General features: G+C 42.3%; 5 protein-coding genes across 8 annotated transcripts in view; 4 read left to right on the top strand and 1 right to left on the bottom strand.

Moving 5' to 3' along the window:
• Positions 1-17,814, top strand: part of LOC120020385 (glycerol-3-phosphate acyltransferase 4) — a 39,344-nt gene extending 21,530 nt beyond the window's left edge. Inside the window, exons 5-13 of one of the 2 annotated variants that reach the window (XM_038964039.1) lie at positions 6,653-6,727; positions 6,848-6,937; positions 8,569-8,662; positions 8,894-9,009; positions 9,410-9,465; positions 9,604-9,689; positions 11,977-12,105; positions 14,886-14,965; positions 17,019-17,814. In XM_038964039.1, the coding sequence (XP_038819967.1) occupies positions 6,653-6,727; positions 6,848-6,937; positions 8,569-8,662; positions 8,894-9,009; positions 9,410-9,465; positions 9,604-9,689; positions 11,977-12,105; positions 14,886-14,965; positions 17,019-17,127 (835 nt within the window). In that variant the 3' untranslated portion in view covers positions 17,128-17,814. The remainder of the gene's footprint in view (positions 1-6,652; positions 6,728-6,847; positions 6,938-8,568; positions 8,663-8,893; positions 9,010-9,409; positions 9,466-9,603; positions 9,690-11,976; positions 12,106-14,885; positions 14,966-17,018) is intronic. The other variant, XM_038964123.1, reaches the window with a different exon arrangement.
• Positions 17,815-23,015: 5,201 nt separating this feature from the next.
• On the top strand, positions 23,016-48,340 carry LOC120020127 (inositol polyphosphate-5-phosphatase A-like). 3 transcript variants are annotated; one of them, XM_038963713.1, is made up of 16 exons: positions 23,016-23,482; positions 30,527-30,568; positions 30,915-31,015; positions 31,311-31,398; positions 38,825-38,888; positions 39,522-39,625; positions 39,872-39,924; positions 42,324-42,443; positions 42,656-42,740; positions 42,867-42,962; positions 43,060-43,134; positions 44,195-44,268; positions 44,353-44,464; positions 44,580-44,648; positions 44,824-44,881; positions 45,646-48,340. In XM_038963713.1, exons 1-15 carry the CDS (start codon positions 23,423-23,425, stop codon positions 44,863-44,865), a joined length of 1,185 nt encoding a protein of 394 aa, XP_038819641.1. In that variant the 5' UTR covers positions 23,016-23,422; the 3' UTR covers positions 44,866-44,881; positions 45,646-48,340. The 3 variants fall into 3 exon arrangements, with proteins under 3 accessions (XP_038819641.1, XP_038819726.1, XP_038819557.1); XM_038963798.1 differs by having other exon boundaries at positions 45,642-48,340; XM_038963629.1 differs by having other exon boundaries at positions 44,824-48,340.
• Positions 48,341-70,898: 22,558 nt separating this feature from the next.
• LOC120020308 (homeobox protein Nkx-6.3-like) lies at positions 70,899-72,826 on the bottom strand. The gene is made up of 3 exons (XM_038963916.1): positions 72,414-72,826; positions 71,454-71,619; positions 70,899-71,312 (listed from the first exon to the last, which is right to left on the bottom strand). The coding sequence occupies exons 1-3, from the start codon at positions 72,824-72,826 to the stop codon at positions 71,082-71,084; spliced, it is 810 nt and encodes a 269-aa protein (XP_038819844.1). The 3' UTR covers positions 70,899-71,081.
• Positions 72,827-76,400: 3,574 nt separating this feature from the next.
• LOC120054706 (E3 ubiquitin-protein ligase NEURL3-like) lies at positions 76,401-79,634 on the top strand. Its single transcript, XM_039002256.1, has 4 exons — positions 76,401-76,509; positions 77,514-78,014; positions 78,502-78,687; positions 79,065-79,634. Exons 1-4 carry the CDS (start codon positions 76,449-76,451, stop codon positions 79,217-79,219), a joined length of 903 nt encoding a protein of 300 aa, XP_038858184.1. The 5' UTR covers positions 76,401-76,448; the 3' UTR covers positions 79,220-79,634.
• A 17,800-nt stretch (positions 79,635-97,434) lies between these two features.
• On the top strand, positions 97,435-138,649 carry LOC120020044 (vinexin-like). Its single transcript, XM_038963512.1, has 20 exons — positions 97,435-97,508; positions 113,794-113,871; positions 114,864-115,058; positions 115,411-115,489; positions 116,013-116,149; positions 116,392-116,455; positions 118,720-118,755; positions 118,858-118,939; positions 119,317-119,431; positions 121,603-121,731; positions 124,862-124,972; positions 125,837-125,895; positions 127,681-127,769; positions 131,400-131,461; positions 133,277-133,323; positions 133,613-133,727; positions 133,822-133,947; positions 135,750-136,336; positions 136,475-136,581; positions 136,763-138,649. Exons 2-20 carry the CDS (start codon positions 113,860-113,862, stop codon positions 136,822-136,824), a joined length of 2,214 nt encoding a protein of 737 aa, XP_038819440.1. The 5' UTR covers positions 97,435-97,508; positions 113,794-113,859; the 3' UTR covers positions 136,825-138,649.
• Positions 138,650-144,179: the final 5,530 nt, after the last annotated feature.

Raw genomic sequence — 144,179 nt, 5'->3', positions numbered from 1 at the left:
TACAGACCCGGGTTCGATCCCGGGCTGTGTCGCAACCGGGAGACCCATGAGGCGGTGCACAATTGTCCCAGTGTTATCCGGGTTAGGGGAGGGTTTGGCCGGCCGGGATGTCCTTGTTCCATCACGCTCCTGTGGCGGGCTGGGCGCATGCATGCTGACACAATGGCCAGTTTGTACGGTGTTTCCTCCGACACATTGGTGCGGCTGGCTTCCGGGTTAAGTAAGCAGTGTGCCAAGAAGCAGTGCAGCTTGGCAGGGTCGTGTTTCAGAGGACGCATGGCTCTCGACCATCTCCTCTCCCGAGTCCATATGGGAGTTGCAGCGATGGGACAAGACTGTAGCTACCAATTGGGGAGAAAAAGGGGTAAAGAAAATAAATAAACACCAGGCAGTGAGCCCCTACAACCACTTTAGGTCAGTGTTCTGAGTCTGTTAGCCTCGATCACCTCCTGCTTACACACTCACCTTTCCTCACATGCGATATGGAGCTAATGAGCTCTGCTAAATCCATATCTGCACCTTCTCCTCCAGCCCAGCCGTGTGTAGTTGGGATTCACCTGGATTAGACTTGCTGCCTGCCTGCCAGCCAGCTTTACCACACATGGCCATATGGGCGCAGGATAACATGGTTCTTATTAATGAGAGTAGACTTCACTTGGGTAATCAATACATTTATGTGTATCCAGAGTAGAGGTTGACCGATTATGATTTTTCAACGCCGATACCGATTATTGGAGAACCAAAAAAAAGCCGATACCGATTAATCGGCCGATTAAAAAAAAAAAAGTATTTATTTATTTGTAATAATGACAATTACAACAATACTGAATGAACACTTTTATTTTAATTTAATATAATACATCAATCAAATCAATTTAGCCTCAAATAAATAATGAAACATGTTCAATTTGGTTTAAATAATGCAAAAACAAAGTGTTGGAGAAGAAAGTAAAAGTGCATTATGTGCCATGTAAAAAAGCTAACGTTTAAGTTCCTTGCTCAGAACATGAGAACATATGAAAGCGGGTGGTTCCTTTTAACATGAGTCTTCAATATTCCCAGGTAAGAAGTTTTAGGTTGAGGTTATTATAGGACTATTTCTCTCTATACCATTTGTATTTCATATACCTTTGACTATTGAATGTTCTTATAGGCACTTTAGTATTGCCAGTGTAACAGTATAGCTTCCGTCCCTCTCCTCGCCGCTACCTGGGCTCGAACCAGGAACACATCGACAACAGCCTGTCACGTCCTGACCTTAGTTCCTTTTTTATGTCTCTATTTTAGTTTGGTCAGGGCGTGAGTTGGGGTGGGCAGTCTATGTTCTTTTTCTATGTTGTTGTGTTTCTATGTGTTTGGCCTGGTGTGGTTCCCAATCAGAGGCAGCTGTCTATCGTTGTCTCTGATTGGGAGCCATACTTACGTAGCCTGTTTTCCTACTATGATTTGTGGGTAGTTGTTTTCTGTCTTTGTATTAGTTACCAGACGGAACTGTTTCGGTTGATCTTTGTTTGTTTATTTTGTATTTTAGCGTTCAGTGCATTTTAATAAAATGACGAACACTTACCACGCTGCACATTGGTCCGATCCTTCCTACTCCTCCTCAGACGAAGAGGAGATCCGTTACACAGCCACCCTCGAAGCATCGTTACCCATCGCTCCACAAAAGCCGCGGCCCTTGCAGAGCAAGGGGAACAACTACTCCAAGTCTCAGAGCGAGTGACGTTTGAAATGCTATTAGCGCGCACCCCGCTAACTAGCTAGCCATTTCACATCGGTTACACAAGTCATAAACAGTCATAAACAACATAAACATGCTTGAAGCATTGCGAAGAGCTGCTGGCAAACGCACGAAAGTGCTGTTTGAATGAATACTTACGAGCCTGCTGCTGCTCAGTCAGACTGCTCTATCAAATATAATTATAACATAATAACACACAGAAATACGAGCCTTAGGTCATTAATATGGTCAAATCCGGAAACTTTAATTTAGAAAATAAAACGTTTATTCTTTCAGTGAAATACGGAACCGTTCCGTATTTTATCTAATGGATGGCATCCCTAAGTCTAAATATTGCTGTTACATTGTACAACCTTCAATGTTATTTCATAATTATGTACAATTCTGGAAAATTAACTCCGGCCTTTGTTACGAATAAATGGACTTCACACAGTTCACAATGAGCCAGGCGGCCCAAACTGCTGCATATACCCTGACTGCTTGCACGGAACGCAAGAGAAGTGACAATTTCCCTAGTTATAAGAAATTCATGTTAGCAGGCAATATTAACTAAATATGCAGGTTTAAAAATATATACTTGTGTATTGATTTTAAAGAAAGGCATTGATGTTTATGGTTAGGTACATTGGTGCAACGACAGTGCTTTTTTCGCAAATGCGCTTGTTAAATCATCACCCGTTTGTCGAAGTAGGCTGTGATTCAATGAGAAATTAACGGCATCCCTTAAGTGTTCCCGGACCACTCCCACGTTCTCAAAAATACAAATATTGTTTAATTATTCAAAGTTTTAATGTCCAAGGGTCTCTCTGTGTTCCACAGTTTACATTACATCGAACACTACAGAGCATAGGGGCAGCATATTTTATGACCGACCATAAAACAGCCGACTTCCCGCTCTCCCCCTCTACGAGAGACAGCACACTGTAGAGCGGACCCACTGTAACCTGATTCTTCAGATCGTCACGGGAGAGTTATGACAACAGATTTCCACCGGTCTAATGTCCATTGCTCGTGTTTCTTAGACCAAGGAAGTCTTTTCTTCTTATTGGTGTCCTTTAGTAGTGGTTTCATTGCAGCGATTCGACCATGAAGGTCTGATTCACGCTGTCTCCTTTGAACAGTCAATGTAGAGATGTGTCTGTCACTTGAACTCTTTGAAGCATTTATTTGGGCTGCATTTTCTGAGGCTGGTAACTCTAATGAACTTATCCTCTGCAACAGAGGTAACACTGGGTCTTCCTTTCCTGTGGCGGTCCTCATGAGAGCCAGTTTCATCATAGCACTTGATGGTTTTTGCGACTGCACTTGACATTTTCCGGATTGACTGACCTTCATGTCTTAAAGTAATGATGGATTGTGGTTTCTCTTTGCTTATATGAGCTGTTCTTGCCATACTTGGTCTTTTACCAAATAAGGCTATCTTCTGTATACCACCACTTCTTTGTCACAACACAACTGAATGGCTCAAACGCATTAAGAAGGAAAGAAATGCCACAAATTAACTTTTAACAAGGCACACCTGTTAATTTAAATGCATTCCAGATTACTACCTCATGGGGCAGGTTGAGAGAATTACATTTAACATTTAAGTCATTTAGCAGACGCTCTTATCCAGAGCGACTTACAAATTGGAAAGTTCATACATATTCATCCTGGTCCCCCCGTGGGAAATGAACCCACAACCCTGGCGTTGCAAGCGCCATGCTCTACCAACTGAGCCACACGGGACCAGAATGCCAAGAGTGTGCAAAGCTTTCATCAAGGAAGAATCTAAAATATATTTTGATTTGTTTAACACTTTTTTAGTTACTACATGATTCCATATGTGTTATTTCATAGTTTAGATTTCTTCACTATTATTCTACAATGTAGAAATAAATAAAAACCCTTGAAAGAGGGGGCGTGTCCAAACTTTTGATTGGTACTTTATATATATTTTATACTGATCAAAAATATAAATGCAACATGTAAAGTGTTGGTCCCATGTTTCATGTGCAAAAATTGGTTTACATCCCTGTTAGTGAGCATTTCTCCTTTGCCAAGATAATCCATCCACCTGAGGTGTGGCATATCAAGAAGCTGATTAATAAACAGCATGGTCATTACTAGGGATGCACGATATATCAGTGAACATATCGGAATCGGACGATATTAGCTAAAAATGCCAACATCGGTATCGGCCCGATATCTGGTTTAACGCCAATGTTAAAAACCGATGTCAAAGCTACTGTGCATACCTATATAACGTAGGTATGTGACGTAATGACGCCATGTAAAATTTTGCGCTACACGTACAACACAGCATTCCTAACCTAGCCCACACAATGTCTGCTATGTGGATCGAGCAGTCAACAAGTCGAACAGTCATCTCAGCGAGACAACCCAAAGGAGAAATCCATTAAAGCCAAGATAATGGAATTCATTACCCTTGACAATCAACCGTTCTCTGTCGTGGGTGATGTTGGCTTTCGCCTACTGGTTGAACACCGGTACACTACCAAGTGCGCTGTTTTTCAGATGTTGCCCTACCGGAGTTGCACAGTAATAGCGTCACTGCTATTAGCTTCACGACATACATACTATGGAACGCTGTTTGGGTCTTTGCATGTCAAAAAAGATACAGTAGCACTGTCAAAGCTGTACAAAAAAGTCTGCAAACAAGCAAACACTGGCCACGAACGATGTGTTTACAACACGGCGTTGGTAATAAAGCATCATTTGTTTGACCGCAACTTCTGGGGTAGCTAGCTTTAGCTCGGTACCTAGCTAGCACCAATACAACCAGCCTGAAAGCAATGACCAGTAGAAACTGCAGTCATTTTCATTATTCTTAGCAATGATTTAGGAATCCTTGTAAGTATTAGCTAGGTTACCACGTGTTCTTCAACTATTGAAATTGAACTTCAGTTCCTGAAAATAAATAGCTAGCCAGCTACCCTGTTGCCCAGAGCTAACATTATAAGCAGCCAGCTAGCTTCATCTGGCTAGTGAGTCTCAACCGGACTGGGTTATGTGTTGTGAAGCTAGCCACAATAACAATTAGGCACAATAGTTGACTTTGCGGTTAGCCTTCAAAATAGTTGACTTTGCGGTTAGCCTTAAAAATGTAATTAATTTTTGTGGCTAGCTTCACATAGATGGGTCCGACCACCATTAATCAAATAAGAGCTGTCTTATAAATTAGGGTTATTTTAGATGACACCTAGCTATATAGCTAGCTAGCTAACTATAGCTACAGAAACAGATTGTCGTTTTGCTATGTTTTTGCTGAAGAACATTGTATGCATCCATGAGCTAGCTAGCTTTTTTTATGACCAGCACTGTAGGTGCGCGAGACAACTTTACCAGCATCATAGCATACGTATCGATGAATCGTTGTGACATATGAAATACGAGTGATAGTGTAATCAATGTGTAATAACTACGTAAAAAATGTATAAACGTGTTAAATTATTATGTGACGTGCAGTCATATTCAGGTCCTGATTGGTCAACAAGCTTATTTGACACGTCAAATAGTGTTATTTGACGTGTATCTTTTTTGACACGCAAAGACCCAAACGGCGTTCCATAGAAATCCTGGTTGAGAATGAAACAACTGAACAAATGAACAATGAAACAGCACAGCACAGCAAGTAAGTGAAAGAAATAGGTTTTGATTATGCTTTACTGGTAATGGGGACATATGTAAATGCCAACAAAATAACTTTTCGGTTAGTGTGGTGTGTGTGTCTGTGTAACCTTTATTTAACTAGGCAAGTCAGTTAAGAACAAATTCTTATTTACAATGACGGCCCGGATGACGCTGGGCCAATTGTGTGCTGCCCTATGGGACTCCCAATCATGGCCGGATGTGATACAGCCTGTTTTCGAACCAGGGACTGTTGTTACGCCTCTTGCATTGAGATGCAGTGCCTTAGACATTATCTGAGGTTTTTCTGTTGTGCCCACAATCGGTTGAGACACAACATGCTCTTGAATACAGATCGGGTGTCATGTTTTGGCTGATAAATGTACTAAAATGGGAATAAAATAGAAATTTCTACTTTCAAATGGTACTAGGTTGGAGGTCCACACATCAAAGAATGTGTGGACTGTTTTAAATGATACTGTCAATTCTCCATAGGAAACTTATTTAAATATTATAAATATAGATCATAGAATAAACATGGGCAATTGACATTGGGGTGACCAGCGGCCCTCTTTGTGGTAGTATTTATAAGTTACATTTTCAATTCAATTTACATTTCAATGGTATACCAGCCAAATTGCAGTGGTCTGAAGGGATAGGTCCATTCTATGAATTATATTTCTATGATTGAAATGACATCCACTGTATTCAAGAGCATGTGTCTCAAGAAATGGCAGGCACAACACAAAAACCAAAGATGATGTAAAGTAGGGTCTAAGACAACACATGCGAAAATTTACGGAATTTACGCGTTTTAGATAACTGACGTTGATGGTTAAAACGTTTCATAGTTTGTATAATTAACGGTATTAAATTATAAAATAGTTTGACAACCCTGTTTGTAAGCTTTTAAATTATATAAAACTCACCCGTTTATATTTTCCAGTGATGAAGACATGGATATCTCATGGTATGGTGAGGTATTCAAAATGGACCAACTTTGAGCATCTTTATCTCCTGATTGTTTTGGCATTGTGGTCCAAAAAGTCACTTTCTGAAAACTTCTTCCATGGGCAAACTTGTATGGAAAGTTTTGTTTAAATCAAAAGGGATGCAGTCAAAAAGTGATTGCATTCAAGAGTGAAAGCACTGCCAGCTGTCGGTTTAGAAACCTTGAATAGGCCTATACTCTATATGTTCTCTGATATGCACAGACGTCTATGAATAAACTGGGTTGTATGGGCTGTGTTTGACTGGAGCTCTGTGTGTGTTCTCTGACAGGGTAACTCTTGCCTTCACCGGGGTGGGTCTTCTGGTCGTACTCACCTCCATCATCGGGTTTCTTCCAAATGGGAGGTAAGATTTCTCATAATTGTAACACATTCCTTATTACCTGAGTAGTAACATTGTAATTAGGGTAGGAACAACATAGTAAGTGTTGAGACTCAGGCCCTGTTTTCTGTGTTTTTCCTGAAGGATGAAGAACTTCCTCAGTGAGCAGGTGCATCTGATGTGTTACCGGATCTGTGTAAGAGCTCTCACTGCCATCATCACCTACCACGACAGGTAAGCAGCAGAAACGGCACTCAACACACAGAATATTAATGCAAAACACGTAGAAAGCATTATTAGGAACGACATGCACTATATACCTTTGTTGAAAGATGAACACTACTGGTCTGTGTATTAGAGCCCACATCAATAAATCAGTTTGAATTCTTGAGCAATGAGTGGAGTAGTCGCTGAGAGCCAGTAGCAATCTACATTCATGTCCACTGTGCTGAGCAGAGGCCGCTTAGGTGGAGTTCAAAAGCCTGTAGCCACGACCGCCCGGCGCCCACACACACAAAGCAAGGGCTGCTCCAACAAGGCCATCACATTCCATTTAGGTCTGGGTTAGAGTACCCTTAGAGGCATCCAGCACAAACTGTTGCCCTGGACTTTACCAGGCTAGGTGTCACCAAAGGGAGCAGGGGCAGAGAAACATGCAAATCCATCATTGTTCAGGCATTAACACCCACAGTGTGATAGTCTGTGCTGTGGGAGAACAGTTAATCGGACTAATTATATTTACCCAGACTCTACACTACACCACTCTACCCTAGACAGTTTGTGCTACAGTGGACATTCCCTTTGACATGATGCAGGCAGTTTTCTGTCAGGTTCAAATGTCATCTGATGATGAATTTGTATTGATCCTCAGTTGTTGTGGTGCGAGACAATGCCAGACACTGCCCCCAGACCTGTCTTGATGTGTTGATTTGGATAACTGCTGTAGAGCACCGCCTTTACAAAACCACTAGTCACATGTTTGTTTGACAAAGCCCTTACTAGCCAATGCTGGTTCAAATGAGATAAGGTAAAGAAGAACATTTGAGGAAATGTTGCAAAAGGGAAACGTCTATCATATTGAAAAAATACAGTCCTTCTCATCCCCAACTCTAGGTCAGAGAGGGAACTTGTCATATGAACTTGTCAAGATACCCTTTGTTTTGCAGTTAAAAAAAATAAAAAAGAATATGAGTCATCATAGTCAGGGAGTGTAATTAAACAATAGGCCTAGTCATTCAAATAAACCGTTAAGTCCAGGACCAGAAGGGTTAGGCTAATCTCTGTGTGAAATTGTCCCTCAGAGCAAATGTTTTGAAAGACTTATCCATTGGGATAAAAATAACTGATCATAAACTAAAGACGTTTCTAATAGGTGATAGACGTTTACTAATAATAATAATAGACGTTTCTTTATAGGAATGTGGTGTATTCAGTATGAATTATGTCCCGTCTTGCTCTGCCTGTTAGCCCTGAAGGAATCTACATGTAGTGCTGGGCCTGTTACACCATGTGTCTCTCTAGTCTGGGTGGGGCTAAAAATACAGAAGTGGTGTAAGATGGGCTCTCTCTTTTGGTAACACGATCAGCAACATTATCTCCTTGGAATTTGGGCTCCTACCAGAGTCCAGCATGCTCAGGGGGTCTGGCTTTGAACTCCAACATCATTAGCCTCCTCCCACTTTCATGTTAATTAGGGAGAGGTGAAGGAGAGGGCACTGAGTTTCTCCCTCAAACCCATTAGGACTACATGTTCCATCATCTACTGAGTTGTTAGGCTCTAGCTTACACTGGAATAGTAATTTCCTGATACTCACTTGTCCCCCGACACTCATCCTGTCCCCCTCTGTCTCTCTCGATCCTCCCAGTGAAAACAAGCCCAAGAATGGAGGGATCTGTGTGGCCAACCACACCTCACCCATTGATGTCATCATCCTGGCAAGCGATGGCTGCTATGCAATGGTAAGGCCCAACACCCATGATAAATGGCACAGCAGTCAAACACAAGGCTACCTACTACAGCACTGAATTACTGAACGATATGTGTCATATTTAGAAAGTAATTGGTGTGCTACTACCACAAAACAAACTTTTAGACAGCTGAAGCAAGCACTCCAATTTTGTGAGATCTGAGACCTGTATCATCAGATGTTTGTTAAACCACACCTGTATGTGTGTCTGTTTGTGTTCCAGGTTGGGCAAATCCATGGTGGTTTGATGGGCGTGATCCAGAAGTCTATGGTGAAAGCCTGCCCACATATTTGGTTTGAACGCTCTGAAGTCAAAGACCGACATCTAGTGGCCAAAAGGTAGTAATGCATATGTGCACTTTGTTTAATGCTTTTTAGCTGGAAGTCTCTCAGCTGTAGTCTGGCTGATACTAAACTCAAAGTCCTTTTGACTTCAGAGTGTGGGGAGGCTGTTTAAAGTTGACGGCACGATGCGTTGATAATGAAGCTGTGCTTTTACTGCTTCTCCTTTGTGTCTTTCTCACTTAAACACACACATGTACCAGACTAACTCAGCTGTACCTTAGCAGAGACATTTAAAGAACTTAAATGGATAATTGACAACTTTCAATTAAAGGTTACTGTGACCAAAATGTTTTGATTAGACTTTATATGGGGATTAGTGTTTGTGTATTGATAAAGCTAGTCAAACTGGATTGAAATCAATGTACTGTAAACGTACAAAAATATATTGTTGCAGATTGAGTGATCATGTAGAAGACAAAACTAAACTGCCTATTCTCATTTTCCCTGAAGGTGAGTAGTTTTAGTTTTTTTCCTTAGTTACTGCTTTGAACATTACTACAGTAGTTTCTATTACTGGGTTTTTACTGTTACTCTTACCTTAATACCATTTCCTATCCCCATTTGTAAACACTAACCTTTTCCCCATAGGCACCTGCATCAACAACACTTCAGTAATGATGTTCAAAAAGGGCAGCTTTGAGATTGGCTCCACAGTCTACCCTGTGGCCATCAAGGTGAGAGTAGATCTCTCTCTCTCGTGTGTGTGTGTGTGTGTGTGTGTGTGTGTGTGTGTGTGTGTGTGTGTGTGTGTGTGTGTGTGTGTGTGTGTGTGTGTGTGTGTGTGTGTGTGTGTGTGTGTGTGTGTGTGCGTGCGTGTGCGTGTCACTAGGGCTGTGGCGGTCACAACATTTTGTCAAGACGGTTATTGTCAAGCAAATAACTGTCGGTCTCACTGTAATTGATCATTAATTAACATAAACACATTTAGTATCTCCTGGCTTCCACACAAGCCACTGATGCAGACCTTTGGAACATCTACGTTTTAAAAAGTCTAATAAATCCATTTAATATAGCCTTCACCTTCACAATAAATCCATTATTTATTGTAGACAAGTCTAAAGAAGCATGATATGAAGAAAATGTAGTCTATTTCAGAAGAACAGAATAGCATACTCTGAGTTGTCCTTATGTTAGGTCCTGATCTGGCTATGCCAAATGGATGTGGCCTACACTAGTTAATTTAGCAGACAAGATTTGCTTAGAATTCCTTGGCATTATTTTATAGTATGAAGAATACAATTGAACAAAGCTGAATAAAATAGAAAGGATATTTTCTCCAAAAGATTTGAGGGAGTGTGCACATGCAGCTATTCTGCGTTAAGCGGTTAACAAAGAAATAAGTACTCCTATCTGCTTAATTTAGAGTTATTAATGTAACTTTAGTTGTTCTACAAACGTTGGCCTATATGTTTAGATTTTTAATACATTTTAAGGCTGCATGATGCATGACTCTAATGATGATTTGAAAAAAATAGCTTGAAAGGCATGAGCTCTGCTTTGTTTTTTGCACCGGCTGTACACACTACATCAGTCACTCATTCCCAATTCGACAAGCACTTGATAATGCCCAGAATTTCAGGGTGGCATCCCCTTTGTGTGGCCGTAATGCATCCTAAAAGCATCCATGCCTTTTTGCAGCCAGTGGCCGCTGTGCGCTTCTCCCTGACTGCTGAGCTCTCTGAATCACCTCTAACTCACATGGCTCTCCATCACATGATCGGGTCTTTCTCACAGGCTACAAGTGAAGACAGACACATCGGGGATGCAACTGCGCACGTCCTTATCCAATTCCAAGGTGCATGTTGAAGATATTGGAAGAACTGTCCACATTTACTTTTCGTCAGCCAACAAGATGAGTAGGCCTAACAAGTAGGCCTAACAAACAAAAGCACTAGCCTATGTCAGTCTACTATCCCCCATAGTACAAAAATCTATGCAACAGATCAGAATATTTAGCTTAAAATGTTGATAAACTATTAGGCTATTTCTTCACATTATAAGCACAGCAATACGCACATGGTAGTAGGCTATAAGCGCAAATGTCCCATTAGCGGAAAACACCATTATCAAAAGTGACCGCAAATGCGATTATTCATGTAATGCTTTTATTATAAAGGTGAATTTTTTGGGGGAAAATTATCTTTCCCAAACTTGAAAATCACGTGCTGCCAGTTAGACTCTATGCCCGTTGTAAAGCAGATTAATGTGCTTAATTTTAAGAAGTTATTTGGCCACTTTAGTTGTGATACAAACCGTATCAAAACATATAGGCAAGGCTACATGAGGTGTGCGACTATGATTCGAAAAAGTCACACAAAAAAGGCATAGTTGCTTATGCTGGGTGGGAATCATTCACAAGTGAGAATATATAATTCACAAGTGATAGGCTAATATTGTCACTCATCAGACTATTCTTGATTTAGTCTTGTCTTTACATATACTAATAATATATGTGTGAAATTTGTTGTGATTTAGAATGGACCATTATCATATATCGAAACAGGGGCGGCGGGAAAAAATACATATCATCTATGCACTCAAATAGCGAATGGAGGACGCTTTTCGCATGGTTCATTTTCATGCCAGCCAGGTAGGCTATAGTCCTGTTGTAAATATAAGCAATGTGCTTAATATTAGGAAAGTTGAGAAATAGATATAGTAGGCCTAGCCTATACAAAGTTAATGAGTGCTGAGTACCAGGCAGTTAGCAAGTTTGGTAGGCTACTAATGACCAGCAGCAGCATCAGAGCTTGGAGAAGCCTAATTACCTTGGCTAAACGGTCACATGGAATTTGACTGCCTTCATGAGTCGTGACCGCCGGTGTGGCGGTAATACGGTCACCGCAACAGCCCTATGTATGTGTGTGCGTGCGCATGTGTGCGTGTACGTGTGCGGTGTGTTTTCCCCTCTGTCTTCCAGTATTAATCAGTATTAAGTTCCTGTCCCTCCGGCCCCAACAGTACGACCCCCGCTTTGGAGATGCCTTCTGGAACAGCAGCCAGTTTGGGATGGTCAACTACCTGCTGAGGATGATGAGCAGCTGGGCCATTGTGTGCAGTGTGTGGTACCTGCCACCCATGACCAGAGAGGTTAGTTTGGGAAAAAACTCACCTTTTTTATTTTAAATTCTATTTTTCTCAGAAATATCACTGACAGGTTGGAGGATAGCTGTGACATTGATTCAACACCCCAACAGGCTGACCACACCGACGCGAGCGTTGCAAAATAAATTTACGAATCTGTTATTCAATTATTGCACCCACACTGCTCGCGCGCGTCAACAAGCGTCTGCGTTGCCAAGGGCTAAAATAGAAGTCATTCCTATTTCTGACGCAGATCGCGCTGCAAGTCCTGCCTCTCCCATCTCCTCATTGGTGTATAGAAGCAGGTACCCACGTGCCATCGCCTCATTGGTTATACTCACGTGGGTGATTGAAAGACAAACTGTGTTGCCGGTCGGTGTAGTAATACTATGAAAGTTTAGATGCCAATCACCATATAAGTTCAAAGATGAAAAAGCCTGGAAGGAGGAGAGATGACTAGAAACGATTCGGTTGACCGTTTTATGTGTGGATTAATTGTCGGAGTAGAGGACCTTGTGCATTTCAGGTAAAATAACAACTCAATGTTTATATCCCAGGACAAATTAGCTAGCAACAGCAAGCTAGCTAAATAGGACAAATTAGCTAGCAAGTGCAAGCTAACTAGCTAAATTGCCATAAATGTTTAATGCCTTTCGACCTGTCCCCAAATTAATGTAATTGGTTCAGAGTTTGTTTTGATATTTTAACCTGAGTGTCGTGATCGCGTTTGGTGTAGGGGGACAAAATAAATGTTTGCACGATGGCCCACACGCGCAGCCGGTTTGGGTTCCGTGTAAGAGCTTATGTTTTTTCCTGGCCATTGTGCATTGTTTGATGGCAGTTAAATTACATTTTATGAGCACGCTCTAGCCCCAGTGAAGTTAATACTGTCAATATTTTAGAAGGTGTAGTCAAGCTAACCTCCCTGAAGTTTGCTTTTTCGTGTGGTTAATATTAGTACCATTGCACAGCCTCTCATTTCAATCCACCAGTGTTACTAATATTGAATGGATGCATATGATGCACTCCTTTCTTTGACCTCATCTTGGCATGATTTACCTAGGACATGCTCAAGTCACCCAGAGTTTGCATTACTGATGCAAATAAATCCTGGTTTGAGTCGGTTTTCAAATCAGCATTCACCTCCTTTAATATTTAAGGTTGAGATGGCCTCTCCCAGCTCCCACTCCTGATTTAAGGAATTGTGATTCAAAGCGGTATTTTGAGAGGCTAGTTAGTATGGCTGCCTCCTTTAGACATGCAGGCTTATACACTTGCTGGTTTGTCTCATGTTGGGTTGTCTTTCAAATGAAATGTTATTTGTCACATGCGCCTAATACAACAGGTTTAGACCTTACCTTGAAATGCTAACTTACAAGCCCTTAACCAATAATGGAGTTCAAGAAATAGAGTTAAGAAAATAATGTAAATATTGCAGGTGGCCATTTGATTAATTGTTCAGCAGTCTTATGGTTTGGGGGTAGAAGCTTTTAAGGAGCCTTTTGGACCTAGACTTGGCGCTCCGGTACCACTTGCCATGCGGTAGCAGAGAGAGCACTCTGACTTAGGTGACTGTCTTTTTGGGCCTTCCTCTGACACCGCCTAGTATATAGGTCCTGGGTGGCAGGAAGCTTGGCCCCAGTGATGTACTGGGCCGTACGCACTATCCTCTGTAGTGCCTTACGGTCAGATGCCGAGCAGTTGCCATACCAGGCAGTGATGCAAACAGTCAGGATGCTCTTGATGGTGCAGCTGTAGAACATTTTGAGGATCTGGGGACCCATGACAAATCTTTTCAGTCTCGTGAGGGGGAAAAAGTGTTGTTGTGCCCTCTTCAGGACTGTCTTGGTGTGTTTGGACCATGATAGTTTGTTGGTGATGTGGACACCAAGGAACTTGAAACTCTCGACCTGCTCCACTACAGCCTTGTCTATGTGAATGGGTGCGTGTTCGGTCCTCCTTTTCCTGTAGTCCACGATCAGCTCCTTTGTCTTGCTCACTTTCAGGGAAAGGTTGTACATTAAGGCTGATTGCACAACCAGAGCTTGACAAAGCCATTTGTGCCAGGATTGTGGATGTGCACTTAATGTATGTGACTTGGTGTAAGGAATTTAGATAATGATTTTAGAGTCTTTTGAGCCGGGTGTGGATGTGAACTTGGTCAGGCCTCGCTCATGAAAAACAGGAAAGGGTCGTGTACAACCATCCACTTCTAAAACATGGTGTTCAGAGGCAGGGGTTGGCCAGCTTTGGGGCTCTGGCCATTGACTGACCGACCATCCCATCTTGATGTAGAAAGCAGGAGGGAAGTTTGGGAAGTTTTCCTTTCTCTAAATGTCAGAGTGGAAGGAACTCAGTGGGCTAGGATCCAACTGGTCCTCAGAGGTGTCCTGCCCTTTGATCAAATTTTCCACCTGCTGTTTGAATGGAAACTAGTACTTAGCAGGCTTTTGGAGCAGCCTCCAGTCTCTCTGTCACCAGGGGATCTTAGTTACACAGCATCACACAGAATCAGATCAATCCACATTTAGAGATTATTCTCTTTCCTCTGATGCATGGCCCATGCTTTATTCAATATCCCAGTTTATCAAACTTGACTTGATACTGCACTACATGCCAATTTTTTCCATTAGTGGCTGTAGCCAATAGAAAGGATAACTGTTGGTCATTTATACAATATGTGCAATAAGACCTTTTCCAGGACATGTCTGATGCTCAGATGGGCAAGTCCCCTTTGTGTGTCGATCTGGTATTCATCTATGATCTTTGTCTTCCTTTCTGAACAGGAAGGAGAGGATGCAGTCCAGTTTGCCAATCGGGTTAAAGCAGCTATCGCCAGGCAAGGAGGGCTGGTGGACTTGCTATGGTGAGTAACCCATAGCAAACATCTGAGAACTTATGTTCACATGGGTTACACAGTGCCTTTGCGAAAGTATTCACCCCCTTGGCATTTTTCCTATTTTGTTGCCTTACAACCTGGAATTAAAATAGATTTTTGGGGGGTTTGTATCATTTGATTTACACAACATGCCTACCACTTTGAAAATGCAAAATATGTTTTCTTGTGAAATAAAAAAACTGAAAACTTGAGCGTGCATAACTATTCATCCCCCCAAAGTCAATACTTTGTAGAGCCACCTTTTGCAGCAATTATAGCTGCAAGTCTCTTGGGATATGTCTCTATAAGCTTGGCACATCTAGCCACTGGGATTTTTGCCCATTCTTCAAGGCAAAACTGCTCCAGCTCCTTCAAGTTGGATGGGTTCCTGCTGGTGTACAGCAATCTTTAAGTCATACAACAGATTCTCAATTGGATTGAGGTCTGGGCTTTGACTAGACCATTCGAAGACATTTAAATGCTTAAACCACTCAAGTGTTTCTTTAGCAGTATGCTTAGGGTCATTGTCCTGCTGGAAGGTGAACCTCCATCCCAGGCTCAAATCTCTGGAAGACTGAAACAGGTTTCCCTCAAGAATTTTCCTGTATTTAGCGCCATCCATCATTCCTTCAATTCTGACCAATTTTCCAGTCCCTGCCGATGAATAACATCCCCACAGCATGATGCTGCCACCACCATGCTTCACTGTGGGGATGGTGTTCTCGGGGTGATGAGAGGTGTTGGGGTGGGCCAGACATAGCGTTTTCCTTGATGGTCAAAAAGCTTAATTTTAGTCTCATCTGACCAGAGTACCTTCTTCCATATGTTTGGGGAGTCTCCCATATGCATTTTGACGAACACCAAACGTGTTTGCTTATTTTTTTCTTTAAGCAATGGCTTTTTTCTGGTCACTCTTCTGTAAAGCCCAGCTCTGTGGAGTGTACAGCTTAAATTGGTCCTATGGACAGATACTCCAATCTCCGCTGTGGAGCTTTGTAGCTCCTTCAAGGTTATCTTTGGTCTTTGTTGCCTCGCTGATTAATGCCCTCCTTGCCTGGTCCGTGAGTTTTGGTGGGCAGCCCTGTCTTGGCAGGTTTGTTGTGGTGTCATATTCTTTCCATTTTTTTATAATGGATTTAATGGTGATCCGTGGGATGTTCAAAGTTTCGGTTATTTTTTTATAACCCACCCCTGATCTGTACTTCTCCACAACTTTGTCCCTGCCCTGTTTGGAGAGCTCCTTGATCTTCATGGTGCAGCTTGCTTGGTGGTGCCCCTTGCTTAGTGGTGTTGCAGACTCTGGGGCCTTTCAGAACAGGTGTATATATACTGAGATCATGTGACAGATCATGTGACACTTAGATCGCACACAGGTGGACTTTATTTAATTAATTATGTGACTTCTGAAGGTAATTGGTTGCACCAGATGTTATTTAGTGGCTTCATAGCAAAGGGGGTGAATACATATGCACGCACCACTTTTCCATTAAAAAAAAATATTTTTAAACAAGTTCTTTTTTTCATTTCACTTCACCAATTTGGACTATTTTTTGTATGTCCATTACATGAAATAAAAATAAAAATCCATTTAAATTACAGGTTGTAATGCAACAAAATAGGAAAAACGCCAAGGGCGGTGAATACTTTTGCAGGGCACTGTACATTGTCTGTATCATTGTTAAACCCAGCTCAGTTTTGCTCTAATGTATCGCCTTGTGGGCATCACAGAATACAGTGTAATGCAGGGTTCCCCAAAATAAGACTGTAAAAACACCAGAAAATCACCTCTGATTAGATTTTTGGAATTCTTTTCCAAATTATTCCTACATATAATGGAGAGATTTTAAATGAAATGATTATGTTTTTGTCAAATATTATATCTGTTTGGGCTTCTTGTGGTCAATTTGCAGTCTACAAATTATTTGTAATTATGTTCCGGATCCCTTTACCCCTTAATCAAGAAACAATCGGCCCTTGGCTAAATCTAGTGGATGATCCCTTGTGTATTGGATTTGTGAATTATGTTGTTGTTTCTTTGTAGGGATGGAGGTTTAAAGCGAGGGAAGGTAAAAGACACCTTCAAAGAGGAGCAACAAAAGTTATACAGTAAAATGCTAGTGGGAACCCAAGAGGACCGCAGTCGTTCTTGAAGACAAATGCAAGGAGTTTAAGATGATCAGAAACCCAGTTGGGGACCACAGAATGGACAGTCTAAAGGAGTTTTTTACTTGGAATACTCCCACCCTCATGTCAGGAATATTTCACTTGGCTTTCTCAGTCACTGCCTCAGCTTGGCATTTCAAGTTCTCATTGCTGTTACAGCCCATTCTGGGCCTTGTCTCTGTCCTCTGTTTCTAATGAACTGGCCTCTACTGTACCAGTGTGTCATGAAGCTGCTCACTAAGATGGTTTGTTGTCTTCCCTGATGGTGACAAAACTGTCTTTTGAGTGACTAATGTATGTATGTCCTTCATTGAGTTAATGTATATGTCTTGTTCTTATTGTTTCTCTTTTTTTGTTTTATTATTGTTAATAGTAATAATGACAGTTATTATCATAATTGTTCTTTAAGTTACAAGAGATATGTGTGGGGATGTACTGTAGCAATGCAACATAGAGAAGCACTGTAAAATTTGTACTGAAGGGGAAAACTGTGACCATGTTGGGAAATGCATGAATGGCTTGTTCCCAACACGACCAAGATGGTGAGGTGCCACGTAAATATGTTTCTAATACTTTTTTATTGTTTGTTTTTTTAGATGAAAAAAGCCTTTTGTTTTAAAGGTCCAATGCAGCTGTTTTAATCTCAATATCAAGTAATTTCTGGGTAACAATGAAGTACCTTAATGTGATTGTTTTCAATTAAAATTGTCAAAAAGAAACCAGGAAAGCTTCTTAGCAAAGAGCAATTTCTCAAGAAAGAATTTTGCTAGGACTGTCTGGGAGTGGTGAGTGGAAAACAGAAAACTGCCTGTTATTGGCAGAGAGGGTTAGAACTCTTATTTATTGGTCTATTAACTAATTTACCTCCTAGTGATGTCACCAGGCAGGCCAAGACTCCATCCTACCAAAACTTCAGGCGGTCTTTTCAAACAGCTCTTACACTAAAAGAGCATTATTATCATTGTCACAATTTCACAGTATTATTCCCACCTCATAATGTGGAAATATATATAGAACACAGGAAAATCACATTTGACTGCACTGGGCCTTTAAGCATTGTAGTAATGTGTAAAATATAGGAGTTATGTTAAAGTGGAGCTTTTTTTTTCTTTTTCTGTTGTGAAGAATATACATTCTCAGTGACTGGTGGGGGTTGTTGAAATGTAGTAGATACTCAACTTTCGTCACATCTAAACTAGCCTACCTTATCTCAATTAACACTTACTTCTGCCTCCCACCCTTATCTACCGTGAAGCTACTTTCTGAGCTGTGTAAAGACTGAGGCCTCTGCCATCGACACCTCACGATAGCTGTGGTTTAAGCAGCATTGTGTGCTTTTAATTTGTTTACTTACTAATTATTTGTTATAACATGGTTAAAATGTGATATCATACCGGGCCATGGATGTGAAAAATATGCCTTGTTCCCTAGCTGCTCTATTAATACTTCCATGAAGGCTTCTCATCATCTACTGTGGGAATTCTCATGCCAAATGCACTCCAGAAAGTGAGGGGGCCTGAAGGAGAAAATGAAAGTACAGCTGCAGAGTTAGACTGATTCCCTGCGCAGCTGCAGTGCAAGCCTAGTGGAAATCCCTGGCCATCGCCTTCCTCAAACTCCTGTTTGGTTCTCTCATCCTTTATACATTGCTGTACCAAGGGTATAGACGTTTAGATCAAAATCTGTCCAATGTTGACCAATAAAAACCCAAGGATGAGGATATCAAAGTTGTGCAAGTTTCATTGATGTAAAATGAGATGCTAAGAGCTCTGTCAATGCAAGCCATTCTTTTCAGTACTCTTCATTAGTATACAAGAAAACACACTTGGCTTGTTGAAAAGAGTGGCCTTAGTGACCTCTGGAACCCATAAGAAGAAGGATTCCATCGGCATTCAAAGCATGAAGCTTGCATTCAGGTAAGGAAGGTTGCCAGTTGTTGCTTAGTTGACCGTACCTTTTATCCTGTACCAGGTTCCTTTCAATATTTTGTTGGCTACCTGACCACTTTTGCTTGGTGTGTTATTGATGGGATATTTGGTGTTCCTTCATACAGTATGTTCAACGAGACCCTTTCCAGAACATGTCTAATACTCAGGGAGCCAAGTCCCCTTTTGTGTGTGGTCTTCATCTATGATCTGTGTCTTCCTTTCTAAGCAGGAAGGAGATTATGCAGTCCAGTTTGCCAATCATGTGTTACATGAAAACACTTGGATAGGCATGTTGAAAAGAGTGGCCTTTGTGACATCTGGAACCCTTAAGAATCAGCATTCCATCAGCATTCAAACCATGAAGTTGGTCCCGTGTGGCTCAGTTGGTAGAGCATGGCGCTTGCAACGCCAGGGTTGTGGGTTCGATTCCCACGGGGGACCAGTACAAAAAAAGTATGAATGTATGTACTTGTAAGTCGCTCTGGATAAGAGCGTCTGCTAAATGACTTAAATGTAAATGAAGTTGGCATTCCATTATGAAAGTTTGCCAGCATTGGGCCTGCTGGCCGAGGCTGTGCTGCTTTAATAATGGTTGATTGGGTTGAATAAATACTTTTTTTGTGGGAATCTGAATGGTTGATAGGGTTGTGCTAACCTTTGGCTTACTGAACAATATTCTGTGCCCAGTTGTCCACTGCGGGCAGAGTGCCTACCTACTGTTAATTCATTTATAATGCAGTGGGCTGTGGGCCAGTAGTGCAATGTAAATTGTGAGGATTGAAAACCTTCCTTTTGAGGGTGATATATTCTATATCAATCCAATATCTGACCATGCACTCAGGGACGTGTTGTCCAGCCAGGACTCCTTTCTGCCAGGGTAAAGTATTGCCAGTGATTTTACTGAGTACCCAGCCTGCATCCCAACAGTGAGGAACTGCCTCAGTAGCCTTTCAGGGGGAATTTCCCTTTTAGGTCGCTTTGTTTACACTGCTGATGGACAGGGCAACATAATGCTCTGCCAGGCTTCAAATGGATTTATTGACACGGCTGGACAAAGCACACAATATGCAGAGGAGCAATAGGAAGCAGTGTGCAAACCTCAAAGGTTGGTTGTGTAAACCATGCCATGGTTTAGCAACTTGCGGCAAGCACTATTAAGGGTCCTGGGCCTCTGCCCCCTTTCTGTGCTTTACTCTGAACTATCTTTACTCTTTCTATGCAGATTCAGACCGAGGCTAGTTTAAGACCAAAATAAGGCAACCCCCCTTGGAAGCAAATTACATGGTAAGGACAGTGGTGGGCATATCATTAGGCAGAGGAGGCAATTGTCTCAGACCTGGCATCATCATGGGAACTGGGCAGAATATTTTTTTTTTCTTCTAATATCTCAGCAGCAGCTAAATCTGCAAGAAGCTTCAAAGTTGCAAAGGAAATGGGGAGGGAGGGGGGTTTTGCCTGGCCGCTGTACCCAGGTTAATGAGGCCACATTGTTGACACAAAAGGCCCCCCAAAAAGTAAATGAATCCATAGAGCCGAATAATAATTAATAATAGATCAATTATTTATTTCATATTAATACAATCCAAGTTTCTCATAACAGTAGAAACAAGTAATAAAAAAATGTATATTTATTTTAACAGAAAAATGACCTAATGCATTTAGTAAAAAGAAAGGTGCTGCTGATAATACTGCCATCGTCATCGGGGTAGAGGACATGTACAGTGGGTATAGAAAGTCACCACCCCCTTTCAAAATGTTCACCTTTTGATGACTGAAATGAAGGCGCTTCAGACCTTTATGGTAAAGACTGGTCAATGTGTTCATGTGACAACAATATCACAAGCTCTCCACAAATATGGCCTCTATGTGAGGGTGGTAAGAAAAAAAACACTCCTCAAAAAAAGCCACTTCAAGTCTCATTTGAGCTTTGCCAAAAAGCACATTGTAAATTCCGAGGCTAAGTGGCAAAAAGGTGCTGTGGTCAGATGAGAACAAAATCGAACTTTTTGGCGAGAACGCAAATTGATATGTCTGGCGAAAACCCAATACATCTTTCCAGCCAAAGAACACCATTCCTACAGTAAAGCACGGCGGTGGCAGCATCCTGTTGTGGAGGTGTTTCTCTTCAGCAGGGACTGGAGCACTTGTCAGGGTAGAAGGGAAAATGGACAGTGCAAAATACTGACAGATTCTTAAGGAGAACCTGCCCTCTGCAAGGAATTTCAAAATGGGAAAATGGTTCACGTTTCAACATGACAAGGACCCAAAGGACACCGCCAAAGCAACCGTACAGTCGCTGAAGGACAAGAAGGTGAATGTCCTTGAGTGGCCTAGTTCGAACCCCGACCTAAATCGCATCGAGAATCTGTGGAATGACTTGAAGAGTGCAGTCCATGAGCTGTCAACATGCAATTTGACTGAGCTTGAACAATTCTGCAAGGAATTGCAATATTGCATGTCTGTAATTCAAGCAAAAGGTGGTTCCAACAAGTATTAACTCGGGGATGTTCACTTATCCAAATAGGGTATTTTACTGTTTTAATATTAAGTAAAACAAATGTCAAAGAATTCACTTGGATATTGTGGGTTACTGTGTGTAAATAAAGCTGAGAAAAGTCTGATTTTATGTGTTTTCATTTCTGGCTGTAAGGCAACAAAAGGTGAACATTTTGAAAGGGGGTGGTGACTTTCTATACCCACTGTATATGTAGCCCATGTTTCCGATGCTGTCTGGCCAAAAAGAGTACGGCATGTCATACTCTTTTTGGCCAGACAGCAACCGATACATTGGCTACATATATGTAGTGAGACAGAGGTTTGCTGTGTCGCTCGCTCGGATGCTTTCTCTGGTGAGATAGTTTCAGCCACTTGCGAATTGAAGTGGCTGTTGGGATGCTGGAATGCTGGAATTATTTTGGATGAATGTGTGAAGATAACCTACTGTTTGAAGTAATTTGTTTGACACAAGTGAAAACATCATGACTGTGTCATTAAAAGGTATTACATTTTTACAGTTAAATTGCGTCTTTACTATAAAATAAGGTCTGACCTGATTGTTCAACAGCTCACCATAATAAGTGGTCTGTAGTTTGTCCTGTTATCAAGTAACAGAGTAGGCTGTGAGGTCAGTGAAAAGCTGAATGTGGAGTCAGAATTATGATCTTCACAATATCAGTGTATCACTAAAAATGTGGCTGTTCTAGTGCAGCACTGTCAATGTAGTGTCTGCTCAAAGATCATAGCATAAGTGTAAAACAAACATATTTCTATCTTGTCAAGCATGGTGTCAGACAGTGGTGGGCACACATCCAAATGGTGCAGGTTACGAATAAAGGATGGTGAGATGGGGTCAATCCAATTAAATCACACAGCTCGGCTCTTTTGTTTCCATCATTGAAATAAGTCAACCAGTTATGTTTTACAACAGCAGTGTCAGAGCTTGATGGAGTAGTTAATCAGAACTGTGCCTGGTCTTTTATCTTGTGGTCTTTGAACATTTGGCGTAGAGCAAACTGTTGCCAGCCCACTGACAATAACAGATTGAACATGATACACAATCTCTATAAATGAATAGGCTATGTGTTTTTTAAAATGTTTAATGTAGTTTGTTTTATTATTTGTGAAGTAGCCTAATATCTGGTATTTGACAGGCTAACAGCTTTCAGGCCCAACCATTCATAATCATTCCCTCCAGTCTCAGACTAGTCACAGACGTGGGCTATAATTAGAAGGTATAACCTCTAGTTGGCTACACTAGCCATAGCTTGTATATAAATGCTACTAGCCTATATATTTCGGTGTTTGGATGTTTTGAGGTCTGGATTAGGCGTCTGTGGTTTTTCATAGTAAAAGGTAGGCTTATTTGTAAAATATAAATAGCGGTATAAAAAAAACTGAGCGCCGTGGGCGGAGCTCCGAAGTTCATGACACAACATTGACAACAAGATCTGGTCGCGCGGGGCAGGACGAACTGTTCTGGCGCAAGCAGCACATGCACTGTTCCAGGTTTAAATCGGTTAAGAACCTAGTCCAGTTACCATGAAGAGATATACAAATCCTTTCCTGCCTGCTCTGCCATTTCTTAGCAGACTTTGGAGATAACTCCTTCCCAAGGATATAGAATCAAGACGGCGAACGACACCAGCCATCAACAAAAAGCGGGCAAGAGAAGAGCAGAAATAAATGATCAGGATTAATTAATTATACGACCGACTTCTTAAGGGCAGGTTATAGCGACCTATACAATACACCACCATAATCATTAAACTGTTTGTAGCTAACACACGTACAACATTTGACCATCGCGTGTACAAGAGTTCTTCCTGCAGACTATTTCTGGAATTCGATCGTAATCATGGAAACGTACACTGACGTTCTACTTGTCACCGCAAATGTTGGGTCATTATTCGACAATGTAAGTATTAACACCATTTCACCTAACGATAACCTGTTTTAAGTCACTTTGAATGGTGAATCAAAATGTCCAAGTGGAACAGCGAGATTCCTATGTAAGCAGTTACTACACCTGCCAGAGAACACCAGAACCGTTACAAGACCAAATTCTACTACCTGTAACATTGTAGTTAACTACATTCGAATAGAGACCAGTTCAACTCCCACAGGCTGGCATCGGGCACGCGATCCAATATTTAATTTGATTATTATAGGCCCTATAATATATATATATATTTTTTACATTAAGCTACTTCTTTAGACTATTACATTTAATCATGACAACCATGATTTCTGTAGCCTAAATGCTTTCTTCTCAAACTTTGAAGTCAATTGTTTAATGTCATTGTGGCTTCTGACGACACATTGTTTTCACTTCGATGGGCCTATACAACTGAAAGTCCTCTGTCTATAGTTATACTCACCCCGTATTTATCGTGAGCTGTTGCGGCATGATTCTTGAGGCGCGTGCGTGTTCTCACATCATATTGACAGATTCGCGGAGAGAATCTACCTATCAAGCAACAACGGGTCCCAGTTCAAATCAAACAGGAAATTGATGGCGTGCAACAACGACACGTTTGAAGTTATTGCCGCGAAAGTGCAGTGCGCAACTTTTTATTATTCACTGAGCTCCCGCTCGGCTACTGCAGAAACAAGTGATTTGATATAATTTGTAGCCTAGGCAACATTGTTGGCAATTAGATGTGTATGCCTATATTGTTTCAATACTGTAGGCCTAACACCTGTTATTAGTTACTACGGGTTAACAACATATATCAATACAATGCTGGTACCACAGTAGGCCTTACTCTATAAGTATTTTACACATGATAACTGAAATAGGCAATGATCATGGTCAGCATGGAATTGTCCATATTTGGGTGTAATTTTAAATAGGCTAGTTTTGCTGCACAATAACAACTCACATTATGCACAGTAGCCTAAAGCAGGGTTTCCCAAACTCGGTCCTGGGGCTGGCCCGCTTGTTTACATGGTCGGACAGCATTCTTGTGTAGATTAAATTACAGCAGAGCCAGCACAAGATATGGCTTGGAAAATGTACCTCAATCCATGGGATCAGAAATGCGTTGTACTCAGAACTGTCTTATTATTCCAATTGAAGATTAAACAACTGGTAGTTTTTCCAGAAAACTGGCCTTTTGGTCCTCATGCTAGGTAGCAGAAGCCACAGCAGGCATTTTGGAATGTGTTTGTCATCCCTGGATTGAGATACGTTTTCCGAGCTACATCTCACGCCGGCTCCATGGTGTGTTAATCTACACAGGAATGCTTGTTGGATCTGCTGGCTACCTAAAGCAATTACTTCATGGCCCTAGACAACATTGTGCATTTACTTATTTCATTTCATTCCGAGGAAGTCCCTGTCAATGGCTGTGAGGCTGAAACGTTTACACAAAATACAAGTCAGCTTGTTTTCTTTGAACTAATTGTCATTTTCCATTAAATCTGGTAAAATATTTGAAGAGGCAAGTATTGTGAGTTGAGATCATGGAGACAGTTGCCTTGATATAGTAATTTGTATATGTGGTAATAACAGGACGGAATCAATAACATATGAGTAGACCTACTTTAAGTGGTTGTGATGTGATGAGAAATGCAAACACCAGTGCATTAGTTTTGTGTTGTGGTCTCTGGGAAATCGGGGCTTGGCTGTCATTGTGACTGAGGGGGAGGGGGGTTACACTAATGGAAATTTGGCTCAGGACCATGTTTCCGGTTGCCCTATCTGGCCCAGTTGAAAACAAGTCAGATCCCATTGTGGGTTCAAGAGATCTGTAAACAGATGATTATCTTCCCAGGGGTTTCTTCATGCTTTTCTTCTTATATGGCCGCCTAATACGTTTAAACAAACCCTTCCAAACATGGAGAAAAGGTTATGCCTCACATTTTAGGGCCTTTAGTCTCACCAGAGACTAGTAATCTTGTAGGCATATTTACACAAGAAAGATGGAAATCCAGGTTTTCTGTTATAGGGCTATGCTTCTAGATAAAATCAAATCAAATTGTATTAGTCAGATGTTATTGTGGGTGTAGCGAAATGCTTGTGCTTCTAGTTCTGACAGTGCAGCAATATCTAACAAGTAATATCTAACAACTTCACAACATGTACCCAATACACACAAATCTAAGTAAGGAATTGAATATATAAATATATAGACCAGCAATGTCAGAGCGACATAGACCAATATACAGTAGAATAGTATAGAATACATTATATACAGTTTAAGTCTGAAGTTTACATACACTTAGGTTGGAGTCATTAAAACTCGTTTTTCAACCACTCCACAAATTTCTTGTTAACAAACTATAGTTTTGGCAAGTCGGTTACGACATCTACTTTGTGCATGACACAAGTCATTTTTCCAACAATTGTTTACAGACAGATTATTTCACCTATAATTCACTGTATCACAATTCCAGTGGGTCAGAAGTTTACATACACCAAGTTGACTGTGCCTTTAAACAGCTTGGAAAACTCCAGAAATGTCATGGCTTTTTAAGCTTCTGATAGGCTAACTGACATCATTTGAGTCAATTGGAGGTGTACCTGTGGATGTATTTCAAGGCCTACCTTCAAACTCAGTGCCTCTTTGCTTGACATCATGGGAAAAATCTAAAGAAATCAGCCAAGACCTCAGAAAAAAAATTGTAGGCCTCCACAAGTCTGGTTCATCCTTGGGAGCAATTTCCAAATGCCTGAATGTACCACATTCATCTGTACAAACAATAGTACAAAAGGATAAACACCATGAGACCACGCAGCCGCCATACCGCTCAGGAAGGAGACGCGTTGTGTCTCCTAGAGATGAACGTGCTTTGGTGCGAAAAGTGCAAATCAATGCCAGATCAACACCAAAGGACCTTGTGAAGATGCTGGAGGAAACGGGTACAAACGTATCTATATCCACAGTAAAAGGAGTCCAATATCGACATAACCTGAAAGGCCGCTCAGCAAGGAAGAAGCCACTGCTCCAAAACCGCCATAAAAAAGCCAGACTACGGTTTGCAACTGCACGTGAGGACAAAGATCGTACTTTTTGGAGAAATGTCCTCTGGTCTGATGAAACAAAAATAGACCTGTTTGGCCATAATGACCATTGTTATGTTTGGAGGAAAAAGGGGGAGGCTTGCAAGCCGAAGAACACCATCCCAACTGTGAAGCACGGGGGTGGCAGCATCATGTTATGGGGGTGCTTGGCTGCAGGAGGGACTGGTGCACTTCACAAAATAGATGGCATCATGAGGCAGGAAAATGATGTGGATATATTGAAGCAACATCTCAAGACGTCAGTCAGGAAGTTAAAGCTTGGTCGCAAATGGGTCTTCCAAATGGACAATGACCCCAAGCATACTTCCAAAGTTGAGGCAAAATGGCTTGAGGGGGCCTACAAACCTGACTCAGTTACATCAGCTCTGTCAGGAGGAAGGGGCCAAAATTCACCCAACTTATTGTGGGAATCTTGTGGAAGGCTACCCAAAACGTTTGACCCAAGTTAAACAATTTAAAGGCAATGCTACCAAATGCTAATTGAGTGTAAGTAAACTTCTGACCCACTGGGAATGTGATGAAATAAATAAATGCTGAAATATATCATTCTCTCTACTATTATTCTGACATTTGACATTCTTAAAATAAAGTGGTGATCCTAACTGACCTAAGACAGGGAATTTCTACTTGGATTAAATATCAGGAATTGTGAAAAACGGAGTTTAAATGTATTTTGCTAAGGTGTATGTAAACTTCCGACTTCAACTGTACATATGTGATGAGTAATGCAAGATATGTAAACATTATTAAAGTGACTAGTGTTCCATTTATTAAAGTGGCCAATGATTTCAAGTCTGTGCATATAGGCTGCAGCCTCTGTGCCAGTGATGGCTATTTAACAGTCTGATGGCCTTGAGATAGAAGCTGTTTTTCAGTCTCTCTGTCCCAGCTTTGATGCACCTGTACTGACCTCGCCTTCTGGATGATAGCGGGGTGAACAGGCAGTGGCTCGAGTGGTTGTTGTCCCTGATTATCTTTTTGGCCTTCCTGTGACATCGGGTGTTGTAGGAGTCCTGGAAGGCAGGTAGTTTGCCCCTGGTGATGCGTTGTGCAGACCGCACCACCTTCTGGAGAGCCCTGCGGTAGTGGGCAGTGCAGATGCGTACAATGCGGTGATACAGCCCAACAGAATGCTCTCAATTGTGTATCTGTAAAAGTTTGTGAGGGTTTTAGATGACAAGACAAATTTTTTCAGCCTCCTGAGGTTGAGAAGGCGCTGTTGCACCTTCTTCACCACACTGTCTGTGTGGGTGGACCATTTCAGTTTGTCAGTGATATGTACGCCAAGGAACTTTCCACCTACTCCACTGCTGTCTTGTCGATGTGGATGGGGGGTGCTCCCTCTGCTATTTACTGAAGTCCACAATCTTCTCCTTTGTTTTGTTGATGTTGAGTGAGCAGTTATTTTTCTGGCACCACACTCCCAGAGCCCTCACCTCCTCCCTGTAGGATATCTCGTCGTTGTTGGTAATCAAGCCTACTACTGTTGTGTCGTCTGCAAACTTGATGATTGAGTTGGAGGTGTCCTTGGCCACGCAGTCATGGGTGAACAGGGAGTACAGGAGGGGTCTGAGTATGCACCCTTGTGGGGCCCCAGTGTTGAGGATCAGCGAAATTGAGGTGTTGTTTCCTACCTTTACCACCTGGGGGATGGCCCGTCAGGAAGTCCAGAACCCAATTGCACAGGGCGGGGTTCAGACCCAGGGCCTCCAGCTTAATGATGAGCTTGGAGGGTACTATGGTGTTGAATGCTGACGTCACAAAAAGGTCACCAGGACATTAAATTAAAGGAACTTTACTTGTCAAGGAGAGAACAGTGCAAATCACCTCTAGGTTTAGAATTGTTAGGCATACTTTTCTTTAGAGGTTATGATGGAACAGAGAGTGATGGTGCTACAGGACATGTACAGTGCATTTGGAAAGTACTCAGACCCCTTGACTTGTAACATAACAAAATGTGGAAAAAGTCAAGGGGTCTGAATACTTTCCGAATGCACTGTATGAAATGGTTCAGTCTCAGTTCCAGACTTCTGCTATTAAACATGCCCACATTACCTCTGGCAACAAACATCACCTGTGGTGCAGTATAAAGTTAAGGTCAAAACTGTTCCAGACTTTGGTTTTTCCATTTATTTTTTGAGGTTGGACTTTGGCACGTACTGTAGATGCCACCGATTGTTGTCACCTCTTTAGTATGTATGTGTTATACCTGTGCCATGTCGTTAGTGGGAAGGTGTTTCACCTGTGCTGGACCAGGTGCTATTTAAGAGTGGCTGGCCGGTGCTCCAGTTGTCTTGAGAGATGTGGAGGGTCAACACCTTTAGTTGGCGCTCCCTATTTGAGTTCTAGAAAAACATTAATTTTGCAGAAATGTTCCACATTTTTGGTTTGCTTCCTGTCTTTAAGTTTGGTATGGGTTCATCTTTTTGTCTGCCTCTTCTTGGGCAAATTTAATGGGCGCTCATGGTGGGTGTCTTTTAGGTTCCAGTTGTTGTGGCTAGTCAACTTTCAGTGGACACCACCATGAGTGTCTTTCAGAACCCTGCCTAAAACCCCTGCTCTTTTGTTTTGGTTGTTGTTCAGTTACTTTTTGTTAGTTCACACTTTATGTTTGAGCGACATTTTTGGTTTTCTTGCTTGGGAACATAACAATAGCAATGGAAATAATATAATTACCATTAATAGTCATCAATGTTAGATCGACATATTTATCTTGGTGTTCTCTACCTTTTAAAGAGCATTGTGTAAATTAATTTGGGTTGCCATGGTGTTTGGATCAGCATAAGGAAACAGCAGGTTGCCAAGTTTCACTTTCTTTGGCAAACACTTTCTCTTACTTGGAAAGCACTTCAGATGGACTTACAAGGGTAGGCTGGAGTTACCCAAAGCAACTTTCACGCAACTTTGTCTGCTTGCACCCTGAGAAACTGAAAGGAATGGACACAAGGCACTGTAATGAAATGTTTCAGACACCAAGCCCTTCAATAAAAACCTTTGCAAATAAAATGGCATCTCAGCATCTGTTTTAGGCCTAATCATGCTTTTTTTATGGATAAGATTCATTGGGAAAAGACAGTACAGGACACATGCAGTTGGGTTTCTTCAGTCAGACACCTGTATTATGGATGAGCTGCTCTCCCGTCAGGTCATGGTGCCTGGGCAGCCGGGCATGGTGGGCAGCAGCAGTCATTTGGCCATGCAAATGCACTATGCAAAGCCACTGCTGTGCTGCTACAGCTCTGGCAGATTGGCCTGCATCCGGCTGGCCCTGGAGAATACAGCACAGTCTGTATTCTGGCCTGGCACTGGGGGAAACACAAACACACACTGTACTCTGGATACTTAGTAGCTCACAGAGGTTCCCTGGAAATATTTTGTTGAAGAACAGGCATTAAACAAAATGGAAGGATACATGTTAATTCAATCTCACATTGTTACACTGTATACATCAACAGGCAGGCTTGCTAATAATGTTACAGATTAGAGTCTGATTCTTTATGCCACTTATGTAATAAACATATTACAACCATTCCAGAGGGACATTTGTTTTTTAATTGCATAGGTTATATATATTTAACATATAATTGTACCTGTTGGTGTGTGGCTGTTTATCTGCATAAATCTTACTGTATGTCCCAACAAAACATTTGACAAGACTGTCGTGTTGTGCTTATCCACCTGCCTACCTCATGCATGTTTTATATCTTCCACTGTCAAGTGCTAATATATAATTAAACATGTCCTTTGGTCAGTGTATAGGAAAGGTGCCTGGCAGGGTTGATTGGTAAACCTGGGTTGACAAGATAGCACCCTAGGATCTCATTTAAACCATTCTGTTTATGCCCTTTGTTTTCAATATCTCAACTGTTCGGTTATTATTTTTGGTAGAATCCATGTGTGAATTTAAATGTTGTTGTTTTTTTCAACCCACAGGTGGGTGAGATTGAGAGTGACTGGCTTCGAGAATTATTTGGGGTGAGTTTGGGATCCCTCTCAGGTGTCCACTATGGATTCTCACATTTTTACTGTTGACATGCAAACACCTTAAGCCATCCTCTCATGTTGAGACTGAACCATGAGCCCTCCTGGATGGTGGACTTATAAATCGATTAGATACTGTCTCCATTCCCAAAGAGGTGAAGAAGACACTTTCCACTATTTAGCCAACACATTATGCATAGTCAAATTCCAAAGTTGTATGTCATCTTAAGAAAAAACATTTACTTACCAGAATTCAGTAGGATGCCCCACATTTGACCACCATTATGGCACATGATTGTGGTAGTTTAATGGCTTGCCTGATATCTATGTCTTGTCACAGACTGTCCAGAGTCACAAACCACGCTTCATCGCCCTGCACTTCCAGGAGGTTGGAGGCAAGGACTACATGGTCAATATGGGCCATGCGGAGAACTTCTTCTGGTAAGACATCACTGTGCCAAACTCTCTATGGGACACTTTCAAAAGTATCCACAAATGCTGCCCAGACTCCTTACAGTTTTATGACCAACAGATACAGTATAACTTCATGATTCATCTGGCAGGCAGTGGTAGAAGGGTTTTTAACTGTGGTCTGAATAATGTTATCATAACCTCAGGACATCAACTGCCATTATCTATATAAGAGAGTGTCCAAACACAAGTGTACAGTGTTAGAGACAGTTACTTCAGTGTATCAGACTTTGAGTTGTTCAGTTTATCCTCTTCTGGTCTTTAGGAACATTGAGTCCAGTGAGGAGATGAGGGACTTTGACAGGGTCTGCATCTATGTGGACAACCACTTTAAGAACGTGGACAGCTTCACGGTGAGTACTACAGGACTGCACTGATCAACTGACAGAAGTTGAATTGAAAGACTTTATAACCACCATGTCTGGTTCCTCTAGCTCAGTTAATAACATCGATATAGTGGAGCTTGATGTACAGGAGGCTGAGGTAAAGCAATAACATGTTGTGAAAGCCCTTACGAGGGTTACCATTTGTGTCTTTGCCTTTAGAAGACCTAGTATCTCCTACAGCAGGGATTACCAAACTTTTTTGCATAGGCAACCCCATTTGTGATAGCAAATTCATCAGGGACCTCCTCATAATATCAGAACACAATTCCTACTTTAGAGTGCGATTAAAAATATAATTTCTTGCAGTTTTACTATGACTTCCGCAGTGCATGGTTGGACTAATCAAGTCTCGGGCCTTAGGAAATATTAAAGCTCCCGCACTTGGCATCAGAGAGAACATTTATTAGTGTACTAATATTTTGAGATCTGGCCGTGGACCCTGCAGTACCTCCGCAGACACCACTTTTTTTAGACAGCAATTCATCTCTGTGACCACAAGGTGGGGCCCTGCTCCACACTAGAGCTCCAATGAGGACCAGGGCTTCTCATCAATGCTATGTTGGGTATTTTTAGACTGAGAAACAGGGATTCTTTGGTAAATATAGCATAATAGAACATTACAAATACATGGTACTGTACATACACATGATACATTTACATGTTCTGCTTTCCAATGCAAAATGCTATGTTCAGGAGGACATCCATTCTGTACAAGTTATGGTCTAATGCTTTTTGGTTTAATTGAAATAATATGACATTTAAGTATACCCAATACAATGTGTTTAACATGACCATAGGGTGAGGATTTAAATGATTGTTTCATCACAAAGACAGGGTAGCAAACAATTTGGCCTGAAAAAGTGCATGTATCCATGTTGTGACACGCTTTCCTCAAGAGTACAGTACAAAGGAGGACCAAACTCCTACAACATGAATGAAGTGCATGGTGGACCCTAACCCACTGGACAGTTCATATTTATCATTGACTTAGGAGATCATAGTATATTTAACCGTTGGAACTAGGGTGATATTAGTTTGACCTCAGTGTGAATGTCACAAGGCAAGACTTTAGGTTACGTGCTGAGTTTGTTTCACCTGTGAAAGGACACTGTTGTATCCTCCCATATAGTTAATTACAACATGACAATGTGTGGGGGGTATCTCAAAGAGAGTATAATGTACAGTACACTCTGAAAGTTATAAAGTGTGAGTACGGACAGAGGTGATGTGTTTAAAGGCTGGTTTATACACTTGCTCTTGGCTCTCCGCTAGTCTTATATCCTCATCTATCCTCTGGCCCCCCAACTCTCTCTTTATGTGACTACAATATATACGGCTGTGTGTCTGTGCAGCGCTAAACTATCATTATAGAGTTGTCAGGAGGCTGTCTGGGTACTGGACAGTGTCTCAATCTCCACACTTGTCCAGACCAGCTCCATCTTCAGCCTCCCCTCTAATGGCCTCTGTACCTGGAATAAAGACTGTTTCCAGTGTTGCTTGTTCTGAGCCACCTTGGTTCTAAATGAGCCATGTCATATCAGAGCCTGGTTTATAAATGGGCTGGTCAACACAACACACAGGCCTAGTTGTTGCTTAAATCCAATCTTGGGAGGGTCCATCCCCATCATGTGCAGAGTGGCACAGGATTAAACCCATCCAAGCTAGACCCCAACACTGGAGCCATGACAGTGGGGTCAATGGATCTGTCTACACTCTGAGGTGTGTGAAGTGGAGGGGAAAGTCAATGTCCAGGTGTGGGGAGACAGGCCAAAGTCAATAAATGTAACTCTAGATTAAAACTATTGATCCCAGCCCATTTGTAAACAATAAATAAGGGCTGAGGGGAGTGGCGGACATCTGGGACTATGTTTCCCCTGTGCTTGGTTGTCTGTGCCCCCCCCCCCCCCACCTGCCCTAAGAGAGCTGCAGCCCCCAATGCCACATTCTCATTTCGCCTGTGCCACCAGCATTGATTTTCAATTTGTTTCCCTCGGCTGTGGATCAGCAGCTCCCTGGCCAGAAGAGGAGGGGGGTCTCTATGTTCAGAGGGGCTGTGAGGAGGGGGGCAGGCATGCATGCATTCCCTGTATAAATGGTGTTTTGATAAAAAATCACTTGTAAGTCAATCGTTTTTTATTCAACTGTGCACAAACCTGATTGATGAAGATGGGTCCTTGGCAGAGTATGTGGAGGAGAACCTTTCTGTATGTGTTTTAAAAAACAAAAGGCACAGCAGACTTCCACGGTCTTAAAATTGTTTTACAGTTTTAAGGATATCCCCGCAAAATGTAATTGCTATTGATAACGTCACTATATAGACATTAGACAATGTTTATTAGTTGGTAAACACTCAAACCAGCCTACCATGTTTTCTTTCAAACTAATGCATTCGATTTGATTTAATAACTGCTATAACTCAGGTTAGCGATTCAGCTGAAGTCAGCCGATGTCAGATTTAACTTGCAAAACCGTCACTTTAGTCCGAACCTCCTCTTCCTCCTCTAACCCCCGTCCCCTCCTTCCCCAACTTGGACAGGTCCGTCCCTAATCGCTGGTCACCCTGACTGGTTGTAATAGGGACAGCTCCGTCCCATTAAATGAGGATCGCTCTGGCAGTGAAGATGAATGGTCTCTTCAGGGAGCGATCTCTCATGCCGGGTGGGGGAATAGAGCGGCCCGTCACGCCTAGGGTTGCACGTTTTGGGGAATATTCAGAGGTGGAAACTTTCTGTGGGAATATATGGGAAATATATGCAAATTCATATTAATACCATTTAAATATAGATGTTTTTTTGCATTGGATATATTTACCATATCATATGGAGACAGAAACATAAACCTTTTACCTTGTCATAAGTAGACATAATTGCAAATTATTAAATCCTTCCAATATAAATAAAACAAAACAATTTAGTTACGAATTGGACTTTAATTAAATTAGTTGACTATTCACATAGGAGGATTTCACTGAACAACAAAAAAAGGGAATATTGAATGATCTCCAATGATCCATCACATCTCCCAAAAATGTTTTCAAAATATATCTGTAAAAGGATCGTCTAGAGACTAAAGCTTTGGTTGTCTTCCTCTCAGGCTTCCATGTCTTCTCCCTGGACCTCCTCAATGTCCACCTCTTGAACATCAGACTCTGAGGCCTCATCTTCACTGTCACTTTCCAACCTTGTTGAGGATGGCTCGTTGTCAGGCTCAAAAAGCCTCAAATTTGCCCGGATGGCCACGAATTTTTCAAGCCTTGCATTGGTCAGCCTGTTGCGTGCTTTGTTGTGTGTGTTCCCCATCAAGGACCAGTTGCGCTCTGTGTCGGCTGATGTTGGTTGGATTTGGAGGATGATGGAGGCAACAGGGGAAAGAGTCTTAGATCCACAAAGTCCCTTCCACCAGGTGGCTGATGAGATATGTTGGCACGACTGCCATATTGCATCTCCATCCCAAAGCCCTTGCTTGGAAGTGTACTTTGCCAGACTGCCAAGAACCTTGCCCTCATCCAGGCCAAGGTGGCGAGACACGGTAGTGATGACACCATAGGCCTTGTTGATCTCTGCACCAGACGGAATGCTCTTGCTAGCATACTTGGGGTCCAACATGTACGCTGCGGCGTGTATGGGCTTCAGGCAGAAGTCTTCACGCTTTTTGATGTTTCAGAACTGCAGTTCTCTGCTTGGAGTAACAGTGAAGTGGGCAGGGCAGTATGGATTTCTTCTCTTACATCTGCAAGCAGAGTCTGAACATCAGACAGGATGGCATTGTCTCCCTCAATCCGTGCAATGTGTACTGCTATAGGTTTCAGGAGTTTCAGGTTGCTTACCACCCTCTCCCAAAATACATCATCCAGGAGGATCCTCTTGATGAGGCTGTCCATATCGGCAGACTGTGATATGGCCACTTCTTGGAGATACTCCTTCCCCTCCAGGAGACTGTCAAACATGATGACAACACCACCCCAACGGGTGTTGCTGGGCAGCTTCAATGTGGTGCTCTTATTCTTCTCACTTTGCTTGGTGAGGTAGATTGCTGCTATAACTTGATGACCCTTTGCATACCTAACCATTTCCTTGGCTCTCTTGTAGAGTGTATCCATTGTTTTCAGTGCTATGATGTCCTTGAGAAGCAGATTCAATGCATGAGCAGCACAGCCAATGGGTGTGATGTGAGGGTAGGACTCCTCCACTTTAGACCAAGCAGCCTTCATGTTCGCAGCTGTCAGGACCCGGTTACGAACTCGGGTCTCCGGTGTGAGAAACAGTCACTTAGCAAACTGAGCCACTAATAGTCGGCAGAACCCAGAAGATGAGGCAGACACAGCAGTACTTGAGACGGTGTTTTAATAAAGTAAAAAGGAAAGTACTTCAGGCAAAAATATAAATCCACAACGTCAAAAGTAATTCCAAGAGTAAAAAGGTAATCCTCCAAGACAAAAGGTAAATCCACAAGGTGGTAGTTACCGCAGGGAAAAAACCTCAAAAGAATAATCAAAAATAAATAAACAAGAACAAAAACAGAGTACCTCAAGAGAATCCAGAATAACAAATGTTCACAGCATCGCTGGGGCTGGGTGCTAACATACAAACACAGAGCAAAGAACTGAGGAAAACTAAGGGTTTAAATACATTCAAGGGAAACGAGGCACAGGTGCAAATAATAACTGGAAACTAGGGAAAACAAAAGGGTCAAAAAAGCACAATGGGGGCATCTAGTGGCCAAAACCGGAACAATCCTGGCCAAATCCTGACAGCAGCATTGTCTGTCACCAGTGCAAATACTTTCTGTGGTTCAAGGTCATTGATGACTGCCTTCAGCTCATCTGCAATGTAGAGACCGGTGTGTCTGTTGTCCCTTGTGTCTGTGCTCTTGTAGAATACTGGTTGAGGGGTGCAGATGATTTAGTTAATTATTCCTTGCCCACGAACAATTGACCACCAATCAGAGATGATTGCAATCTCTATGGTTTGCTTGACCTTCACTTGAACTTTGTTGAACTCTGCATCCAGCAAATTAGTAGATAAAGCATGTCTGGTTGGAAGGGGTGTATGCTGGGCAAAGAACATTCAGAAATCTCTTCCAATACACATTTCCTGTGAGCATCAGAGGTGAACCAGTTGCATACACAGCTCGAGCAAGACATTCATCAGCATTTCTCTGACTACCTTCCTCCATTGAGTAAAAAAACCTTCTGATTCCAGGAGGACCATGAGCTGTTGCTATCGATAAGGTGTCTCATTCATCATTTTCACCTCGAATACAAGTAGAGGGACTTTTGTCAGAGGTTGCTTGTTGTGAGAGCTGAGGGAACTTTATGCACTTGGCCAGATAATTCTGCATCTTTGTTGCATTCTTCACATATGATTTGGCACAGTATTTGCAAATGTACACAGCTTTTCCTTCTACATTAGCTGCAGTGAAATGTCTCCACACATCAGATAGTGCCGTGGCATTTTCCTGTAAAGATTAGGGGGGAAAATTGTAAAAAAAACTCCAAGTACAATTCCATGTACAGCTATATAGTTAAGCAGCTAGATTAAACAACTCCTTTGTAATATAAGTGTTTTAAAATGAAACATGTATGGCAACAGTTGAACTAACACTCCTCAGTTAGCAGGCTCAAGCAAGCTAAAATACACATGGTAGCAAAAACTAACTAGCAGAAATTGTTAACAAGTTAGAAATGATTTAAACACACTTTGCTGTAGGCTACTATTTACCAGTTAACAAAAAATCATGTATGTCATATAAATATATTCACCCCACCCAATATTGTAATCAAAACTTAACAGAAAGCATGTAGTCCTTGGCTAGTAGTGTGCAAGATCTTGAGAATCATCTGCACATGTGATGGAAGAATGCACTGTGCATGCAGAGGGTTGCAATCCCATTGAATTGGGGATAGTTTAACCAAAATATGCCACAAGACCTAGAATTGCCTTATGTGTATCCCACAAAATGTTTTACTGTTATAAGCTAACTTTTTTGTTGAATTTAAGCAAAATTCCCCAAATTCCAGGGCTTAACTTCCCATGGAAAATTTCTGTGAAAAATTCTGGAAATTGACCGGAAAGTTTCCGACCCTTTGCAACCCTAATCACGCCCGAGACCCTCTGGGTGCCGCCAAATTTTTTCTTCGGCCCGCAGCCGGCACGGCAGCCCTACTGTTTAATACATTTTCAATTGTTTTAATTTTCTGTCTTTATTGATCTCAGAAGGCATGATTAATCAGAGCAGGCAGTTAGTACATTAAAAATGGTCACATCGGGATGATTGGGTGCTAAAGTGTGTGTGTGTGGTGTGTGCACATTTGATTGTGTACTGTGTACATGTTATTGCAGTAAAGCTATGTGTTTCTGTGGACAAGAGTGAGTTGAGCATAATATAATTGCTTGAAAGAGGGAAGGATTGAGAGACTGGGTGGCTGTGTGTGAAAGGAGACTAGAACTACTGAAGATGATAATGATGTAAATATTATGGAATCAGATCATGTTGCATGATACTCCTTGATGAATCAGAAATTAAGTTGTTTCTTTAAGTCATTATGACCGAAGGTTTCCAGTGAAGCCTACATGTGCTATATCGGACCAGTGTGCCCTAGCATGTCGCGTGAGCATGTTGAAGTTAATCAAGCTGTTTCGCAAGAAATGATGACGTTGATATTTTAAACTGAAACAAACTTTGAGGGAAGTCTGTGCAAGGTACAGTTGAAGTTGGAAGTTTACATACACTTAGGTTGGAGTCATTAAAAATCGTTTTTCAACCACTCCACAAATGTCTTGTTACAAACTATAGTTTTGGCAAGTCGGTTAGGACATCTACTTTGTGCATGACACAAGTCATTTTTCCAACAATTGTTTACAGACAGATTATTTCACTTATAATTCACTATATCACAATTCCAGTGGGTCAGAAGTTTACATACACCAAGTTGACTGTGCCTTTAAACAGCTTGGAAAATTCCAGAAAATAATGTCATGGCTTTAGAAGCTTCTGATAGTGGAGTGGTACCTGTGGATGTATTTCAAGGCCTACCTTCAAACTCAGTGCCTCTTTGCTTGACATCATGGGAAAATCAAAAGAAATCAGCCAAGAAAAATTGTAGATCTCCACAAGTCTGGTTCATCCTTGGGAGCAATTTCCAAATACCACGTTCATCTGTACAAACAATAGTACAAAAGGATAAACACCATGAGACCATGCAGTCGCCATACCGCTCAGGAAGGAGACGCGTTGTGTCTCCTAGAGATGACTTCAACTGTATTTCTGGAAGAATGCAATATTGGAACATGAGAGAGCTTGATAATGTCTCTAAACTTTATCATCACTGCAGCAAACTGACATTCTCAGCAATTGTTTAAAGGAGCTTGTATTGTATTCCTTGTCCTTACAGGCCCTGGGAAGCATGTACTTCATCCACAAGTCATTGAAAAACATCTACCAATATGATTTTAATGGTAAGAACATTACAATCATATCTATATCACGTCATTATTGACTTTGACTAATAATAATAAGATTAAGGACATTTTGTTATCGCTTTATGATTTAGCACTTCCATTCAGGCCCTGCACGTGGCGATAATTTCAGAACATCTGTATCAGTCCTGGTGTGCAAACTTGGCCCTTTGTAATGTATCATTATTATAATATAATTAGAGTTTGTCACAAAACAGTTTAGGAGGTAAGAGCAATTTGGTATGTCAGTCTGGAGATTCCCATCTGTGTATTTTGATAATAAGTCGGAACATCTTTTGAACACTGCAGTGTGATGGCCACCTCTTCTGGCTAAACATATCAGGGAATCTGAATTGAAAGTGAGATGTGTTATTTTCTTGCTGCATAGTCCAGTCACGTTAGGCATGACAAATATCTTCACAAAAGGCTTATGGAAAAGCCATAAAAATCCCAGGCCTGCCATGTTCTGTGTCGCCAGTCAGATTGGTGCACAGCGACCAAACACTGCCTAATGGCCTTATTATAGATCCTCTGGTCACGTATGCTGCTGTCATCAGCTTAACATCACTTTATTGATTGGTGTTTGCATGTTTTCTCACTCTTTTACCCTTCCCACCTCTCTCCCCCTCACAGTTAAGGATTTTAAAGCAGTGTCTGGACAAAACAAGTATGTAGGCTCCCTGGACGGGGTAACCACAATGGAGAAAGAAAAATTCCCGAAGAATTTCTGGCCCGATGTGAGTGTGTGTGTAGGGTGGGGGGGTAAAGTTCAGGGTGACCCAGGAGGTGTTGGAACAAATATGTGAGTGGGGGCTAAAGGGGGAGTCTATCTGACAGGGATATGAGACAAATTGTCTGGCATAATCAATAATTACCAGCATGGCCCTCCAATTAGTTAGCTAAATGGTGGTACAGTATTTGGTGAACATTTAACATACAAAATATTCATTTGTATAACTTTTTGTTTGTGATGTGTTTTGCAGTTCAAATGGTCTAGGAAGGGCTTCATGAGGACCCGGTGGATCATTCACAACCAGTACGTACTCTAGTCTAGTGGTTCCCAAACGGTGGGTCGGGTTGCCATTTTTTTGTGCGTAGAATTTATATATTTTTTACATAGATGTTCAGAATGGAAAAGCGCTTTCCGTGTAAACTTAGATGACTTAAACCAAATAGAAAGTATGTAGAAAAGATAAAGGACCTATATACAGTGCATTTGCAAAATATTCAGACCCCTTGACTTTTTCCACATTTTGTTACATTACAGCCTTATTCTGAAATGGATTAAATAAAATCATCCTCATCAGTCTACACACAATACCCAATAATGACAAAGAGAAAACAGGTTTTTAGAAATTTTAGCTAATTTATTACAAATAAAAAACAGAAATAACAAATGTACATAAGTATTCAGACTCTTGAGATGTTTCTACAACTTGATTGGAGTCCACCTGTGGTAAATTGAATTGATTGGACATGATTTGGAAAGGCACACCCCTGTCTATATAAGGTCCCACATTTTACAATGCATGTCAGAGCAAAAACCAAGCCAAGAGGTCGACGGAATTGTCAATAGAGACAGGATTGTGTCGAGACACAGATCTGGGGAAGGGTACCAAAAAATATCTCCAGCATTGAAGGTCCCCAAGAACACAGTGGCCTCCATCATTCTTAAATGGAAGAAGTTTAGAATCACCAAGACTCTTCCTATAGTTAGCTTCCTGGCCAAACGGAGCAATCGGGGGAGAAGGGTCAGGGAGTTCCTCTCTGGAGATGGGAGAACCTTACAGAAGGACAATGATCTCTGCAGCACTTCACCAATTAGGCGTTTGTGGTAGAATGGCCAGACGGAAGCCACTCCTCAATAAAAGGCATATGACAATCTGCTTGGAGTTTTCCAAAGGGCACCTAAAGACTCTCAGACCATGAGAAACAAGATTCTCTAGTCTGATGAATGCCAAGTGTCACGTCCGGAGGAAACCTGTGAAGCATGGTGCCTTTTTCAGCAGCAGGAACTGGGAGACTAGTCAGGATTGAGGGAAAGATGAACGGAGCAAAGTACAGAGAGATCCTTGATGAAATCCTGCTCCAGAGCGCTGAGGACCTCAGACTGGGGTGAAGGTTCACCTTCCAACAAGACAACGACCCTAAGTACACAGCCAAGACAACACAGGAGTGGCTTCAGGACAGGTCTCTGAATGTCCTTGAGTGGCCCATCCAGAGCCCGGACTTGAACCTGATCAAACATCTCCAGAGAGACCTGAAAATAGCTGTGCAGCGATGCTCCCTATCCAACCTGACAGAACTTGAGAGGATCTGCAGCGAAGAATTTGAGAAATTCCCCAAATACAGGTGTGCCAAGCTTGTAGCGTCATACTCAAGAAGACTCGAGGCTGCAATCGTTGCCAAATGTGCTTCAACGAAGTACTGAGTATAGGGTCTGAATACTTATTTAAATGTGATATTTCCGTTTTTTTAATGGGGTATTGTGTATTGTGTGTAAATGATGAGGGGAAACAACTATTTAATCAATTTTAGAATAAGGCTGTAACGTAACAAAATATGGAAAAAGTCAAGGGGTCTGAATACTTTCCGAATGCACTGTATTTCAAAATAATAGCCTAGAATCTTTGAGAACTTACAATCACCAAAAAAAAAACTAGACAATCAGGCCCCCATTGATTTTGTTTTAATGCTTAAGCATAAGAACACAGAATTAGCCATGGCAAAATGTGTAGAATTTCAGAAAAGTAGTTGTAAAACTGCAACATTTTCTCCTCAAACAAGATGATATTCTTTACTTATTTTTTTGTCTGTGTATGTTTTTTCACCGCTCAACCCTCATGGTGGGTCACGACTCAAAAGACACCTCAATTGATGGGTCACGAAGCAAAAAGTTTGGGAACCCCTGCTCTAGTCTACTGACCTACTGCTGTACTCTTCTCGACTCTACGTACTCTACTGTCACAGCTCATCAATAGATAGAGAGCCGGCTGTCATCCCGTTACTCAATGAATGCAGTGGTTAAAGCTGAAGCTCAGCAAACACCCTCTGTTTCCTCTGCACAATAGTTACTGCTTGCTCTCCTGTGTCACCAACACCAGTTCTTAGACAAAAGGAGTCTATGGGCAGAGTGCTACAAGGTCACCCTGTGAGTCAACATAGCCATCTGTTGGATGCACATTCATTGTTTTCAGGTGGCAGCAGCAGAAAAGGAGTGAATGCTCGGCACAGAAGAATAATGTGTTTGTTTGTGGACTAGCATTACCTCAAGTGCCCTCACTAATAACTAAACTCTTCATAACTGCCATCACTGAACAGCACACACACAGAGACGCTTCTAAATCGAATAGGAGAACAAATATCTTCACAATGCTTCCTTTTTTCATAGATATGTCTGACAATTCTCATTTTGTGTGTGTGTGCTCTCTGCAGGGGTCTGGACCTAGTCAACGTACACCTTTTCCATGATGCCTCCAACCTCATTGCCTGTAATGCCAGTCCCTCCATCTACTCAGCCAACCGCCAGAAGGCCCTCAGATATGTCATCAATAGGTTAGCCTGCCCATTCTCAGCTTTGAAGAACAACTCAAGTGCACCTACTTGAGAGAGATACTGTAAACCCACTTGGGAATCTAGATAAAAAAATAGTTGTCTGCAAGTTGGTTTGCAAGTGTATGTAGATCTGCGTTTATAATCATTTTAAAATAGAGGACTCAATTTATAGGCTAAAACATTTGACTCATACCGGTGTCATTTCCTTCCAGGATATCAGAGAGCAGCTATACTCCACTCCCCTTCTTCCTGTTTGGGGATTTCAACTTCCGCCTGGACACCCTTAGCCTGGTCCAGGTATTATATGACCCACTTCCTCAAGAATTTAATCAGAATCAGAAAATCAGGAAACCTTACTAATGGTCAGCTGACTGTTGACTTTTTTTAACCTAACTGTGTGTGGTGTGTTTGTGTGTGTTCTAGAACTTGTCCACTTCAGCAGAGGTGCAGACAGTGAAGAAGGACAGCAGTAACGAGGTAGAGAAAATAATCTGTGAGGAAAAGGACAATGACCACAAGGTGAGCCTCCCCATCCATCCACGTCTTCCATCCTACTGTCTCCTTGTTGTTATTCAGATTCAGATGTTTACTGTATCCCCAATTCCTTCATCTCAAGATTCTTCTCCATATTGAGACCAAGATGTTTGCCTACCTGCACCAGGCAGTGTTCAGAGAGGACAACGGCAGAGCGGTGAGAACATTTTCTACTGTACACATCAACAAATTTACACCCCACCCATATTAATATCATGGTCTACCGCTCACTGCCATGACAACAATCATAACTAAGCTAAGGACCCAGGGACTGAACACCTCCGTCTGCAATTGGATGCTGGACTTCCTGACGGGACGCCCCCAGGTAGTGAGGGTAGGCAACAACGCAGCCGCCATACTGACCCTCAACACAGGGGCCCCTCGGGTGCGTGCTTAGTCCCCTCCTGTAATCCCCGTTCACCCTCGACTGTGTGGCCGTGCACAACTCCAACACCATCATTAAGTTTACAGACAACACGACGGTGGTAGGCCTGACCACCAACGACAATGAGACAGCCTATAGGGAGGAGGTCAGAGACCTTGTCAAAGACTCCAGCCACCCAAGTTATAGACTGTTCTCTCTGCTACCGCATGGCAAGTGGATGCACCTTCTAGAACCAACAGGACCCTGAACAGCTTCTACCCCCAAGCCATAAGACTGCTAAATAGTTAGTTAAATAGTTAACCAAATATCTACCCGGACTATCTGCATTGACCCTTTTTTGCACTAACTTTTTTTGACTCATCGCATAGCTGCTACTACTGTTTACTGTCTGCCACTTTATTCCTATTTACTGTATATGCACATATCTACCTCAATTACCTCGTACCCCTGCACATCGACTCGCTACTTGTACCCTGTGTATATAGCCAAGTTATCATTACTCATTGTGTATCTATTATTATTTGTATTATTTCTCTATTTTCTTTCTCTCTGCATTTTTGGGAAGGGCCCGTAAGTAAGCATCTCACTGTTAGTCTACACCTGTTGTTTACGACGCAGGTGACGTGTAACATTTGATTTGATTACTGCCTTGGCTACCAGTTCTAAAACAGAAAACAACCACAGAAGATACTTCATTAAATTCATTAATTAAATTACATCCTACCACAGAGATAGTTATGAAATTGAATTTTCACATTATGCAGATGTTTATGGTTAGCAGATTACAAGTTTTGGGTCCTCCAGTAATTGTTAATCTTTCTATATCGCTCAGATTTTGAAATATGACAAGGAGATTGCAGCCTTTCAAGATGTCATTGCAGAGGAAGAAATCCTGTTTCCACCCAGGTAAGCCTCATCCCTGACAGCCCTGTCACTATTACTGTCATTATTACTACTACCTGAAGATGCCATGCTGTTTGTCTCTGTCAGTTACCCCTATAGTGAAGACTACACTAAACCCACCCAGTACATGAACACTCGCTGCCCCTCCTGGTGCGACCGTATCCTTATGTCTCACACTGCCCAAGACATCATCCACAGGGTGAGTAAGCTGGCAACGCTCTGCCATCCACACTTACTGACGAGTTGATTCATTTATTTATTTACCATGGAGGCACCTTCTATAGGCCTATTAAAAAAATGTTGTTTCATTTCAGAGGGATGAGGGAGAGAGCAGTGTGGTTTACAACATACTGGGCCCTAATGTCTGCATGGGCGACCACAAAGTAACCTTTATTTATACATACATACATACATACATACATACATACATACATACATACATACATACATACATACATACATACATACATACAAATGTAACATGTCTGGTCTTGAAAATGGCCCTTGATAAACAGGACTTAACCTATGAACCATTGTGTATTCCTCCTTTTTCCCCAGCCTGTTTTCTTGTCCTTTGCACTGAAGACAAATGGCCATTGACAAGGATCCCTCTGTGGTAAGAGTATATGTGCTAGTGAGTGTGTAGTGTATGTTCTGTAGGTTTACAGGATTATATCCAGGGGGTCTCTGAAATAGCGATCACAGGCCGTAATCTTGTCCAGCTCCCGGGCCTTATTCTCCAGAGAGCCATAGACCAGGCTGGCCCAGTGGAGTGCTGTTGGGATATGAACTAAGATGAAGTGCTTCTGTGGACAAACTGTCTCCTTTGTCCATAATGTAGCTGGGCCATCTATGTCTATAGAATCCTCTCCACTGTCGCTGTGTGTGGCTACACTAAGCCCAATGTGGGCCCTCTTTTCATTCATTACCAGACAGATCGCCGTCCAGAGAGACATTCATTGTGCAGGGCAGTGTATTGGCATTTTTACGGCTGTGATTTTGTTTTGCTGCCATTTCTATGACTTTTTCATATGATGGTTTTCTCCTTAAAGAGGATTCCTCTTCAGAAGGTTCTAACAGTAATAAAAGCCATGTATCGGAAGGACTTATTGGAAGGGCTTTTCAATGAGAGGGACAGCATACCAAAGCAAATAATATGTGATTCTCTGGTCTGCCATGGCTATCCTGGTTCCGTCTATGAATCCAGCAGGTTTTCACCAAATTTTGACTTTTATCTTATTTCGTTTTTTAGGAACTCCTTTAGCAATCCTATATCATTAATTGACACATTGAAAGAATTTATAGATGATTTCTAGATGTTACTGAATGTTTTCCTTGTGGATGGTAAAGAGTTAACTTTTCTCCCATTATGTAAGCCAGTGTCTATCCAACATTGGTCATCACCATCACACACTCCCACTCCGCTATCCGTACCAGAGGATAAACAGAGCAGCTCCTACCCAGTCACGGCACCCAGCCTCTCCCTGAAGTGCATGCAGTCAGTTTCCACCCAACCAAGTCTCTCACATTCTATTCTCCTCTCACTTCAAGTTATTGATTGCCATGACTTGGGTGACATCATCACAGATTTGATCATCAGCATTATGGATTTTTTTGACAGACAATTTGCTCTGTCCTGTGCTTGGCCATACGTCTTGCCATCCAGACCCCAAAACGTACACCGAGACAGGGTATTTTCTGGGAGTCCTCTCTTCAGTGATGGATCGTTGGAATAGGATTGCTGGATGGAATAGGACCAACGTAAAGACAATAGACTATGTGACTGTGGGACTGCTGATGTTTAGGCCATGGTCTTGTCAGGGAGGGACCAGCTCTCTCCCAATGGGAGGAATGAGACATGTGAGGACACACACACACACACACACACACACACACACACACACACACACACACACACACACACACACACACACACACACACACACACACACACACACACACACACACACTGGCACTCTGCCAAGTAAATGCCCTGACTTCAGCTGGTCAAACGGTTTTAAAGTGTCAAGGGTTTATAATTAAGTATTGACCTTCATTCCTTCTGACATTCCTGAATGGAAGATGGATGCATGCTTTTCATTTGTATGTTAGTAGTCTTTTATTTTACTTATTTATTTTCTTACTGTTTTAACTGTTTACTATCAATATAAGCATGCTAAAAGCAAACATTCACAAACACAATAAACAAAAGCTGCTACAGTATTTCAATGCACCGTCAGCATGTTTGTCAGAATAGAGCAGTAGCGTAATACACATTTCTCTGTGCATTCTTATATTGTGCAGTCTTTTGTTGAAAGCATACATTTTACCAGTACGTACATACTATCCCAGCTCATCCTTGGAACAGTGAACTCCAACAAAACGCTCCATTTGCCCCCTAATGCCACGCTGAGGTCATTTTTCCTAACCTACAATTTCAATGGTGTTGTAATAACTCAGCTTAAATCAATAAAATGATGTAAAAGACCAGTGGGGCAGATTCAGGCTGGGAGCCCATAAGGTCAGAATGAAATGTGGAAATGCGCCTTCTTTTCCCATCAGACCTCAGCCTTGGATTCCCTCAGACTCGAAAGTATAACATCTACATGCTGCTGAATACTGATGATCACAGCTCTGCCTGCCTGCTACCACACTCTGCTGGGTATACTCTCTGGTGGCTTGTACGTTGACATATTATGGGGTGGGCCTATGTAATGTACAAACATATGCTTCAACTGTAAGGTTAGTCTACTCTATCGGACATCAGAGCAGACATGGGTGGCTAAATACTGTTCCACATTCAGACAATATCAGCACAAAAAGACACCAAGCTTGCTAGATTAGTCACTGATAGGAGTTGATTTTGCTGCTCCCTTATAAGGACATCACGATTATGTAGTCTATTTTCATTTCTGATGCGTATTGCCGGTGGTACAGTAGGTAGCTACGTTCTTGTTACCACGAAGTGGTTTATTCCACAAACTATGACTGGGTCCTTTAAAGTAGCTCCTAAGAGATTCATAAATATGTTTTCATTTGTTTTTAGAGAATTGAAGAGTGTACTAATAGAGATTTCTCTTGTTCAGGGGAGCTGACACAATGTTATTCTGTTTTTAATAATGCATCCATTGTTTTACAAGGCAGCATCTTCTGGACTGTTTCAGTTACTGTGATCAGTTTGACTGTTTTACTAAACAATAACTTGTTTACCATCCCACTCTTTAATTTGAATGTGGATGTGTCTGGAATGGATGTTTGATACCACAGTCACACATACGCACACACATGCACACCCACGCACACGTTCACACACGCAAAGTTTAAACAATTTGAAGCTTGACACCTATGTATTATTTTGGTTTCCGTTATTTTATTGAGTATATCTCTCTTTCTATGTTTTATTTTTATTTGTGCTGTAGCAACCTCTTCAGATCTTTGTTCATTGTCCATGTTCTGTTTTGTATGAAATGGATGGATAGTTTGCATCATTTTGCTTTAATAAGAACTATTTCAAAGACTTCAAAAAATATAATCATGGATTTCTTTATAGTTAATAGTTGTATCAGTGATATTCAGAATGCACTTAAATGATCAATGCCTATTAATGAAGTTATTCAAATGTTGTACTCTTATTTTGAGGTAGAAAATGCATCATTTGTAATCGATCTTCCTCTGTAGTATGTGTTGATTGACTGACACTCAATCTGCTGTGAAGTAATTATAGACTGATATGACAAGGATTCATTAGTTCAAATGTATAGATAGATTATCCTTGTAATCTGTACCCTGTCAAATGTCCTTAATTAGTTTACTATCAATAATGTATGGGTCTGCGTGGAAAGTGCAAGTCCCACTCAATAATATACTTATACTAGTTGATTTATGGTATTGTCAACATATTGTAATGCCCTCCAGGGATTGCTCTTGGTTTAGAGTTCAACATGAGGCCAGTAGTATTGTTAGATGGAGTGGACTAATGTCGTTTGTCAAATTCTCTGGTCGAACACACAAAAAAAACACTACATTCTTGTAATGCTTCCAGTTTTGTAAATAAATGTTGACCACTGCAATTATATTACTGTATTATTCTCCCTTAATGAGATTCTACCCACTGGACACACTGGTTAAATCAACTTTGTTTCTACGTCATTTCAATGAAATTCTGCTAAACCAACATGTAATATACTTTGAATTGACTTCTGTGCCCAGTAGGTACCTTGTAAAACCAATGTCATTGTTATTGCTGCTAGCTTGATTCTTCTCAGTTGGCATTCTACTTGCACCTCTCGCAGGTTCATGCAAGTGTTTTTCTTTGGGTAGGTAACTATGATCGCTATTTGTCTTTCTCTTTCTGTACACCAGTAATGGCATGCCCTGCCTGACAAACATTGCCATAAGATTTCAGATTAAGTTCTTAAGGAATTGCTTCACTCCAATGTTTACATCCAGAACTGGATGCACCTGAAATGTAACATACAATACCATAGACGACACATCACACAAGTTCACCTTTAATGTAGAAAAAAAAAGCGGTCTGCATATTTATAGGACTTTGTGTGAAATATATGGGATATTAAAGTGCCCTCTCAAGGTGGAATGGGCTGGCTATTTTGGACTGTAAAAACTGGCCAAGTTTTTCGATTGATACTCTTTAAAGCTCCAGAAAGATGAGGTCAACTGAAATTGTGAGTTGCATTAAAGAAGACAAATGTTGATCCAATACCGTTGTCTCAGATGTAACTTCAGTGCAAAGGCAAAAGCATCAGCAGAAACAGTACAGTGCAGTGAGCAACTGAATCTATAATGCTCACCAAAAAGAATGGAAATGGCTTTTCCTGGCTTGGATGATAAAAAATGTCTATGAATATGCATGTCTCATTTCTGAACCGCTTCTGCATTTATCACAGAACTGGGCTACTCTTAAATAGACTGCATGTAAGTAAAGTGTGAATCCAATTGGTGCAATAACTGCTGATGTGATCAGCTGATGCCACCACACTCGGGTTTCCCTTTTGAACTGCTTTCGCTTGATATAAAAGTCAAAGTGAAAAAGTAGATTTCTAAGTTGACCAGTTCTACACATGCTTCCATGATGTGCTCATGCACTGGTGTATCTTGCTGCCATTGCCATTGCTGGTATAACTAGCTGTTACTCTTTCTGCTTGCTGTTTTCTGATATCCAATTACCACCCCAGCCTTCACCTGTATGGGTTCTGTTTCTTCCTTCAGGGGATTTGGTATAGCATATCGTACTGACCTCCTGTAGTTATTTTATCATCTGTGTATGATGCTTTGCTCTGGCAGTGAGCTACCCTGAAGGAGCAGAGCCTAACGCCTAGACTATGCATTGTAATCTTATCTATTAAATGGTTAAACGTGGCATTTCCTTTCTTTTTTTTTCTTTTTTTATACTTAGTTTTTATTGTAGGAACACAAATAAAGTAAAATAAAATAACAAAAAAGATCTGGCAGTTACAGTGCACTTCATACCTTCATCATCATATTAGTTACATTGGCATCTTTGAATTAGACCTTTTCCAAGTATGAAACCCATTTATCCCAGTATTCCTGACCTCTCTCCTGTTGAGTTCTTAAAGCAAAGGTCAAGGTGGTGTATTTCTTCTACAATGTCTATCCATTGTGTCAGTGTGGGAGGGTCTTTTTGTAGCCATTTCCTAGTGATAGTCTTTTTACTGGCTGCTAGTAGGACCTTCAAGAGGTACTTTTCTCTATTGTGTAAGTTATCAGGTATTTCACCCAAGTACAACGAAATGAATGTTTGTTCTATGTCAAATCCCATTATTTTTCCAATGTTAGATCTTATTTCTCCCCAGTAAGTTTCGATTGCGGGGCAGGACCAAAAGATATGAGAGTGGTCTGCCCACAATAGACCGCATTCTCTCCAACAAGGGTGTGGTGAGCCAGTCTGTTTTGATTTCAGTTTAGGTGTTATGAAGAAACGTATAACATTCTCTCCAACAAGGGTGTGGTGAGCCAGTCTATTTTTTTTATTTCAGTTTAGGTGTTATGAAGAAACGTATAACATTCTTCCAACAGAATTCTCTCCATGATCTTGAGTTGTTGGAGCTTTGTTGAGTCTCTAATATGTTCAACCATGTTTCATCAGTTATTTCAATGTTAAGTTCCTCCTCCCATTTCTTTTTAATATAGTTTGTAGAATGTTTCTTTGAGGATTGAATACCCAAGTAGAGATTTGAAATTGTTTTTTTGTTACTCCCCAAGTTGTATGCGTTAGTGAATACTTGGATTAATTTTGGAGGTGCTCGAGGGTCAGTCACTTTTATCTCCCTTAAGAAATAGTGTCGGACTTGTAGGTATCTGTAAAAATCTTGTTTATCCAAGCCATGTTTTTTTACTTAGGTCCTGGAAGTTATCTAGGTTCCCATTCCTTATAATTGTACTGAATGATGTGATGCCTTTCTGCGTCCATTGTTTAAATCTGCTGTCCTGAGTTGCAGGGATGAAGCTGGGGTCATATGTGGGCCAACTCAGCAGTTTGATCTCTGTCTAAATTATTTTGCTTAACTACCCTAAACCATGTCTTCAGAGAGAAATTAATCCACTGATTTTGTCTATTGTATATTTATTTTACCATGTCCTTATTTCCCAAAACTGACTGTATGGGTATCTCTGTCAAAGTAGTCTCGATGTCTTTCCATTTGGATTCGTATTCTGAATTGCACCAACAAACCAGAGGTCTCAATTGGGCTGACACATAATAATCTTTTAGGTTTGGTAAGGCCATACCCCCACAGTTTTTGGGTAATTGTAATGTTGTATATCTAGTTCTTGCTCTCTTACTGTTCCAGATAAACCTTGATATCCGTTTATCCCATTCCCTAAACTGTTTAGGTGGGATTTCTATGGGCAGTGATTGGAACAAATACAGTAACCTCGGCAGGATGTTCATTTTGATTGTTTCAATTCTACTACTAAAATCTAAGGGAAGTGAGTTCCACCTGTCTAGGTCATCATATATTTTCTTGTTGATGTGATCGTAATTCATGCAATAAAGTTTGGGTGTATCTTTTGGTAGGTATACTCCAAGTGTGGCATTTCCTTTCTGTAATGAAGTTGCACCAGAACGGCCTAAGGTGTTCTGAGACTTTCCTAGATTCATTGACAGTTAAAGTACCAGCATTCTGTTTAACACTTTTTTGGTTACTACATTGTTCCGTATGTGTTATTTCATAGTTTTGATGTCTTCACTATTATTTTACAATGTAAAAAAGAAAGAAAGAAAAACCCTTGAATGAGTAGGTGTGTCCAAACTTTTGACGGGTACTGTATATATATATATAATGTAACATGTCTGGTCTTGAAAATGGCCCTTGATAAACAGGACTTAACCTATGAATCGTTGTGTATTCCTCCTTTTTCCCCAGCCTGTTTTCTTGTCCTTTGCACTGAAGACAAATGGCCATTGACAAGGATCCCTCTGTGGTAAGAGTATATGTGCTAGTGAGTGTGTAGTGTATGTTCTGTAGGTTTACAGGATTATATCCAGGGGGTCTCTGAAATAGTCATCACAGGCCGTAATCTTGTCTAGCTCTCGGGCCTTATTCTCCAGAGAGCCATAGACCAGGCTGGCCCAGTGGAGTGCTGTTGGGATATGAACTAAGATGAAGAGCCTCTGTGGACAAACTGTCTCCTTTGTCCATAATGTAGCTGGGCCATCTATGTCTATAGAATCCTCTCTCTCATTCATTACCAGACAGATCGCCGTCCAGAGAGACATTCATTGTGCAGGGCAGTGTATTGGCATTTTTACGGCTGTGATTTTGTTTTGCTGACATTTCTATGACTTTTTCATATGATGGTTTTCTCCTTAAAGAGGATTCCTCTTCAGAAAGTTCTAACAGTGATAAAAGCCATGGTTCTGAAGGACTTACGGCTGTCAATTAGCTTTTCAATGAGGGGACAGCTGTCACGACTGTCGTCAGGGTGGAAATGACCGGACCAAGGTGCAGCGTGGTAAGCGTACATTTCTTTTTATTTGTAAATGTCGCCAACAAAAACAAGAAACAACAAAAACGACCGTGAAGCTGACTAGGGCTATACAGGCCACTAACACAGACAACTACCCACAACTAAGGTGGAAAAACAGGCTGCCTAAGTATGATTCCCAATCAGAGACAACGATAGACAGCTGTCCCTGATTGAGAACCATACCCGGCCAAAACATGGAAACAGAAAATATAGAAATAAAGAAACTAGAATGCCCACCCTAGTCACATCCTGGCCTAACCAAAATAGAGAATAAAAGCCTCTCTATGGCCAAGGCGTGACAACAGCATACAAAAGCAAATAATATGTGATTCTCTGGTCTGCCATGGCTATCCTGGTCCCATCTATGGATCCAGCAGGATTTCACCCAATTTGGACTTGTATCTTCTTTTGTTTTTTAGGAACTCCTTTAGCAATCCTATATCATTAATTTACACATTTAAACAATTTATAGATGTTACTGTATGTGTTCCTTGTGGATGGTAAAGAGAGTTAACTTTTCTCCTATTATCTAAGCCAGTGTCTATCCAACATTGACCATCACACACTCCAACTCCGCTATCAGTACCAGAGGATAAACAGAGCAGCTCCTAACCAGTCACGGCACCCAGCCTCTCCCCGAAGTGCATGCAGTCAGTCAGTTTCCACCCAACCAAATCTCTCACATTCTATTCTCCTCTCACTTCAAGTTATTGATTGCCATGACTTGGGTGACATCATCACAGATTTGATCATTAGCATTATGGATTTTTTCGACAGACAATTTGCTCTGTCCTGTGCTTGGCCATATGTCTTGCCAGGCAGACCCCAAAATGTACACCGAGATGGTATTTTCTGGGAGTCCTCTCTTCAGTGATGGATCATTGGAATATGATTTACTGGATGGAATAGGACCAACGTAAAGACAATAGACTATGTGACTGTGGGACTGCTGATGTTTAGGCCATGGTCTTGTCAGGGAGGCAGGGGCGCCGCCAGGGATTTTGGGCCCAAAAAATCATTGGGCCCCTCCACCACAAGCCACACCAACCCTGCACAATTGCTTTAACCACACACCTCCAGAACCCAATCGACCCATTCAAAGCTTTAAATAACTCTACCTTTGCAGGCTTGCAACTCTCTTGTAGTCCAATATTTACTGTACGATATTTACGGACGGTGAGCTGTGAAAATATAACACTGCAGACATGCATGCAATATTCTGCCCTCTATAAGAAATGTGCCAAAGGCCATCTTTTACAGTCTAAATGTAATTTTAATGGTCAAATTCTTGAATGAAAAATTCTCTTAACATTAATGAATAACTTAAAATAAATATAACTTAAATATACATTAACTTCTTCAATTAAAATAAATTAACATTATCATCTATAGAATGATATAACAAACAAAATAATAAAATCAGCAGCAGATTTTTTAACTAAGTATACATACCAACTAGAAAATAAGCAGCTGTAAAAGTGGAAAATGGAAAACAAAATGGAAATGAAAAGGCCTGATGGTGGCGCTAGAGCAGTGTTTAAGTGGTCACCAAATCAATAGGTTTCTTCCACTGAGGTCTTGATTGTGCACAACAAATGTTATGGTAATCCAGCCATTACTTTGAGATATATCTTGTTCTCAGCCTTCTCTCAGTCTTGTTCTCAGCCTGTGGGCATCATGTGTAGTGATCCAATATCCATAGCAATACCATTTAGCAGTTATCAATGGCCCTTGCTCAGCCTTACTCACCAAGAGCCCAGCGCTGAGCCTTCTTGCTAGCAAAGTCACTGATCAAGTTTTTGAAGTCTAGCTTTCTAGCTAACTGACTTTCAATGGACAGCATGGCAAGACTGCAAAGCCTATCCCTGAGCTGACAAGGTAAAAATCTGTCATTCTGCCCCTGTTCCTTGGCCGTCATTGTAAATAAGAATTTGTTCTTAACTGACTTGCCTAGTTAAATAAATGTTAAAAAAACAAACATAGTGGATCTCAAACAGTTAAAAAAAAAATCAGTTTTAGCTTACTGAAAGCTTTCTCGCCACCAGCAACAGTCATAGGCAGTGTGCAAAATATACGTAAAGCAATGAACACTTCTCCACAAATGCTTTGCAGTTGCATCTTACAAATTGCATTCAGGAGACCAAGAGGGGACAAGTTTATTGGGGAAGTGGCAGCATATACAGTGTTCAGGTGTCTTACTTCATGTTGAAACTCAGGTGTAAGATCTCTGGAATACATGATCAGTGGTTGGCACACAGAAGGGACGTTATCCTCACTAATCTGCCCAACTTTCAGAACAGCAGTGGTGTGGAACCTAGTGGCCAAGTCACTTATGATGTTGTCCATAGCAGTAAAAAACACTGTGGTCCGAAACAGCATACATGCACTGTCCTGAGCTGTCTCCTCTTGAGAGGTCTCATCATGGAATATCTTCCTTTTCCTCTGGCGGCTTTGTTCCTTGCTAAATCGAGGTGCAACAGACATTTGCATAGCAATCAGTGTTGTCTCAATCAGGAGAGACTCCCATCCAACTCTTAAGAGCCTGCATCTCTTCCTTTAAGGCTCTGAAATCGGCAGCCTCTGTGTCAAGTGATATTTTTTTCTGACTGGAGAATCACATTCCTGTCCTCAATGCATTGCAATTATGCCAACTGACATGTCATTAAAACACAATGCTGCTCACCTCCTTCAGACCTGCCAACCCGGTCCAACTGTTTAGAGTACCAGACACGTGCGGCAAATTGGAGGTTCAACTCTCACGCATAGCACACGCCGAATTGGGGTTTTCTTTCCCCCGCACGCTCGACCGAGCGCTGTTTGTGAGTCTGATCGCAATTATAGAATTGTACCAAATCAATTCCATTACATGTACAGTGTAGAATGGAGATAATTATCTATAACGTTTTTCTTAGCACATGCCCCCACGTTTAGCCTATAGTAGAGGAACGCTTGTTACCTCCCAAACAGGGCTAATCACTAGGGCCAGCTCACAAGCATTGACTTTTTAGACACGGTTCATAATCAACACTAAAAGCAAAATCATTTTTGAAAACATAAAAACACAAAAAATGTATCGCATCGACACAGACCGCAAACTGGCTACACAAAGCTTAATACGTAGGCTACGGCAAAGGGAATCTGAACGCTGTTCGCTAGAAGAGTCCGGTGTTTCAGCCTATGTAAAGGTGCCTATTGCATTTCTTTGTAGCTCATACATCATTTCAGATTTTAGAAATTTATAAAATCTCGAATCTAGTGCAAAGGCATTTTGGAAGCGTTGCCTCTATAGCTAATACCGGACACTCATTCGTTCTTCATCGCGCAGTCTTCTAAACTCCCGACTCCATTTAATGCCAATATGTTTATATTTATTTTCGATTATACTTTTGTAATGTTTTTTGTGACGTGGATCATAGTTACAGTATATCAGTTTGCGTGAAAATACAACTAATGGGACGCAGAATGAAATGTATATCACACTCACACAAATGCGACCAGTTATTTTTCGTATTTGCATTTCATTTCTTTCACTAGCAAATGCGAGTGAACTGCTGACACATTAGAGAAAGAAACTTTAGAGTAAGAAAAATACTAACAATAATCAGGCCCTATTAATTTATGCGTACTTTTAACTCGAATCTCGTACCTGCGTACATGGACAGAGAATTGCGTAGTTGGTACACAAAATGCGTGCATGTTAGCAGGTCTACTCCTTCTTCAGTTGGGAGTAGGGCTGGTTCATGGGTATGGGGACGGGAGACAGGGCTGCTGACCCTGGGCCTGGCATACAGAGGCTCTCTGAATGTGTACTTTTTGCCAAAAAAAAGAAAAGAAAAAGAACCCGTTAGTTTTATTAGTACATTGTAAATAACACATTATATTAATGATGATTGGTTAATAATTTAACATTTAACCTTTTTTACCTAATGTTCTAATAATATTTTAGGGTCCATGTCAGTCACAGGCCCTTAGAATCATCCTAACTTCCCCCCCTCCCCCATACAGCGCCCCTGCGGGAGGAACCAACTCTCTCCCAATGGGAGGAAGGAGACATGTGAGGACACACACACACTGGCACTCCGCCAAATAAATACCATGACTTCAGCTAGTGAAACGGTTTTCAAGTGTCAAGGGTTTAGGATTAAGTATTGACCTTCATTCCTTCTGACATTCCTGAATGGAATATGCATGCATGCTTTTCATTTGTATTTTAGTAGTGTTAACTGTTTTCTATCAATATAAGCATGCTAAAATCAAACAATCACAAACACAATAAACAAAAGCTGCTACAGTATTTCAATGCACTGTCAGCATGTTTGTCAGAATAGAGCATTAGTATAATACACTTTTATAAAATCAAATTTTATTGGTCACATACACATGGTTAGCACATGTTAATGCGAGCGTAGCGAAATGCTTGTGCTTCTAGTTCCGGCAGTGCAGTAATATCTAACAAGTAATCTAACAATTCCCCAACAACTACCTAATACACACAAATCTAAAGGGGTGAATGAGAATATGTACATATAAGTACGTATATGGATGAGCGATGGCCGAGTGACATAGGCAAGGTGCAATAGATTGTAGAAAATACAGTATATACATGTGACATGATTATTATAAGATATGTAAACATTATTAAAGTGGCATTATTTAAAGTGGCATTGTTTAAAGTGACTAGTGATCCATTAAAGTGGCCAGTGTTTGGGTGCCAATGTAGGCAGCAGCCTCTCTGAGTTAGTGATTGCTGTTTACCAGTCTGATGGCCTTGAGATAGAAGCTATTTTTCAATCTCTCGGTCCCAGCTTTGATGCACCTGTACTGACCTCGCCTTCTGGATGATAGCGATGTGAACAGGCAGTGAATCGGGTGGTTGCTGTCCTTGATGATCTTTTTGCCTTCCCGTGACTTTGGCTGCTGTAGGTGTCATGGAGGGCAGGTAGTTTTCCACCGGTGATGCATTGTGCAGACCGCACCACCCTCTGGAGAGCCTTGCGGTTGATACAGCCTGACAGGATGCTCTCGATTGTGCATCTGTAAAAGTTTGTCACGGTTTTGGGTGACAAGCCAAATTTCTTCAGCCTCCTGAGGTTGAAAAGGCACTGTTGTGCCTTCTTCACTACACTGTCTGTGGGTGGACCATTTCATTATGTCTGTGATGTGTACGCCGAGGAACTTAAAACTTTCCACTTTCTCCACTGCTGTCCCTTCGATATTGATAGGGGTGTGCTCCCTCTGCTGTTTCCTGAAGTCCACGATCATCTCATTTGTTTTGTTGATGTTGAGTGAGAGGTTGTTTTCCTGACAACACACTCCGAGAGCCCTCACCTCCTCCATGTAGGCTGTCTTGTTGTTGTTGGTAATCAAGCACACTACTGTTGTGTCGTCTGCAAACTTGATGATTGAGTTGGAGGCGTGCATGGCGACGCAGTCGTGGGTGAACAGGGAGTACAGGAGAGGGCAACAGAACGCAACCTTGTGGTGCCCCAGTGTTGCGGGTCAGCGAAGTGGGATGTTGTTTCCTACCTCCACCACCTGGGCCTGGCCCGTCAGAAATTCCAGGACCCAATTGCACAGGGTGGGGTTGAGACCCAGGGCCTCCAGCTTGATGATGAGCTTGGAGGGTACCATGGTGTTGAATGCTGAGCTGTAGTGAATGAACAGCATTCTTACATACAGTTGAAGTCGGGGGTTTACATACACCTCAGCCAAATATATTTAAACTCAGTTTTTCACAATTCCTGACATTTCATCCTAGTAAAAAGTCCCTGTCTTAGGTCTGTTAGGATCACCACTTTATTTTCAGAATGTGAAATGTCAGAATAATAGTAGAGAAAATTATTTATTTCAGCTTTTATTTCTTTAATCACATTCCCAGTGGGTCAGAAGTTTACATACACTCAATTAGTATTTGGTAGCATTGCCTTTAAATTGTTTAGCTTGGGTCAAACGTTTTGGGTAGCCTTCCACAAGCGTCCCACAATAAGTTGGGTGAATTTTGTCCCATTCCTCCTGACAGAGCTGGTGTAACTGAGTCAGGTTTGTAGGCCTCCTTGCTTGCACACGCTTTTTCAGTTCTGCCCACAAATTTTCTATGGAATTGAGGTCAGGGCTTTGTGATGGCCACTCCAATACCTTGACTTTGTTATCTTTAAGCCACTTTGCCACAACTTTGGAAGTATGCTTGGGGTCATTGTCCATTTGGAAGACCCATTTGCGACCAAGCTTAAAGTTCCTGATTGATGTCTTGAGATGTTGCTCAATATATCCACATCATTTTTCTTTCTCATGATATCATCTATTTTGTGAAGTGCACCAGTCCATTCTGCAGCAAAGCATCCCCACAACAATGCCGCCACCCCCGTGCTTCATGGTTGGGATGGTGTTCTTCGGCTTGCAAGCCTCCCCCTTTTTCCTCCAAACATAACGATGGTCATTATGGCCAAACAGTTCTATTTTTGTTTCATCAGACCAGAGGACATTTCTCCAAAAATAATCATCTTTGTCCCCACGTGCAGTTGCAAACCGTAGTCTGTTTTTTTATGGCGGTTTTGGAGCAGTGGCTTCTTCCTTGCTGAGCGGCCTTTCAGGTTATGTCGATATAGGACTCATTTTACTGTGGATATAGATACTTTTGTACCGGTTTCCTCCAACATCTTCACAAGGTCCTTTGCTGTTGTTCTGGGATTGATTTGCACTTTTCGCACCAAGGTACGTTCATCTCTAGGAGACAGAACGCATCTCCTTCCTGAGCGCTATGACGGCTGCGTGGTCCCATGGTGTTTATAATTGCGTACTATTGTTTGTACAGATGAACGTGGTACCTTCAGGCAAGTTTTCTCTAAGGTCTTGGCTGATTTCTTTTGATTTTTCCCATGATGTCAAGCAAAGAGGCACTGAGTTTGAACGTAGGCCTTGAAATACATCCACAGGTACACCTCCAATTGACTCAAATGATGTCAATTAGCCTATCAGAAGCTTCTAAAGCCATGACATAATTTTCTGGAATTTTCCAAGCTGTTTAAAGGCACAGTCAACTTAGTGTTTGTAAACTTCTGACCCATTGGAATTGTGATACAGTGAATTATAAGTGAAATAATCTGTCTGTAAACAATTGTTGGAAAAATGACTTGTGTCATGCACAAAGTAGATGTCCTAACCGACTTGCCAAAACTATAGTTTGTTAACAAGACATTTGTGGAGTGGTTGAAAAACGAGTTTTAATGACTCCAACCTAAGTGTATGTAGACTTCCGACTTCCGAACTGTAGGTATTATTTTTGTCCAGATGGGATAGGACAGTGTGCAGTGTGATGGCGATAGCGTCATCTGTGGACCTGTTGGGGCGGTATGCAAATTGAAGTGGGTCTACGGTGGCCGGTAAGGTGGAGGTGATATGATCCTTGACTAGCCTCTCAAAGCACTAAATGATGACAGAAGTGAGTGCTACGGGGCGGTAGTCATTTTGTTCAGTTATCTTTGCCTTCTTCTCTGTTCATGCTCTGAGGACATGGCTAGGGATGCCGTCTGGGCCAGCAGCCTTGTGAGGGTTAACACGTTTAAATGTTTTACTCACGTCAGCCACTGAGAAGGAGTCCTTGTTAGTGAACCGCGATGGTGGCACTGTATTATCCTCAAAGCGGGCAAAGAAGGTGTTTAGTTTGTCTGGAAGCGTGACATCCGTGACGTGGCTGGTTTTCTTTTTGTAGTCCATGATTTACTGTAGACCCTGCCACATACGTCTTGTGTCTGAGACGTTGAATTGCGACTCCACCTTGTCCCTATACCGGCATTTCGCTTGTTTGATTGCCTTGCGGAAGGAATAAATACACTGTTTATATTCAGCAATATTTCCATGGTTAAATGCAGTGGGTCGCGCCTTCAGTTTTGCACGAATGCCGCCATCCATCCACGGTTTCTGGCTAGGGTAGGTTTTAATAATCACAATGGGTACAACATCTCCAATGCATTTCTTTATAAACTCACTCACCGAGTCACCGTATAGGTCAATGTTGTTCTCTGAGGCTGACCGGAGCATATTCCAGTCCGCGTGATCAAAACAATCTTGAAGCGTGGCTTCCGATTGGTCAGACCAGCGTTGAATGGTTCTCGTCACTGGTACATCCTGTTTGAGTTTCTGCCTATAAGACGGTAGGAGCAAGATGGCGTCATGGTTGGATTTGCCGAAGGGAGGGCGGGGGAGGGCTTTGTATGCATCGCGGAAGTTAGAGTAGCAGTGGTCGAGAGTATTACCCCTGCGCGTAGTGCAATCAATATGCTGATAGAATTTAGGTAGACTTGTTCTCAAATTTGCTTTGTTAAAATCCCCAGCTACAATAAATGCTGCCTCAGGATATATGGTTTCCAGTTTATATAGAGTCCAGTGATGTTCCTTCAGGGCCGTCTTGGTGTCTGCTTGAGGGGGAATGTACACAGCTGTGACTATAACTGGTAAAATGGCTGGCATTTGATTGTAAGGAATCCTAGGTCGGGTGAGCAGAAGGACTTGAGTTCCTGTATGCTGTTATGATTACACCATGAGTCGTTAATCATAAAGTATACACCACCAACCTTGCTCTTCTCAGAGAGGTGTTTATCTCTGTTGGCGCGATGCATGACGACGCCCTGTGGCTGAATTGATTCCGACAACATATCCGGAGAGAGCCATGTTTCTGTGAAACAGAGAATGTTACAATCTCTGATGTCTATCTGGAAGGCAACCCTTGCTCGAATTTCATCTACCTTGTTGTCAAGAGACTGGACATTGGTGAGTATTATACTTGGGAGCGGTGGGCGATGTGCACGTCTACGGAGCCTGACTAGGAGGCCGCTCCGTCTGCCCCTTCTGCGGCGCCGTTTTTTGGTTCGGTTACTGGGATTAGATCCATTGTCCTGGGTGGTGGTCCGAACAGAGGATCCGTTTCAGGAAAGTCGTATTCCTGGTCGTAATGTTGGTAAGTTGACGTTGCTCTTATAGCCAATAGTTCTTCCCGGCTGTATGTAATAAGACTTAATATTTTCTGGGATAGCAATGTAAGAAATAATACATAAAAACCAAAATACTGCATAGTTCCCTAAGAACTCGAAGCGAGACGACCATCTCTGTCAGTGCCATCTTACTGAGTCCCCCTTCTCTGTGCATTCTTATGTTGTGCAGTCTTTTGTAAAAAGCATACATTTCACCAGTACATACATACTATCCCAGCTCATTCTTGAAACAGTGAACTCCAACAAAACGGTCAATTTGCCCCCTAATGCCACGCTGAGGTAATTTTTCCTAACCTACAATTTCAATGGTGTTGTAATAACTAAGGACCCAGTCATAGTTTGTGGAATAAAGCACTTTGTGGTAACAAGAAAGTAGCTACCTACTGTACCTCCGGCAATACGCATCAGAAATGAAAATAGACTACATAATCGTGATTTCCTTATAAGGGAGCAGTAAAATCAACTCCTATCAGTGACTGATCTAGCAAGCTTGGTGTCTTTTTGTGCTGATATTGTCTGAATGTGGAACATTTCCATTTAATTGAATATTCACAGAAGCTGACACAACATTTAGCCACCCATGTCTGCTCTGATGTCCGATAGAGTAGACTAACCTTACAGTTGAAGCATATGTTTGTACATTACATAGGCCCACCCCATAATATGTCAACGTACAAGCCACCAGAGAGTATACCCAGCAGAGTGTGGTAGCAGGCAGGCAGAGCTGTGATCATCAGTATTCAGCAGCATGTAGATGTTATACTTTAGAGTCTGAGGAAATCCAAGGCTGAGGTCCGATGGGAAAAGAAGGCGCATTTCCACATTTCATTCTGACCTTATGGGCTCCCAGCCTGAATCTGCCCCACTGGTCTTTTACATCATTTTATTGATTTAAGCTGAGTAATTACAACACCATTGAAATTGTAGGTTAGGAAAAATGACCTCAGCGTGGCATTAGGGGGCAAATGGAGCGTTTTGTTGGAGTTCACTGTTCCAAGGATGAGCTGGGATAGTATGTACGTACTGGTAAAATGTATGCTTTCAACAAAAGACTGCACAATATAAGAATGCACAGAGAAATGTGTATTACGCTACTGCTCTATTCTGACAAACATGCTGACGGTGCATTGAAATACTGTAGCAGCTTTTGTTTATTGTGTTTGTGAATGTTTGCTTTTAGCATGCTTATATTGATGCATGCTTCTGTTTTTAATAATGCATCCATTGTTTTACAAGGCAGCATCTTCTGGACTGTTTCAGTTACTGTGATCAATTTGACTGTTTTACTAAACAATAACTTGTTTACCATCCCACTCTTTAATTTGAATGTGGATGTGTCTGGAATGGATGTTTGATACCACAGTCACACATACGCACACACATGCACACCCACGCACATGTTCACACACCCAAAGTTCAAACAATTTGAAGCTTGACACCTATGTATTATTTTGGTTTCCGTTATTTTATTGAGTATCTCTCTTTTTCTATGTTTTATTTTTATTTGTGCTGTAGCAACCTCTTCAGATCTTTGTTCATTGTCCATGTTCTGTTTTGTATGAAATGGATGGATAGTTTGCATCATTTTGCTTTAATAATGACTATTTCAAAGACTTTTAAAATATAATCATCACACAAGTTCACCTTTAATGTAGAAAAAAAGTGGTCTGCATATTGATAGGACTTTGTGTGAAATATATGGGATATTAAAGCGCCCTCTCAAGGTGGAATGGGCTGGCTATTTTGGACCGTAAAAACTGGCCAAGTTTTTCGATTGATACTCTTTAAAGCTCCAGAAAGATGAGGTCAACTGAAATTGTGAGTTGCATTAAAGAAGACAAATGTTGATCCAATACCGTTGTCTCAGATTTATCTTCAGTGCAAAGGCAAAAGCATCAGCAGAAACAGTACAGTCTGCAGTGAGCAACTGAATCTATAATGCTCACCAAAAACAATGGAAATAGCTTTCCTGGCTTAGATGCTGAAAAATTGCTATGAATATGCATGTCTCATGAATGAACTGCTTCTGCAGTTATCACAGAACTGGGCTACTCTTAGAAATCTACTTTTTCACTTTGACTTTTATATCAAGCGAAAGCAGTTCAAAAGGGAAACCTGAGTGTGGTGGCATCAGCTGACCACATCAGCAGTTATTGCGCCAATTGGATTCACACTTTACTTACATGCAGTCTATTTAAGTTGACCAGTTCTACACATGCTTCCATGATGTGCTCATGCACTAGTGTCTCTTGCTGCCATTGCCATTGCTGGTGTAACTAGTTGTTACTCTTTCTGCTTTTTGTTTTCTGATATCCAATTACCACCCCAGCCTTCACCTGTATGGGTTCTGTTTCTTCCTTCAGGGGATTTGGTATAGCATATCGTACTGACCTCCTGTAGTTATTTTATCATCTGTGTATGATGCTTTGCTCTGGCAGTGAGCTACCCTGAAGGAGCAGAGCCTAACTCCTAGACTATGCATTGTAATTCTATCAAATAAATGGTTAAACGTGGCGTTTCCTTTCTGAAATGAAATTGCACCAGAACGTCCTGAGGTGTTCTGAGACTTTCCTAGATTCAGTGGCGGTTAAAGTACAAGTCAAAAGTTTGGACACACCTACTCATTTAAGGGTTTGTTTTTATTATTATAATTTTTTTAGCATATTAGTGAAGGCATCAAAACTATGAAATAACACATATGGAATCATGTAGTAACCAAAAAAGTGTTAAATCGAAATATGTTTTATATTTTAGGTTCTTCAAAGTAGCCACCCTTTGCCTTGATGACAGCTTTGCACACTCTTGGAATTCTGTCAACCAACTTCATGAGGAATGCTTTTCCAACAGTCTTGAAGGAGTTCCCACATACGCTGAGCTTTTGTTGGCTGCTTTTCCTTCTCTCTGCGGTCCATCTCATCCCAAACCATCTCAATTGGGTTGAGGTTGGGTGATTGTGGAGGCCAGGTCATCTAATGCAGCACTCCATCACTCTCCTTCTTGGTCAAATAGCCCTTACACAGCCTGGAGGTGTGTTTTGGGTCATTGTTCTGTTGAAAAACAAATGATAGTCCAACTAAGCACAAACCAGATGGGAAGGCGTATCTCTGCAGAATGCTGTGGCAGCCATGCTGGTTAAGTGTGCCTTGAACTCGAAATCACTGACAATGTCACCAACAAAGCACCATCACACCTCTTTTTCCATGCTTCACGGTGGGAAACACACATGCGGAGATCATCCGTTCACCTACTCTGCGTCTCACAAAGACATGGCGGTTGGTCCATCTCATCCCAAACCATCTCAATTGGGTTGAGGTTGGGTGATTGTGGAGGCCAGGTCATCTAATGCAGCACTCCATCACTCTCCTTCTTGGTCAAATAGCCCTTACACAGCCTGGAGGTGTGTTTTGGGTCATTGTTCTGTTGAAAAACAAATGATAGTCCAACTAAGCACAAACCAGATGGGAAGGCGTATCTCTGCAGAATGCTGTGGCAGCCATGCTGGTTAAGTGTGCCTTGAACTCGAAATCACTGACAATGTCACCAACAAAGCACCATCACACCTCTTTTTCCATGCTTCACGGTGGGAAACACACATGCGGAGATCATCCGTTCACCTACTCTGCGTCTCACAAAGACATGGCGGTTGGACCAAAAATCTCAAATTTGGACTCATCAGACCAAAGGGCAGATTTCCACCAGTCTAATGTCCATTGTTCATGTTTCTTGGCCCAATTAAGTATCTTCTTCTTATTGGTGTCCTTAAGTGGTGGTTTCTTTGCAGCAATTCAACCATGAAGGCATGATTCATGCAGTCTTCTCTGAACAGTTGATGTTGACATGTGTCTGTTACTTGAAGTCTGTGAAGCATTTCTTTGGGCTGCAATCTGAGATGCAGTTAACTCTGATGAACTTATCCTTTGTAGCAGAGGTAACTCTGGGTCTTCCTTTCCTGTGGCGGTCCTCATGAGAGCTAGTTTCATCATAGCGCTTTGCGACTGCACTTCAAGAAACTTTCAAAGTTATTTTTTCGGGATTGACTGACTGTCATGTCTTTAAAGTAATGATGGACTGTCGTTTCTCTTTGCTTATTTGAGCTGTTCTTGCCATAATATGGACTTGGTCTTTTACCAAATAGAACTATCTTCTGTATGCCACCCTTACCTTGTCACAAAACAATTGATTGGCTCAAACGCATCAAGAAGTAAAGAAATTACACAAATTAACATTTAACAAGACACACCTGTTAATTGAAAAGCATTCCAGGTGACTACCTCATGAAGCTGGTTGAGAGAATGCCAAGAGTGTGCAAAGCTGTATTGAAGGAAAAGGGTGGCTACTTTGAAGAATCTCAAATATAAAATCTATTTTAATTTGTTTAACACTTTTTTACTACATGATTCCGTATGTGTTAGTTCATAGTTTTGATGTCTTCACTATTATTCTACAACGTAAAAATAAAGAAAAACCCTTGAATGAGTAGGTGTGTCCAAACTTTTGACGGGTACTGTATATATATAATGTAACATGTCTCGTCTTGAAAATAGCCATTGATAAACAGGACTAAACTGATGAACCATTTCCCCAGCCTGTTTTCTTGTCCTTTGCACTGAAGACAAATGGCCATTGACAAGGATCCCTCTGTGGTAAGAGTATATGTGCTAGTGAGTGTGTAGTGTATGTTCTGTAGGTTTACAGGATTATATCCAGGGGGTCTCTGAAATAGCGATCACAGGCCGTAATCTTGTCCAGCTCCCGGGCCTTATTCTCCAGAGAGCCATAGACCAGGCTGGCCCAGTGGAGTGCTGTTGGGATATGAACTAAGATGAAGTGCTTCTGTGGACAAACTGTCTCCTTTGTCCATAATGTAGCTGGGCCATCTATGTCTATAGAATCCTCTCCACTGTCGCTGTGTGTGGCTACACTAAGCCCAATGTGGGCCCTCTTTTCATTCATTACCAGACAGATCGCCGTCCAGAGAGACATTCATTGTGCAGGGCAGTGTATTGGCATTTTTACGGCTGTGATTTTGTTTTGCTGCCATTTCTATGACTTTTTCATATGATGGTTTTCTCCTTAAAGAGGATTCCTCTTCAGAAGGTTCTAACAGTAATAAAAGCCATGCATCGGAAGGACTTATTGGAAGGGCTTTTCAATGAGAGGGACAGCATACCAAAGCAAATAATATGTGATTCTCTGGTCTGCCATGGCTATCCTGGTTCCGTCTATGAATCCAGCAGGTTTTCACCAAATTTTGACTTTTATCTTATTTCGTTTTTTAGGAACTCCTTTAGCAATCCTATATCATTAATTGACACATTGAAAGAATTTATAGATGATTTCTAGATGTTACTGAATGTTTTCCTTGTGGATGGTAAAGAGTTAACTTTTCTTCCATTATGTAAGCCAGTGTCTATCCAACATTGGTCATCACCATCACCATCACACACTCCCACTCCGCTATCCGTACCAGAGGATAAACAGAGCAGCTCCTACCCAGTCACGGCACCCAGCCTCTCCCTGAAGTGCATGCAGTCAGTTTCCACCCAACCAAGTCTCTCACATTCTATTCTCCTCTCACTTCAAGTTATTGATTGCCATGACTTGGGTGACATCATCACAGATTTGATCATCAGCATTATGGATTTTTTTGACAGACAATTTGCTCTGTCCTGTGCTTGGCCATACGTCTTGCCATCCAGACCCCAAAACGTACACCGAGACAGGGTATTTTCTGGGAGTCCTCTCTTCAGTGATGGATCGTTGGAATAGGATTGCTGGATGGAATAGGACCAACGTAAAGACAATAGACTATGTGACTGTGGGACTGCTGATGTTTAGGCCATGGTCTTGTCAGGGAGGGACCAGCTCTCTCCCAATGGGAGGAATGAGACATGTGAGGACACACACACACACACACACACACACACACACACACACACACACACACACACACACACACACACACACACACACACTCTGGCACTCTGCCAAGTAAATACCCTGACTTCAGCTGGTCAAACGGTTTTAAAGTGTCAAGGGTTTATAATTAAGTATTGACCTTCATTCCTGAATGGAAGATGGATGCATGCTTTTCATTTGTATGTTAGTAGTCTTTTATTTTACTTATTTATTTTCTTACTGTTTTAACTGTTTACTATCAATATAAGCATGCTAAAAGCAAACATTCACAAACACAATAAACTAAAGCTGCTACAGTATTTCAATGCACCGTCAGCATGTTTGTCAGAATAGAGCAGTAGCGTAATACACATTTCTCTATGCATTCTTATATTGTGCAGTCTTTTGTTGAAAGCATTCATTTTACCAGTACATACATACTATCCCAGCTCATCCTTGGAACAGTGAACTCCAACAAAACGCTCCATTTGCCCCCTAATGCCACGCTGAGGTCATTTTTCCTAACCTAAAATCTCAATGGTGTTGTAATTACTCAGCTTAAATCAATAAAATGATGTAAAAGACCAGTGGGGCAGATTCAGGCTGGGAGCCCATAAGGTCAGAATGAAATGTGGAAATGCGCCTTCTTTTCCCATCAGACCTCAGCCTTGGATTCCCTCAGACTCTAAAGTATAACATCTACATGCTGCTGAATACTGATGATCACAGCTCTGCCTGCCTGCTACCACACTCTGCTGGGTATACTCTCTGGTGGCTTGTACGTTGACATATTATGGGGTGGGCCTATGTAATGTACAAACATATGCTTCAACTGTAAGGTTAGTCTACTCTATCGGACATCAGAGCAGACATGGGTGGCTAAATACTGTTCCACATTCAGACAATATCAGCACAAAAAGACACCAAGCTTGCTAGATCAGTCACTGATAGGAGTTGATTTTGCTGCTCCCTTATAAGTAGCTCCTAAGAGATTCATAAATATGTTTTCATTTGTTTTTAGAGAATTGAAGAGTGTACTAATAGAGATTTCTCTTGTTCAGGGGAGCTGACACAATGTTATTCTGTTTTTAATAATGCATACATTGTTTTACAAGGCAGCATCTTCTGGACTGTTTCAGTTACTGTGATCAATTTGACTGTTTTACCAAACAATAACTTGTTTACCATCCCACTCTTTAATTTGAATGTGGATGTGTCTGGAATGGATGTTTGATACCACAGTCACACATACGCACACACATGCACACCGACGCACACGTTCACACACACAAAGTTCAAACAATTTGAAGCTTGACACCTATGTATTATTTTGGTTTCCGTTATTTTATTGAGTATCTCTCTTTTTCTATGTTTTATTTTTATTTGTGCTGTAGCAACCTCTTCAGATCTTTGTTCATTGTCCATGTTCTGTTTTGTATGAAATGGATGGATAGTTTGCATCATTTTGCTTTAATAAGGACTAATTCAAAGACTTCAAAAAATATAATCATGGATTTCTTATTGATTAATAGTTGTATCAAATATTCAGAATGCACTTACATGATCAATGCCTATTAATGAAGTTATTCAAATGTTGTACTCTTATTTTGAGGTAGAAAATGCATCATTTGTAATCGATCTTCCTCTGTAGTATGTGTTGATTGACTGACACTCAATCTGCTGTGAAGTAATTATAGACTGATATGACAAGGATTCATTAGTTCAAATGTATAGATAGATTATCCTTGTAATCTGTACCCTGTCAAATGTCCTTAATTAGTTTACTATCAATAATGTATGGGTCTGCGTGGAAAGTGCAAGTCCCACTCAATAATATACTTATACTAGTTGATTTATGGTATTGTCAACATATTGTAATGCCCTCCAGGGATTGCTCTTGGTTTAGAGTTCAACATGAGGCCAGTAGTATTGTTAGATGGAGTGGACTAATGTCGTTTGTCAAATTTTCTGGTCGAACACACAAAAAAAACACTACATTCTTGTAATGCTTCCAGTTTTGTAAATAAATGTTGACCACTGCAATTATATTACTGTATTATTCTCCCTTAATGAGATTCTACCCACTGGACACACTGGTTAAATCAACTTTGTTTCTACGTCATTTCAATGAAATTCTGCTAAACCAACGTGTAATATACTTTGAGTTGACTTCTGTGCCCAGTGGGTACCTTGTAAAACCAATGTCATTGTTATTGCTGCTAGCTTGATTCTTCTCAGTTGGCATTCTACTTGCACCTCTCGCAGGGTCATGCAAGTGTTTTTCTTTGGGTAGGTAACTATCGCTATTTGTCTTTCGTTTTCTGTTACACCAGTAATGGCATGCCCTGCCTGATCGCTATTTGTCTTTCGTTTTCTGTTACACCAGTAATGGCATGCCCTGCCTGACACAAACATTGCCATGTGATTTCAGATGAATTGCTTCACTCCAATGTTTACAGCCAGAACTGGATGCACCTGAAATGTAACATACATTACCAGTTTTGGCTGGTACTGTATTTTCGGAGGTTTCGTTTCCCAACCATGGCAACACTGACATCAATATTGCTTTTCAGCTTTTCTCCTAGCTTCCTTGTCTCTTCTGTTTACAGTATATAACTTTCAGTGGTAGAAAGTTATCTGATACACTATGTATTATTCTGGGAATATTTCTAAAAGTTTGTAGTCTGTAAAGTGTGGCTGTTAACATATCCTCTTTATCTGGTGATGTAGACATTGCTTGATTGTAGAGCGACCTAACGCTTGATGTTTCATTATCAACAATAGCATCATTGTTTCATCATTGCTGATGAGTCTGATTTATTGGTCTTCAACACAGAACACTCCAGCCAGTTCAGTCACAGCACCCTGGTAACTATATAGATCACAGTGGGATTGGCCTTTGACCCCTCTCTTCTACTCAATGATTGTGCCTCCCTACTGCCGATCTGTCTTAATTGTCACTTGTAATCTCTATTGCTGATATAGACTTCAGTGCCTGTTTTAATGTCAGATCCAGTGTGCTATTAGTCGTTTGTTTTGAGATTGTTGTCTTTTATCTGAAAACAATTACAGAAAAACCGAGGCATGACACAATCATTTTACCATTGTTTTCAATAAATAATTCGCAATTTATTTTACAATTCCAAATTTCATCATTTATTTACACTATACTTATGGGACTTATTTTGGATGCGCAGAAACCCTCAAATGTCATGAAAGCTTGCCAACACATTAGTCGAAATAGAATGTTAAGACTTATTTTGAGTTATGTGTGCCCTCAACGCCAGTATGGAAAAAGCATTGCCAGGCTCTCAAGTTAAATTAATAAAGGTTAATTATATAAGTATTCTGTGTTCATAGTTACTGTACAGCAGTTGACTGTGAACAAATTCAAATGGACATTGAATGTTAGGAGTACAACAAGCAAATTAATTTGATAAAACAAAATAGTGTTTGTGTTTGTTCTGTACAAATAAAACAGGTACTGTAAACTGCATTATCAATGCTTTACAAATCATCTATACAGTTTGTCTGCTATAATGTGTCTTTATACATTAGAAACAATTTCCTTTCACGTTTGATACAACCATCAGAAGAGATTATCATGATGGATTTCCCACATAACAGTAAACCACTTTCCACATTCAAACTCATTGATATGTTAAATTCTCAATTGAACTGTTTCACCAATCATTACAGATGTAACATCTCTCTGTTTTCATTATACAGTACTGTACGTCAAGGCAACAGTTCAAGTGAACTATTACCCCTTTTTCTCCTTAAACTTACTGTATTGTAAATGTGTCTTTTTTAACATGCTTGAATATTAAATTGTGGGTCTATACTACAAAATGATTTGTTTCATGATACCCCTTGCTACAACATGCACATCTGATTTGTGTGTGCGCTTGTGTTAGTGTGTCAGACGTGGTGTGGTCCAAGGTGGAGTACAGAGAAAGCCCGGCGGTGTTTACGCAGCAGCAGTCGTATTTTCTCGTCGTCTGAGTCGGGGTCCAGAGGCTTGTTGTACTCCTCATCCTCCACCTCGTTCTCCGAAATCTCCCCTCCCTGCTCACCCTGTGTGGCCTGGGTGGAGCTAGGCTCTGAGGCACTCTTCTTCCTCCACTTGGTGCGTCGGTTCTGGAACCACACCTGATGAAATCATTTATTTACTTAGTGGGATTTCTTATTTTAACCAGCTTACATTACATTATACAAGATTGTAATACTTTTTACAACTTGAATTAAGATGAACTGTATAATTGTTAGTGCATGCATGTAGATCTGTTTTACCTTGACTTGTGACTCTGTCATGCCCAGGGAGTAGGCCAGTCTAGCTCTCTCTGGCCCGGCCAAGTACTTGGTCTGCTCAAAGGTTTTCTCCAGGGCAAATATCTGATGTCCACTGAATGTAGGTCTGGTGTGCTTCTTCCTGCCTGACATATCTCCTAGATGCCCACTGTCTGGAAATAAAGTATATATTACAGTTAAGTATTTTTTTTAAAAATTGAGTCATTTGGGGACTTCATATTAATAGTGAAGTAAATAATGATGACCTGGTCAATTACATAGATATGAATCTCCTAACTGTAAAATGTTAGTCAAATATTCTTATATTGGAGGAATCAAAATGAATAAACAAAACATAGGACATATATACAACCAATTGTCCTGTATTTTTAGGATGGTTGTTTTAAAGATGATCAGATATAATAGTAGAAAGAATACATTTCTCAATACCTCATTTTTTCACATATATATATGATATTTTAAAAGCAATCTTGAAAGGTTTTATGTGACTTGCACAGCATTATACTTGGATATAGCATGTAATCAGGTTCCAAATATTTGTATGTATGTCAAGTGGATGAATCAGTTTTTAAACAATGACACATAAAATAACATTATAGATTACAATATCTAATATTGAGTATTTCAAAGACAACAGTACACTCTATCAACAATATATTTACACCTTTAACTAACAGAACCTTGAATTAAAAACTTGAATGAGATAAATTAAGTTCTTAAAATGTTTTAACTAAGATGTTTTTGAATTAAACAGCAATTACAGAGTAATTTACACAATTACATTTATTAATTAGTTTGAGCTTGTAGAAAAACATGATAATAATCTAGCTAATAATACAGTTCTCTGAATATCATGGATGATTGATAAGAGCCAATGTCCTGCCTCAGGCAGTTGGTTAGTGAGTGGTGTGATGTTAAGCTGACTACAGTGTGGAGTTAGACTCACTGTCTGTGCACTGCTGCCTCCCTCCTCTCCACTCGCACCCGCTCTCTGCCCAGCAACTGCCACTGCGACCCTTCATGGGGCACTCAGTGCCAGGCTTGGTGAAGCTGCCCAGGGAGGGGTTATAGTCTGCACAGCTGTAGTAGACCCCTGGGTCCACAGTGCCAAAGCCCCCCATGGTGGGGTATCCAGAGAGCAGGGTGGTGGTGCCTGTAGCGCCCATCATGGAACGGCTGAGAATGTTGCTAATGCCTTGGGCTGTGCCCGCTGCCTGCAGCTGGCTGTTCAGGCCTGGGTTGAGCTTGCAGAAGGAGTTGGGCACTGAGAACTGACACACAGGTGTCTTTAAGTCCGAGGAGAATTGGTTCAGGCTGTTGTTAAACAGGAAAGACCCCGGTATGTTGGGATCCATGGGAAGTGGTCCCGCCTCCAGATTTCACCAACTCACCTAACAAGGTCCAGTCATGAAAAGACCCAGTGTGGTCCACAAAGGTTCAAGTTCACCTCTCTCACCAAGCTGGATGAATACAGGTTTGTTGATTGTGTTCTTATTTCTTAATCCAGTCTTTTGATGTTCAAATGATGACCTATGATGCAAATGCCAATGTCCCCTAACTGAGGACCAGATTACTCCAGGTCACTGGTATCTGCAGAGGTGTCTCTCTAGCTGGCTATGACAGCAGAGGGCAGGTACCAGCATAAAACCTCTTCACTCTCTTCCTTCACCTGTTTTGTGCCATTGCACTGTACGTGGTAATTCCAAAATTAGCATCAGGTGTTGTGGCACCTGAGAAAGAGTGTTCACAGTTGCTCCTCAAGACAAATATCTCCTCCCTGCTCTCTCCTCGGGGGTCATAAATAAGCAGTATCTTGAAGTGGAGTGGCACCTTGATAAAGATAGGCCACATTAGAATCCTGCTTAGGATTGGTCAGGGTCTCACAGCTCTCATGTCTTTCTATTGGCTCCCTGGTCAAAGCCAACTATTGGAAAACAGCAGATTAATAGTGTTTTGAAAAGGTGGAGTGGGAACAAGTTGCTTTTTGATGGCCTGACATGGCTGGCCCTCTGTGGTGCTGAGGAAGAAGTAGCTTCGGCACACAGATTTATATTTCCTCTGTTTTAGTCCATTGCATGTGTTGTGATGTTGTGTTGCTGCCATGTTGTGTTGTCATGTTGTGTTGCTGTCAAGTTGTGTTGTCATGTTGTGTTGCTACCATGTTGGGTTGTTATGTTGTTTTGCTGCCATGTTGTGTTGTTTTAGGTCTCTCTTTGTGTAGTGTTGTGGTGTCTCTTGTCTTGATGTATGTTTTGTCCTCCATTTGCCGTCATTGTAAATAATAATTTGTTCTTAATTGACTTGAATAGTTAAATAAAGGTTCAATTAAAAAGAAAGTAAAACAACTAGCTTTTTCATAAGATATTTTGAATAGTGGTTATTCTTATAAAGCTGGATTTCTCTTTTGATGTAAGTTTGGTTATTATGTTGTTGCATTCTGTGACTATTCTCTGTCCATTTTATGCATCATCTCTAATGGAGTCATTGTTCTGTATCTATTCATACTCATTCCATTAATAGATAAAAATCCATTTGTATTTCCCACATCTTTATTCAAATGTATTTAATACTCTATGGAAATATAAATGTAAACAGTGAATTGATTAAAAAAATATATTTGAGTTATTATTTAGGATAAAAAAACAAATTAAAATCGTCACGGCATGTAGAAGGGTATATTTATTACAAAATGTAAACTCACAAATTATTAGAGAATAATAATAATTATTAACTAGTCTATTTGTAATATGCACACATATTGCTCTGATTTCTATAATTGTGTCTATATGTGCACATTTAGCAGAAGTCAAATTCATAACACTGGTATTGTTTGCTCTTGCCAGGACAGATTGATAGCAGTCTACGGGAAACGCCAAGAGCGTTGCATAATCTTGTGTAATCCTGACCTGGAGTTTTCCTGAGACAATTTAGTGGGGGGAGGGGAGATCTAACATGTGACTATTAGCTCACTTTTCTCCTTACTTTTTTTATGGTTACTATCGCTATGTCCAGTAACTTTCCAAAAGTGGTGACATGATTTTGGAATGTAAATTGGGATGGTCTGTATCCTGTCACATGATGCTGAACCTGCTGATGCCGCAACCTCCAACAGAGGGCAGCCAAATTCACCTTTTTTCCCCTGGCCAATTTGAGCAGTGGGTGACCAGCAGTTTGATTTGTAACCACAAATGGTTGACATGCCTTGTTCTGAATGACCAGCCTGGTCTCATAGACTAGAGGTAACGTAGTAAACATAAACCCGGGACACTCAAATTAGTATGATATGTTATGTTTGGTATGGTTACATAAGACAGAAAGTTGGTGGTTGGTTGGGGTCTAGCAGCCCAAGGTTGCGTGTTGAATCTCACCATGAACAACTTTAGCATTTTAGCTAATTAGCAACCTCGCAATTACTTACTAATTTTTAGCTACTTTGCAACAACTTTGCATTTTAGAAAAACCCTTCCCCTAACCTTAACCTTTTAACCTAACTCCTAACCCTAACCCCTAGCCATCTAGCTAACGTTAGCCACAACAAATTGGAATTCCTAAAATATCATACGTATTGCAAATTAGTAACATATTGTATGAATTGCAAATCATAAGATAACATACGAATTGCAATTCATAACATATCATATGAAATGGATGATGGACATCCACAAATTAATACATAACATGCTAAACGTAACATATCCTATTAAATGGAGGGAGACAGATTTAGATTTACTATGTTACATCTACCCATGAGTCCAGGTTGGAATGACATAGGCTTTTTGAGTTACCATTGCACATTTTCAAGATAATTTCAAAAACAACAGTTTGAAAGGAGGTAGAGTTGAGAGGGAAGTGATGCCATTAGCCTATTTTGCAATGAGGTCAACTCACTGCCACCATGTCAAGTCCCCTGTGAGATACCTCACCCTGGCCCTGGCCCAATAGAGACTACTTTATCATATTACCGTCTCACTGAATCAATCATGGATGTTTGAGCTGATGCAACGGTTCAAATGTAGAATTTCCACAGAGTTTTGTAGTTATTTTTTAGACATTTGAAATGGAAAACCCCAACTGATGCTCAGTAACTCACGAGGCAGGTAAGATTATATATACTTTTTAGGTGGCTACTTCTTTTGTTACTGTTATAAATGATCCTCTCCCCATGAAAAAAAGATGTGGTGCATATAGCGATGGTTAGAAAGTGGAACCTACAATTCTTGGATTAAAAAAAGATTGAAAGAAAAGTTTTATACACAACTTAACTTTTCACAGGAGCTGAACAAAGAAATGATCCAATATAGATAAACAAAACCCCAGAAGAAGACAAAATTCTTTACCTGTCACCTATATAATTGTATTGCTCTGTTAATGGAAATTCCACCTCCTGATCATCTCTTCTCCCCTACAGTATGTGAACCATGTACTGTATGTGGAATATTCTCCAGGCATACAACATTATGTTGTTTGCATTGTAGGCTGTAGCTACCTGCTTTACATGTGTAGTCATTGAACATGGGGGAATTCCTTATTGCTGAAAGAATAATGTAATTTCTGGTTTAGCAGTAATTATCTTCACATTATATATACCTACTTAAAGAACCTGGTTTATTCATAACTTGAATAATGTAAAATGACAGTGAAACCACTTGGGCGTGATACCTCTGGTTGATTTCCCACAGTTTAGTTGTATCCTGCTTTAAAAATATAAAATGTTACTGTTTTCAAAGATCTCAAAGTGTTGGATAAAACAGAAAATGGTGTTAGATAAAGCAAATGAAAACATGGTCTCTTCTGTTAGAATGTAGGTACTTTTCCAGAGTACAGTCCTGCCCCTTAGCCCTCCCCTTTCCTTTCCTTGTGATGAGTAATCTTGTGTGTATAAACTACAGGCACGTGGGCAGACAGAGGAGTATAAAGCCTGCGAACACACCCACCACCTCAGAACTACTCAACCTACTGTAGGTGTACTATGTGGCTATGCATTACATTACAGAGGATACGAAGAGCAACATGTATAAGATGATCAGCAGAAGCCTTGGTAAGGATCGTCTCTTCATTGATGAATGATGACAACTGTGTTGTAATTGTAATAGGAGGGAAGTCTACTTCTAGTATATTTTCAGAGATGTAGACCAACCACTTATATTATAATGGTCTTATGTAAAGTGAATCTTTATATCTACAAACATGACAATATTTTTCTTTCAATGTATCATGCACATTTACGTCAAGGGATTCTGGTAGGCACAGATAACAGTAAAGCTTGTCATTCACAACACTGACATACTATACATGGCAGTTACCCATGGATATGGTAGATCCTAGAGGAAGACCAATCTGTCATTTACGATATACAATTGAATAAGAGATTTTCTGGCAACCAGCCATATAATCTGTTTTATTTTTAAAAATTGTTATTATGGCTTGACTAGGAATTAGATTTACTAGTGACAAGAACTCTGCTATCCAGAGGCTTCTCTGGTCCAGGGTGAGAGGGGGCTAAATTATTATTAATGTGAATGAAAGATTTAATTTGAGACACAAGTTTAGAACAGGTTAATGGGGAGATACAATTTAATGTAAGGCAAATCAGATAATTGTTTAGGGCACTGTAAACAGGAATGTGATGTAAACAAGACTCTTCCTTAATATTTATCTATCAACATAGTGTAACTGCCTTTCTTGCTGGCAGTGTTAATGCAAAACTAAAATAATAATAACACTAATATAATCTCATCTCCTCTTTTGCAAGTAACATTCAGTATTTGTATTGATCAGTGAATGAGAATTGCTGTCATTTAAGATTACTTGACAAAAGCCTTTCCTATACCGATGCAATCTACTTTGTTGGCTTGCATAGAATCAATTCCATAAAGCAGTAAAGCAGTTTCATTCTCAGTCACATTCAGATATTCATTTCTATGTTGTTTTTATCATTTTAATCATTAAGTCTGTCAACAACAGCTATCTATTTAATCTCTGACTGAGGTACTGTAGCATTCAAATGATTAGCCCTACTTCCCCTTTTCAAATCTTCTTTAGAGCTTGAGCCAGCACATGTTTGTGGACCTCGCTGCCTGGGCCCCTTGACTTTCCATAGGGAGGCGGTGGGGGCTTTGGTGAGCCTGAGCCAGGGGGCTAGACGGGCAGACAGGACTGGGGACACCTTCAGACATGGCCTGGTGTTCAGCAGCCGCCCGATACGGCCCCAGGAGAGGGTGCGTCTGCGAGTGGAACAGTGTGGGCTGAACTGGTGTGGAGCCATGCGTATAGGCTTCACCACTGTACCTCCAATTGCCAGAGCCTTGCCCTCCATGGCCATCCCAGACCTCACAGACATCCCTGGTCACTGGGCCGCTCCTGTGCCTGAGATGTGCTGCCTGGCAGGCTCAGAGCTGGAGTTCTGGGTCTCCTATGGCGGTACATTGTATTTCAGGAATGCCAACGGCCGACAACACAAACTGCTGGAGGGAGTAGACCTCAGCTGGCCCCTGTGGGCCATGTTTGACGTGTATGGGCAGACCTGTTCTGTGCTCTTACTGGGTAAGTTCAGAAATCAATGGAACATGTATGAATGAACAGTCTGTCTGTCCTTCTCTTTTGACCTATTAGTTTAACTTATTTTTGCAGTTGGCTAAATCATTGTCACACAGAGTGATTCTTGGTAGTCGTAAACAAATCTACTTGAAAAAAAAGTATACACCTCACACACATGATTATGGGCTTAAAAAAGAAGACACGTACCATGTCAGTTATAGAGTTTAAAAGTTACATTTTGAGTTTGCATCCCAATATTATGCTATATATACACGTCACAGAAGACTGAAATATAACAAAATTGTTTGGCATAGAAACACTGGATTTTCGTCAGGTTTTTAATAATAATCTTTATTAATGATGAAATTATGAAAAATATTAATAACATTCCACCCATGAGGCCAAAGAGGGCGCTTTTGGTCATTGACTGCAGGAAGGAACTACTGATGTCCAACTGTCAGTGACTAACCGCACATCTGGTTATCTCTTGTAGGTTCGGAGAAGAAATACTTTTTGTGTAATCGGAAATCCTGTCCTGCTCCTCAACGGCATTCCTCTTGTTCTGCTCATCAGAGACATGCCTCGCTCAATGTAGACACATATGTGAATGTGAAGCAAATTTGTCATGACAGCCATGAGAGATATCTTCTTCCATGCCCAGCCAATAAGCAGACATCAAGTAAGTGTCATGATACAACAAACTCTATCTTGTTTTAAAACTTTTAAATGAAAAATATCCTTCATTTGAATGTAATTACTTGATTTCTCATCTAGCTATTCTTAAAATAATAATGTTCCATACTATTTCAAACCAAACATTTCCCCAAGACTAACATTTTACACACATGTACTATTGTGTAGCTAAACATTTATAGAAACATCTAAGCCATGCTGGTTCAATGACATACTGTAGCTACAGTACATGTTAGCCTCACATACGAGTGAGCAACCTTTTGGACACCACACCACTAACCACCCTAACTTCAAAGCCATGCTGAGCCGAGTCCCACTTGACCTTACAGGTCATGTAACTGAGCATATCTGTTCTGATTGCAGACTGTGAGAGTGTAGAGGACTGCGCAGTGTGTATGAGCCAGAAGGCCTGTATCAGCCTGCGGTGTGGCCATCAGTGCCTGTGTCTCCAGTGTGCCACCAGAGTGATCCAAGAGTTTGGATCCTGCCCTCTGTGTCGCCAGAACATCAAGAACTAAACGCCCCAGGCACAGACCATCACATGACAAACTGATATGATGATATGATCAAATGCTGTTGAGGTACAACCACAATAAGGCTGAGAAGAGGAAGAAATGAAAATGCACAATCTACTGAAAAGATAATGAATGTAACCTGCTGCTATTGGCATAAATTGCACAAAAAGACTTGAATGTGTAAAGCTATATTTTGTTGTACATGTACTTTACTTGACTGTGATCTATTACTCTATAAGAGTGACTTCCTGTGCTGATAACTATTCTGTTTGATATATAACTGTTTTAGGACCATATATCAATCGCTGCCTTTTACCCATACTGTATTTTTATTGTCTACTTTTTGTATCTGTTATTTAAGACATGTTGTCTGTTGTAGAAATATATACGTGTTTTATATGTGTAATAAAATCCATGAACATAACTGCTACTCGGCCTAGTGTGGTCTGCTCACTTCATGAAGTAATACTTATGCAGCTCACCATGTTACATATTTCTCATTATAAAATGTAATTACAAAGACATTTAATAACACAGAGTTACTGATTATCTGCATGTCAACATATTTTCTGTTTCTGTTTAGGGCCGTACGCTTTTGAATAGCCTAGTTCTAGTTCATGTCCACATCCAGGCTCAACCCTAACCATAACTCTAACTCTAGCTTCATGTCCACACTCCAGCTCAACCCTAAACCTAATCATTATTTATTTATACATTCTTTTCTTGGATCTTTAGTGTGTGTTCCTTTTATTTGCATGATACTTTATGAGGGAGGCTTCTACAGCACTTCATTTGCCTATATTAGCACTTACACTTTTATTTTACCTTTAGTTTGTACCTGTTTTATTTGCATACTTTAAGATCTTTGAATGTGTTTTTTTTTAATGTGTTTTCCAAATATATGGGAGGTTTTATTAGCATTTACTACCGTTCCATTAATGCAATTGATTTTTTCACATTAGCACATAACTTTATGAATTATAAGACTTGTTGATTTAGTCATATTTATGATCTGTTTCTTTAAAGCTGCAATATGTAACTTCTTGGGCAACTGACCAAATTCACATTGACATATCTATATCATTCATTTCTTTCTCATTGAAAGCAAGTCTAAGAAGCGATAGATCTGTTCTATGTTTCTATACTTCCCATTCTTTAGTTTCAGCTTCAAACAGCTGAAAATACAATATTTTTGGTTATGGAAAAAGTATTTCACAGCGGTTTAGATTGTATGATGACTCTCTACACGATACTTGATTGTTTTGTCACTTAAACCGAAATTAGTCAAACTATTATAGAATTTTAGCAACCAGGAAATGGCGGAGCGATTTCTGCATAGTGCATCTTTAAGGGTCTAGATATTTACAAATTTTGATTCTGTTGTGGTCTCTTCTCCCAGCAAAAAGGCCTTATATTGGACTTTATTTCCACAGCTCCTGAATGTGTACAATATGAGCTTCATGCATTTGGACCACCTGTGTCCATAGGATGCCATCTAGTGGGCTTTTGTAAACACTACAAAGAGCTCTTTATTGAGTCTGGTCGGAGTATGGAGCTTTCTGTAGGATCCCCACCCATGCACTCTTAACAGCTTGTAGAAATGTTCTTTTAACTAGAGGTTTATAAAATGAGTTGGTCAAGTCCCTATGTGCCCGTGCACCCTGTCCCCCTTGTGCATAACAGACCTCAGTCCCCTTATCTAACCCTAATTTCTACTTTAGGCAACATGTTAGAAATTATATTGGGTTAATATTTAATATGACCGCTAAGCAGTGTTAATGAAGAACAACAGTCATCATCCACCAGTGCACAATCATGAATGTTGATTTATTCCAACAAATGCCCACATGGCAGGAGACTTAAAATACAGGGAGGTGTTCAAGGTGAGTCAATGATTTGTCATTTTTAGAACAACATGATGTTAAATAGCTTACAAATTTCAATATGTGAGAACTTCTAAATTCAAGAGGTAGCTCACAAACCCATGAGTTTAACAATCGAACAAAGCCACAACCAGTGACGTGACTTGAGCCACATTGAAGCCAATGCCATAACCCACTAAATAACTCATATACCTTTTTTAAAGTATGGTTAGTGTGACTCGGGTGATGGTCATGTGCCATGATGATGAAAGTCTGGAACAGTGGGCTTTCTCTGATGAGGAGATGATGTGGAGAGAGGACAACAGAGAGGGATGTGACCTTTGGTTGTTGATCTCACAAGCTGTTAAATATTTATCTTGGATGGCGTTGGGTGCAGTCAAGACAGAGAGAGAGCCAGAGAAAGGAAGAATTCACCAGTCTGATAGGCCTGAGGAATATCTGAAGACTGAGTCAGACGCTGGGAAAAACAGAAGAACCAGCCAGCCACTCAACTGGGTTGACAGGAATACTAACAGAACTAAGGAAACTCTGTGGACAGACACAAGAGCAATAACTTAACAGCGGCATCATGCCCATAGGGGGCACAAGGGCACGTGCCACCTCAGATTTGTCCTGTTTAAAAAACGTTTTGATGTTGAATTAATTACTAAAATACATTTTTAAGCCCATGATTTATCATCATTATTTATAAAAAGATCTGTCAGCTGTATTTTGCAGAGGGGCCACACCGACTGGACCAGGCAAAGAGTATCCCCAATTCCCAGCAAACACAGCTGATTAAACTAATTGCATTCTAAATTGAAGATGATGATTAGTTGATTATTGTAGTTAGATGCAGGGGCACAACTTTGGTTTTAGAAGTGGGATGGATTCATTATTATTATTTGTATTTTTTTATCCAGTCGGATAAACACTCCGAACAGCCTACCCAACCGCTTGGAGGCGGTATCACATTCCAATGATAAAACTGGGGGGGACTAAAATGCATTTTCAGAATGTGTGTGTGTGTGTGTGTGGGGGGGGGGGGGGGGCATGTCCAGTGAAAGTTGCGCCCCAGGTCAGATGTGTTATGACACCAATCAGGTCCCCTAGGACTGGAGTAGCCAATCCCTGCTCTACTGCATGCAGACACTGGTCATGTCCGAATACCCATACTTGCATCCTAAATAGTAGGCTGTTTGATAAGTTCAATAGTATGCAACATTTTGAAAATCGAGTATACTTTAAATGTCCAATGTCACTCTTTTCGGCTTTGACAAAAGATGATCAATTAGATATGCGGATGCCCTACCGGAATCATCGAATGGGAAACAACGCAATTGCGCATGACGCATTCTCATTATGCAAAAATAATAGGTGATTTTATATTTATTTAGTATGGTTCAAATGCCAGGATGTTATACTCATTTCTAGTAGAATTTGATGCACACTTTTCCACAATGCATTGTCTTGCGGCCGTGGCATCTGCATACTTTTTACTAAACAGTACGTGCTAAATATTATGTGACGATGAGTACATAGTATGCATTTTAAGTAGAGCCTGGTTCCTCTCTAGGTTTCTTCTTGGGTTGCTGCCTTTCTAGGGAGTTTTTCCAAGACACTGTGCTTCTTCATCTGCATTGCTTGCTGTTTGGGGTTTTAGGCTGAGTTTCTGTATAGCACTTTGTGACATCTGCTTATGTAAAAAGGGCTTTATAAATGCATTTGATTGAAGTACAATACCAGTCAAAAGTTTGGACACACCTACTCATGCAAGGGTTTTTCTTTATTTCTACATTGTAGAATAATAGTGAAAACATCAAACTATGAAATAACACATATGGAATCATGTAGTAACCAAAAAAGTGTTAAAAGAAATCAAAATATGTTTTATATTTGAGATTCTTCAAAGTAGCCACCCTTTGCTTTGATGACAGCTTTGCACACTCTTGGCATTCTCTCAACCAGCTTCATGAGGTAGTCACCTGGAATGCATTTCAATTAACAGGTGTGCCTTGTTAAAAGTTAATTTGTGGAATAAATTGTTTCCTTAATGCGTTTGAGCCAATCAGTTGTGTTGTGAAAATGTAGGGGTGGTATACAGAAGTTACCCCTATTTGGTAAAACCAAGTCCATATTATGTCAAGAACAGCTCAAATAAGCAAAGAGAAACGACAGTCCATCATTACTTTAAGACCTGAAGGTCAGTCAATGCGGAACATTTCAAGAACTTTGAAAGTTTCTTCAAGTGCAGTCGCAAAAACCATCAATCGCTATGATGAAACTGACTCTCATGAGGACCGCCACAGGAAAGGAAGACCCAGAGTTACTTCTGCTGCAGAGGATAAGATCATTAGAGTTACCAACCTCAGATTGCAGCCCAAATAAATGTTTCACAGAGTTCAAGTAACAGACACATCTCAACATCAACTGTTCAGAGGAGACTACGTGAATCAGGCCTTCATGGTCGATTTGCTGCAAAGAAACCACTGCTAGAGGACACTAATAATAAAAAGAGACATGCTTGGGCCATGAAACACGAGCAATGGACAGTAGACCAGTGGAAATCTGTTCTTTGGTCTAATGAGTCCAAATTTGAGATTTTTGGTTCCAACCGCCGTGTCTTTGTGAGAGTAGGTGAGCGGAGGATCTTTGTATATGTAGATCCCAACATGAAGCATGGAGGAGGAGGTGTGATGGTGTGGGGGTGCTTTGCTGGTGACACTGTCTGTGATTTATTTAGAATTCAAGGCACACTTAACCAGCATGGCTACCACAACATACTGCAGAGATATGCCATCCCATCTGGTTTGCACTTTGGGGGACTATCATTTGTTTTTCAACAGGACAATGACCCAAAATACCCCTCCAGGCTGTGTAAGGGCTATTTGACCAAGAAGGAGAGTGATGGAGTGCTGCATCAGATGACCTGGCCTCCCCAATCACCCGACCTCAAACCAGTTGAGATGGTTTGGGATGAGCTGGACCGCAGAGTGAAGGAACAGCAGCCAACAAGTGCTCAGCATATGTGGAAACTGCTTCAAGACTGTTGGAAAAGCATTCCTCATGAAGCACGTTGAGAGAATGCCAGGAGTGTGCAAAGCTGTCATCAATTCAAAGGGTGGCTATTTTGAAGATTCCCTATGTATTATTTCATAGTTTTGATGTCTTCACTATTATTCTGCAATGTAGAAAATAGCAAAATAAAGAAAAACCTTTGAATGAGTATGTGTGTCCAAACTTTTGACTGGTACTGTATGTAGTACGCTAGTATGGGTTTTTTGAGACATTATCATCAGTGGTGGAGGTGAGAAAGTGTCGAGTGACACACACAGAGTTTGATTTGATTTTAGCTGCCGGTGATGTGCAGGACTCGCAGGTGCTATGTGTGTAAATGAATTTGATCCAGGCTATTGAATAAATACATCTAAAATGTTTTGTTGTTTGTCTCTAATACTAGCCACCTAGAAATTTTACGAAGTTGGCTTTAGCTAGCCAGCGAGCTAGGTTCCCAATCTCCCAACCTCATAACTAGCTCCCAAGCCATTTCTGGCTATCAATCGAGTTAGAGTAGTTTGTCTAACTATTTTAGCTGCCATGCCTGCTGGCAAGGTTGCTAGACTTCAGAAAATACAAAAATCGCTTTAATTATTGGGTTATGATACTATATACCAGTGTGGCATTAATAAAAATGACAATTGAACAGGTAAAGATATATGCTTAGACAACCTATGCAGAAAAATATGATTATATAATTTCCAGCAAACTAGGCATAATGATTATTGCTCTAGAATGCAGGACAAAGCTGCAAAAGCTGCACCCCCCGATGTTCTTCGTGCATTCTCTAAAATAATACACCCCTTACTGTGTACCTGAATGTGTTTATTTTTCTTCAGCATTATTGATACTCTAGAATTAAAAGCATTTACCAATGTGTCCACTGCAATCTACATATTACAGTAGTTTCCTCTGCCACACACTCATTTCCAAACTGGGTGGGCAAGTGAGGCTGCTTTTGCAACATGGGCATGGCTGCTTTTGGAGCAGACTGTGGAAACACTGATTCCTCTCCTCCAGCTGTGGGCATGTGTGTATGTGAGTGTGTGACTAAGTCTGTTAGCGTGAGCCCAGGTCTGGATTTTGAATTTGTGTATTTGTGTGGAGTGTAACCCTAGCCGTGTATGTATTGCTCTGTGTCAACCAACATTGTGACTCAAGGTTTATGAAAAAAAGGCTAGCTGGAGCTCATTTGAGCGGTTGGCTTTTGAGTTCTCACCCACTATGTGCTTAATAATGATCGTTGAGGTTCTGACTCACTATATTCTGTACGTCAAGAACAGTATGGATGCTTCTCAGTCCAGGACTTTTATTTATCTTTGTCACCATCACACAGAGTATTAACACACACACACACATTTTGTTCTTCTATCCTCGTGGAGACCTAAAATTACTTTCCATTCAAAATACTATTCTCCCTAACCCCTAACCCTTCCCCTTACTATATCCCTAACCTTAACCCTAACCCGTAACCCTAACCCAAACCCTAAACCTAACTCCTAATCCTAACTACTAACCCCTTACCCTAATTCTAACCCCTTACCCTTAAGTTTAAAATAGCCTTTGTCCTCATGGGGACGTGGGAAATGTTTTCCTTGTTTTACTATCCTTGTGGGGACTTTAGGTCCCCACAAGGATAGGAGAACCATCCAACACAGAGAGACGGAGCTTTGTATACGGTCCGTTACAAAAGTTGAGCCACACAAATGTACGTAGCCACAGTATGTGTGAAAATGACGCTCCATCGTTGCGTTTGCATAGTTTAGCATGAAGAGTGTAGGGCCCATAAGATTGCAGGTCCACTGGGTGCCAGTTCAAGTAGCCTCTGTGCAGGCTACAGTGCCTCTCGTGTGAATTCTTTTGTGGAATATAATAAATTAACATATTTGTAGGGCTTAGATGTATTTTTTGTTCTTGGAAATCCGATTTTTTTGATCAATTGTTTTATTATGTTCAAAGCAAGAAATAGGCAGAATAAATTATTAGTGGCCTCAGTCGGCATGAATTATTAGTGGCCTCAGTCGGCATGAATTATTAGTGGCCTCAGTCGGCATGAATTATTAGTGGCCTCAGTCGGCATGAATTATTAGTGGCCTCAGTCGGCATGAATTATTAGTGGCCTCAGTCGGCATGAATTATTAGTGGCCTCAGTCGGCATGAATTATTAGTGGCCTCAGTCGGCATGAATTATTAGTGGCCTCAGTCGGCATGAATTATTAGTGGCCTCAGTCGGCATGGGTTCGAATCCGACCCACTGTCCCTTTGACTCCCCCTCCCTCTCCTCCTATCTTCCCCTTCTTTCCACCACTGTTCTATCTCTTCAACAAAAGGAGTGGGACTGTCACCACTCCTTAGAAAATACCCTTAAGAAAGAATAAATCATTGGACAAATAACAATTACATTAATTGTGAGGGCACATCCAACATAAAACATGATTATAAATAGTACAAGGTAAGCTAAATTGATTCATAGAACATGCACAGACCTAGCAATCATCAATAGATGCTATGCTAACTAAATCCACCATTGAAAGAGAAAACAAACAAAAAAATAGAAAATAAACTCTACGGTATATGCTGAGATTCAGGTTGGAGATTTTGAGGTGAAAATTAAAAACTCCAGAGGACTTTTAAGCCTCGATTACATTGCAAGTTTTCTCTTGGAGTTCCACCAACGGATCTTGAATTTTTTAAATTCATTTAGATCGCCAATACCAGTCAAATGTTTGGACACTAACGATCGTTGTTGGAAGGATTGGACCAAGGTGCAGCGTGGAAGGCGTTCATCATGTTTATTAATGTGAACCAGCAACAAAACAAGAAAGAGGAACAAAACGAACGTGCAGCTTTGTAGTGCAAAAAAGGCTACAATACAAAAACAAGATCCCACAACCACAGTGGGGAAAAGGCTGCCTAAATATGATCCCCAATCAGAGACAACGATAGACAGCTGCCTCTGATTGGGAACCATACCAGGCCAACATAGAAATACAAAAACTAGAGTACCCACCCTAGTCACACCCTGACCTAACCAAAATAGAGAATAAAAAGGCTCTCTAAGGTCAGGGCGTGACAGACACCTGTTCATTCCATTATTTTTCTTTATTTTTACTATTTTCTACATTGTAGAAGACATCAAAACTATAGAATAACACATATGGAATCATGTAGTAACCAAAACAGTGTTAAAGAAATCAAAATACATTTTAGATTTGAGATTCTTCAAAGTAGCCACCCTTTGCCTTCATGACAGATTTTCACACTCTTGGCATTCTCTCAACCAACTTCATGAGGTAGTCACCTGGAAGGTATTTCAATTAACAGGCGTGTCTTGTTAAAGGTTAATTTGTGGAATTTATTTTGTTCTTAATGAGTTTGAGCCAATCAGTTGTGTTGTGACAAGGTAGGTGTAGCAGTGCAGACGTTGTTTGTCATTCTCCTGTGTAAATTTTTGCTTTTTTAAAAATCTTTCTTTGTATATATTTAAATCTCTTTTTCTATTTTTAAATTAAATATACCTTCTGGCAACCAGCCTCACCCAATGTGATATGGATCTGCTATTTTTAGACCTTATAGCCAGAACCTCCATCAGCAGCTAGCCATCAGAAGCTAACCAGCTACTAGCTATTTAGTCATTATTAGCCACTGCTAGCGGCCTTTACCTGTAACACAAACACCATCCGCTTTTAGCCTGTTTTTTCTCCACTACAACAACGGATTCCTGCTGTAAGCCCTGGACCATTACTCCTGTTCATCACAGCTAGCTAGCTGCTACCGAGTGGCCCAGCCCCAAAGCTAGCTTTGAGCCAGGCCCATCTCCCGGCCTGCTCAGCGGACCCTATGATCACTCGGCTACACAGCTGACGCCTCCCGGACTCTTCACTAACACGACTAGAATCCACAACATCACAGGATTCTTGCCGTAAGATCTGGACCTTTGCAGCGGCTCATCGCAGCTAGCTAGCGGCTACCGAATGGATATAATGGCTAACGCCCTTGTCCCGAAGCTAGCACCCGATGCTTCCAGCCAGGCGCATCTCCCGGCTAGCAAACAAAATTACTCCAGCTACAATACCTCTTTTGCTAACTGGCCTAGACCCTTTGTCGACACAGAGCCCCGCCGATCCATCACGACTGGTCTGCCAATGTAATTCCATCCGTTGTGCCCTCAACAGGCCTTTGCCGGACATCGGTGAAGACGCTTCTACTAGCCCCGGCCTGTAACTTTTTTTTTTGAACGCTGTGTCTCCGCTTGCTAGCGTAGTATCGACTACCTAGCGGCTTCCCTGTTTCATCTATTGCTGTTCACTGGACCCTATGATCACTTGGCTAAATAGCTGATGCCTGCTGGACTGTTCATTGTACTCCATTTTTTAAATTTTGTTTATCTGTCAGCCCCAGCCTCGAACTCAGGCTCTGTGTGTAGTTAACCGACCCTCTCTGCCCATTCATCGCCATTTTACCTGTTGTTGTTGTCTAAGCTGATTAGCTGTTGTTGTCTTACCCGTTGTTGTCTTAGCTAGCTCTCCCAATCAACACCTGTGATTGCTTTATGCCTCACTTTATGTCTCTCTCTAATGTCAATATGCCTTGTATACTGTTGTTTAGGATAGTTATCATTGTTTTAGTTTACTGTGGAGCCCCTAGTCCCACTCAACATGCCTCAGATACCTCTTTTGTCCCACCTCCCACACATGCGGTGACCTCACCCAGCATAACTAGTGTGACCAGAGATGCAACCTCTCTTATTGTCACTCAATGCCTAGGTTTATCTCCACTGTACCCGCACCCTACCATACCCCTGTCTGTAGATTATGCCCTGAATCTATCCTACCACACCCAGAAATCTGCTCCTTTTATTCTCTGTCCCCAACGCACTAGACGACCAGTTTTGATAGCCTTCAGCCGTACCCTCATCCTACTCCTCCTCTGTTCCCCAGGTGATGTAGAGGTTAACCCAGGCCCTGTGTGTCCCCAGGCACTCTCATTTGTTGACTTGTGTAACCGTAAAAGCCTTGGTTTCATGCATGTTAACATCAGAAGCCTCCTCCCTACGTTTGTTTTACTCACTGCTTTAGCACACTCCGCCAACCCTGATGTCCTTGCCGTGTCTGAATCCTGGCTTAGGAATGCCACCAAAAATTCTGAGATTTCCATCCCCAACTACAAAATGTTCTGTCGAGATAGAACTGCCAAAGGGGGAGGTGTTGCAATCTACTGTAGAGATAGCCTGCAAAGTTCTGTCATACTTTCCAGGTCTATGCCCAAACAGTTCGAGCTTCTAATTTAAAAAATTAATCTCTCCAGAAATAAGTCTCTCACTGTTGCCGCCTGTTATAGAACCCCCTCAGCTCCCAGCTGTGCCCTGGACACCATATGTGAACTGATTGCCCCCATCTATCTTCAGAGTTCGTTCTGTTAGGTGACCTAACAGAATTTAGAACTAAGATTTAGAACTAAGAACAGATTTAGCCCTTGGTTCACTCCAGACCTGACTGCCCTCGACCAGCACAAAAACATCCTGTGGCGGACTGCACTAGCATTGAATAGTCCCTGCGATATGCAACTTTTCAGGAAAGTCAGGAACCAATACACGCGGTCAGTTAGGAAAGCAAAGGCTAGCTTTTTCAAACAGAAATTTGCATCCTGCAGCTCTAACTCCAAAAAGTTTTGGGACACTGTAAAGTCCATGGAGAATAAGAGCACCTCCTCCCAGCTGCCCACTGCACTGAGGCTAGGAACACTGTCACCACCGATAAATCCACGATAATCGAGAATTTCAATAAGCATTTCTCTACGGCTGGCCTTGCTTTCCTCCTGGCTACCTCAACCTCGGCCAACTGCTCTGCATCCCCTGCAGCTACTTGCCCAAGCCTCCCCAGCTTCTCCTTCGCCCAAATCCAGATAGCTGATGTTCTGAAAGAGCTGCAAAACCTGGACCCGTACAAATCAGCTGGGCTAGACAATCTGGACCCTCTCTTTCTAAAATTATCAGCCGCCATTGTTGCAACCCCTATTACCAGTCTGTTCAAACTCTCTTTCGTATCGTCCGAGATTCCTAAAGATTGGAAAGCTGCCACGGTCATCCCCCTCTTCAAAGGGGGTGACACTCTAGACCCAAACTGTTACAGACCTATATCCATCCTGCCCTGCCTTTCTAAAGTCTTCGAGAGCCAAGTTAACAAAGAGATCACTGACCATTTCGAATCCCACCGTACCTTCTCAGCTGTGCAATCCGGTTTCCGAGCTGGTCACGGGTGCACCTCAGCCACGCTCAAGGTACTAAACGATATCATAACCGCCATCGATAAAAGACAGTACTGTGCAGCCATCTTCATCGACCTGGCCAAGGCTTTTGACTCTGTCAATCACCGTATTCTTATCGGCAAACTCAACAGCCTTGGTTTCTCAAATGACTGCCTCGCCTGGTTCACCAACTACTTCTCAGACAGAGTTCAGTTTGCCAAATCGGAGGGCCTGTTGTCCGGACCTCTGGCAGTCTCTATGGGGGTACCACAGGGTTCAATTCTCGGGCCGACTCTTTTCTCTGTATATATCAACGATGTCGCTCTTGCTGCGGGTGATTCCTTGAACCACCTCTATGCAGACGACACCATTCTGTATATATCTGGCCCTTCTTTGGACACTGTGTTAACAAACCTCCAAATGAGCTTCAATGCCATACAACACTCCTTCCGTGGCCTCCAACTGCTCTTAAACACTAGTAAAACCAAATGCATGCTTTTCAACCATTCGCTGCCCGCACCCGCCCACCCGACTAGCATCACTACTCTGGACGGTTCTAACTTAGAATATGTGGACAACTACAAATACCTAGGTGTCTGGCTAGACTGTAAACTCTCCTTCCAGACTTATATTAAACATCTCCAATCCAAAATTAAATCTAGAATCGGCTTCCTATTTCGCAACAAAGCCTCCTTCACTCATGCTGCCAAACATACCCTCGTAAAACTGACTATCCTACCGATCCTCGACTTCGGCGATGTCATTTACAAAATAGCCTCCAACACTCTACTCAACAAACTGGATGCAGTCTATCACAGTGCCATCCATTTTGTCACAAAGCCCCATATACCACCCACCACTGCGACCTGTATGCTCTCGTCGTCTGGCCCTCACTACATATTCGTCGCCAGACCCACTGGTTCAGGTCATCTATAAGTCTCTGCTAGGTAAAGCCCCGCCTTATCTCAGCTCACTGGTCACCATAGCAACACCCACCCGTAGCACGCGCTCCAGCAGGTATATGTCACTGGTCATCCCCAAAGCCAGCATCTCCTTTGGCCGCTTTTCCTTCCAGTTCTCTGCTGCCAATGACTGGAACGAATTGCAAAAATCGCTGGTTGGAGACTTATATCTCCCTCACTAACTTTAAGCATCAGCTATCTGTGCAGCTTACCGATTGCTGCAGCTGTACACAACCCATCTGTAAAAAGCCCATCCAACTACCTACCTCATCCCCAAATTGTTTTATTTACTTTGTTGCTCTTTTGCACACTAGTATTCCCAGTATTTCTACTTGCACATCATCATCTGCACATCTATCACCCTAGTGTTAATTTGCTAAATTGTAATTACTTCGTTACTACGGCCTATTTATTGCCTTACTTCCTTACGCCATTTGCACACACTGTATATAGACTTTTTCTATTGTGTTATTGACCTGGCCTCCACAATCACCTGACCTCAACCCAATTGAGATGGTTTGGGATGAGTTGGACCGCAGCGTGAAGGAACAGCAGCTGTATAGCACTTTGTGACATCTGCAGATGTAAAAAGGGCTTTATAAATAGATTTGATTGATTGATTATCTGGTTGGCCATAAATCAAGTGCGCATGCGCATCAGGCCGCTTAGAATCTTCCAGAACTTACTTACTAAACTGCCATATAGCACACTCTCTTGCTGTAATAGTAACATGCACATAATGATAAATACAACCAAGCAATGATTAACTGGCAATTCTGTACTTAGGAGATGGCATGCATTAGTTACACAGGTATTAAGTTATATGTAACAAGATAACTAACACTAGCAAGGTTTCAGTAGCATGCACTAATCATAAACAACCCCCACCAATATAAATCCCCTTTTAGAATAAACACTTAAAGCTTGGTTGCAAACCAAACTTGTGTCTTTTTCTGTTGATGACTAAAAACTCTCTGAGCTAGAGTGGGCGGAGCCCAAGTCCAAATGTCAATTCAAGCACCCTGATTGGCTGGAAGGAAGGGCCTTTTTTTACAGTTTAGTTTAGCAAATCTGCATATCTTTCTCTCAAATAGGCCTCGGACTCTGAATGGAGCACCACACTATTACTGGATTGATCTCAAACACAAGTCTGCATATTTAGGTTGATGTGAAAATGGCCTCCTCTGTTCCTGCTCATGAAAAACAAAAGGGCGGTTCCACTGAGGCTGTGCCTGCATGGGAATTTCTATTATTTCCAGCTGCAGATGGAAACTATTACGGAGTCCCTGATGAGCTGTAGAGTGGAGTGAGGGGTGTTGCACACACACAAAACACACACACACACACACACACACACAAGCTGAGTCACTCGCAGAAGATAAAAGACACCCTGTTGGCCAGCAGCAGTGGTTCTCTCCCTCCCTCCTTCTCTTTCTCTCTCCCTCTGTACTATACCAAGAAGACCTCTCTACTCGGCCTGCGCTGCACTGATCTGTAAGTACGACTCTCTCTGTCTGTCTCTGCTGCTCCACGCCAAGACTAAAACACAAACAGTTCATGTCGTCAGACTCTCCCGCTCACTCTGGCTCTATCACCTAGAGGGCTGAAGAGATCAGGAGCGTAATGACCGGATTATACACTTGAACTGTGTTAATCTTTAGTTCTCCATGCGTGTCAATTACTTTTTGTCTGAACATTGTTGTGCAACAGTTGAGTTGCAGCCGAATAGTTCTTGTAGGGTTCTAACATTGTCTTAGGAAGGAGCTATCTGTCTTTGGTTGAGCAGATAGGAATCAGACCTCCTCCACGGAAAGACAGGTTTCTGATGTTGTGGCTGTTGTTTTGGGCTGAGAGCTATGCTGAATGTAACCACTTCAGTACTGCACCTCTGGTTATACTGTGCATGTTCATTTGTACATACTGTATACGTTAATATGTTCATTCATTCAACACATCAGTGTTTTATCATGATACATTTATTACCAAACATAAAGGGAACTGAACCCATCTAAGGGCTTACAAGGACAGAAGTACAGTAGGATCTTCATTTGATCTCTCTTTTGTTGCTGAGAAAAATGTATCAACCCCTACAAAAATGTCTATTAATTTTAATCCACATAATAATTCACATTTCCTGTTGCTGCAGGACTACCTTACTGCTGTAGCAAACTGGCTCAAATGAAGATCCCACATCTGTATTTTAAACCATCCCTGTTGTCTTTGTTTAGCTGGGCTCTTTATACTGGAAGTAGCTAACCTTGATGGGTTAGCTCCAAATGGATTTCCTCTTTGGGCCAACATCCACGACAAGCATATCTTCATGTGTCCATTCGTCTACTCTGATACTCAGGGTGCATGAGGGCTGTGAGCTCTGGTGCTGAAAGAGAGAGGGTTCTTATCATAGCTTACCTCCCATACCAGAGGAGACAAGCATTCCCCCAGAGGAGAGTCTAATATAGGCAGAGGTACGCATGGGAATGGTTAGCTTCATCATCAGTCTGTATGGCTCATACGGTTGTGGGATGCACCAACCGCTGACCAGAGTGGTGTTTACATGCAAAGCAACAAACAACCCCCATGGTGCTGTTGTGTCCTTCTGAAAGGCATTTTAACAACACTGTCACTGTGTATATCTGGCTGTATGGGTGACGGTGATGATCATGTAGGCCAGGGGTTCCGAGCCTTTTTTTCCCAAGGCCCGCCTTTTTATTATTTTTCCCAGGCTCTGTCGCCCCGGCCGCGACCGGGAGGTCCGTGGGGCGACGCACAATTGGGCTAGCGTCGTCCGGGTTAGGGTGGGTTTGGCCGGTAGGGATATCCTTGTCTCATCGCGCTCCAGCGACTCCTGTGGCGGGCCGGGCGCAGTGCGTGCTAACCAAGGGGGCCAGGTGCACGGTGTTTCCTCCGACACATTGGTGCGGCTGGCTTCCGGGTTGGAGGCGCGCTGTGTTAAAGAAGCAGTGCGGCTTGGTTGGGTTGTGCTTCGGAGGACGCATGGCTTTCGACCTTCGTCTCTCCCGAGCCCGTACGGGAGTTGTAGCGATGAGACAAGATAGTAATTACTAGCGATTGGATACCACGAAAATTGGGGAGAAAAGGGGATAAAATTTTAAAAAAAAAAAAGAAAAAAAAAAAGAAGCTGAGCTATGACCTAAATTCGAGGAGTAAAATAAAGGCTTTGACTCTTGGGAAGTAATCTTATATAATGTGTGACTCTGTCACTATCAATTGATCTAATCACTTTCTGTAAAAGAGAATATGTATAATTAAATTGAAGGTTCATTTAAATTATTATAATAAAACATATTTGGTAGCAGAATATTATTTGGAGAAATTGGGTCTGAACTTGAATTTCCTTGTCCATTATTATTAAAAGATGTAATGAATCTTGTTCAACTATGTAGAATTGCAGGAAATTAGCTATAAAACAACAACATTTCCTAGGTCCCTCAAATTAAACAAAATCAAGCTTGTGGTGTTTTTAACATAGGCTAACTCAGTAAGCAATAAGAGCCTGGGCGCGAACCCAGAGACTCTGGTGGCGCAGTTAGCACTGCGATGCAGTGCCCTAGACCACTGCGCCACCCGGGAGGCCCCATAGCTCAGCTTCTTAATGATATTTCCAAGTGCATCAGAGCTGTGTCTTTCTCTGGCATTTTACAGCTTGTTTCTAGCCTAAAGCATTGTGGAATTATGCATCGTTTTAGCTCGGTATAAACAATTGCGAATTATTATGATGAGTATTATTATTAAATTTTTCTCAAGGAAGGTCCCGCCCCCTAGGCTGGGAACCCCCTGATGTAGGCAAAGGTCACCTAAGAAAGAAAAACAGATGAACTGACAGTTCTTTCACTTTATTGGATGTCTTTCAGTGTTAAGCAATATTTAGTTACATTATACTCTTAGTTATTAAATCTCTCTAAAATCTGAATGCTTGATTGAAACCAAATGGCTTGTTTTATAGGCAGTTTGTTTCCAAATGCATGATGAATGTTCAGATAGTTTAGTGCTTCACTGGGAAATGTTTTCCCCAACCAGTAGAAAAAGTACCCAGCCGTTAGCCATCATCAAGTTAGGTAGTTGACTGTTATGTAACAGAGCTTTATGTCATGATGTATTCCCTCACTTGGTATGGTCTTTGGTTGTTGCATGGGATTTTAATGACCCATGCAATGGGTATGATTGCTTCATAGAAACATACTGAACATATTGGAACATACCACAGAGACAGAACAGGGTTTGAATGTGTTTGAACGTTGCTAGGCGGGATTTACTAGTCTGGCACAGAGCTGAGAGTTGCTAGGGTTGATTCATTAGAATCCCATCACTGTTACAAATACCACACTATGGACTCGGCGGGACAGTGGAAAAAACAGGCTACAGTTCCCATCCCTCCAAATATAATATTTATCACTGGAGGGAGGTACAGACAAAATGACAGTGATGGAAAGAGAAATGTATATGGGAGAGAAGAAGAGAGGGAGGGGGGAGTGTGTTTGTGAGAGAGGTGCTGGGTCCTCGGCCAAAGCAGCAATCACCTCTTGCACCTCATTGAGCCACAGAGTGACAGGGTGTAGGATTGGGTCACAGCGGGGGACTGTGCCTGCCTGACGGCTCTAACTGGGCCCTATAGCCTCTTCCACTACAGCACAAACTATCCAGAAGCGTTCCTTCTTCTAGGGGTGAAAAACCAAATTTTCCTTTGGCAAAAACAATCTCCGGAGCAGCGGTGCAGACTCAGTAAGTGGACACTGCCTGGTATTTGCCTGAGTTTCACTGTCCCAAGCCAGACCGCTGAATTATTAAAAAAGAGCTGACTCCTTCGATTCCAACCTGAAACTGTCGGAGGCATGGGGCTTGCTTACTCTCTCACACACACACACACACACACACACACACACACACACACACACACACACACACACACACACACACACACACACACACACACACACACACACACACACACACAAAATAATTTCTAGTTTTTAGCTGGTCTGATTGGTTAAAAGGTTAAAGTGCAATAAAGGTGAGTGTACCTGCAATGTGAAACATGTAAAGGCTAACTCAGTACCTGAGACATATGAGACAGAAACAGTTATGTCAGCATGTAAATCTTCAGGTTTTATCCTGTTTCTCTCCATTGGCAAACACTGCAGACAACCTGGAAAACCTAGTTCTAATTTGCCATGTATGGTAGAGAGAACAACTGAGGAATTTGAGAGCATGTGTTTCACTCTGCTTGTACATTAACACTGTGTAGTTCCGTTTACTGTATTCTCTCATGTACTTAGGCAATCTAGATATCTGAATACAGAATGTCTGGATTATTCTGTATATCAGCTGTCAGTGGTTGAAGCAAATTCAAATGGATTCACCTCCCCTCACATATAGTTTCTCTCTAGTCATCGTGCCCCTCAGTCTAAGCTGTTGTAGCTGGATATAAATGATCTGGGGAAGGGCAGGGGATGTGAGAAAGACAAGCTCTGTATGTCTATCTGTCTGTCTGTGTCTGAGTGAGTGAGTCAAGTGGTGGGTCCAGTGTCAGTGCGATCCATGGGGGTTGACCCCCTCAAAGACTAATGATGTCAGGGGACCCTCAGAGAACCCTCCTGGACTGAGAGAGTTATTTTTCTCCCCTCCTCTTCACTCCCGTCTCTCTTTAACTGGAAAGAGACCTAGCCTGTATGTGCCCCCAGAAAAGACACAAACAGCAGCACAAAAGAGAGGGAGTCGTGGGAGAGAAAGAGAGAGTGGGTGATAGAGAGAGGGGCAGTGTGGGGTATTGGGGAGGTGGAGGTGATTAACTATTAGCATTCCCCTTTGGTTAACCCTGCACTGTGTGAAATATCACTATGATGAGCACTCTTCATTGAAGAAGCTCCGCGCTGACAAGCCAAGAGGAGGGTGCCTTTTGAACAGGGTCCAGGGGTTGCCATGGCAATGCCTGTCAACCGGGAAGTCCTTCACAGGAGGAGGTAGTCGAAAGAGAGAGAGAGAGAGAGAGCGAGAGAGAGAGAGAGACACAGTGAGTGAGTGAGTGAGTGAGTGAGCGAGCGAGCGAGGTAGTAGAGTGGGACTGCCCACAACATATTGGGCTTACATGCATCACAGAGAAGATAGAACTTTGAGAGGTGTGTTGTTCCCTGGTATTCTTCATCAGAGGTGAGTAGCCTAAACTTTTCCCATGCTGAGGAAGTAGGATGAAATAACTTTAGATACACTTTTCAACATAGCCAGATATTTTACACAGTAACTTACTATGTGATCATGGGGCTGTGGTAGGTTCTGCTTTGCTCTGTTTTTATTGAAGGGTTGAGTAACCTGCCTGTTTGCCTATGTGCTCCTGGCTTACTTGCTTGCTTCACAGGATTAGTGCAGCAGACTTTCCCAGGAATTTGTCAGTGTTTTTTTTAAAGAGACGCAAACTGAGAGGATGGCCACACAGCGAGATCCAGTACAGTATAGTGTACTTGAAGTTGTCTCATTCGGACAGAAGAAGGCTATTTTATTCTGCTACCCTCAGTGATGAGGTCTGTGCTGTGAACTGTCCTAGAGAAACAGTCTTAGTTGTGGTTTGTGAATGAGTGGAGGAGAGGCCAGCTCTGATGCACCCCTGCCACATTACAGGAACACAGAGGGTGGGAATGAGAGAAGGGGGCTGTGTTATTATGGTCACTACTCACTGCTCTATCCATGGGTTTGGGTATACTGTACTATAATCATGGGGGCTACCTTATTAACGGTGTGGAAATAGATATCCCTGTCAGGGACAATGCCCTAGGACACTGCACTTAACACAGGGCTCCTTGGCCCTCTGGCTCCAGACATGTTCACCCTTCATCTTGGGGCTTATTGTGGATGTCAGCATGATTTCTATACCCTGCACTGATCCTATTTGAGCTCTCCTGAGATCTCTTGCTCCATCACCACAGCCTATACTCACTCTGCTTTGCATATATACAAAAAGCTACCCATATGGCTGTGTGAGTGTTTTTGTGTGCACTGTGATGGCATATTTGCCTACACTGTGTAAGGTTGTGATTGTTCTTTTGTAGTTGTGTAAGGGCTGAACTACCTTGCATAGCACTGCGTGAGCTCTAATGTGAGTACAGTAACCACCCTGAAATCTCCAATCCCTCTCTAGTCCAGCAGTCATATTATTATTGGCCCCCTCAAAGTGAGGCTGTGTAGGGTCTCTATTGACAAGTAACACGGAAGCCCTGGCTCCCCCAAGCAGCAGGCTGAGGGGAGGGAGCACCATACAAGGAGGCAGATTTGTTTGTTTCTGATAAATGTGTGTATCCCTCAATAAGCGCATGTAATAAACAGGCCGGGTCCAGGTCCTTGTATGGTCTATGGCAATGTGTTCACATGTGCCAAGTTGCAGTCTGGAGACAAGGCAGGAGTGTGTGATTAACCTTTAGAGAACATCTTTATAATAACAACCTGATGATGAGTCAGCCCTCAGGTTTTTGAAAAAGATCAGATTGTTTGTGATTATCTTCTAACATCATGTTCAAGTAAAAACATACTAATGATCATTTCAGGTTTATTGCTTTCTTACATAATTTATCCCCTGGAATTTACTACATTGTGTGAGATTATGTGATAAGGCATTACCTGCCTCCCACTCATCTGGAGAGTAGTAGTGGAAGGCCAGACATGAGTATGTTGTTTCCCCCCCAAAATGAAGCATCTCCATTAAAGGATAGGGTTGAAGGGATGTTATGCAGCCTGATATTAAGGAAAGGCCAGAAGTTTTTAGGACCTGTATTGCACTACAAACAAAATCACCACCTTAAGCAAACATGTCTGTGTTTTGGTCTGTGTCCTTATTAGTCTAACTCTGAGCAGGACTTCTCATGGCTGGGAACAACATTATGGAGCCAATGATTAACCTGCTCTTTCTGCTCAGCACAGCCCTACACACAGAAACCAATGGAGGAGGTCAGTCATAGAAATACAATCAATAGAGAGGATGTCACTCGTTTGGCTAGTTGTGTGCACTTTTTTAAGGGTCAAATCGAGTTATCCATAAAGTGACTTTGCACACCAATTCACTATACTGAAGCTATGATACTACCTTGTACTGTACTTTTTGGTAATACACCTCATTATGATGGATTTATGTCACATAACATGTCAAATGTTTGTATCACTGTACCAATTGTTGAGTTCCGCCCATTCTCTTTCAAGCTGAAACATAGTTCAGCCCATTCTCTTTCAAGCTGAAACATATTTCCATGATGTTTGGTATGAGGACAATATAAGGGAAAGTTTTGCTATTGTTACTTCACCTGGCCTTAGACACTCCCTCTACCCAGGCGGGGCTCTGGCAAGCTGCCTGTTGTGGTGGATACTGTTGGTAGCAGAGGTTCTACAACTCATAAGGTGTCATTTGTGGCTGTCCTGACAACCATACTTCCTGGGATAACAATGCAGTGGAGGAGATTAGAGCTGGACCCAGTCACAGAAAACCTCCTACCACAGACAGGAGGAGGAGAGGTCTGGGTGACAATGCATAGAGAAACATAGAGTGCCAACTCATTTTTCATAAAATCATCCTGATGCAACACTTGACTCAAAAACACAGCTGGTGAGAGAAATCCTGTTGTGAAACACTTTCTTGTAATAAGTTATTTTTTGGGCTTCCAGATTAGAGTTAATATATTAAAAGTTTCCCTGTAAGTTATCGGCGAAGATGAAAGCTAATATAGTCATAGCTTTGTTGTAAGTTCTATTTCAAATAATTGCTCGGTCATTCAGTATGGGTAGCGCCTTCGTTGGGCGTGGTCAATAAGGAACCAATTTCACGCAAAGCCGTAGACAGACAGGAGCGACAGCTAATAGGAGGGACTCCGCTCCTTTCTAACGCGCTGTGGCTCCATCTCACCTCACTTTGGTTCTTCCTTATGAGGTCAAAATACTTCTGAATACTCTCTTCAGGATCCGGTACTTCTCCGTTTTGGACTGTTTTGTTCCGGAACCTATTTGGCCGGATCCAGTGACATTATTTAGCAATATACAAATTTGAACGATACAAGTTCATTGGAGTTGCCTCTTGATTAATAGTGGATTGGATTGTGTGTAGCCCAATAACAAGGCACAGTTTACAGTTGGGAACGCACGGCAAATCTGTCAGTGAACAGCATGCAGACAAAACAGGCCTTTGGCAATATTTCAAATACAATCGTGGGAAAAAAACAGTTTAGAAAGTAAATGGCTCCTGCTGAAAAGAGAAGACTAATCTGTCTGTAGAGCCTGCCAAAATATTATATCAAATTCCAAATATTGTTTTACAAAGTAAAACAAGAGAGATTGCCTTTTGGCACGAGCGCATCGGCCATCACCGGCGAGTAAGCCGTGCATCATCGGGTGAGTCATTGAAACTGGAAAGCATGTTTAGGATTACAATTTCCTCCTCATATTGTAGTTTACAATATGCGTCTCCGCACACCTAAGCTTAGGCTAATTATGGATTCAAGACAAGGTAGTTTTTATTGATCTCAGATTCTCAGTTTGTCAGTGTCAAAGTAGCTTGTAATTTCGATCATTTCTGCTGTATTAAAACCTCTTAAGGATTTCCAATTTTCGGCTAAAATGACATACCCAAATCTAACATACCCATATTCATGGTACCATTTGAAAGGAAACACTCTGAAGTTTGTGGAAATGTGAAAGGAATGTATGAGAATATAACACAATAGATCTGGTAAAAGATAATACAAAGAAAAAAACAACCGTTCTTTTGTAATTTTTTCGTACCATCATCTTTGAAATGCAAGAGAAAGGCCATAGTGTATTATTCCAGCCCAGGTGCAATTTAGATTTTGGCCACTAGATGGCAGCAGTGTATGTGCACGGTTTTAGACTGATCTAATGAACCATTGCATTTCTGTTCAAAATGTTGTATCAAGACTGCCCAAATGTACCTAATTTGTTTATTAATAACTTTTCATGTTCAAAATTGTGCACTCTCCTCAAACAATAGCAGGGTATTCTTTCACTGTAATAGCTACTGTAAATTGGACAGTGCAGTTAGATTAACAAGAATTTAAGCTTTCTGCCAATATCAGATATGTCTATGTCCTGGGAAGTTTTCTTGTTACTTACAACCTCATGCTAATCGCCTATCTTAGCTCCAAAAAGTTTTTAAAAAGATCCTCCCAAAGTCTCCAGTCATGTAAAATTCTGTACAATTGCATAAAATGCGTTTAGAAAAGGCCACGTTTCCCAGACCCTAGGCTACTAAAAATGTTCCCCATGTGTGCAACTTCCATAAGTGCCTCTACTCCACTGCTTTATGCCACTACGCAAATGTGATTATATGCATGCAATGCTATATTTAAAATGTTTAATTTTCTTTGTGCATTCCGGTACCTCAGAGCTCCTCAGGTCACCCCCCCCTCGTACTCACTTTTTGTTCCGGCACCTCCCAATGTACAAATTAAGCACTGAGGAGCAGTTGCCACAAAGCACTGTACCCGTTCCGTGCACAAACACTGCCTTTTCAATAAAAAAATACCACTGTTGCACACAAGATTTTTGCCAAGGGCACAGAACATGAGTATAACTTAAAGGTGAATCCCTATAATGCCACCAGAGGGGCGCTACGGTCCGTAGCCATTTTGCCACAAGTGTGGAGAACTGGTGCAAATATGCAGTCTTGCCCATGGTTACCAAGGTTTAAGTTTAAAAACAGGTGGTCTCCTGTCAGAGTGGTGTTGTCAGTAGCGACCGCGACTCGGCTCAAATACTAGAGCAGGAAATCTCCTCTCTTTTCACCTAAAGGGCTATCAGAGCAATACCAGCAGAAGAAAGCCAACTAGGCTTCTACACTCGTTACATTTTGGTTCACAAAAGGACCTACGGGTCCCTAGCAGTTATTTTAAAAAGTTCACGTTCCGTATGCACAACGTGCTGTCTTGCTCCATTCGTCAAGGCGAAGGGTTCACTACAGTTGATCTGCAGGATGCCTATTTTCAAATCAACATTTTGCCAGCACACAGGAGATTTCTTAGGTTCGCCTTTCAGGGCCAGCCCTATGAGTATCAGCCTTTCACTAGCCCCACTGACTTTCAGCAAATGTGTGGACGTGGCACTGACCCCTCTGAGGTCCAGGGGGCTCAGAATCTCTGCCTACATAGACGGTTACCTGCTCTGTGCCCAGACAAAGCAGCAAGCAGTGAGAAATACAGCTATCCTTGCAACCCTCCTCACAGAGCTAGATTTCAGGATCAATCAGATAAAGAGCTGTTTGGTGCCCACACAGCACATAGAATATCTGGGCTGTTTGGTGCCTACACAGATCATAGAATATTTTGTTCCAGGCCACCCTATTGGAAAGGCGAGTCACTGCGTTTTGCCAGTGCATCTCCATGTTCAGACTTTGGCATACAGTCACGCTCAAAAACGTGTCTCCGTTTACTGGGTTTGATGGCCTCCACCATATCAATAGTCCCGCTGTAGTAGCTGACAATAAGAGACATTCCGCAATGGGTCCTGTTCGTACGTCTGCGTTGCCTTCGTCACCTCCATCACCAGATAAAAGCATCCCTACCATGAGTTTCGGCTCTCTGCCACTGGAGGGATCCCTTGATCTTAGTCAAAGGCACTCCCCTAGGGGTAGTGTCTGCAAGGAAAGGGTGTGACGACAGACGCCTCTGTCACAGGGCAGAGCAGTGAATGGATTGTGACCTCCACAACTCCGTGTTACTCACATAAACTACCTTGAGTTGCTTACAGTGCTTCTGTATATTGGAAGCTTCAGCCCTTTGTAGTGGCCCAAATATGGGAGAAATACTGTAAGGACGGTCATCCCTAGATCTCTTCGCATCGCGTAGAAATGCGCACTGCCAGTTGTTATTTTCAATGGAAAATGACAATGTGCCACTATGGGTGGATGTGCTAGCGTACCCATGGCCAAGGGGACAGCTTTACATGTTTCCCCCTCTGAGTCTGTACCTCCCCACTCTAGCCAGAGTTAGGGAACAGAGGTTGTCTTATCCCGGTAGCCCCCCGATGGCCAGGACGGCTGTGGTTAGCAGAGATTATTTTACACAGGGAGATTTTCCATCCTCATCTAGACACCCTGGCACTCGGGCCTGTCCCATGAGAGGATGAATCTTAATGCGACAGGCCTACTGCTTAGGGTCGTTGAAATTAATCAAAGCACTTGGGCCCTTTCTACGCGCTCACTGTATGATATCAAGTTGTGTGTGTTTGAGAGATGGTGCGAGCAGGAACGGGCCATTCCCTTTCAGTGTTCTGTTTCAGAGGTACTTTGCTTACTGGAGGGGCTTCTGGACAGGGAGAAGGCTTACTCCACTGTTAAAGTCTCTGGCCTCCATCTCTGCCTGCCATATACTGTAGACTTCAACAATGACACAGTGGGAAAACATCCCCTTATCTGTTGTTTTATGAAGGGTGCACGTTACTTACGCCCGTTGTCCAAACAGCTAGTCCCAACTTGGGACCTATCTGTTGTACTTGAGGCTATGTCTCAGTCGTTGTTTGAGCCACTGGAAAGTGCAGATATGAGACTTCTCTCATTCAAAACTGTCTTACTTTTAGCCATTAAATCCGCAAAGCGAGCGGTAGAGCTGCACACACTGTCAGTTCACCCCTCTTGCCTGAGTTTTACCACGGGGATATCCAAGGTTAACTAGAAACCTAACCCCTCTTTTGTGCCTAATGTTAGTAGAGCTTATCATTGCCTTTATTTGGAGCTATCAGCTTTTTACCCTGCGCCCTTTTCCTCTCTGTCCAGCAGTGGAGGCTCGTGGGAGGAGCTATAGGAGGATGAGCTCATTGTAATGGCTGGAATGGAATAAAGGAACGGAGTCAAACATGTGGTTTCCATATGTTTGATGTGTTTGATATCGTTCAAGTTACTACATTGTAACCATTACAATGAGCCCGTCCTCCTATAGCTCCTCCCACCAGCCTCCACTGCTGTCCAGTAAAGGCTTTACGATGAGAGCCCTGAGAAAAGCGACTAGCTCTTTAACTCTTGGGCACTCTCCCACGCAGGGAGGCCCATTTCTCACCAGCGTTCATCACATTGGACACAGTGACTGAGTTCATCAGGAATTGTATAGGGGATGTTGTTCCCACTGTGACTATTAAAACCTACCCAAACCAAAAACCTTGGATAGATGGCAGCATTCGCGCAAAACTGAAAGCACGGACCACCGCAATTAACCACGGCATGGGAATATGGTTGAATACCAACAGTGTAGTGATTCCCTCCGTAAGGCAATTGAACAGGCAGACTGTCAGGACAGAGACAAAGTGGAGTCACAATTCAACGGCTCAGACACGAGTGGACACTGACGTCTTGCTCCGGACAAGCTAAACACCTTCCTCGCCCACTTTGAGGATAACACAGTGCCACAGACATCCCTGCTCCCAAGGACTGTGGGCTCTCCTTCTCCGTGATAGTTCCAAAGTAAGATATTTAAGCGTGTTAACTCTCGCAAGGTGGCCGGCCCAGACGGCATCCCTAGCCGTGTCACCTGAGCATGCGCAGACCAGCTGGCTGGAGTGTTTACAGACAAATTCAATCTCTCCTTATCCCAGTCTGCTATCCCCACTTGCTTCAAGATGTCCATCATTGTTCCTGTACCCAAGAAAGCAAAGGTAACTTAACTAAATGACTATCACCCCGTAGCACTCACTTCTGTCATCATGAAGTGCTTTGAGAGACTAGTTAAGGATCATATCACCTCCATCTTACCTGACACCCTAGACCTACTTCAATTTGCATACCGCCCCAATAGATCCACAGACGATGCAATCGCCATCGCACTGCACGCTGCCCTATCCCATCGGGACAAGAGGAATACCTATGTGCGAATGCTGTTCATTGACTATAGCTCAGCCTTCAACACCATAATACCCTCCAAGCTCATCATTAAGCTCTGGGCCCTGGGTCTGAACCCCACCCTGTGCAACTGGGTCCTGGACTTCCTGACGGGCCGCCCCCCAGGTGGTGAAGGTAGGAAACAACACCTCCTACTATCACCGCCTGGTACGGCAACTGCACTGGCCGCAAACGCTGGGCTCTCCAGAGGGTGGTGAGGTCTGCACATTGCCTGCCCTTCAGCACACCTACAGTACCCGATGTCACAGGAAGGCCAAAAAGATCATCAAGGACATCAACCACCCGAGCCACAGCCTGTTCACCCCTCTATCATCCAGAAGGTGAGGTCAGTACAGGTGCATCAAAGCTGGGACCGAGAGACTGAAAAACAGCTTCTATCTCAAGGCCATCAGATTGTTAAACAGCCATCGCTGCTACAACCCGGTTACTCAACCCTGCACCTTAGAGGCTGTTGCCCCATGTACATAGACATGGAATCACTGGTCACTTTAAAAATGGAACACTATTCACTTTAATAATGTTTGCATACTGTTTCTCATTTCATACGTATATATTGCATTCTACTGTATTTTAGTCAATGCCACTCCGACATTGCTCGTCCTAATATTTATATATTTCTTAATTCCAATACAATTTGACTTGATAGCGGATGCTATTATAAATGATTATAAAAGCAAGGGTGTATCATCCCTAAGGGCTCATTCCACCAGAGGTATGGGTGCGTCATGGGCACTGTTCAAAGGCATCTCTGTGCAAGACATCAGCAATTTAGCATGTTGGGGCACCGTCCATACCTTCATGAGGTTCTACCGACTGGACGTCACTGCACCCTCTTTGGCACGTACGTTGCTTAGTTTTGGGGCCTCTGAGGGTTGATTAGCTGGTTTGGGAGAGTATACCAATGCTACTTGAGTTTTCCATATCCCATACTGAGTGACCAAATTATTATTTGAAATGATTTACTTAACGTAATCCTAGTTCTATGATTTATATGTGTGAGGTCTGTCTACGACACACGTTGTATGATAGGAGTTCCTTATTGACCACATCCATTGAAGGCTTAACCCATAGTAAGTGACCTCACTCATATTGTCATAGAACCGGGGTTACGTACAGCAACCTTACGTTATTGGGTCGGTCCCTTGATCTTCGCCGACTACACACATCTATTGATGTGACCTATTTGAGCATCTCCTTTCTATTCAGTTACGCGGTTGCTATTCTGGGCCGTGAGGGAAAAGTCCCATAGATTTCCTGGGAGTCAGCAGCAGGGTGTGGTGAAGTTCAGTGACCCCATGCTGACTGACACTATTCTGACTCACTACATAATCATCCACTGTCCCTGTAACTAACACCAGCTCCGTCTTCCTCTCTCTCTCTCTGCAAAGTAGCGTGTTGTCTCAACACAATCTAATTAGTCTACATGTCTCTACTGATCTCTGTATCTAACGATCGTCGATCGTCTCATTCCAAAATCAGGGGCATTATTATGGAGTTGTTCTTCCCTTTGCTGCTATAACAGCCTCCACTTTTCTGTGAAGGCTTTCCACTAGATGTTGGAACATTGCTGCGGGGACTTGCTTCCATTCAGTCACAAGAGCATTAGTGAGGTCAATTTTATTGGTCAAATACATATGGTTAGCAGATGTTATTGCGAGTGTAGCGAAATGGTCGGGCACTGATGTTGGGTGATTAGGCCTAGCTCGCAGTCAGTGTTCTAATTCATCCCAAAGGTGTTCGATGGGCTTGAAGTCAGGGCTCTGTGCAGGCCAGTCAAATTCTTCCACACCGATCTCGACAAACCACTTCTGTATGGACCTCACTTTGTGCATGGGGGCATTGTCATGCTAAAACAGGAAAGGGCCTTCCCCCAAACTTTTTCCACAAAGTTGGAAGCACAGAATCGTCTAGAATGTAATTGTATGTTGTAGTGTTAAGATTTCCCTTCACCGGAACTATATCAAATCAAATGTTTTTTTGTCATATGTGCCGAATACAATAAGTGTAGACCTTACTGTGAATGCAGTTCAAGAAATAGAGTTACTTACTAAATAAGTAATATTTACAAAATAAACTTAAGTAAACAAATATATATATCAAAAAGTAACACAAGAAAACTACATAACAATAACGAGCCTATATACAGGGGTATTGGTACCGAGTCAATGTGTGGGGGTACAGGTTAATCAAGGTAATTTGTAAAGTGACAATGCATAGATAATAAACAGCGAGTAGCAGCAGTGTCAATGTAAATAGTCCGGGTGGCCATTTGATTAATTGTTAGCAGTCTTATGGTTTGGGGGTAGAAGCTGTTAAGGAGCCTTTTGGTCCTAGACTTGGCGCTCCGGTACCGCTTGCCATGCAATAGCAGAGAAAATAGTCTATGACTTGGGTGAATGGAGTCTTTGACAATTTTTTGGGCCTTCCTCTGACACTGCCTAGTATATAGGTTCTGGATGTCAGGAAGCTTGGCCCCAGTGATGTACTGGACCGTACGCACTATCCTCTGTAGCGCCTTACGGTCAGAGGCCGAGCAGTTTCCATACCAGTCGGTGATGAAACAGGTCAGGATGCTCTCGATGGTGCAGCTGTATAACCTGATCTGGGGACCCATGCCAAATCTTTTCAGTCTCCTGAGGGGGAATAGACGTTGTCGTGCCCTCTTCACAACTGTCTTGGTGTGTTTGGACCATGATAGTTCGTTGGTGATGTGGACACCAAGGAACTTGAAACTCTCGACCCGCTCCACTTCAGCCCGTCGATGTTAATGGAGGCCTGTTTGGCCCTCCTTTTCCTATAATCCACGATTAGCTCCTGTGTCTTGCTCACATTGAGGGAGAGTTTGTTGTCCTGGCACCACACTGCCAGGTCTCTAACCTCCTCCCTATAAGCTGTCTCATCATTGTCGGTGATCAGGTCTACCACTGTTGTTTCGTCAGCAAACTTAATGATGGTGTTGGAGTCGTGCTTGGCCATGCAGCGAGTGTGATAACACAGTCCTCCGGAACAGCTGGTGCTCTCATGCATTCTTCAGTGTTGCTTGCCTCGAAGCGAGCATAAAAGGCATTTAGTTTGTCTGGTAGGCTCACGTCACTGGGCAGCTCGCAGCTGGGTTTCTCTTTATAGTCCGTAATATTTTTCAGGCCCTGCCACATCAGATGAGCGTCAGAGCCGGTGTAGTAGGATTCAATCTTAGTCCTGTATTGACGCTTTGCCTGTTTGATGGTTTGTCTGAGGGCATAGCGGGATTTCTTATAAGCGTCCGGATTAGTGTCCCGCTCCTTGAAAGCGGCAGCGCTAGCCTTTAGCTCGGTGCGGATGTAGGGAAAAATATATTGCATTTGTGACAAATGTCCAAGGTTGAATAGAGCACTCCAAACTATATGTGACTTAATCATGGTATCCTTAGTACAAGAAATATCTCGGAAGTCAAGTTCACAGACCTTTTCTCATTTGGGAAAAAGTCCGTCCTCCGTCCTCTCCCCTCCTCGATAGCCTTCTTTTGGCGTGGAAGCTTAAGTGTATCCTACCTCTTCAAAGAAGAGTTTTGAAATTTGCCACAGCCCCTTTGAATCAGCTTGTTTTTTCCGAAAACATTTTAAAATGATATGTTACTTATTCTGTTATCTATAACATTTCTTGCACTAGCTACATTTGTTTTTATCACTTTATACATTTATTTTGGGATTCCACCCTGTAAACACAATTTGCCTGATGATGCGCGATTGGAGAAGGAGAGTCTTTTTTTATACAATCCCATTTTTGTCCAATTTCCCTCTCCTCACCGCCTCTCCTTGATTACCATTGACCTTTTTCAAAAAGAGGCCAGAAAGGACTGAGGAGAGAGGATGCAGGAGTTGAGTAAATGCAATTGCAAAAAGGCCTTGACATTCCTCTCTCATCTCCTCTCTTGTCCAGGCCTTCTACTTAATCCAGCCCTGATCTAGGATTTTCAACCCTATATATGGTTAAAACCAGACATTATGAGCATTGCAGATATGTATTACTCATATACTGCATATTGCATTTAGATGAGTAAAATTGTCTGTTTTTATTTAATTATTCTATAGTTTACTGTTGGAGGAATCCCATCCATGGTGTTTGCACGCTTGTAATCAGATAAGAATGTGTGGGGTGTTCAAAGTAAACATATTCCAGCAAGCAGCAAGGTTCTGGAGCAGGATTTTTCACCAGATATCACAGCTGATTTTGCCTTATTAGGCTGGATTGTGTTTGGCACTCTAGGAGTGGGAATGTGTTCAGCCAGCTCTGGCTGATTTCTGAGTATTTAGTCCTCCATCCTCCATTAGGGAATGAGAGCGGTGGAGGCCAAATGCACAGACACAGAGAAAAGCATACGCTGGAGATACTTTTAGCTACGGTTTTTATTTTAAATGTTAATGTTGCTTTGCCAAAGATACTAAAAAGACCTAGGCTGGAATTCTATGGAAGTGATATTGTTACTGCCGCAATTGGAAGTGCATTTGAATGTTAAAGACATGCCACACTGGATTCAGACATCAGTTCAATGTCTAGTTTTGATTTACAACTAATGTGAATTCCAACTAATGTGACTTCATCGGGAAAAAAAGTTGGGTGAACAAAAGACGAAATGCCCTTAAATGTAAGACTTTTTGCTAATCCAATCAGTTTTCCACAGTGATACAATGTCATCACAGATTTTTTGGGTTGAGATTATGTGGAAACAATGTTGATTCAACCAGTTTTTGCCCAGTCGGGCTCTGGTATTTTGGCGACTAAGAAAGTATTTTTTAAACATTCTGCTTTGTGCTGGATGTTTCAATGTGTAGTTTATATTTTTTTTATTTTTTTATTTCACCTTTATTTAACTAGGTAGGCTAGTTAAGAACAAGTTCTCATTTACAACTGCGTCCTGGCCAAGATAAAGCAAAGCAGTTCGACACATACAACAACACAGAGTTACACATGGAATAAACAAACATAAAGTCAATAATACAGAGGAAAAAGTCTATATACAGTGTGTGCAAATGAGGTAAGATAAGGGAGGTAAGGCAATAAAATAGGCCATAGTGGCGAGGTAATTACGATATAGCAATTAAACACTGGAGTGATAGATGTGCAGAAGGTGAATGTGCAAGGAGAGATACTGGGGTGCAAAGGAGCAAAATAAATAAATAAATACAGTATGGGGATGAGCTAGTTGGATGGGCTATGTACAGGTGCAGTGATCTGTGAGCTGCTCTGACAGCTGGTGCTTGAAGTTAGTGAGGGAGATATGAGTCTCCAGCTTCAGTGATTTTTGCAGTTCATTCCAGTCATTGGCAGCAGAGAACTGGAAGGAAAGGCAGCCAAAGTAGGAATTGGCTTTGGGGGTGACCAGTGAAATATACCTGCTGGATGCGTGCTGCGGGTGCTGCTATGGTGACCAGTGAACTGAGATAAGGTGGGGCTTTACCTAGCATAGACTTGTAGATGACCTGGATCCAGTGGGTTTGGCGATGAGTATGAAGCGAGGGCCAGCCAATGAGAGTGAACAGGTCGCAGTGGTGGGTAGTATATATATGCATAATCTATGAGCAGAATTACTGTCTTACCTCAAAAAGCCATGAAATCCCTAGTTTGAAAGCGACAGTTTCTTGAAACTGCGCCATGCCATTTTCCCTACATTTGCCCCCATGTGGGCCAGCCCCCTAGCAATGAGAGTTCTAGGTAATGAGCTTCAGCCCCTCGCATTTGAGTGACAGCTAGCAAGAGGCTTGCCCAGCGGTATCCAATGAGATTGCAGGGCGGGCCCAACGTCTCAGTGGACACAGCAGAGAGAGGGAGAGATCAATGACCTGGTGCACATATCTGCACATATGTGCACAGGAGAATATCTTTAAATAAGACTTTTCTAATAAAAGCATGCATTTTTGCAGTGCATGAGTTACATGTGCCTATGCAGTATCCAGTGGGGGTGGGTGTGCCACAGTGGCTGTTTGACTTGATCCCTCCCTCAGAGCAGATATTGTAGTGGTGTTTGGTTGTGAACTGCGAGGATGTTTGTCTTCAACTGTTTTCTTTCAAAGTCTGTAACAAAACAGTCTGCATGTTGATCCCACTCTTAATTGATCATGATTAGATACAGTATGTCTCCTGCGATAACACAATTTATAATATTTATACATGAAAAGAAGAAACAAAAGACAGCCCAATTACTCCAGCGATTGACGTTATGACCTGAATGGCAGCAGTGTTTGGAACAAAAAGGAGCTCAGTTGTTTGCCATTTTAGAGTATTAGATTAAACAGTCCTCCTGTGTGGAATGACTGTATGTCTAAAATGTCAATGAATCTGAGAGATGGGATCTCAGAGTGAATGTCAAAACACAGAGCATCACAAAGAACCATCCCTGAGGGTCATAATGACCACAGAGTTTCGAGAAACCAACATGATGTCAAACATCTATAATGCTGCCTGCCTTAAAGGCCATTGGAAGTGTGAATACTTATGTTGAAATACCACAGATACAACAACCAGAAGGCCGAACTAGTTTACACTGTTGGAAAATTTGATATACTGGTACAGTGTCCCTCACATAAACATCATAGATAATGATCCCCCGTTTCCCTTATTTTCCCTCTTATGTAATCTTGTTTATCCGGAGGTGAGGAGTCAGAAATAGTGACATCGTTGTCTGGAACCAGGAACACTGATTGGCTCTCTCTGCTACATTGGGTCCTGTGTTGTACTACTGTTTACACACAGAGTGCATATATCTGTCTTTGAGCACTGACCATAATGATTACAGTCTCTAAAGTTCAGTTACACGGGCCACATGGAAAACCCATCAACCCAAATACTGTTGGACAGCTCTCAACCTTACCTGGCCAAGGCCCAAATTGGAGAAAGTTCACCTTTAGAATCATGTATCAATTCTCAAGTCCCATAGTATCAGTTGTAGAGGTTTTCAGGTCTTGAGTTTCCATGCCAACGCTGTTATTATGTATGTTTTGAGCCACTGTGGAGGAGAGGTGCCTCCAACGAGAGTCCCTATCTCCTTCATGTAGAAACAGCTCTCCTCATAGGATTTTCCAAGGTGCCGGTGATTAGGACCTGACTTCAGTCTGACATGGCTCACTTTCTCTCCACTGTCCATTCTCACAGATATCTCTTTGCTTTATGTTATGGAAGAGTTTAGGGAGACTTGTGACTCATTGTGATTGTTTTGAATGGCCTTTGCTGTGGTAACAGGGAAAGGAGGATAAGACAAACTTTCCACTTTCAGAATGCCTGGACAGTGGGTTTATGGAACCTCAGTCAACTCTGCTCAGGACAGTTTTGATTTATGGCAGAAAAGGTTGTTCGGCAGATGACTAATGACTTAGAGATTAAATGTTAAATCTTCCACTGAAAAAGAGGGCCTCAATCCCATAGAGACGCAGCAAAGGACGTTACAAGTTATATAAGACATACACGTTATATAAGACATGCAACGTTTTCTAGACAGTAATGCTATTTTCATCTGGAATGAGTTCACTCATCTTTAGAGAACACATCATTCTGTGTTGAATGCATGCCTGCTCTTCTGCCGGGAAGTGTATCAAAGTTCAGATCTCTGGGAGTGATTCTCAGCATGCATAACGAATTAACCAATAACTGTTGTATGGAGTGAGAAAGTGGAAAAGTTGTTTGTTGCTGGAAATACACTGTGCTAAAAACATTAGGAACACCTTCCTAATACCGAGTTGCACTCCCTTTTGCCCTCAGAACAGCCTCAATTCATCAGGGCATGGACTCTACAAGGTGTCGAAAGCGTTCCACAGGGATGCTGGCCCATGTTGACTCACTTCTCCCAGTTGTGTCAAGTAGGCTGGATGTCCTTTGGGTGGTGGACCATTCTTGATACACATGGGAAACTGTTGAGCGTGAAAAACCCAGCAGCGTTGCAGTTCTTGACCCACTCATACCTGTCACGCGTGCTCCCACTCCTCCCCTCCTGTCAAATGTCGTTGTTTTGCCCGTGTGCTGACGCTGTGCCTGTCTTGTTTCAGGACTATTCCTTATTAAATGTTGACTCCCTGTACCTGCATCTCATCTCCGGCGTCGGTCCTTACAATATCGGTACACCTGGTACCTACTACCATCCGCCGTTCAAAAGCACTTCAATCTTTTGTCTTGCCCATTCACATAATCCATGTCTTATTTGTCTCAAGACTTAAAAATACTTATTTAACCTGTCTCCTTCCCTTCATCTACACTGATTGAAGTGGACTTAACAGGTGACATCAATAAGGGATCATAGCTTTCACCTGGATTCCCCTGGTTGAATGACATTCTAAGTTGCTTTCATTATTACATCTCCTGAGCTTTTTGGTCAGTTTCTTATCAGTCTTCAATACTTCGATGTGACCCAGCTCAGAGGCATAATGCAATTGTCTCTGGATTAAGAGGGAATTGACCATGAATCTATTTGTCTCCTTTGGGGGTGTAAGAGAATATGCTGCCGTGGTGTGATGTGATTGTTCTCTGCGTGTGAGTAAGCATGACATCAATTATTGGTCATGATCTAACCTTTTATGTGTGTTTTGTTTATCTCAGGTGGATACTTTGGCATCTGCACAAAGACTTGGACGTCAGAGACTATCCAGGACCATAACAGATGACATGAAGTCTCAGGTACAGGCATTTTGGCATGGTCCCTAACTCACAAATAATTCAAAATGTAAGACACACAGGAAGAGAGCTAGATCCTTAGTAGAACTGAATTCTATTACATAATATATTCAGGCAGACTCAAAGCATTGAAGGTTTGCTAGAGATGTTAAAAACAAAAAGATTTTGCTCTGTCAGAGCCAATAATTCTTATCTTTGAAGTCTGCCTTGGCAGAGTTGGCATGAACAGCACACAGAGGGATGCCTTTTAAATATGCTAAACAACAAGGAAAAACACTAACACGTACAAGGTAGAATGAAAATAACAGCTATTTATGGACGGGTTAGAATTTCCATGAAAATGCCCCAGTCCTGGCTCCACAATGGCATCTCTCTGATTTAACTAGATACAGTGTCACCCTGTGTGAGAGGCACAGGAACTTCCCATGACCCCCAGAGTCCACACTGGAGAGCTCAAACGCCCCCCTTATGCATTCAAACACGCAGGAGTTGGATAGGATGGGTAGTATTGGGCAGCCAGGGGGGCGTACCCGCTACGGAAAGGAAGAGAGCAGGGGAGGGCTTTGGGAGCATCGCTAACAGTGGTGCACTTTCACTGTGGTCAACATCAGCAACCCCTTTCCGACCCCCTCGGCCTGGGCCACGCCCCCTGGTTGGAGAATACGCAGCCCAGCTGAATGGATGGTTAATGGGTTTATAATGTGCCTCTCCTATTTCAGCCCCCTGATTTAGGTCCTGAATGGGCCTTTTCTCCAGCCTCTGCAAGGAAGATGATGAAGTGGATGGAACAGCACTTCCTTCTGCAACTCTGCTTTAGTTAAATTCGAGGCCTTTTCACCAGGAGAGAGAGCGAGAGAGAGACAGAAAGACAGACAAATGAACATAAACATTCACAGAGAGACAGAAGGGTGAAGTGATCATCTCAACATGACATGACCCACTGACAACATGACATGGCTGTATTTAGATATAGTGTTCTACTGTCTCTCCTGTAGCATCGTGTGGAAGTCCGGGACCATCTGAACGGCTCTTGTATCGTCTTCTCTGATGATGGTCCCTCCTCCAGTCAGCAGCATCACTTGTCCCCTCCAGACCTGACCCAGGAGGTGGTGGTCATCTCCCCGGGGCTCCCCACCCCCCCTCTCAGCCCCTTCCGTTCCACAAGACTGCCACCTGTGGAGCAAATTAAGGTAAGCAACACTCTCAAGGAGATACAACTGGTTATTGTAGCACTGCAATGATAACAGCCGTTTGTCTGAGGTTACTGGTTGGGTTAGGGTTATATTATATGTCATATTCATCAGACAGCTGCTTCTCCCTGTGGAATTGTCTAGTATCACAGGTTCAATGTTATGCCACTGGATTGGAATGTACTGGATATTGATAGAGGTCCTGTCTTTGTGTTGGATAATTCAATATATGCTAATGTATCCTGCACTACACACTAAGTTGTTGTTCATTTCCCATTTGACTGCGACAATACTCACAGTCAAATGCTCTCCAACTAATGCTAATATAGGACTGACTGGGTTTCCATCCTAGGTCTCAGAGGTCAATGGGAGTGGCCCTCTTACTGACCCCCTTCGTTTTGGATCATACTATGGCCCTGCTCAATCAAATGGTAAGATTAGAATTGTCTTGAAATTATAATATAGAGCATCACAGTTTGAGTTTGATTTAAATATGTATTATGGGATCTTTGGTGAAAGTAGTACCCTCAAGGGAGACATGACTAATACTGTATGTGATGTAGTCTCTTCCCAGTGTTTAGGCCAAGTAGAGCATGGGTTGAATCTTGTGCTAAAATATTTTTTCATAACTTTGTTTCATGTGTCAAAGCTTTATGTACCACTGAAGGACAGATCTTTTTTATAACCAGCTTCAATCAAGCCTTTACAATCATGTTATTATCACCCTAAAATAAATTATATGATGTGGGATATTAACCGCACAATTAACAAAAGTGTTTCATAAATGAAATCAAACTCCATTTCACAGTGGCACTCTGTGGCCACCCAGTGGCAATGATGGTGAAGACAGCTTGAATGTTCATACTGTTACTCAGCTGACATGTAGAAGAAGAATGAGGACAGTTTAAACTGCCTTTGATAACAGACCTGTGCTGTCCTCTCTCTCTGTAACAGGGGGTCTGTCTAATGGAGTCCAGACCAGGGGCTCTTTCACTCTGCCGCGGAGGGCTGCTACGAGGGAGGAGCGCCTTATCAAATTCTCTGGGATCGGCCCAGTGGATGAGACAGGGATGCCCATCGCCTCCAGATCAGTAAGATAAACATAGTGTACAGCACCATTCGTCAGTGGAGCTCAAGAGTCACTATACACATATTGTCCTAGGGCCCAGAGTTTTTCCTAAATTGGTCACTCACGCAGAAAAAACTCCTTGGTCTGCTCCTAGTTGTCATTTACGTGGAGCCAAAATGTTCTAATTTATGTACTCTGAAACTTCTGAGTCTACAAATGTCTACAAATATGTTTTTGTCATTTTCCCTTCTTTTCTCACACCAGAGTGTGAACCAGCCCAAAGACTGGTACAGGAGCATGTTCAGACAGATCCACAAGAAGCCAGAAGGTATGACCCCTCCTACCTCGCCCCTTCTCTCACACACACCAGCCCACACAGACAATTCCTTTCTGTCAATGTCAGCCTCCAGAAAGCTGATCCAGAGTGCAGATTATTCCAAGGAGAGGAGAGAACGCTCAAGCCATTTTGATATCTATACCCAGTCATTCCAACTTCTCCACATATCTAACTCCATCCTACATCTTTCATACCGGTCCTCATCTCCAGTTGTATATCAGTATTCTATTCATGGTTATGTGTATGCTTGGTGATACTCAGGGTGAGATGACAGGAATGTCCAGGATGGATCTTTGGATTCTCAGGCGTCACCACTCTCCAGGCAGTTGGCTTTTAAACCTCAACAGGTATCACAGCCACTGATCTTTCCTCAGAGGCCCAGTCCCACCACTGTGGGAGTGTAATATTGTGTCTGATCAGGCACCAACCTGATTATTGTGCAGGTGATGGATTCTTTTGGCAGACCACAGAAAATATTTGCACTACTCACATATCAAAGATAATGGCATTGAATCAACAACTGAATAGAATATAGCATCATAATTATGAGTTAAAGGTTTGAGATGATCACAAATCAACAGAGCAAATGGGTGGATGTTCCTCATCTACATGACTTTGTCACGTATACTCCCTCTCCGGCGCTCGAGTTCATCAGGCTGCTCATTATTACGCACACCTGTCACCATTGTTACGCACATCAGCGCATCAACAGACTCACCTGGACTCAATCACCTGCCTGATTACCTTCCCTATATATGTCACTCCCTTTGGTTCTTTTCCTAGGCGTTATTGTTTCTGTTCCATTGTTTCATGTCTGAACACTACTCATGTTTCTTGTTTTGTTCCTTGTGTTATTTATTATTAAAAGTCACTCCCTGAACTTGCTTCCCGACTCCCAGTGTACACGGGACAGAATAACGCCTCACCAAAGGGGAGTATCAGGAATATTTTTTTATGTGATTGTAGTTTGTGTGCCACTACCGGGGATGCCTCAGCTGGCTCGTCAGGCTTCCATGCCTCAGCAGGTTCGTCAGGTTTACAAGACCTGGTTGTCCCGTCAAGCGTCCATTGCCGAGTCTACCGAGGATGCCTCAGCTGGCTCGTCAGGTTCACAAGACTTGGTTGGCTCGGCAGGCTCCAATGCCTCAGCCGGTTTGTCAGGCTCCCCCGCCTCAGCCGGTTTGTCAGGCTCCCCCGCCTCGGCCGGTTCGTTACGTCAGGCTCCCCCTCCTCGGCCGGCTCGTCAGACTCCCCTTCCTCGGCCGGCTCGTCAGGCTCCCCTTCCTCGGCCGGCTCGTCAGCTTCCCTCGGCCGGCTCGTCAGGTTCCCGCGCCTCGGCCGGTTCGTCAGGTTCCCGCGCCTCGGCCGGTTCGTCAGGTTCCCGCGCCTCGGCCGGCTCGACAGGTTCCCGCGCCTCGGCCGGCTCGACAGGTTCCCGCGCCTCGGCCGGCTCGACAGGTTCCCGCGCCTCGGCCGGCTCGACAGGTTCCCGCGCCTCGGCCGGCTCGACAGGTTCCCGCGCCTCGGCCGGCTCGACAGGTTCCCGCGCCTCGGCCGGCTCGACAGGTTCCCGCGCCTCGGCCGGCTCGACAGGTTCCCGCGCCTCGGCAGAAGTGACCGGCCTGGTCCTCAGGACCGTCCCTCTGGTCGGCGTCCTGCGGCTGGAGCTGCGCATCAGGGAGGGGGTACTATCACGTATACTCCCTCTCCGCCACTTGAGGTCGTCAGGCTGCTCATTATTACACACACCTGTCACCATCGTTACGCACATCATCAGACTCACCTGGACTCATTCACCTGCCTGATTACCTTCCCTATATATGTCACTCCTTTTGGTTCTTTCCCTAGACTGCTGCGCCACTCGGGAGCCCCAATAACGCCTAAGGCACTGCATCTCAGTGCAACCGGCTGTGATTGGGAGTCCCATAGGGCGCAGCACAATTGACCCAGCGTCGCCCAGGTTAGGCCGGTTTAGGCCGTCATTGTAAATAAGAATTTGTTCCTAACTGGCTTGCCTAGTTAAATAAAGGTTAAATATATATTTTTTATTGTTTCTGTTCCGTTGTTTCATGTCTGTACGCTACTCTGTTGTTTCTTGTTTGTTGCTTATGTTATTTATTATTAAAAGTCACTCCCTGAACTTGTTTCCCGACTCCCAGCGTACATGTTACAGACCTCTCAATGGGGTGAGGGCTTACTATGATTACTGTTATCTAAATCCCTGTTTCTCTTTGCTGTCTTTGCCCATTTGATAGAAACTGACGAGGACTCTGAGCGATGGTCTGCTGAAAGTGAGTGCAGTGGAAATATCAGGTTTCATGTTCTGAACTGTAACAAATCTACTCTATTTAGATGACCAGTATTTCCTAACACTCATTTCTACTGATCTTAAGGGAGCCGGGCCCTCGCTGCTGACTCAGCCAGTGGGCAGGAGACTCTGACCCATATGGACAATTATGGAGCCCTCCCTGACTGGTGAGACAGAGAGACTGATGAAGACGACTGGGCGAGTTCATGTTCAACCTCCTTATTTAAAACAACAGTAGAATTCCTGTTGAGAATGTTAAGATGTGTTTGTTTCTACTACTGTATAACCATGACTAAGTTCACAGAACATCAGATGCATGTGATCAGTCATTGTGAAACACGAGGTACATGCAACTTTTGCCAATCTGGTAATTGGGTGAATGGCTATATGTGTGAATTCCAACCCAGTTGGAAGGCAAGGAGTCGGGGGAGAGACAAAAACAAGTGCCGGATAGACAAGTTTGGATCTGTTCCTACAGGCACTGACAATGAATCCATGATTTAAGTTGTTTGTGTTTGCGTGTATGTTGGGGATTGTGTTTCAGGAGTGAGCTGGGGGTTAAAGATAAGCTTTCAGACCGATGGGGGCACCCTCCACAGCCCAGGAGCATATTTGACTTTGAGCCTGGACAGAGCACCACATCAGAGGTCCAGAGTCAGGTAAAGCCTCACACTCTTTTTAATTTAACATGCAGCATTACTACACACTGGAATTTAGATGGCACCTGGACATAGTGTTTGTGTTGAACGGTAGCACTGTTGCACATATTTTCTTGGAGTTAGATTCAAAATTCCTGATTGTAAAACAACTTGTTTTTCATTAAAGTTTTCAAAAGATTTGTGGCTTAGCCTCAGAACTATTGTTGTGAGTTTTTCTATGTGCTGTATTCACTAGTGTGGGGGTGGGCTGCCCTCGAGCTACTTGTGACAGCGTTCACCTAATCTTTTTCCTATGAGGATTAGTTTGTGTCAATACCCTGGAATGCTTCTCAGCTGAGAGCACAATGAAAATAAGCCTCCAGGCGTTTTTATGTAAATTTTTTATGTATGTAATGTTGTCTCAAGCTGGAGCAGCCTACTACTTTTAATGATCTAAGGAATTCAATCAATCAAGCATCTCACGCCAGATAATCAGGAACTTGTTAATGCGATCATTGGTACAATGGCACACCCACACCAGGTGTATTTCCGGTTTCCTTCTTAATTGCGAGAATTTTTTGGAACAAGCAAAATAACATGAAGAAAGTGTTTGTTTACCATGAACTGCCGTGAACTACCGGGTGGTCAACAGTGTTAGTATTGCTGTTTGTGATGCATGTGTTCCCTGGGTAACTTATTATCTTACTAAAATAAATAAGGTAACTCTTTTAACTGCCCATACATGTTTGTGAGTGTGATGCCCTGTGAGTACTGAATGTCTGTTAAAATACCTTGAATGATTTAGTGGACTGTGTTTGTCTGGGCTGAAGTTTTGAATGGCTCTTGTCACCACGTCCCAGATCTGGTGCAAATTGAGCCTGGCGTCTCATAATGGGAAGAAAATAAAGCTTTGTTTCCCATCTGCCACAGTAGAGTCCCCCACGGGGCCAGGCGTCTTGTGATACTGATTATGCCTGTTAACCTCTTGTGGTGTGTAATGCTTCACAGCGTGGAGGCTTATTGTATTTCCTCAGGAGGTCATAGCCTGGACTCCTCCAGATTAGGTCAAAGTTAACTCACTGATACAGGGTCAGATATTTTTCTGGACCCGGGTTTTTTCTTTTCTTTTTCGGAGCTTAAAGGTCCCGAAGCTACTCTGGCAAAAGGTGCTTGTTTTTCTTTCATGCGGCCACAACTCAATAGTGCCCGGCCCAAAAAAGATGTGCTTTGATTGAAACAAAACACAGGTATGCTACAGTTAACACCATCTACTCTAAAATTCTTCCACTATACATAATTCGAAACAACACTGTACATAACTGAAACGATCTAAATGCATATTCCCATGTAACTGATTGAAATCAAATGGTTGGCATGCAGACGCTGCATGGATGTGCATGGACATTTCACTGGGAAAACTTGAAGAATTATCATTCTCGATTGACAGTGAAAAACGGGAAAGGAGGGAGACCACACAAATGTGTCCATAAAGTAGAGGTAAAGAAACAGATGAGCAGAACGTGATACGAATCTATCCAGGGGGGCGGGACGGGGGCGGAACAGGGAGGTTATCTATGGATCCGCAGCCACGGCCTATTTTTAATCCCCCTAATGGTTAAAGTTAAGAGTGGCGGTACAGTAGTGTAATCTGATCCTAGATCTGTGGTTAGGTACATCTTCTACCTCCAGCGACTTCTCTCCTTAGACCAGGCCTGCCTGTGTACAGAGAATCACACAATCAGAGAACACCGACCACATCAATTGCTGCACTCCTAACTGACATCATGGCCTGTGATTCCAGTGATAACTCCTGGCTGAGAGAATACTTTGGCTATATCTGGATCTCACTCTGCCAAGGTATTTCAAGGAACAGGAAATAGAGTTAGGAAGTTGAAGTTTTTTTTTAAAAGAGTGTAACTTGATGCAATTCTTTCTGGTGTCAGTAACTGGGACAAACAGTATGTCTTCTTAATGAGGGAATGAGTTCTGTTTCGTCTGGCTATTAAATTGTTGATGTGGATGAAGTGTAAACGAAGTGACCCAGTTGGATGAAATGCTAGGGCTATAAGTAACCTATAAGGATGCAACCTCTACAGTCGTTTACTGTTTGATACGTCTACTATAACCAACTGACCAAATCTCTGTTCTCCCTGTCTGACTGTGTGTTCAAAGTCTTTATGTTTGTTTCCCAGCCTCAGGGTCAGCCAGGGCAGAAGCCCCAGCCGCCTCCACTACAGCCGTCCCAGCAGCCGCCCCAGCACAGACCTACAGAGGAACCCTGGTCCCCCATAGAGAAGCCGTCTAAGCCATCCGCCTTCGAGGTGAGTGCTCACAGTGATATGATAGCTGTCATAACCTTGACCATGATGGCCAAGTGCAATGATTGTTTTAATGAGCTAGCAAAGAATAAGGAAAACTTAGAATCTTACCAGGATTATACAACTATGGAGCCAACAATGTCTTAGAGAATTACTGTATTCAGTGGGTACACTACATGACCAAAACTATGTGGACACCTGCTCGTCAAACTTATCATTCCAAAATCATGTGCATTAATATGGAGGTGGTCCCCCCTTTGCTGCTATAACAGCCTCCATCCTTCTGCGAAGGCTTTCCACTAGATGTTGGAACATTGCCTCAGGGACTTGCTTCCATTCAGCCACAAGAGCATTAGTGAGGTCGGGCACTGATGTTGGGTCATTAGGCCTGGCTCACAGTCGGCCTTCCAATTTGAGGTCAGGGCTCTGTGCAGGCCAGTCATGTTTTTCCACACCGATATCGACAAACCATTTCTGTATGGACCTCACTTTGTGCAAAAAAGGGCCTTCCCCAAACTGTTGCCACAAAGTTGGAAGCACAGAATCATCTAAAATATGCTGTAGCACAGGGGTACTCAAGTACTATTTGAGAAGGTCCGGTCACAGAAATTTCCTAGGTGGCAAAGGTCCGGATGGATAATGTAATTTATCGGCATAGTAACAAACCCACACCTCGCAACCCATACGACCCCAACTGTTCACACCCCTCTTGTTGGCAGGGAGAACATTTTGCAGTTGTAAAGCTAATTTCTTGCAATACTACACAGTTTGAATTGGGCAGAGATGTTTTTGTTGTTACTGTTTAAAAGCTAATTTCCTGCAATTCTATGCATTCTTCCATGTCTTATGCGTGTTTATATACTAGTGGTCGAAACACCAACCGACTAAAAAATATATACAGTAGCAGTCAAAAGTTTGGACACACCTACTCATTCTACATTGTAGAATAATAGTGAAGACAACTATGAAATAACACATATGGAATCATGTAGTAAACAAAAAAGTGTTATATTTGAGATTCTTCAAAGTAGCCACCCTTTGCCTTGATGACAGCTTTGCACACTCTTGGAATTCTCACAACCAGCTTCATGAGGTAGTCACCTGGAATGCATTTCAATTAACAGGTGTGCCATGTTAAAAGTTAAGTTGTGGAATTTCTTTCCTTCTTAATGTGTTTGAGCAAGTCAGTTGTGTTGTGACAAGGTAGGGGTGGTATACAGAAGATAGTCCTATTTGGTAAAAGACCAAGTCCATAATATGGCAAGAACAGCTTAAATAAGCAAAGAGAAAAGAGAATAAGCAAAGAGCAAAGAGAAACGACATTCCATCATTACTTTAAGACATGAAGGTCAGTCAATGCAGAACATTTCAAGAACTTCTAAAGTTTCTTCAAGTTCAGTAGCAGAAATCATCAAGCGCTATGATGAAACTGGCTCTCACGATGACCGCCACAGGAAAGGAAGACCCAAAGTTACCTCTGCTGCAGAGGATAAGTTCATTAGAGTTAACTGCACCTCAGATTGCAGCCCAAATAAATGTAAATAAAGTAACAGACACATCAACATCAACTGTTCAGAGGAGACTGTGTGAATCAAGCCTTCATGGTTGAATTGCTGCAAAGAAACCACTACTAAAGGACACCAATAATAAGAAGAGACTTGCTTGGTCCAAGAAACATGAGCAATGGACATTAGACCGGTGGACATATGTCATTTGGTCTGATGAGTCCAAATTTGAGATTTTTGATTCCACCGCTGTGTTTTTGAGACGCGGAGTAGGTGAATTGATTATGGAGGAGGTGTGATGGTGTGGGGGTGCTTTGCTGGTGACACTGTCTGTGATTTATTTAGAATTCAAGGCACACTTAACCAGCATGGCTACCACAGCATTCTGCAGCAGTATGCCATCCCATCTGGCTTGCACTTAGTGGGACTATCATGTGTTTTCAACAGGACAATGACCCAACACACCTCCAGGCTGTGTAAGGGCTATTTGACCAAGAAGGAGAGTGATGGTGCTGCATCAGATGACCTGGACTCCACAATCACCCAATTGAGATGGTTTGGGATGAGTTGGACCACAGAGTGAAGGAAAAGAAGCCAACAAGTGCTCAGCATATGTGGGTATTCCTTCAAGACTGTTGGAAAATCATTCCAGGTGAAGCTTGTTGAGAGAATGCCAAGAGGGTGCAAAGCTGTCATCAAGGAATTAGTGGCTACTTTGAAGAATGTAAAATCGAAAATATATTTTGATTTGTTTAACACTTTGTTGGTTACTACATGATTCCATATGTGTTATTTCATCGTTTTGATTTCTTCACTATTATTCTACAATGTAGAAAATAGTAAAAATTAAGAAAAACCCTTTAATGAGTAGGTGTGTCCAAACTTTTGACTGGTACTGTATATATATATTTGTATACTTTTTTTGGGGACCTGCGGTCCGTATTGACCCAGTTCCAGATCTGGTCCACAGTCCGCCAGTTGATTATGGAGGCTGTAGCATTAAGATTTCCCTTCACTGGAACAAATGGGCCTAGCCCAAACCATGAAAAACAGCCCCAGACCATTATTCCTCCTCCACCAAACTTTACAGTTGGCACTATGCATTCGAGCAGGTAGCATTCTCCTGGCATCCGCCAAATTCAGATTAGTCCGTCAGACTGCCAGATGATGAAGTGTGATTCATCACTCCACTGCTCCAGAGTCCAATGGTGTCAAGCTTCACACCACTCCAGCCGACGCTTGGGATTGCGCATGGTGATCTTAGGCTTGTGTGCGGATGCTTGGCCATGGAAACCCATTTCATGAAGCTCCTGACTAAAAGTTATTGTGCTGACGTTGCTTCCAGAGACAGTTTGGAACTCGGTAGTGAGTGTTGCAACCGAAGACAGTGATTTTTACGAGCTACGCGCTTCAGTGACATTGAAAGTCCCTGAGCTCTTCAGTAAGGCCAATGTTTGTTTATGGAGATTGCATGGCTGTGTGCTCGATTTTTATACACCTGTCAGCAACGGGTGTGGCTAAAATAGTCGAATCCACAACTTTGAAGCGGTGTCCACATACTTTTGTGTATATATAGTGTATCATTTGACTGATTTAATTCCTTCCAACCACTGCGCTGCATTGGCCAGGAGTCTCTGCTCTCTGAGCTGAGCTGTTTTGAGGCTGAGCTGGACTCGGACATCCAGGGTCTGGAGAGAAGACTTTCCCAGAAGAAGCAGACACGACGAGGCCGGGGTGAGGTACTGAGGCCCTTCTTGTGACTCTGCTGAAGCAACACTCCTCCCTGCTACCCTGCCTGTAACCCCCTCTCTCACTCCTCTAGCAATGAGGTCTGGTTACTTGCATGCATAAGTCAATATCATAAATCCATGTTATCATAAGCAGGGCTTATCCAAAGACAGCGTCATAACTTTTCTTTGTTGCAATAAAGTAATAAGACTTCCCCAATGCTATACCAGAACCTTCACCTAGTTTCAATTGACTATATCTGTTGTTGTTGATGATAGTCCCTTCCAGCTATGGAGCATCTCCCCTCCTGAGAACTGTTTGAGACAGACAACCCTGCATGCCAACCCTGACACTGCCCTGTGACCTTACTCACGCCCCCAGGACATGCCTGCCTGCCTTGCACTTGGATGTGTCTGACGCAAATCACATGCCTCCAAACCCCCCACAAATCTAAATCTGCTTGTAAATCCAACAAGTATTTGTTGGATTTTTCCCTCTCGCTGTCAGTAGAAACAACTGAACCTCTGTAGCACTACTTGTATGCTTTGTATGCGTTTGATGCTGAATTCAAGGATTTGATTTCACTCTTCAAATGTTGATGCTGATTCTCTTCACAACCTTAATTTGCACCTCATCTAATCATCAGCTGTATGTGGTTGTTACTCCTCAAACAAAGATACCACAGATAAAAATACCATTATCAATCTTATCATTCTATTCAAAGGAGTATCATTGTATTCAAAGGAGTGTAGGACCCAGGGGAGTTTTGTTTTCCTCTGGCTCCTTTGGGAGTGGTCACCACCTCTGCTCTGTCTAAGTATCTGAGATTTCCTTCAAGAGAGAACAACCGCCTTTAATGTGATCTCTGCTTCCAGGGTGCCAGGAATGCTGATCCAGGAACTGCTGCAGGGACAGGGACAACACGGGACAACAGGTGAGTTATGGGTCAGGCCTGCACAAAGTTGTGGCTCTGTGTGTTGTTGTGATTGTATGTACAATGGTTTTATCCCAAACAGTAAAACGATGTCTCAAGTTGTACAGGTTAGGTCATTGGTTGTAGCTGTATCACTTTCCTGTTGTTGTGAAATATGTGCAGGGATTGTTGTTGTTGATACAGGAAACAGTTATTATACTGTTCATTGTTGTATACTGCTCCTATAGTTACTGATGTGTGTCCTCAAAACCATGTAATTCACACACCATTATTTGATTTGCTCTGACAAATCTGTTCATAACAGAGGAGACATTTACTCCGCAAATATTTGAGCCTCTCTCAAATCATTCCAGAAATATTTTTGGGTGGGCAAAGATCTGCCAATTGGTCTCTGACAGAAACTGTGCTTTGTTTTCAGACCATGAAAGTATTTTACAACTTTATTGTCCCACAAAGGCAACACATTTCTGACACCTCATACCACTTGGCTATGAGTAACAAATCCACCTGTTGTTTCTATAAGATCCACGTCAATGGCATTGAGACTTTTACTTGGTCATTACAGTTGAATGACTGTTTTCAATGACTAAGCATCTACAAGACTGCTCACAACCATTTGGATTGCTGTTGTCTTGGTACTAAACGGTGAAACCCAATCGGCACACATTAGTTGAATCAACGTTGTTTCCACATTTCAATGTAATTACGCTGAACCAACGTGGAATTGACTGTACCCAGTGGCTTGTGTCTGCACTGACAGATTGGTCATTGAAGAGTCGATAGACCATGGCTTCATAACCAGTGCAGACAGATGAAGCAAGTCTGAAACAACAATTCAAATTATTGCAGTCAATACATTTTTGCAGGCATGTGAAATAACCGTTCTACAGTGACTTGGAACAAAACAGTTTCTAAAAGATAATCCAATTCAGAATCTTGTGACTTTCTAAAGATATCCTTCAGAATGATCCCAGATTTCGCTGTCAATGGACAGCATGGAGCCAGTGTGAGCTGCAGAGGGAGGTAACACCAGGACAAGAAAGGTTAATGGTTGAGTCCCTGGCCTAACTCCCACGTTCTTAATCTTGTCCATCTCACTATTGTTGCCATAAATTAGTCTTTACAGTTGTTGGTTCCCTAGTAGTTAAGACATGAGACAACTTGACAAAGTAACTATACTCTTGCTGCCTAGACACTTATAGATGACTTAAGTTGAGCTATATACCTTTAACAAGTTGCAGTCCAATATTTATCATTTCAAGAGAGCATCTTACCTAGCTTAATACATTCTTGGACAGTTTTTCTCCTAGTTGTTGTTTGGTAAACTGAGCTCATATGTTTTGGCCCAGTGACCTAATGCACTTTCTCAGATATATGTTTGTTTTAATAATGACACTGATTTGCTCACGCTGTTATGTTTTGGATGACGTTTCCCTGTCATTTCAACATGGTAATAATGTCAGTGATTATGATGATGACTAAAAGTTCTCTCCAAAGACAGAAGGTCCCCAGAGTCTCCTCTCTCACGCTTGAGTCATCTGATTCTGCATCTGTTTCATCTTTATTTGATCTTTACATGCAAACCAGCAGCTGTGGCCAGAGGCCAAGTCTGCATGGCAGATGTGTCTACTGCAGCACACAGCACTCTGTCCTCTCATATTGTGTGGAGCTCCACCATGTGGGCTGTTAAGATTTGGAAAAATCTCATTGACAGGAGTTTGTAGGAGCATACAGTCATAAAGTAAACATGCTATCTATTTCAGAGTTTTTTTTTCTTTCTTCCAGCTCCTTGACTGATGCCAAGCAACCTCTCCATCATCCCATTGTCCCCACATCAGCTGTTGCCCAGAGGGCAGCCCTCAGTCCCACACATGGTAAGATTAGGAGTTGATCCTGGATCCAAGCATTCAGAAAGAGTGGTGCTATGGCTAGGCCACTCAAATCAAATTTGATTGGTCACATACACAAGATTAGCAGATGTTATTGCGGGTGTAGCGAAATGCTTGTGCTTCTAGCTCCGACAGTGCAGTAATATCTAACAAGTAATATCTAACAAATTAAACATATACCCAATACACACATCTAAGTAGGAATTAAGACTACAGTATATACATATGGACGAGCGAAGTCAGAGCCGAATGGACTAAGGTATAGAATACAGTATATACATATAGATGAGTAATGTTATTAACATACACTACATGGCTTAATAATTAACACTATTAAGTGAATGAGATACCGTAGAATAGTATAGAAAACAGTGAACTCTCTGCTGTTTCCTGAAGTCCACGATCATCTCCTTTTGTTTTGTTGATGTTGAGTGAGAGGTTATTTTCCAGGCACCACACTCCCAGAGCCCTCACCTCCTCCCTGTAGTCTGTCTCGTCATTGTTGGTAATCAAGCCTACTAGTGTAGTGTTATCTGCAAACTTGATGACTGAGTTGGAGGTGTGCTTGGCCACGCAGTCATGGGTGAACAAGGAGTACAGGAGGGGGCTGAACACTCACCCTTGTGGGACCCCAGTGTTGAGGATCAGCGGAGTGGAGGTGATGTTTCCTACCTTCCCCACCTGGGGGTGGCCCGTCAGGAAGTCCAGGACCCACTTGCACAGGGTGGGGTTCAGACCCAGGGCCTCAAGCTTAATGATGAGATTGGAGGGTACTATGGTGTTGAATGCTGAGCTATAGTCAATGAACAGCGTTCTTACATAGGTATTCCTCTTGTCCAGATCGGATAGGCTAGTGTGCAGAGTGATGGCGATTGTGTCGTCTGTGGATCTATTGGGGCGGTAAGTAAATTGAAGTGGGTCTAGGGGTGTCAGGTAAGGTAGGGGTAATATGATCCTTGACACTCAACATGCAGTCTCAGTAAAATAGTTCAGTAAGACTAGTAACAGTAGTTTGGGCATAATACTGCTATGTACTTGATTTCTGTAATAGGAATTGCTTAATTTAAAAGTGTGTAATATACATAATGTAATGTATATATCCCGTAGTGTCCTTTATATAATCCAATCAGTGAAAAGTCCATGGAAAAACAGCCTCTACTAACGGAATACAGTAATATTCAATACGGGACTATTGTTGAAGTCTTTTGATTCCTTGTGATTTCCTGTAGTCTGTTACCTGATCTGTCTGAACGAATTTGATATGAAACTGATCTGGGTTAGTGAGAGGAGAGGTTTCTTACTTTTAGTATGGAAAAATCTGTAGTGTCAGGGTGGGGAGGAAGCACAAAAAATAGGAACTTCGGGCCAGAAGTCTTAATTATATATTAGCTTTATCCAACTGTTTTTCTTGGAGATTAGTCCAAGAGCCAGCCCAAAAGTTTGGCTTCTTTTAATAACCTTTACTGCAGTGGGCTAAATCAGGGTCACACAGAGTGTTTCTTGGTTGTCTTAAACAAATCTGGAAACAAAATAAAAAAGAAGACACCTGTACCATGTCAGATATAGAGTTGAAATGTATTCAATTTTGAGTTGACTGATGACTGAAATATAACAAAACTGTTTGACATAGAACACTGGATGTTTTATTATGAAATCATGAGAAATATGAATAATTAATAATGAGGCCACTAGGTCATTTGACTACAGGAAAGGGCTACAATAACATGCATTGAACAGGAGAGAGTCCGTTGAATGTTTACATATCTTCCCACTGACTTGATATAATTATACTCTTAAAGAAACAAAAGCTGGATTGGTAGGCTTTACAAAAAATCTTGATAAACATTGTGATTCTGCTACAGGTCATGTAAAAGGACCCATGAGCACCAACATGTGAAGTTCAAATGAGCATGTCAAATTGGATGTCAAATGAAAGCTAAGAGTCAATATTTTAGAGAAATTAAGGCATATATAATAAAAAATCCATTCCAAGAATTTGGAATAAGCAAAGGCTTTGATTTATTTTCAAAGAGATGGAAAGGGGGTCTTAGAAAACATCTAACAAAAAAGTATTTCAAGGTACTAGATATACATCAAAACACAATAATTTTGAAGTAAAGACGACTGCCAACTAATACCAACACTTATAATTAGTTTAGAATATATTTTTTCTGCCTTCTGTAAGTTTAAAAAACATTGCCTCGTGCCTTCAAATTCCGTTACCAAAAACCCACAATCTTGAAGATATTTTATAATGTATCTCCCTCATGAGGAGGGAGGGCAATAGAAGTTCACAGAAGTAACAAGTAAAGGTAGACCTATCAATTGGTTATAGTGTTTTTACTGATATCAATTTTGTTTATGAATTAAGTGATTAAAACTCAAAATGCTGTTACCAAATCTGTAACAGAATTTCTGAAAAATCGGTAATGGAATTTCTGCAATTTGAATTGGCTACAATGGGAAATCATAGTCACAAACCACAGTTGGGCCACCTGCTACTGTCCTCCCTTCCACTGGCATTCTGGTATGTTCAGCTCATAACTGTTTTCTTTGTCTTTCTGTCATCTGGTGGTGACAGAACTCTCTCTCCAATGATGTCTCCTCTCCCGGCTCTTACTCACATCTACCCATGAGCCCCCTCTCTTTCCATTTACTGTAACAAGCATACTCACCCACTGAGCACCGACCAACACTGAACATCCATGGACATTGAAAAGTAGTTGAAATTTGGTCAGTCCGTCCTGGCCTTGATTTCAATGTCCACAGACGCCATTTTTTTGTCTTAATTTGCCCTAAACATAGATGTCCATGATTGGTTCAGATTTTGTCCGGACCAGACCAAATCTGAACCAATCATAGACGTCTGTGTTTCACAAGTTTGGACAGCACAGCACAGCACAGCACAGCACAGCACAGCACAGCACAGCACAGCACAGCACCGTACAGTAAAGAAAATAAGTTTAGTACAGAAAAGTAGAGTATAGTTTAGTACTGTAGAGTAGACTAGAGTGAAGAGTTCACTACATTACACAGTAGAAAACTAGAGTTGAGTATTTACATTTACATTTAAGTCATCTTATCCAGAGCGACTTACAAATTGGAAAGTTCATACATATTCATCCTGGTCCCCTCGTGGGGAATGAACCCACAACCCTGGCGTTGCAAGCGCCATGCTCTACCAACTGAGCCACACGGGACCACAAGTACACTAATGTACTGAACTATACTCCACTTTACAGTACTGTATTGCACTACTCAACACTACTCTACTGTTATGTGCAGTAGTTTTTGGAAAACATGGTCATATAAAAAACTGAGGGAGATTTACCAAAATTCTGTTACCAAACGTTGTATCTGCACAGTTCTTCCAGTATGTGTTTTTGTCAAATGTTAAGTGTTAAGTGTAAATGGTTAAGTGTAGTCCTTGTGCATATAGTTATATGGTTTGTTAAACTTTGAAATCAATGGTTTTTGTTTGGCATACATTTTAAATAAAACATCTGAGTCTCAGTGCAATTCGGTTACCGTGGAATGCCCTATACCAGTTTGACCCATCTGTCTTGTTTCCTCACTACCCTGTTTTTCTCTCCACCTCCTCATGCTGTTCTACAGTAGAACACCTCTCCCCTGCACCTGAAGCCATGGAGTTCCCACCCAAGAGATTGGAGAAGCAGGTAAATGTATTTCTCTTTCTTGGTTATTGGGATATCCAACCTCTATAGGTAACTGTGTTGTACACAATGTCAGAACATTTTGTAAAAGTAGCGATTATATTTGAGGAGTGAGGTTCCTCGCAGTAGGCTTTTGTGCTTTATCTTTTGTGCTCTGTAAGGAATCTGTATTTATGAACATACACTACATGGCCAAAAGTATGTGGATACCTGCTCATTGAACGTCTCATTCCAAAATCATGGGCATTAATACCCCCTTTGCCGCTATAACAGCCTTCACTCTCCTGGGAAGGCTTTCCACTAAATGTTGGAACATTGCTGTGGGGACTTGCTTCCGTTCAGCCACAAGGGCATTAGTGAGGTCGAGCACTGATGTTGGGCGATTAGGCCTGGATCGCAGTCGGCCTTCCAATTCATCCCAAAGGTGTTCAATGGGGTTGAGATCAGGGCTCTGTGCAGGCCAGTCAAATTCTTCCACACCGACCTTGACAAACCATTTCTGTATGGACGTCGCTTTGAGCACGGGGGAATTGTCATGCTGAAACAGGAAAGGGCCTTCCCCAAACTGTTGCCACAAAGTTGGAAGCATAGAATCATCTAGAATGCCATAGTGTTAAGATTTCCCTTCACTAGAACTAAGGGGCCTAGCCCGAACCATGAAAATCAGCCCCAAAGCATTATTCCTCCTCCACCAAACTTTACAGTTGGCACTATGCATTCGGGCAGGTAGCGTTCTCCTGGCATCCGCCAAACCCAGATTTGTTCGTCGGACTGCCAGATGGTGAAGTGCAATTCCTCACTCCAGAGAATGTGTTTCTACTGCTCCAGAGTCCAATGGCAGCGAGCTTTACACAACTCTAGCCGACAGTTGGCATTGCGCATGGTGATCTTAGGCTTGTGTGCGGCTCCTTGGCCACGGCAACCCACTTCATGAAGCTCCTGACAAACAGTGATTGTGCTGACGTTGCTTCCAGAGGCAGTTTGGAATTCAGTAGTGAGTGTTGCAACAGAGGACAGGCGATTTTTTTACTTGCTTCAGTACTCAGAGGTCCCGTTCTGTGAGCTTGTGTGGCCTACCACTTCGCGGCTGAGCCGTTGTTGCTCCTAGAGGTTTACACTTCACAATAACAGCACTTACAGTTGACTGGGCTTTAGCAGGGCAGAAATTTTACAAACTGACTTGTTGGAAAGGTGGCATCCTATGACAGTGCCATGTTGAAAGTCACTGAGCTCTTCAGTATGGGCCAGTCTACTGCCAATGTTTGTCTATGGAGATTGCATGGCCAACTTTTATACACTTGTCAGCAACGGGACTGGCTGAAATTGCTGAATTGACTAATTTGAAGGGGTATCCACATACCTTTGTATAATTTGGCTGATTTAATTCCTTCCAACCACTGTGCTGCATTGGCCAGGAGTCTCTGCTCTCTGAGCTGAGTTGTTTTGAGGCTGAGCTGGACTCGGACATCCAGGGCCATTTCATTTTTTTTTTCTTTCATTTTTACCTTTTATTTAACTAGGCAAGTCAGTTAAGAACAAATTCTTATTTTCAATGACGGCCTAGGAACAGTGCCTTGTTCAGGGGCAGAACGACAGATTTTTACCTTGTCAGCTTGGGGATTCGATCTGGCATCCTTTCAGTTACAAGGCCAACACTCTAACCACTAGGCCACCTGCCACCATGTAGTGTATTGTTTTATTTTCTGTTAGCTGATCTTGCTATAACTATCAACAACTGCAAGGAGAAAGATGCCTGTGCCCTTGTGAAAAGCAAACTTCCTTTCAATCTTGCTGATAAACTGTTTTGTGTTTATGTAGATGAAAGCAGCACGAGCCAAGTTCACTTTCCAGGCTCAGTCACCCAAGTGAGTTATAATGCCTACAGATCGCCTGCAAACCATTTGCTCTCTCACACATCTGTTGAACAATATTGTCAGTAAAAAGAGGCACACACTGTAATTATATCACATTTAGGGCGGCCAAATGTAATTGTACTAAACCATTTTTCTCAGCAAGCCCAATAACGTAAATGTTAATACAGAGTTACTAGAAACAAACCCTTGTAACAGAGGATTACAAAAAAGCAGACCTCTTCCTTTAAACTAATGGATGTCCATCGTGCCATAGTTTGACCTTTTTTTCTCTTCTTCCTAGGGAACTGTCTCTACAGAAGGGGGACATAGTTTACATCCACAGGCAGGTAGACACCAACTGGTTTGAAGGAGAGCATCATGGGAGAGCTGGTATCTTCCCCACAACCTATGTGGAGGTTGGTGTGCATCCATCTAACTTCTGAGCATGGATCATATATGAAGTGCTCCACATGTCATTCTGAGCCTCACCCGTCTCATTTCTGCCCCCAGATTGTTCCTCCTACAGAGAAGCCCACACCCATCAAGTCTCCAACCATCCAGGTGCTGGACTATGGAGAGGCAGTGGCTCTGTTCTCCTTCAATGCAGACCTGCCTGTTGAGCTGTCCTTCCGCAAAGTGAGCATCCTACTATGTACTCTTTAGGATGTTGATTCTCATTTCCAATCTTTAATCATTTACAGTATTGTACCTATACTGTATTTCTCACATTGCATGGGTTAAATTCACAGAGATACCCTGCAACTTTGACAAAGAGTTTCCCCTACAAAACCACTTCCCCAGCAGTGGTGGAAAGGGTAGTGGTTCCCATAGACTTCCAGTCAACGAGGCAACGATTATCCATTTAAAAGCGCGTCTCAGCAGAAATATACAGTGTCTTTGGAAAGTATTCAGACCCCTTGACTTTTCCACATTTTGTTACGTTACAGCCTTATTCTAAAATTGATATTTTTTCTCAACAATCTACACATAATACCCAATAATGACAAAGAGAAAACAGATTTTTTGAAATTTTGCACCCCCCAAAAAATTGCCTTTCAGTGTTTACTTCAGACCCTTTGCTACGAGACTTGAAGTTGAGCAAAGGCCCATCCTGTTGTCATTGATTCTACAACTTGATTGGAGTCCACCTGTGGTAAATTCAATTGATTGGACATGATTTGGAAAGGCACACGCCTGTCTATATAAGGTCCCACAGTTGGCACTGCATGTCAGGGAAAAAAAACAAGGTATGAGGTCGAAGGAGTTGTCCGTAGAGCTCCGAGACAGGATTGTGTCGAGGCACAGTCGGGGGAGAAGGCCCTTGGTCAGGGAGATGACCAAGAACCCGATGGTCACTCTGACAGAGCTCCAGAGTTTCTCTGTGGAGATGGGAGAACCTTCCAGAAAGACAACCATCTCTGCAGCACTCCCCCAATCAGGCCTTTATGATAGGGTGGCCAGACGGAAGCCACTCCTCAGTAAAATGCACATGGCAGCCCGCTTGGAGTTTGCCAAAGGGCACCTAAAGACTCTCAGACCATCAGAAACAAGATTCTCTGGTCTGATGAAACCAAGATTGAAATCTTTAGCCTGAATGCCAAGCGTCACATCTGGAGGAAACCTTGCACCATCCCCACGGTGAAGCATGGTGGTGGCAGCATCATGCTGTGGGGATGTTTTTCAGCAGCAGGGACTGGGAGACTAGTCAGGATCGAGGCAAAGATGAACGGAGCAATGTAGAGAGATCCTTGACGAAAACCTGCTCCGGAGGACTCAGGACCTCTGACTGGGGCGAAGGGTCACCTTCCAACAGGACAACGACCCTAAACAGACAGCCAAGGCAATGCAGGAGTGGTTTTGGGATAAGTCTCTGAATGTCCTTGAGTGGCCCAGCCAGAGCCCGGACTTGAAGCCGATCGAACATCTCTGGAGAGACCTAAAAATACCTGTGCAGCAATGCTCCCCTTCAAACCTGGCAGAGCTTGAGAGGATCTGCAGAGAAGAATGTGAGAAATACCCCAAATACAGGTGTGCCAAGCTTGTAGCGTCATACCCAAGAAGACTCGCGGCTGTAACCGCTGCCAGGGGTGCTTCAACAAAGTACTGAGTAAAGGGTCTGAATACTTATGTAAACCTGCTTTTGCTTTGTCATTATGCAATATTGTGTGCAGATTGATGAGGGAAAAATACAATTTAATACATTTTAGAATAAGGTAACAAAATGTGGAAATCATCAACGGGTCTGAATACTTTTCGAAGGCACTGTATATACAGTATACAAAACATTATAACATATCTCGTGCAGCAGTGGCAACAGTTTAGCAGCGGTAGGCCACCACTACTAAATTGATAAAGGGGAAACACTGGACGACTACTGTACCTGATATCTGAATGATACTTATGTCATGAACCATATCTGTGCTCCCCTCTTGTCTAAGGGCGAGGTGATCTGTGTGACCAGGCGTGTGGATGACAGGTGGCTGGAGGGCCGGATCCCAGGGACAAGCCGGAGTGGCATCTTCCCCACCAACTACGTCCAGGTTAACAAGTTACCCCGCACCAAATCATCCTCTGATGACTACCCTGCATGCCCCATGTCACCCACATCCCCAGAGCCAATGAGTCCAGGACGCCCTCTACACTCACCTTGTTCGCCTTTGACCCGCTCGCCTCTGAGTCTGACCCCCTTGTCCCGCAGCCCCGAACCAGGATATCCCCCCCTGAAGCCGTCCTCACCCATACCCCATGGGACTGTAGCTTCCCATTCACGTTCATCCCCCCAGCCCACACTATCCAAAAAAGCACCCAATCCCTGGCCACACCCCGCTTCTGGGCCTGCATTCCCCACCACCCAGAACAACCACTGGGGAGGAGCACATCCGGCTTTGCACAACTCCATTGGCAGAGCTGTTTCACCATCCAATCAGATATCACCATCTGCCCACAGGGGAGGAGCAGCCCCGACCAATATCCCCAAACCACAAACGACCAACAATGCTGGCTCAACAGTGATGCAGCACCAACCGTGAGTAAAAAATTGTAATCAATCAAAATGTGATTTTATACTACGTGATTGAGGTACTGTCCCTCATTCTTCATTGCCACAGTCTATTATCTTGCCCAAAATCAAATCCAAAACCCTGGCCTGTGCTCTCTCACTCAGATACAAAGCAGTTTACAACTACAAACCACAGAACAAAGATGAGCTGGAACTGAGAGAGGGGGACATAGTACAAGTGATGGAGAAGTGTGATGATGGCTGGTTTGTAGGTAAGGAATTTACACAAACCTTACATTCAGAAGACAAATGAAGTGCGCCCTCTATTGGGCATCACATGACATTACAAGTATGACTTCAGATGACTGGGTTTAATTTTCATACAGTATTTGTAAAGTGTACAGTATGAGAGAACAACTTTTTGGTTTATTATGTGCTCTGCTCTTTCCTTAGGTATGTCAAAAAGGACACATGCCTTTGGGACTTTCCCAGGGAACTATGTGACACCAGCGTAACTGCTTCACTCTGCCTGTCCACTTCACAACCACTTGGGTGCTGGACATATTTAGACCAGCTTGCTTTAACCAGCACATCAAATCACTCCAGCAGCCATATGATCAACCCCTGACCCCAACACTCCCTGTCCTCCCCCTTTCACCAACCTGGTTAAGTCAGGTCTGCATGTTCATGTCAGCCAGTGACCACAGCTGTTGGCCAGTGTGGCGATGGAGGCAGGAAGACCGTGTTGTTTTGACACCTCACCCCCAGCATGTGTGTTTCATCACTGAATAGACTTGGAGTTTTCACAGACACTGTTTGATTCGGATAGAATGAATGCTGATGATGATACTGTTCCAGGTGTAAAGAAATAACTTTGTCCTCATTGACTACAATCATTTATTATGGCGACAACTCAAATGACATTCCTTCAGTACATTTAAGCTACTGCTTTCATACAGCAATGTACCTCCTGCTATCCTCTTACGGAGTGTCCTCCTTAGCACGCACCTGCTCCTCTTTCTGTCACCCAAGTGCCATCACAGACGCAAATGCCAGAGAATATCATTAGTCTGATGTTCTCTATAACGTAATGACAGCATGAATGTTGCCTTTGAAATGTCTTCCTCCACTTTGATTTCAGATCTATAAAAACGTCCTGTGTGTGTCCAAGGCTCCACCACAACACTGATATGACCGTCCAATATTCATGAAGGGATCACTTACTCTATTATTTTGAACAATGCCATAAAATATTTGTTACTTAGTTCTGTTAAAAACAATTGTTAAAGCCTGTATAAGTACTGTATGCAGCAGAGCAAACAATGTATTCATGTCCTTCAGTGTGTTATTGTTAGATACGTATTTAATGAAGCACACAGGTAATGATTCTGCCATTTGTGCAGTTTGTATTTCTGTTGAGAACAGGAAGTGTTGAATGTCAAAGTGGAAGTTGAATAAAATGGAAGAGAAGAGGAGGTATCTTTATAAAATCTGTAGACATAACCCTCAAATGAATGCCACATGGAAAGTCTTGACAAAACAGAAGTGGAGCTACATGGAAAGTCTTGACAAAACAGAAGTGGAGCTACATGGAAAGTCTTGACAAAACAGAAGTGGAGCTACATGGAAAGTCTTGACAAAACAGAAGTGGAGCTACATGGAAAGTCTTGACAAAACAGAAGTGGAGCTACATGGAAAGTCTTGACAAAACAGAAGTGGAGCTACATCAATTGTATCAATTCAGTGGAACCTCTGCCATTTTTAGGCCATGACCCATGGGATAACAAAAAGAGATGCCTCAATTTGCTTCACTTTGGAGCACAGATCTTTTCTAAAACAAGAATCCTACAACTTCAAACCCACAATGGTGTTCAAACATTTCAGAAGGACAGAACAGTAAAATGGACCCGTAGATTGATTCCTAGGGCTACTGTACATTTGATTTGGTAGTTCATTTCCACTGAAAACTGTTTCTATAATCTGCCGCTTTGCAAATTAACAAACTTGCTTTTACATATAAATTAAAAGAGCTAATCGGAGGTGTGCATACAGTACAAGTGTAACCAATGGAAAATATAATATGGTAAGCAATTAAGCAGTCCTTTCATTTATGAACTTTTACAAACCCCTATTATGATGTTGCCAACTGCAATATTGCTCTGCTTTGTTCATTCTTACCATTGTAAAACTGCAACATACCTTTTCTAGCAACAAAATGTACAGGGTTTTAACTATGTATCAGATAAATATAATATATTTCCTTTAATACCAAGCAATTTTCATTAACTATGATACACACTATATAGTTCAAATAAACCATACAGAATGATGATAAAACTGTTTTGATGTGTAACTCAAATTGATTCCCAAGATGTTTGACATTAGTGAAGTAGCGTAACCTAGGCCTACCTCTATTTAGTTCATAAACATGAGTTCACAGTTCAAACTCAGGATGGTGTGGAAGCTCATAACTGGAGGACTATCATAGAGATAGATAGACAGCTAGAGGACCCTAACTGGATATAACCCGTTTTAGCATGGACATTGCCATTGAGGGCTTCCACCATTTTAAAGTAGTCAACTAGGTGGGGATTCCTATGGGCTGGGAACAATCAGCCAGTGATCAGAGCATTGTGTTCTTCAAATTGTGTTGCCTATGGTTTGTCAATGGCTTTAAGCTATATCACCGCCATCTAGTGGTTACAATACATGAATGACACACAAGTTTAGATTCAGGACGCCATAAAGGCACAGATACAAAGATGAGTCCTCTATCTATCTCTGAGGACTTTCTATTTTATTGCAAAGTGTGTCCAGAGAGGAAGAGGTGAGAGGGTTTACTCTGCCCAAGATCTGTCCACATTAAGCAGATCATTCATTATTAATCAAGAGAGGCGTTTTTGTATGGGGGGCAATGAGTGTCAAATCTAGTCAAGATAAAAATGAATTGCTATTTTGATACGTGAGACTTATTTGATATAATATACGTTTTGAAATGGTTAGGTTGCTAGGGGTGTATTGATGTGTGTGATGCACATTACATCCTGGCAACGTTGAGAAAAAATACTTTATATCGTTGTCTCTGTTGAAATTCGAGACGGTCTATCCATATTCATTAGGCTAGCATAACATCTCACTCTCCATTGAATACATGCGGTTGACATTAACACCCCTAATAGAATATTGAAAAATGTATTCAATCAACGAGATGTATCCATCAATCCAAACAAAGGAACAGGCAGGACTTTGACAGCCCACCGTTTCGCTCTGTGGACAACGAATCCCATTGTTAGGATGGAGACACAAGCATCTCGCCATTATATCCAGTATCTCTGGTGTGATGATGAGCCCAGAGGCGCACTTGACTATGGCACCATTTCCTCTTCTCGCGTTGTGAAAGACAGTTGGACATTCTCTGATAAAATGTGTAGAATACTTTATGCCCTACACTGAAAACACTGAGTGTTTTACATTTGAGTTATTTTGCAGACACTCTTATCTAGAGCGACTTTTTTTCATATTTGTTCATACTGCTCAGTGGTGGGAAACACACCCACAACCCTGCCGTTGCAAGTGCCATGTGCTACCAGCTGAGCCACACGGGGTTTGCAGCCTTTGTTGCCATTAATGTCCATTAGTTGATTAAGCCTACATGCATTAATTGCAAATGCTGTTTGCAGTGGTGATTTTGCATGTAAATCTTGTTGGGGCAAACCACAAAAAATGTTTTTAGATGCATGCCAGCAAAGCCACTATACAACACTAAACAATACATTAATTGCACTATAACGGTGACAAACGGTGCCCACAGGGCCTAGATAAAGCTGTCCCAAAAGCAGAGCTTTCTTTTCAGCACCATGGAGTGAATCCTTACAGTAACACTGCCACACCTGGCTATCATCAGAGTCTTGTGTGGCAGCGAAACAGTTAATTCAGCCTCATTTACTGCCTTTTAAAAAACATAGCTAATATGGCTGACTTGCTCAAACAAATGTTGTTTCGCTGACAATTGAGATGTACAAACTATGGCATAAGGGAACAACAAGCGAATAAGAGGCCATCCGTAATTTCGACAGAAATGAGCGAGCTACGATGGACGTAGTCAATATAACTATTTGCTCAGCACTTTGAAACGTACAGCGACAGAATTCAGAACATTGGCCGTTCTTACAGTGTTCTCCCTGTATACCAAGTCAGAACCGTAGGATAAATAAAGAGGGCATATAAGCAGACAACAAAAGCTCTAACAATATTCAATGATTACATTTCTTTAAAGGCTACATGTGCACCACCAAGTCAGAACAGTAGGCTAAATTATGAAGGGGAAAGGGACCAAATTATTAGGGTGAGGCATATGGGCTACTAACAGTTTACTACACACACTTAGTATTACATTCTTATCTACAGTATACATATCTCCCTGGCATATTGCATCATTTATGCAGCAGCATACAACACATTTTTTGACTCGCCTTGTTGTCCTGTACTCACTTGAACAGGAAGGTGTTGCGGCGGTCCTTCGTGGGCAATTTCTGTCATGAAACTTTGTCATCAAAGTCTGGCAATCCCTGGATTTATGGTGCTTTCAAGACAACTGGGAACTCTGAAAAAAACAAGGTCAAATCATGAAGTCAGTGATCTTCAGGTTGGAGCTCTAAAAAAGAGGCCCGAGTTCCCGACTTGGAATTCCGAGTAAGATGACCATATTTTCCCAGTCGGAGCTCGTTTTTTTCTGAGTTCCCAGTTGTCTTGAACTCATTGAAGTCTGAGATTTCCCAGTTCCCGAGTTTCCAGTTGTTTTGAACGCGGCAGAAGTCATGCTGGATTGACAGCATGGCCAATGTATTCAACCTTTTAAGAAATTATTTTGTATTATTACATACAACCTGAAATAACTTTAGGATATCAGAGCGGCGGTAACTCACCAGCATTAGCAGCATTACAACCAGGAATACGGATTTCCCGAATTGGATCCTTTGTTCGTACCCCCCAGGGAAATGTAACTATTCCAAAGGCTCATCCAAAACACCGCCGGCAGAGAAGAGATATTCGGAGTAGACTTCTAGTCCGACTCAGGAGCCGCTCACAGCCAGTTGGGTTCCAGTTCATTGCGCAGACAGGAATAAAGATCTCTCCGGGAAGAAGGGCGGGGGTGTTTGTTTCATGATTAACTACTCATGGTGTGATTGTGATAACATACAGAAACTCAAGTGCTTTGGTTCACCTGACCTAGAATACCTCATAATCAAATGCCGACCGTATTACCTCCCAAGAGAATTCTCTTCTGTTATAGTCACAGCCGTGTATATTCCCCCTCAAACTGATACCACGGCGGCCCTCAAAGAACTACAAACTGGAAACCACATATCCTGAAGCCGCATTTATTGTAGCCAGGGATTTTAACCAAGCTAATCTGAGGAAAACGCTACCAAAGTTCTACCAACACATTGACTGTAGCATTCGCTCAGAGAAAACATTGGACCACTGCCACTCAACTTTTCGAAATGCTTACAAGGCCCTCCCCCACCATCCCTTCGGCAAATCTGATCACAACTCCATTTAACATTTACATTTTAGTCATTTAGCAGACGCTCTTATCCAGAGCGACTTACAGTAGAGTGCATACATTTTATTACATTTTTACATACTGAGACAAGGATATCCCTACCGGCCAAACCCTCCCTAACCCGGACGACGCTATGCCAATTGTGCGTCGCCCCACGGACCTCCCGGTTGCGGCCGGCTGCGACAGAGCCTGGGCGCGAACCCAGCCCAGCCTGGGCGCGAACCCAGAGACTCTGGTGGCGCAGCTAGCACTGCGATGCAGTGCCCTAGACCACTGCGCCACCCGGGAGACATTTGATTTTCAAATCAAATCAAAGTTTATTTGTCACTTGCGCCGAATACGACAGGTGTAGACCTTACAGTGAAATGCTTACTTACAGGCTCTAACCAATAGTGCAAAAAAGGTATTAGGTGAACAATAGGCAAGTAAAGAAATAAAAACAACAGTAAAAAACAGTAGCGAGGCTATATACAGTAGCTAGGCTACATACAGACACCGGTTAGACAGGCTGATTGAGGTAGTATGTACATGTAGATATGGTTAAAGTGACTATGCATATATGATGAATAGAGAGTAGCAGTAGCGTACAGAAGGGTTTGGGGGGAGCGGCACACAATGCAAATAGTCCGGGTAGCCATTTGATTACCTGTTCAGGAAAACTGTTGAGAAGCCTTTTTGTCCTAGACTTGGCACTCCGGTACCGCTTGCCATGTGGTAGTAGAGAGAACAGTCAATGAATGGGGTGGCTGGGGTCTTTGACAATTTGTAGGTTCTTCCTCTGACACCGCCTGGTGTAGAGGTTCTGGATGGCAGGCAGCTTAGCCCCAGTGATGTACTGGGCCGTACGCACTACCCTCTGTAGTGCCTTGCGGTCGGAGGCCGAGCAGGTGCCGTACCAGGCAGTGATGCAACCAGTCAGGATGCTCTCGATGTTGCAGCTGTAGAACCTTTTGAGGGATAGGTTGTTATTCTGGCACCAACCGGCCAGGTCTCTGACCTCTCCCTATAGGCTGTCTCGTCGTTGTCGGTGATCAGGCCTACCTCTGTTGTGTTGTCTGCAAACTAAATGATGGTGTTGGAGTCATGCCTGGCCATGCAGTCGTGGGTAAACAGGGAGCACGGGAGGGGACTGAGCAAGCACCCCTGGCTTGCTCCAGTGTTGAGGATCAGCGTGGCAGAAGTGTTTCTACCTACCCTCACCACCTGGGGGCGGCCCGTCAGGAAGTCCAGGATCCAGTTGCAGAGGGAGGTGTTTAGTCCCAGGATCCTTAGCTTAGTGATGAGCTTTGAGGGGACTATGGTGTTGAACGCTGAGCTGTAGTCAATGAATACCATTCTCACATAAGTGTTCCTTTTGTCCAGGTGGGAAAGGGCAGTGTGGAGTGCAATAGAGATTGCATCATCTGTGATCTGTTTGGGTGGTATGCAAATTGGAGTGGGTCTAGGGTTTCTGAGATAATGGTGTTGATGTGAGCCATTACCAGCCTTTCAAAGCACTTCATGGCTACGGACGTGAGTGCTACGGGTTTGTAGTCATTTAGGCAGGTTGCCTTTGTGTTCTTGGGCACAGGGACTATGGTGGTCTGCTTGAAACATGTTGGTATTACAGACTCAATCAGGGACATGTTGAAAATATCAGTGAAGACACCTGCCCGGAGCACATGTCCTGGTAATCCGTCTGGCCCCGCAGCCTTGTGTGTGTTGACCTGTTTAAAGGTCTTACTCACATCGGCTACGGGGAGCGTGATCACACAGTTGTCCGGAACAGCTAATGCTCTCATGCATGCCTCAGTGTTGCTTGCCTCGAAGCAAGCATAGAAGTGATTTAGCTCGTCTGGTAGGCTCGTGTCACTGGGCAGCTCGCGGCTGTGCTTCCCTTTGTAGTCTGTAATAGTTTGCAAGCCCTGCCACATAAGACGAGCGTCGGAGTCGGTGTATTATGATTCGATCTTAGCCCTGTATTGACGCTTTGCCTGTTGGATGGTTCGTCGCAGGGCATAGCGGGATTTCTTGTAAGCTTCCATGTTAGAGTCCCGCACCTTGAAAGCTTTGAAAGCGCAAACCACTGCATTTAACCATGGTAAGGTGACTGGGAATATGGCTGAATACAAACAGTGTAGTTATTCCCTCCGTAAGGCAATCAAACAGTCAAAACGTCAGTAGAGAGACAAAGTGGATTTGCATTTCAACGGCTCAGACACGAGACGTATGTGGCAGGGTCTACAGACAAGACACTGATGTCTTGCTTCCGGACAAGCTAAACACCTTTAATTCGCCTGCTTTGAGGATAACACAGTGCCACCA

This window comes from Salvelinus namaycush, chromosome 1, assembly GCF_016432855.1.
Source record: "Salvelinus namaycush isolate Seneca chromosome 1, SaNama_1.0, whole genome shotgun sequence".
NCBI classification, from domain to species: Eukaryota; Metazoa; Chordata; class Actinopteri; order Salmoniformes; family Salmonidae; genus Salvelinus; species Salvelinus namaycush.
Note: the sequence above shows the minus strand (reverse complement) of the source record. Positions and strands in the feature narration are given on the sequence as shown.

Coding starts and splice junctions, on each gene's coding strand:
- LOC120020127 (XM_038963713.1), top strand. CDS start 23,423: ATGGAAACGTACACTGACGTTCTACTTGTCACCGCAAATGTTGGGTCA. Junction 42,444..42,655: donor CTCAGATATGTCATCAATAG/GTTAGCCTGCCC, acceptor ATTTCCTTCCAG/GATATCAGAGAGCAGCTATA. Junction 42,963..43,059: donor AAAAGGACAATGACCACAAG/GTGAGCCTCCCC, acceptor CTTCATCTCAAG/ATTCTTCTCCATATTGAGAC.
- LOC120020308 (XM_038963916.1), bottom strand. CDS start 72,826: ATGGATCCCAACATACCGGGGTCTTTCCTGTTTAACAACAGCCTGAAC. Junction 71,620..72,413: donor CAGCAGTGCACAGACAGTGA/GTCTAACTCCAC, acceptor ATTTCCAGACAG/TGGGCATCTAGGAGATATGT. Junction 71,313..71,453: donor TGACAGAGTCACAAGTCAAG/GTAAAACAGATC, acceptor TGATTTCATCAG/GTGTGGTTCCAGAACCGACG.
- LOC120054706 (XM_039002256.1), top strand. CDS start 76,449: ATGCATTACATTACAGAGGATACGAAGAGCAACATGTATAAGATGATC. Junction 78,015..78,501: donor CTGTTCTGTGCTCTTACTGG/GTAAGTTCAGAA, acceptor TATCTCTTGTAG/GTTCGGAGAAGAAATACTTT. Junction 78,688..79,064: donor AGCCAATAAGCAGACATCAA/GTAAGTGTCATG, acceptor TTCTGATTGCAG/ACTGTGAGAGTGTAGAGGAC.
- LOC120020044 (XM_038963512.1), top strand. Junction 121,732..124,861: donor CTAAGCCATCCGCCTTCGAG/GTGAGTGCTCAC, acceptor TGCATTGGCCAG/GAGTCTCTGCTCTCTGAGCT. Junction 136,582..136,762: donor TGATGATGGCTGGTTTGTAG/GTAAGGAATTTA, acceptor CTCTTTCCTTAG/GTATGTCAAAAAGGACACAT.